Source organism: Engystomops pustulosus, chromosome 3, assembly GCF_040894005.1.
Source record: "Engystomops pustulosus chromosome 3, aEngPut4.maternal, whole genome shotgun sequence".
Classification (NCBI taxonomy): Eukaryota; Metazoa; Chordata; class Amphibia; order Anura; family Leptodactylidae; genus Engystomops; species Engystomops pustulosus.
Window position 1 is genome coordinate 219,633,834 of NC_092413.1, and position 144,179 is coordinate 219,778,012.

General features: G+C 47.3%; 1 protein-coding gene across 4 annotated transcripts; it reads right to left on the reverse strand.

The window, feature by feature from the left end:
- Window positions 1-33,983: 33,983 nt before the first annotated feature.
- EFR3B (EFR3 homolog B) lies at window positions 33,984-118,933 on the reverse strand. Of its 4 annotated transcripts, none has more exons than XM_072143867.1 (24): window positions 118,724-118,933; window positions 68,311-68,387; window positions 67,823-67,950; window positions 60,198-60,348; window positions 59,235-59,356; window positions 58,139-58,288; window positions 56,540-56,692; window positions 53,393-53,527; window positions 51,817-51,895; window positions 48,928-49,063; window positions 48,686-48,847; window positions 47,331-47,442; window positions 46,419-46,470; window positions 45,956-46,128; window positions 45,588-45,663; window positions 44,033-44,194; window positions 43,722-43,853; window positions 43,497-43,564; window positions 42,006-42,133; window positions 41,366-41,457; window positions 40,827-40,875; window positions 40,633-40,739; window positions 40,309-40,358; window positions 33,984-37,476 (listed from the first exon to the last, which is right to left on the reverse strand). In XM_072143867.1, the coding sequence occupies exons 1-24, from the start codon at window positions 118,761-118,763 to the stop codon at window positions 37,371-37,373; spliced, it is 2,640 nt and encodes an 879-aa protein (XP_071999968.1). In that variant the 5' UTR covers window positions 118,764-118,933; the 3' UTR covers window positions 33,984-37,370. The 4 variants fall into 4 exon arrangements, with proteins under 4 accessions (XP_071999968.1, XP_071999969.1, XP_071999970.1 ...); XM_072143868.1 differs by lacking the exon at window positions 118,724-118,933 and adding an exon at window positions 107,323-107,369; XM_072143869.1 differs by lacking the exon at window positions 118,724-118,933 and adding an exon at window positions 100,462-100,543.
- Window positions 118,934-144,179: the final 25,246 nt, after the last annotated feature.

Consider the following 144,179-nt stretch of genomic DNA (forward strand, 5'->3'; position numbering starts at 1 on the left):
CTAGTATTAATGATAAGAATCTCCATTTCTGTAGCCCACAGAACCCCAATCCTGGTGCACTCTGAAAGGTGACATTCTTATCATTAATACTAGGTGCTATAGAACTGAAGTGACCCTCCTGCTGCAGCCTCTAAAGTTGACTCATCTCAGGTAAAATATGACTCTTCTCTGTTCATAGTCACATAACTCTCAGGGAGATTTCACATAAAAGAGGGATTTCTAGAAAACACATTTCATCTCCTACCTAAAGGGGGCTACCAATTTAATGCAGTAAAATCTGGTGACACGTCTCCTTAAGGCTCTACACCTGGACCTGCGCCAACAGCTTCTGGGAGAAGAGGACATGTGGCTAGAGGGATTCACTTGCAGGGAAGAGGCAGCAGCACATCTGAAAGGAGATAGAGCGGCTGGCACAGCAGCGGGCACAGAGGTGGGCATGGACCGCCGCCCTTACACCGTCATTGTCCGTACCACACTCTCCCGCTATGTCCCGGTCTACGGTTACACTAAAAGACAGAAGGAATTGATGACCGATGGCTACAACAGAAGAGACCACTGGGAAGATGGAAGACGTTCTCCCTCGTCCTGAATAATCCCCTCCCGTCCTGGCGCGGCACCGGCGGAGATTATACGCAGGCGATTTACATAGAAGATGTATCACACGGCATGTGACACCGCTAACATTTATGGTGAAAAGGACAAAATCATTAATAAGGAAGCAGAACAGCGAATCCTTCCAGATAACCAGCGGCCGCGTCTCCAGGATGTAATGGGAATCACAGGAACACGTCCGGAAATGGAAATAGTAGGAACAAAAATACATCAGAGACGACGAAGAACTTCTCTACTTTATAATAGTCACATCCCGGAGGAGAAGATTCTATATCTACACATTCATCAGGCCAATGTTCAGAGATGGATATCTATCTCTCTATCTATCTATCTATCTTATATCTCCTATCTCTCTATCTATCTATCTATCTTATATCTCCTATCTATCTATCTATCTATCTATCTATCTAATATCTATCTATCTAACGAAATGAAAACAGGCAGCACTCCAAAAATAGTGAAAAAACAAGGGTGTTTATTCCACCTCCCGCAACGTTTCGGCTGTAGTCTCAGCCTTTGTCAAGCAGTGAGTGTCAGGAAGTTCACAGATATATATAGTCACCGTGTGATGACATCATACAAGAAGGTAAACAGTGCATATACACAGAATATATACATTGTGTGCATCAACAGTCAGATATACAATATACAATAGTGTGTAGATGATACATGGATACAGCATCAAGTAAAGCATTTACAACTTAGTGTAAAGAAGTGCCATAGTGTACAGATAAGCATATGAGTAAGATTCACCTGTGAAGGATCCACCTCCTGGCTCAGAACAAAACGGCGTCTCCCGGACGCTACTGCGCATGTCTGTAGGTTGTAATGGTAAGCAGATCCACATGTGTGCATATCGCGAGCGCCTAAATAATCGGCGCTTGATCATGCGCCAATTGAAAGAGGGGGGTTACCTGGAAAGTAGTATAGTGCGCGTCTAGCGCCTGCGTGTAGAGAACGGCTGCTCTGCTAATGTAATCAGCTATCGTATATTCATTAGGATAGATCCTATGGCAGTGTAAGCTGGTGTGGACAGAGGTCTATAGAGACATAGTGCAGACCACAACTTTAGTCTCCATTTCTAACCCCCTGGAGAGGCAATGCTAAACGTGACTGGTACAACAGTGCAGGTACCAAGCTTACTATAATATCACCACACATCATGGGCTACCTACATCAAAGAGTCCAGTGTCACACAATATGTGGGTAACGTCACATGATATGCTCCTTACGGTGCAATTCATGTACGTAAGGAAAGTCCCCAAAACCCCGCGGTGGAAATGTAAACATCTCCCCCACCAGGTCGGGTGTATCCCCCCCACTGGTAGACAACTATCAAACACTGCCCTAGTGGTAAGTATGTAGCCAAAAACAGCCAATGGCGGCCAGGGAGAGACTATGAATTGCGTAAAGCAACTTAAGGACCCATACACCACACCAGTCTAGAATGCAGAGTGAAGTATCGCAGCTAGATGAAAGAGTAGATACAATGTGTCCAGGGACAGCCGAAGATCTGCTACACCAATACAGGACATACCAGAGAATGAATAAAGTTGCAGTTTTTATTTAATGTGTCAAGACATCCAAATCAAAAAGAAAACACAATTCCTAGAGCCAAAGAAGGGGTCCACAGGTGATGTCCACTAGAGTGTAGTGTAGTGCAACTTTATTCATTCTCTGGTATGTCATGTATTGGTGTAGCAGATCTTAGACTGTCCCTTGACACATTGGGGCAGATTTACTTACCCGGTCCGTTCGCGATCCAGCGGCGCGTTCTCTGCACTGGATTCGGGTCCGGCCGGGATTCATCAAAGCAGTTCCTCCGCCGTCCACCAGGTGGCGCTGCTGCGCTGAAGTCCGCTGGAATGCCTCGAAATACACCGGCCTATCCAGGATGAAGGTGAGTGAAATTTTCGCGACACAATTTTTTTTTTAAATGCGGCGGTTTTTCCGAATACGTCGGGTTTTCGTTCGGCCACGCCCCCCGATTTCCATCGCGTGCATACCAGCGCCGATGCGCCAAATTCCGATCGCGTGCGCCAAAAACCCGGGGCAATTCAGGTACAATCGGCGCAAATCGGAAATATTCAGGTAACACGTCGGGAAAACGCGAATCGGGCCCTTAGTAAATGACCCCCATTGTATCTACTCTTTCATCTAGCTGCGATACTTCACTCTGCATTCTAGACTGGTGTGGTGTATGGGTCCTTAAGTTGCTTTACGCAATTCATAGTCTCTCCCTGGCCGCCATTGGCTGTTCTTGGCTACATACTTACCACTAGGGCTGTGTTTGATATTTGTCTACCAGTGGGGGGATACACCCGACCTGGTGGGGGAGATGTTTACATTTCCACCACGGGGTCTTGGGGACTTTCCTTACGTACATGAATTGCACCGTAAGAAGCATATCATGTGACGTTACCCACATATTGTGTGACACTGGACTCTTTGATGTAGTTAGCCCATGATGTGTGGTGATGTTATAGTAAGCTTGGTACCTACACTGTTGTACCAGTCACGTTTAGCATTGCCTCTCCAGGGGGTTAGAAATGGAGACTAAAGTTGTGGTCTGCACTATGTCTCTATAGACCTCTGTCCACACCAGCTTACACTGCCATAGGATCTATCCTAATGAATATACGATAGCTGATTACATTAGCAGAGCAGCCGTTCTCTACACGCAGGCGCTAGACGCGCACTATACTACTTTCCAGGTAACCCCCCTCTTTCAATTGGCGCATGATCAAGCGCCGATTATTTAGGCGCACGCGATATGCACACATGTGGATCTGCTTACCATTACAACCTACAGACATGCGCAGTAGCGTCCGGGAGACGCCGTTTTGTTCTGAGCCAGGAGGTGGATCCTTCACAGGTGAATCTTACTCATATGCTTATCTGTACACTATGGCACTTTCTTACACTAAGTTGTAAATGTTTTACTTGATGCTGTATCCATGTATCATCTACACACTATTGTATATTGTATATCTGACTGTTGATGCACACAATGTATATATTCTATGTATATGCACTGTTTACCTTTTTGTATGATGTCATCACACGGTGACTATATATATCTGTGAACTTCCTGACACTCACTGCTTGACAAAGGCTGAGACTACAGCCGAAACGTTGCGGGAGGTGGAATAAACACCCTTGTTTTTTCACTATTTTTGGAGTGCTGCCTGTCTTCATTTCGCTGGATATCTACAACACTCTGACTGATGAGAGCGAGGATAGCACCCAGCAACTCTATTTCTCATAAGGACTGTGCTGCTTTTTTTTCTTCTTTTTGTAGATAGATAGAACCACTGTATACAGCCCCCCCAGCAATCACTGTATACAGCTCCCCCAGCAATCACTGTATACAGCCCCCCCAGCAATCACTGTATACAGCTCCCCCAGCAATCACTATATACAGCTCCCCCAGCAATCACTATATACAGCTCCCGCAGCAATCACTATATACAGCTCCCCCAGCAATCACTATATATAGCTCCCCCAGCAACCACTGTATACAGCTCCCCCAGCAACGGACAGTACAAGGATCTCTCCAAAGATGTTTTTATACCTCGGCCTGTGACCAGGACAAGGGGGCATCCTCTACGCCTAGAGGAGAGGAGGTTCTACCATCACCATAGACAGGGAGCATCCTCTACACCTAGAGGAGAGGAGGTTCTACCATCACCATAGACAGGGGGCATCCTCTACGCCTAGAGGAGAGGAGGTTCTACCATCACCATAGACAGGGAGCATCCTCTACACCTAGAGGAGAGGAGGTTCTACCATCACCATAGACAGGGAGCATCCTCTACACCTAGAGGAGAGGAGGTTCTATCATCACCATAGACAGGGGGCATCCTCTACACCTAGAGAAGAGGAGGTTCTATCATCACCATAGACAGGGAGCATCCTCTACACCTAGAGGAGAGGAGGTTCTATCATCACCATAGACAGGAGGCATCCTCTACACCTAGAGGAGAGGAGGTTCTACCATCACCATAGACAGGAGGCATCCTCTACACCTAGAGGAGAGGAGGTTCTACCATCACCATAGACAGGGGGCATCCACTACAGCTAGAGGAGAGGAGGTTCTACCATCACCATAGACAGGGGACATCCTCTACACCTAGAGGAGAGGAGGTTCTACCATCACCATAGACAGGGGGCATCCTCTACACCTAGAGGAGAGGAGGTTCTACCATTACCATAGACAGAGGGCATCCTCTACACCTAGAGGAGAGGAGGTTCTACCATCACCATAGACAGGGGGCATCCTCTACACCTAGAGGAGAGGAGGTTCTACCATCACTATAGACAGGGGGCATCCTCTACACCTAGAGGAGAGGAGGTTCTACCATCACCATAGACGGGGATATCCTCTACACCTAGAGGAGAGGTGGTTCTACCATCACCATAGACAGGGGCATCCTCTACACCTGGAGGAGAGGAGGTTCTACCATCACCATAGACAGGGGGCATCCTCTACACCTAGAGGAGAGGAGGTTCTACCATTACCATAGACAGAGGGCATCCTCTACACCTAGAGGAGAGGAGGTTCTACCATCACCATAGACAGGGGCATCCTCTACACCTAGAGGAGAGGAGGTTCTACCATCACCATAGACAGGGGGCATCCTCTACACCTAGAGGAGAGGAGGTTCTACCATCACCATAGACAGAGGGCATCCTCTACACCTAGAGGAGAGGAGGTTCTACCATCACCATAGACAGAGGGCATCCTCTACACCTAGAGGAGAGGAGGTTCTACCATCACCATAGACAGGGGGCATCCTCTACACCTAGAGGAGAGGAGGTTCTACCATCACCATAGACAGGAGGCATCCTCTACACCTAGAGGAGAGGAGGTTCTACCATTACCATAGACAGAGGGCATCCTCTACACCTAGAGGAGAGGAGGTTCTACCATCACCATAGACAGAGGACATCCTCTACACCTAGAGGAGAGGAGGTTCTACCATCACCATAGACAGAGGACATCCTCTACACCTAGAGGAGAGGAGGTTCTACCATCACCATAGACAGAGGACATCCTCTACACCTAGAGGAGAGGGGGTTCTACCATCACCATAGACAGAGGACATCCTCTACACCTAGAGGAGAGGAGGTTCTACCATCACCATAGACAGGGGACATCCTCTACACCTAGAGGAGAGGAGGTTCTACCATCACCATAGACAGGGGGCATCCTCTACACCTAGAGGAGAGGAGGTTCTACCATCACCATAGACAGGGGCATCCTCTACACCTAGAGGAGAGGAGGTTCTACCATCACCATAGACAGGGGGCATCCTCTACACCTAGAGGAGAGGAGGTTCTACCATCACCATAGACAGAGGGCATCCTCTACACCTAGAGGAGAGGAGGTTCTACCATCACCATAGACAGGAGGCATCCTCTACACCTAGAGGAGAGGAGGTTCTACCATTACCATAGACAGAGGGCATCCTCTACACCTAGAGGAGAGGAGGTTCTACCATCACCATAGACAGAGGACATCCTCTACACCTAGAGGAGAGGAGGTTCTACCATCACCATAGACAGGGGGCATCCTCTACAGCTAGAGGAGAGGAGGTTCTACCATCACCATAGACAGGGGGCATCCTCTACACCTAGAGGAGAGGAGGTTCTATCATCACCATAGACAGAGGACATCCTCTACACCTAGAGGAGAGGAGGTTCTACCATCACCATAGACAGGGGGCATCCTCTACACCTAGAGGAGAGGAGGTTCTACCATCACCATAGACAGGGGGATTCCTCTACGCCTAGAGGAGAGGAGGTTCTACCATCACCATAGACAAAGGTTCTTTACTGTAAGAGCAGTGAGACTGTGGAACTCTCTGCCGCAGGAGGTTGTTATGGCGGACTCTATGTACATGTTCAGGAGAGGCCTGGATGACTTTCTGGAGAGAAAAAATATCACGGGTTATGGGGATAAAACATTTATTTAATTCTTGAAGGTTGGACTTGATGGACTTAAGTCTCCTTCCAGCCTTATATACTATGATACTATGAATCACTGTATACAGCCCCCCCAGCAATCACTGTATACAGCTCCCCCAGCAATCACTATATACAGTTCCCCTAGTAATCACTATATACAGCTCCCCAGCAATCACTATATACAGCTCCCCCAGCAATCACTATATACAGCTCCCCCAGCAATCACTATATACAGCTCCCCCAGCAATCACTATATACAGCCCCCCCAGCAATCACTATATACAGCTCCCCGAGCAATCACTGTATACAGCTCCCCCAGCAATCACTATATACAGCTCCCCCAGCAATCACTATATACAGCTCCCCCAGCAATCACTATATACAGCTCCCCCAGCAATCACTATATACAGCTCCCCCAGCAATCACTATATACAGCTCCCCCAGCAATCACTGTATACAGTCCCCCAGCAATCACTATATACAGCTCCCCCAGCAATCACTATATACAGCTCCCCCAGTAATCACTATATACAGCTCCCCAGCAATCACTATATACAGCTCCCCCAGCAATCACTGTATACAGCTCCCCCAGTAATCACTATATACAGCTCCCCCAGCAATCACTATATACAGCTCCCCCAGCAATCACTATATACAGCTCCCCCAGCAATCACTATATACAGCTCCCCCAGCAATCACTATATACAGCCCCCCCAGCAATCACTATATACAGCTCCCCCAGCAATCACTGTATACAGCTCCCCCAGCAATCACTATATACAGCTCCCCCAGCAATCACTATATACAGCTCCCCCAGCAATCACTATATACAGCTCCCCCAGCAATCACTATATACAGCTCCCCCAGCAATCACTGTATACAGCCCCCCAGCAATCACTATATACAGCTCCCCCAGCAATCACTATATACAGCTCCCCCAGCAATCACTATATACAGCTCCCCCAGCAATCACTGTATACAGCTCCTCCAGTAATTACTATATACAGCTCCCCCAGCAATCACTATATACAGCTCCTCCAGCAACCACTATATACAGCCCGCAGGCATCACTATATACAGCTTCCTCAGCAATCACTATATACTGATCCCCCAGCAATCACCGTATACAGCTCCCCCAGTAATCACTGTATACAGCCCCCCCAGCAATCACTATATACAGCTCCCCCAGCAATCACTATATACAGCTCCCCCAGCAATCACTATATACAGCTCCCCCAGCAATCACTGTATACAGCTCCCCCAGCAATCACTATATACAGCTTCCCCAGCAATCACTATATACAGCTCCCCCAGCAATCACTATATACAGCTCCCCCAGCAATCACTATATACAGCTCCTCCAGCAACCACTATATACAGCCCACAGGCATCACTATATACAGCTTCCTCAGCAATCACTGTATACAGCTCCCCCAGCAATCACTATATACAGCTCCCCCAGCAATCACTGTATACAGCTCCCCCAGCAATCACTATATACAGCCCCCCAGCAATCACTATATACAGCTCCCCCAGCAATCACTATATACTGATCCCCCAGTAACCACTATATACAGCCCCCTCAGCAATCACTATATACAGCTCCCCCAGCAATCACTATATACAGCCCCCCAGCAATCACTATATACTGATCCCCCAGTAACCACTATATACAGCCCCCTCAGCAATCACTATATACAGCTCCCCCAGCAATCACTATATACAGCTCCCCCAGCAATCACTATATACAGCTCCCCCAGCAATCACTATATACAGCTCCCCCAACAATCACTATATACAGCTCCCCAGCAATCATTATATACAGCCCCCCAGCAATCACTGTATACAGCTCCCCCAGCAATCACTGTATACAGCCCGCAGGCATCACTATATACAGCCCCCTCAGCAATCACTATATACAGCTCCCCCAGCAATCACTGTATACAGCTTCCCCAGCAATCACTGTATACAGCTTCCCCAGCAATCACTGTATACAGCTTCCCCAGCAATCACTGTATACAGCTTCCCCAGCAATCCCTGTATACAGCTTCCCCAGCAATCCCTGTATACAGCTCCCCCAGCAATCACTATATACAGCTCCCCCAGCAATCACTATATACAGCTGCCCAGTAATCACTATATACAGCTCCCGCAGCAATCACTATATACAGCTCCCCAGTAATCACTATATACAGCTCCCGCAGCAATCACTATATACAGATCCCCCAGCAATCACTATATACAGCTCCTCAGCAACCACTACATACAGCTCCCCCAGCAATCACTATATACAGCTCCCAGTAATCACTATATACAGCTCCCCCAGCAATCACTGTATACAGCTCCCCAGTAATCACTATATACAGCTCCCCAGTAATCACTATATACAGCTCCCGCAGCAATCACTATATACAGCTCCCCCAGCAATCACTATATACAGCTCCTCAGCAACCACTACATACAGCTCCCCCAGCAATCACTATATACAGCTCCCAGTAATCACTATATACAGCTCCCCCAGCAATCACTGTATACAGCTCCCCAGTAATCACTATATACAGATCCCCAGCAATCACTATATACAGCTCCCCAGTAATCACTATATACAGCTCCCCCAGTAATCACTATATACAGGTCCCCCAGCAATCACTATATACAGCTCACCCAGCAATCACTGTATACAGCTCCCCAGCAATCACTATATACAGCTCTCGCAGCAATCACTATATACAGCTCCCCCAGCAATCACTATATACAGCTCCCCCAGCAATCACTGTATACAGCCCCCCCAGCAATCACTATATACAGCTCCCCCAGTAATCACTGTATACAGCTCCCCCAGTAATCACTATATACAGCTCCCCCAGCAATCACTGTATACAGCTCCCCCAGCAATCACTGTATACAGCTCCCCCAGCAATCACTATATACAGCTCCCCCAGTAATCACTGTATACAGCTCCCCCAGTAATCACTATATACAGCTCCCCCAGCAATCACTATATACAGCTCCCCCAGCAAGCACTGTATACAGCTCCCCAGCAATCACTGTATACAGCTCCCCCAGCAATCACTATATACAGCTCCCCCAGCAATCACTATATACAGCTCCCACAGCAATCCCTGTATACAGCTCCCTCAGCAATCACTATATACAGCTCCCCCAGCAATCACTGTATACAGCCTCCCCAGCAATCACTATATACAGCTCCCACAGCAATCACTGTATACAGCTCCCCCAGTAATCACTATATACAGCTCCCCCAGCAATCACTATATACAGCTCCCCCAGCAATCACTATATACAGCTCCCCCAGCAATCACTGTATACAGCCTCCCCAGCAATCACTATATACAGCTCCCACAGCAATCACTGTATACAGCTCCCCCAGCAATCACTGTATACAGCTCCCCCAGCAATCACTATATACAGCTCCCTCAGCAATCACTGTATACAGCTCCCCCAGCAATCACTATATACAGCCCCCAGGAATCACTGTATACAGCTTCCCCAGCATTCACTGTATACAGCTCCCCCAGCAATCACTATATACAGCTCCCCCAGCAATCACTGTATACAGCTCCCCCAGCAATCACTATATACAGCTCCCCCAGCAATCACTATATACAGCTCCCCCAGCAATCACTATATAAAGCCACCAGGAATCACTATATACAGATCCCACGGTAATCACCGTATACAGCTCCCCCAGCAATCACTATATACAGCTCCCCCAGCAATCACCGTATACAGCTCCCCCAGTAATCACTGTATTCAGCCCCCCCAGCAATCACTATACACAGCTCCCCCAGCAATCACTGTATACAGCTCCTCCAGTAATTACTATATACAGCTCCCCCAGCAATCACTATATACAGCCCCCCAGCAATCACTGTATACAGCCCCCCCAGCAATCACTATATACAGCTCCCCCAGTAATCACTGTATACAGCTCCCCCAGTAATCACTATATACAGCTCCCCCAGCAATCACTGTATACAGCTCCCCCAGCAATCACTGTATACAGCTCCCCCAGCAATCACTATATACAGCTCCCCCAGTAATCACTGTATACAGCTCCCCCAGTAATCACTATATACAGCTCCCCCAGCAATCACTATATACAGCTCCCCCAGCAAGCACTGTATACAGCTCCCCAGCAATCACTGTATACAGCTCCCCCAGCAATCACTATATACAGCTCCCCCAGCAATCACTATATACAGCTCCCCCAGCAATCCCTGTATACAGCTCCCCCAGTAATCACTATATACAGCTCCCCCAGCAATCACTATATACAGCTCCCCCAGCAATCACTATATACAGCTCCCACAGCAATCACTGTATACAGCTCCCCCAGCAATCACTGTATACAGCTCCCCCAGCAATCCCTGTATACAGCTCCCCCAGTAATCACTATATACAGCTCCCTCAGCAATCACTATATACAGCTCCCCCAGCAATCACTGTATACAGCCTCCCCAGCAATCACTATATACAGCTCCCACAGCAATCACTGTATACAGCTCCCCCAGTAATCACTATATACAGCTCCCCCAGCAATCACTATATACAGCTCCCCCAGCAATCACTATATACAGCTCCCCCAGCAATCACTGTATACAGCCTCCCCAGCAATCACTATATACAGCTCCCACAGCAATCACTGTATACAGCTCCCCCAGCAATCACTGTATACAGCTCCCCCAGCAATCACTATATACAGCTCCCTCAGCAATCACTGTATACAGCTCCCCCAGCAATCACTATATACAGCCCCCAGGAATCACTGTATACAGCTACCCCAGCATTCACTGTATACAGCTCCCCCAGCAATCACTATATACAGCTCCCCCAGCAATCACTGTATACAGCTCCCCCAGCAATCACTATATACAGCTCCCCCAGCAATCACTATATACAGCTCCCCCAGCAATCACTATATAAAGCCACCAGGAATCACTATATACAGATCCCACGGTAATCACCGTATACAGCTCCCCCAGCAATCACTATATACAGCTCCCCCAGCAATCACCGTATACAGCTCCCCCAGTAATCATTATACACAGCTCCCCCAGCAATCACTGTATACAGCTCCTCCAGTAATTACTATATACAGCTCCCCCAGCAATCACTATATACAGCCCCCCAGCAATCACTGTATACAGCCCCCCAGCAATCACTATATACAGCCCGCAGGCATCACTATATACAGCTCCCCCAGCAATCACTGTATACAGCTCCCCCAGCAATCACTATATACAGCTCCCCCAGCAATCACTATATACAGCTCCCCCAGCAATCACTATATACAGCTCCCCCAGCAATCACTATATACAGCTCCCCCAGCAATCACTATATACAGCTCCCCCAGCAATCACTATATACAGCTCCCCCAGCAATCACTATATACAGCTCCCCCAGCAATCACTATATACAGCTCCCCCAGCAATTACTGTATACAGCCTACCCAGCAATCACTATATACAGCTCCCCCAGCAATCACTATATACAGCTCCTCCAGCAACCACTATATACAGCCCGCAGGCATCACTATATACAGCTTCCTCAGCAATCACTATATACTGATCCCCCAGCAATCACCGTATACAGCTCCCCCAGTAATCACTGTATACAGCCCCCCCAGCAATCACTATATGCAGCTTCCCCAGCAATCACTATATACAGCTCCTCCAGTAATCACTATATACAGCTCCCCAGCAATCACTATATACAGCTCCCCCAGTAATCACTATATACAGCTCCCCAGCAATCACTATATACAGCTCCCCCAGCAATCACTATATGCACCTCCCCCAGCAATCACTATATACAGCTCCCCCAGCAATCACTGTATGCAGCTCCCCCAGCAATCACTATATACAGCTCCCCCAGCAATCACTGTATACAGCTCCCTCAGCAATCACTATATACAGCTCCCCCAGCAATCACTGTATACAGCTCCCTCAGCAATCACTATATACAGCTCCCCCAGCAATCACTGTATACAGCTCCCCCAGCAATCACTATATACAGCTCCCCCAGCAATCACTGTATACAGCTCCCCCAGCAATCACTATATACAGCCACCTCAGCAATCACTATATACAGCTCCCTCAGCAATCACTACATACAGCTCCCCCAGCAATCACTGTATACAGCTCCCCCAGCAATCACTATATACAGCTCCCCCAGCAATCACTATATACAGCTCCCCCAGTAATCACTATATACAGCTCCCCAGCAATCACTATATACAGCTCCCCCAGCAATCACTATATACAGCTCCCCCAGCAATCACTATATACAGCTCCCCCAGCAATCACTATATACAGCCCCCCCAGCAATCACTATATACAGCTCCCCGAGCAATCACTGTATACAGCTCCCCCAGCAATCACTATATACAGCTCCCCCAGCAATCACTATATACAGCTCCCCCAGCAATCACTATATACAGCTCCCCCAGCAATCACTATATACAGCTCCCCCAGCAATCACTATATACAGCTCCCCCAGCAATCACTATATACAGCTCCCCCAGCAATCACTATATACAGCCCCCCCAGCAATCACTATATACAGCTCCCCCAGCAATCACTGTATACAGCTCCCCCAGCAATCACTATATACAGCTCCCCCAGCAATCACTATATACAGCTCCCCCAGCAATCACTATATACAGCTCCCCCAGCAATCACTATATACAGCTCCCCCAGCAATCACTGTATACAGCCCCCCAGCAATCACTATATACAGCTCCCCCAGCAATCACTATATACAGCTCCCCCAGCAATCACTATATACAGCTCCCCCAGCAATCACTGTATACAGCTCCTCCAGTAATTACTATATACAGCTCCCCCAGCAATCACTATATACAGCTCCTCCAGCAATCACTATATACAGCCCGCAGGCATCACTATATACAGCTTCCTCAGCAATCACTATATACTGATCCCCCAGCAATCACCGTATACAGCTCCCCCAGTAATCACTGTATACAGCCCCCCCAGCAATCACTATATACAGCTCCCCCAGCAATCACTATATACAGCTCCCCCAGCAATCACTATATACAGCTCCCCCAGCAATCACTGTATACAGCTCCCCCAGCAATCACTATATACAGCTTCCCCAGCAATCACTATATACAGCTCCCCCAGCAATCACTATATACAGCTCCCCCAGCAATCACTATATACAGCTCCTCCAGCAACCACTATATACAGCCCACAGGCATCACTATATACAGCTTCCTCAGCAATCACTGTATACAGCTCCCCCAGCAATCACTATATACAGCTCCCCCAGCAATCACTGTATACAGCTCCCCCAGCAATCACTATATACAGCCCCCCAGCAATCACTATATACAGCTCCCCCAGCAATCACTATATACTGATCCCCCAGTAACCACTATATACAGCCCCCTCAGCAATCACTATATACAGCTCCCCCAGCAATCACTATATACAGCCCCCCAGCAATCACTATATACTGATCCCCCAGTAACCACTATATACAGCCCCCTCAGCAATCACTATATACAGCTCCCCCAGCAATCACTATATACAGCTCCCCCAGCAATCACTATATACAGCTCCCCCAGCAATCACTATATACAGCTCCCCCAACAATCACTATATACAGCTCCCCAGCAATCATTATATACAGCCCCCCAGCAATCACTGTATACAGCTCCCCCAGCAATCACTGTATACAGCCCGCAGGCATCACTATATACAGCCCCCTCAGCAATCACTATATACAGCTCCCCCAGCAATCACTGTATACAGCTTCCCCAGCAATCACTGTATACAGCTTCCCCAGCAATCACTGTATACAGCTTCCCCAGCAATCACTGTATACAGCTTCCCCAGCAATCCCTGTATACAGCTTCCCCAGCAATCCCTGTATACAGCTCCCCCAGCAATCACTATATACAGCTCCCCCAGCAATCACTATATACAGCTGCCCAGTAATCACTATATACAGCTCCCGCAGCAATCACTATATACAGCTCCCCAGTAATCACTATATACAGCTCCCGCAGCAATCACTATATACAGATCCCCCAGCAATCACTATATACAGCTCCTCAGCAACCACTACATACAGCTCCCCCAGCAATCACTATATACAGCTCCCAGTAATCACTATATACAGCTCCCCCAGCAATCACTGTATACAGCTCCCCAGTAATCACTATATACAGCTCCCCAGTAATCACTATATACAGCTCCCGCAGCAATCACTATATACAGCTCCCCCAGCAATCACTATATACAGCTCCTCAGCAACCACTACATACAGCTCCCCCAGCAATCACTATATACAGCTCCCAGTAATCACTATATACAGCTCCCCCAGCAATCACTGTATACAGCTCCCCAGTAATCACTATATACAGATCCCCAGCAATCACTATATACAGCTCCCCAGTAATCACTATATACAGCTCCCCCAGTAATCACTATATACAGGTCCCCCAGCAATCACTATATACAGCTCACCCAGCAATCACTGTATACAGCTCCCCCAGCAATCACTGTATACAGCCCCCCAGCAATCACTATATACAGCTCCCCCAGCAATCACTATATACAGCTCCTCCAGTAATCACTATATACAGCTCCCCAGCAATCACTATATACAGCTCTCGCAGCAATCACTATATACAGCTCCCCCAGCAATCACTATATACAGCTCCCCCAGCAATCACTGTATACAGCCCCCCCAGCAATCACTATATACAGCTCCCCCAGTAATCACTGTATACAGCTCCCCCAGTAATCACTATATACAGCTCCCCCAGCAATCACTGTATACAGCTCCCCCAGCAATCACTGTATACAGCTCCCCCAGCAATCACTATATACAGCTCCCCCAGTAATCACTGTATACAGCTCCCCCAGTAATCACTATATACAGCTCCCCCAGCAATCACTATATACAGCTCCCCCAGCAAGCACTGTATACAGCTCCCCAGCAATCACTGTATACAGCTCCCCCAGCAATCACTATATACAGCTCCCCCAGCAATCACTATATACAGCTCCCCCAGCAATCCCTGTATACAGCTCCCTCAGCAATCACTATATACAGCTCCCCCAGCAATCACTGTATACAGCCTCCCCAGCAATCACTATATACAGCTCCCACAGCAATCACTGTATACAGCTCCCCCAGTAATCACTATATACAGCTCCCCCAGCAATCACTATATACAGCTCCCCCAGCAATCACTATATACAGCTCCCCCAGCAATCACTGTATACAGCCTCCCCAGCAATCACTATATACAGCTCCCACAGCAATCACTGTATACAGCTCCCCCAGCAATCACTGTATACAGCTCCCCCAGCAATCACTATATACAGCTCCCTCAGCAATCACTGTATACAGCTCCCCCAGCAATCACTATATACAGCCCCCAGGAATCACTGTATACAGCTTCCCCAGCATTCACTGTATACAGCTCCCCCAGCAATCACTATATACAGCTCCCCCAGCAATCACTGTATACAGCTCCCCCAGCAATCACTATATACAGCTCCCCCAGCAATCACTATATACAGCTCCCCCAGCAATCACTATATAAAGCCACCAGGAATCACTATATACAGATCCCACGGTAATCACCGTATACAGCTCCCCCAGCAATCACTATATACAGCTCCCCCAGCAATCACCGTATACAGCTCCCCCAGTAATCACTGTATTCAGCCCCCCCAGCAATCACTATACACAGCTCCCCCAGCAATCACTGTATACAGCTCCTCCAGTAATTACTATATACAGCTCCCCCAGCAATCACTATATACAGCCCCCCAGCAATCACTGTATACAGCCCCCCCAGCAATCACTATATACAGCTCCCCCAGTAATCACTGTATACAGCTCCCCCAGTAATCACTATATACAGCTCCCCCAGCAATCACTGTATACAGCTCCCCCAGCAATCACTGTATACAGCTCCCCCAGCAATCACTATATACAGCTCCCCCAGTAATCACTGTATACAGCTCCCCCAGTAATCACTATATACAGCTCCCCCAGCAATCACTATATACAGCTCCCCCAGCAAGCACTGTATACAGCTCCCCAGCAATCACTGTATACAGCTCCCCCAGCAATCACTATATACAGCTCCCCCAGCAATCACTATATACAGCTCCCCCAGCAATCCCTGTATACAGCTCCCTCAGCAATCACTATATACAGCTCCCCCAGCAATCACTGTATACAGCCTCCCCAGCAATCACTATATACAGCTCCCACAGCAATCACTGTATACAGCTCCCCCAGTAATCACTATATACAGCTCCCCCAGCAATCACTATATACAGCTCCCCCAGCAATCACTATATACAGCTCCCCCAGCAATCACTGTATACAGCCTCCCCAGCAATCACTATATACAGCTCCCACAGCAATCACTGTATACAGCTCCCCCAGCAATCACTGTATACAGCTCCCCCAGCAATCACTATATACAGCTCCCTCAGCAATCACTGTATACAGCTCCCCCAGCAATCACTATATACAGCCCCCAGGAATCACTGTATACAGCTACCCCAGCATTCACTGTATACAGCTCCCCCAGCAATCACTATATACAGCTCCCCCAGCAATCACTGTATACAGCTCCCCCAGCAATCACTATATACAGCTCCCCCAGCAATCACTATATACAGCTCCCCCAGCAATCACTATATAAAGCCACCAGGAATCACTATATACAGATCCCACGGTAATCACCGTATACAGCTCCCCCAGCAATCACTATATACAGCTCCCCCAGCAATCACCGTATACAGCTCCCCCAGTAATCACTGTATTCAGCCCCCCCAGCAATCACTATACACAGCTCCCCCAGCAATCACTGTATACAGCTCCTCCAGTAATTACTATATACAGCTCCCCCAGCAATCACTATATACAGCCCCCCAGCAATCACTGTATACAGCCCCCCAGCAATCACTATATACAGCCCGCAGGCATCACTATATACAGCTCCCCCAGCAATCACTGTATACAGCTCCCCCAGCAATCACTATATACAGCTCCCCCAGCAATCACTATATACAGCTCCTCCAGCAACCACTATATACAGCCCGCAGGCATCACTATATACAGCTTCCTCAGCAATCACTATATACTGATCCCCCAGCAATCACCGTATACAGCTCCCCCAGTAATCACTGTATACAGCCCCCCCAGCAATCACTATATGCAGCTTCCCCAGCAATCACTGTATACAGCTCCTCCAGTAATCACTATATACAGCTCCCCCCAGCAATCACTGTATACAGCTCCCCCAGCAATCACTATATACAGCTTCCCCAGCAATCACTATATACAGCTCCCCCAGTAATCACTATATACAGCTCCCCAGCAATCACTATATACAGCTCCCCCAGCAATCACTATATGCACCTCCCCCAGCAATCACTATATACAGCTCCCCCAGCAATCACTGTATACAGCTCCCCCAGCAATCACTATATACAGCTCCCCCAGCAATCACTGTATACAGCTCCCTCAGCAATCACTATATACAGCTCCCCCAGCAATCACTGTATACAGCTCCCTCAGCAATCACTATATACAGCTCCCCCAGCAATCACTGTATACAGCTCCCCCAGCAATCACTATATACAGCTCCCCCAGCAATCACTGTATACAGCTCCCCCAGCAATCACTATATACAGCCACCTCAGCAATCACTATATACAGCTCCCCCAGCAATCACTGTATACAGCTCCCCCAGCAATCACTATATACAGCTCCCCCAGCAATCACTATATACAGCTCCCCCAGCAATCACTATATACAGCTCCCCCAGCAATCACTATATACAGCTCCCCCAGCAATCACTATATACAGCTCCCCCAGCAATCACTATATACAGCTCCCCCAGCAATCACTATATACAGCTCCCTCAGCAATCACTATATACAGCTCCCCCAGCAATCACTGTATACAGCTCCCTCAGCAATCACTATATACAGCTCCCCCAGCAATCACTGTATACAGCTCCCCCAGCAATCACTATATACAGCTCCCCCAGCAATCACTATATACAGCTCCCCCAGCAATCACTGTATACAGCTCCCCCAGCAATCACTATATACAGCTCCCTCAGCAATCACTATATACAGCTCCCCCAGCAATCACTACATACAGCTCCTCCAGCAATCACTATATACAACTCCCCCAGCAACCACTGTATACAGCTCCCCCAGCAACCACTGTATACAGCTCCCCCAGCAACCACTGTATACAGCTCCCCCAGCAATCACTATATACAGCTCCCCCAGTAATCACTATATACAGCTCCCCCAGCAATCACTATATACAGCTCCCCAGCAATCACTGTATACAGCTCCCCCAGAAATCACTGTATACAGCTCCCCCAGCAATCACTATATACAGCTCCCCCAGTAATCACTATATACAGCTCCCCCAGCAATCACTGTATACAGCTCCCCCAGCAATCACTGTATACAGCTCCCCCAGCAATCACTATATACAGCTCCCCCAGCAATCACTATATACAGCTCCCCCAGCAATCACTATATACAGCTGCCCAGTAATCACTATATACAGCTCCCCCAGCAATCACTATATACAGCTCCCCAGCAATCACTGTATACAGCTCCCCCAGAAATCACTGTATACAGCTCCCCCAGCAATCACTATATACAGCTCCCCCAGCAATCACTATATACAGCTCCCCCAGTAATCACTATATACAGCTCCCCTAGCAATCACTATATACAGCTTCCCTAGCAATCACTATATACAGCTCCCCCAGCAATCACTATATACAGCTCCCCCAGCAATCACTGTATACAGCTCCCCCAGCAATCAATATATACAGCTCCCCCAGCAATCACTGTATACAGCTCCTCCAGCAATCACTATATACAGCTCCCCCAGCAATCACTATATACAGCTCCCCCAGCAATCACTATATACAGCTCCCCCAGCAATCACTATATACTGCTCCCCCAGCAATCACTGTATACAGCTCCCCCAGCAATCACTATATACAGCTCCCCCAGCAATCACTTTATACAGCCCCCCAGCAATCACTATATACAGCTCCCCCAGCAGTCACTATATACAGCCCCCCAGCAATCACTATATACAGCTCCCCCAACAACCACTGTATACAGCTCCCCCAGCAATCACTATATACAGCCCCCCAGCAATCACTGTATACAGCTCCCCCAGGAATCACTATATACAGCTCCAGCAATCACTATATACAGCCCCCCAGCAATCACTATATACAGCTCCCCCAACAACCACTGTATACAGCTCCCCCTGAAATCACTGTATACAGCCCCCCCAGCAATCACTGTATACAGCTCCCCCAGGAATCACTATATACAGCTCCAGCAATCACTATATACAGCTCCCCCAGCAATCACTAAATACAGCTCCCCCAGCAATCACTATATACAGCTCCCCCAGCAATCACTATATACAGCTCCCCAGCAATCACTATATACAGCTCCCCCAGCAATCACTGTATACAGCTCCCCCAGAAATCACTGTATACAGCTCCCCCAGCAATCACTATATACAGCTCCCCCAGCAATTACTATATACAGCTCCCCCAGTAATCACTATATACAGCTCCCCTAGCAATCACTATATACAGCTTCCCTAGCAATCACTATATACAGCTCCCCCAGCAATCACTATATACAGCTCCCCCAGCAATCACTATATACAGCTCCCCCAGCAATCATTATATACAGCTCCCCCAGCAATCACTATATACAGCTCCCCCAGCATTCACTATATACAGCTCCCCCAGCAATCACTGTATACAGCTCCTCCAGCAATCACTATATACAGCTCCCCCAGCAATCACTATATACAGCTCCCCCAGCAATCACTATATGCAGCTCCCCCAGCAATCACTGTATACAGCTCCTCCAGCAATCACTATATACAGCTCCCAAAGCAATCACTATATACAGCTCCCCCAGCAACCACTATATACAGCTCCCCCAGCAATTACTATATACAGCTCCCCCAGCAATCACTATATACAGCTCCCCCAGCAATCACTATATACAGCTCCCCCAGCAATCACTTTATACTGCTCCCCCAGCAATCACTGTATACAGCTCCCCCAGCAATCACTATATACAGCTCCCCCAGCAATCACTTTATACAGCCCCCCAGCAATCACTATATACAGCTCCCCCAACAACCACTGTATACAGCTCCCCCAGAAATCACTGTATACAGCCCCCCCAGCAATCACTGTATACAGCTCCCCCAGGAATCACTGTATACAGCTCCCCCAGCAATCACTATATACAGCTCCAGCAATCACTATATACAGCGCCCCCAGCAATCACTATATACAGCCCCCCACCAATCACTATATACAGCTCCCCCAGCAATCACTAAATACAGCTCCCCCACCAATCACTATATAAAGCTCCCTCAACAGTCACTATATACAGCTCCCCCAGCAATCACTGTATACAGCTCCCGCAGCAATCACTATATACAGCTCCCCCAGCAATCACTGTATACAGCTCCCCCAGCAATAATTATATACAGCCCCCCACCAATCACTATATACAGTCCACAGTAATCACTTTATAAAGCTCCTCCAGTAATAAATATATACAACCCCCCAACATTTCCTATATAATACAGCTCCCCCAGCAATCACTATATACAGCTCCCCCAGTAATCACTGTATACAGCTCCCCCAGCAATCACTATATACAGCTACCCCAGCAATCACTATATACAGCTACCCCAGCAATCACTATATACAGCTCCCCAGTAATCACTATATACAGCTCCCCAGCAATCACTATATCCAGCTCCCCCAGCAATCACTATATACAGCTCCCCCAGCAATCACTATATACAGCTCCCCAGTAATCACTATATACAGCTCCCCAGCAATCACTATATACAGCTCCCCAGCAATCACTATATACAGCTTCTCAGGAATCACTATATACAGTTCCCCTGGCAATCACTGTATACAGCCCCCAGTAATAAATACATACAGCCAGGGCCGGATTAAGGTTGGTGGGGGCCCCTGGGTGCAAAATATGGTGGGGGCCCCCATTAAATGTAGTCCAGACAGGGAACAGCAATCACTATATACAGCCTCCCCTGTAATCACTGAATACAGCTCCCCCGCAATCACTGTATACTGCTCCCCTAGCAACCATTGTATACAGCTCCCCCCGCAATCACTGTATACTGCTCCCCTAGCAACCACTGTATACAGCTCCCCCAGCAATCACTATATACAGCTCCCCCAGCAATCACTATATACAGTTCTCCCAGCAATCACTATATACTGCTCCCCCAGCAATCACTGTATACAGTTCCCCCAGCAATCACTGTATACAGCCTCCCCAGCAATCACTATATACAGCTCCCACAGCAATCACTGTATACAGCTCCCCCAGCAATCACTGTATACAGCTCCCCCAGCAATCACTATATACAGCTCCCCCAGCAATCACTGTATACAGCTCCCCCAGCAATCACTATATACAGCCCCCAGGAATCACTGTATACAGCTACCCCAGCAATCACTGTATACAGCTCCCCCAGCAATCACTATATACAGCTCCCCCAGTAATCACTATATACTGCTCCCCCAGCAATCACTATATACTGCTCCCCCAGCAATCACTGTATACAGCTCCCCCAGCAATCACTATATACAGCTCCCCCAGCAATCACTATATACAGCTCCCCCACCAATCACTATATACAGCTCCCCCAGCAATCACTGTATACAGCTCCCCCAGCAATCACTATATACAGCTCCCCAGCAATCACTATATACAGCTCCCCCAGCAATCACTATATACAGCTCCCCAGCAATCACTATATACAGCTCCCCCAGCAATCACTATATACAGCTCCCCCAGCAATCACTATATACAGCTCCCCCAGCAATCACTATATACAGCTCCCCCAGCAATCACTATATACTGCTCCCCCAGCAATCACTATATACTGCTCCCCCAGCAATCACTGTATACAGCTCCCCCAGCAATCACTATATACAGCTCCCCCAGCAATCACTATATACAGCTCCCCCAGCAATCACTATATACAGCTCCCCCAGCAATCACTGTATACAGCTCCCCCAGCAATCACTATATACAGCTCCCCCAGTAATCACTGTATACAGCTCCCCCAGTAATCACTATATACAGCTCCCCCGACAATCACTATATAAAGCCACCAGGAATCACTATATACAGATCCCCCAGTAATCACCGTATACAGCTCCCCCAGCAATCACTATATACAGCTCCCCCAGCAATCACCGTATACAGCTCCCCCAGTAATCACTGTATACAGCCCCCCCAGCAATCACTATATACAGCTCCCCCAGCAATCACTGTACACAGCTCCCCCAGCAATCACTGTATACAGCTCCCCCAGCAATCACTATATACAGCTCCCCCAGCAATCACTATATACAGCTCCTCCAGCAACCACTATATACAGCCCGCAGGCATCACTATATACAGCTTCCTCAGCAATCACTATATACTGATCCCCCAGCAATCACCGTATACAGCTCCCCCAGTAATCACTGTATACAGCCCCCCCAGCAATCACTATATACAGCTTCCCCAGCAATCACTACATACAGCTCCCCCAGCAATCACTGTATACAGCTCCCTCAGCAATCACTATATACAGCTCCCCCAGCAATCACTGTATACAGCTCCCCCAGCAATCACTACATACAGCTCCCCCAGCAATCACTATATACAGCTCCACCAGCAATCACTGTATACAGCTCCCCCAGCAATCACTATATACAGCTCCCCCAGCAATCACTATATACAGCTCCCCCAGCAATCACTTTATACAGCTCCCCCAGCAATCACTATATACAGCTCCCCCGGCAATCACTATATACAGCTCCACCAGCAATCACTGTATACAGCTCCCCCAGCAATCACTATATACAGCTCCCCCAGCAATCACTACATACAGCTCCCCCAGCAATCACTATATACAGCTCCACCAGCAATCACTGTATACAGCTCCCCCAGCAATCACTATATACAGCTCCCTCAGCAATCACTATATACAGCTCCCCCAGCAATCACTTTATACAGCTCCTCCAGCAATCACTATATACAACTCCCCCAGCAACCACTGTATACAGCTCCCCCAGCAACCACTGTATACAGCTCCCCCAGCAATCACTATATACAGCTCCCCCAGCAATCACTATATACAGCTCCCCCAGCAATCACTATATACAGCTGCCCAGTAATCACTATATACAGCTCCCCCAGCAATCACTATATACAGCTCCCCAGCAATCACTGTATACAGCTCCCCCAGAAATCACTGTATACAGCTCCCCCAGCAATCACTATATACAGCTTCCCCAGCAATCACTATACACAGCTCCCCCAGCAATCACTATATACAGCTCCCCCAGTAATCACTATATACAGCTCCCCCAGCAATCACTGTATACAGCTCCCCCAGCAATCACTGTATACAGCTCCCCCAGCAATCACTATATACAGCTCCCCCAGCAATCACTATATACAGCTCCCCCAGCAATCACTATATACAGCTGCCCAGTAATCACTATATACAGCTCCCCCTGCAATCACTATATACAGCTCCCCAGCAATCACTGTATACAGCTCCCCCAGAAATCACTGTATACAGCTCCCCCAGCAATCACTATATACAGCTCCCCCAGCAATCACTATATACAGCTCCCCCAGTAATCACTATATACAGCTCCCCTAGCAATCACTATATACAGCTTCCTTAGCAATCACTATATACAGCTTCCTCAGCAATCACTGTATACAGCTCCCCCAGCAATCAATATATACAGCTCCCCCAGCAATCACTGTATACAGCTCCTCCAGCAATCACTGTATACAGCTCCTCCAGCAATCACTATATACAGCTCCCCCAGCAATCACTATATACAGCTCCCCCAGCAATCACTATATACAGCTCCCCCAGCAATCACTATATACTGCTCCCCCAGCAATCACTGTATACAGCTCCCCCAGCAATCACTATATACAGCTCCCCCAGCAATCACTTTATACAGCCCCCCAGCAATCACTATATACAGCTCCCCCAGCAATCACTATATACAGCCCCCCAGCAATCACTATATACAGCTCCCCCAACAACCACTGTATACAGCTCCCCCAGAAATCACTGTATACAGCCCCCCCAGCAATCACTGTATACAGCTCCCCCAGGAATCACTATATACAGCTCCAGCAATCACTATATACAGCGCCCCCAGCAATCACTATATACAGCCCCCCACCAATCACTATATACAGCTCCCCCAGCAATCACTAAATACAGCTCCCCCACCAATCACTATATACAGCTCCCCCACCAATCACTATATACAGCTCCCCCAGCAATCACTACATACAGCTCCCCCAGCAATCACTGTATACAGCTCCCCCAGAAATCACTGTATACAGCTCCCCCAGCAATCACTATATACAGCTCCCCCAGCAATCACTATATACAGCTCCCCCAGTAATCACTATATACAGCTCCCCCAGCAATCACTGTATACAGCTCCTCCAGCAATCACTATATACAGCTCCCCCAGCAATCACTGTATACAGCTCCCCCAGCAATCACTATATACAGCTCCCCCAGCAATTACTATATACAGCTCCCCCAGTAATCACTATATACAGCCCCCCCAGCAATCACTATATACAGCTCCCCCAGTAATCACTATATACAGTTCTCCCAGCAATCACTATATACAGCTCCCCAGCAATCACTATATACAGCTCCCCCAGCAATCACTATATACAGCTCCCCCAGCAATCACTATATACAGCTCCCCCAGCAATCACTGTATACAGCTCCTCCAGCAATCACTATATACAGCTCCCCCAGCAATCACTATATACAGCTCCCCCAGCAATCACTATATACTGCTCCCCCAGCAATCACTGTATACAGCTCCCCCAGCAATCACTATATACAGCTCCCCCAGCAACCACTATATACAGCTCCCCAGCAATCACTGTATCCAGCTCCCCCAGCAATCACTATATACAGCTCCCCCAGCAATCACTATATACAGCTCCCCCAGCAATCACTATATACAGCTCCCCCAGCAATCACTATATACAGCTCCCCCAGCAATCACTATATACAGCCCCCCAGCAATCACTATATACAGCTCCCCCAGCAATCACTATATACAGCCCCCCACCAATCACTATATACAGCTCCCCCAGCAATCACTAAATACAGCTCCCCCACCAATCACTGTATACAGCTCCCCCAGCAATCACTATATACAGCTCCCCTAGCAATCACTATATACAGCTCCCCCAGCAATCACTATATACAGCTCCCCCACCAATCACTATATAAAGATCCCTCAACAGTCACTATATACAGTCCCCAGTAATCACTTTATAAAGCTCCTCCAGTAATAAATATATACAACCCCCCAACATTTCCTATATAATACAGCTCCCCCAGCAATCACTATATACAGCTCCCCCAGTAATCACTGTATACAGCTCCCCCAGCAATCACTATATACAGCTACCCCAGCAATCACTATATACAGCTCCCCCAGTAATCACTGTATACAGCTCCCCCAGCAATCACTGTATACAGCTCCCCCAGCAATCACTATATACAGCTCCCCCAGCAATCACTATATACAGCTCCCCCAGCAATCACTATATACAGCTCCCCCAGCAATCACTATATACAGCTCCCCCAGCAATCACTATATACAGCTCCCCCAGCAATCACTATATACAGCCCCCAGCAATCACTATATACAGCTCCCCCAGCAATCACTATATACAGCTCCTTCAGTAATCACTATATACAGCTCCCCCAGTAATCACTATATACAGCTCCCCCAGTAATCACTATATACAGCTCCCCCAGCAATCACTATATACAGCTCCCCAGCAATCACTATATACAGCTCCCCAGCAATCACTGTATACAGCTCCCCAGCAATCACTATATCCAGCTCCCCCAGCAATCACTATATACAGCTCCCCAGCAATCACTATATACAGCTCCCCCAGCAATCACTATATACAGCTCCCCCAGCAATCACTATATACAGCTCCCCCAGCAATCACTGTTTACAGCTCCCCCAGAAATCACTGTATACAGCTCCCCCAGCAATCACTATATACAGCTCCCCCAGCAATCACTATATACAGCTCCCCCAGTAATCACTATATACAGCTCCCTAGCAATCACTATATACAGCTTCCTCAGCAATCACTGTATACAGCTCCCCCAGCAATCACTGTATACAGCTCCTCCAGCAATCACTATATACAGCTCCCCCAGCAATCACTATATACAGCTCCCCCAGCAATCACTATATACAGCTCCCCCAGCAATCACTGTATACAGCTCCTCCAGCAATCACTATATACAGCTCCCCCAGCAATCACTATATACAGCTCCCCCAGCAATCACTATATACAGCTCCCCCAGCAATCACTATATACAGCTCCCCCAGCAATCACTATATACTGCTCCCCCAGCAATCACTGTATACAGCTCCCCCAGCAATCACTATATACAGCTCCCCCAGCAACCACTATATACAGCTCCCCAGCAATCACTGTATCCAGCTCCCCCAGCAATCACTATATACAGCTCCCCCAGCAATCACTTTATACAGCCCCCCAGCAATCACTATATACAGCTCCCCCAGCAATCACTATATACAGCTCCCCGAACAACCACTGTATACAGCTCCCCCAGAAATCACTGTATACAGCCCCCCCAGCAATCACTGTATACAGCTCCCCCAGGAATCACTGTATACAGCTCCCCCAGCAATCACTATATACAGCTCCAGCAATCACTATATACAGCGCCCCCAGCAATCACTATATACAGCCCCCCACCAATCACTATATACAGCTCCCCCAGCAATCACTAAATACAGCTCCCCCACCAATCACTATATAAAGATCCCTCATCAGTCACTATATACAGCTTCCCCAGTAATCACTGTATACAGCTCCCCCAACATTTCCTATATAATACAGCTCCCCCAGCAATCACTATATACAGCTCCCCCAGTAATCACTGTATACAGCTCCCCCAGCAATCACTATATACAGCTACCCCAGCAATCACTATATACAGCTCCCCCAGTAATCACTGTATACAGCTCCCCCAGCAATCACTGTATACAGCTCCCCCAGCAATCACTATATACAGCTCCCCAGTAATCACTATATACAGCTCCCCAGCAATCACTATATCCAGCTCCCCCAGCAATCACTATATACAGCTCCCCAGCAATCACTATATACAGCCCCCAGCAATCACTATATACAGCTTCTCAGGAATCACTATATACAGCTCCCCTGGCAATCACTGTATACAGCCCCCAGTAATAAATACATACAGCCAGGGCCGGATTAAGAGTGGTGGGGGCCCCTGGGTGCAAAATATGGTGGGGGCCCCCATTAAATGTAGTCCAGACAGGGAACAGCAATCACTATATACAGCCTCCCCTGTAATCACTATATACAGCTCCCCTAGCAACCATTGTATACAGCTCCCCCCGCAATCACTGTAAACTGCTCCCCTAGCAACCACTGTATACAGCTCCCCCAGCAATCACTATATACAGCTCCCCCAGCAATCACTATATACAGTTCTCCCAGCAATCACTATATACTGCTCCCCCAGCAATCACTGTATACAGTTCCCCCAGCAATCACTGTATACAGCCCCCCAGCAATCACTATATACAGCTCCCCCAGCAATCACTTTATACAGCTCCCCCAGCTATCACTATATACAGCTCCCCCAGCAATCACTATATACAGCTCCCCCAGCAATCACTATATACAGCTCCCCCAGCAATCACTGTATACAGCTCCCCCAGCAATAATTATATACAGCCCCCCACCAATCACTATATAAAGCTCCAGCAATCACTATATACAGCTCCCCCACCAATCACTATATACAGCTCCCCCAGCAATCACTATATACAGCTCCCCCACCAATCACTATATAAAGCTCCCCCAGCAATCACTATATACAGCTCCCCCACCAATCACTATATACAGCTCCCCCAGCAATCACTATATACAGCTCCCCCACCAATCACTATATAAAGCTCCCTCAACAGTCACTATATACAGCTCCCCCAGCAATCACTATATACAGCTCCCCCACCAATCACTATATACAGCTCCCCCACCAATCACTATATAAAGCTCCCTCAACAGTCACTATATACAGTCCCCAGTAATCACTTTATAAAGCTCCTCCAGTAATAAATATATACAACCCCCCAACATTTCCTATATACAGCCCCCCAGTAATCACTGTATACAGTCCTCCAGCAATAACTATATACAACCCCCCAACATTTCCTATATACAGCCCGCCAGTAATAACTACATACAGCTCCCACAGCAATCACTGTATACAGCTCCCCCAGCAATCACTATATACAGCTCCCCCAGCAATCACTATATACAGCTCCCCCAGCAATCACTATATACAGCCCCCAGCAATCACTATATACAGCTTCCCAGGAATCACTATATACAGCTCCCCTGGCAATCACTGTATACAGCCCCCAGTAATAAATACATACAGCCAGGGCCGGATTAAGGTTGGTGGGGGCCCCTGGGTGCAAAATATGGTGGGGGCCCCCATTAAATATAGTCCAGACAGGGAACAGCAATCACTATATACAGCTCCCCCAGCAATCACTGTATACAGCTCCCCCGCAATCACTGTATACAGCTTCCCCCGCAATCACTGTATACTGCTCCCCTAGCAACCATTGTATACAGCTCCCCCAGCAATCACTATATACAGCTCCCCCAGCAATCACTGTATACTGCTCCCCTAGCAACCACTGTATACAGCTCCCCCAGCAATCACTATATACTGCTCCCCCAGCAATCACTGTATACAGCTCCCCCAGCAATCACTATATACAGTTCCCCCAGCAATCACTATATACTGCTCCCCCAGCAATCACTGTATACAGTTCCCCCAGCAATCACTATATACTGCTCCCCCAGCAATCACTATATACTGCTCCCCCAGCCATCACTATATACTGCTCCCCCGATAACTATATACAGTCCATCTATAACTACAAACAGCCCCCTATAACTACATAAAGCCCCTATAACTACATATGTCCCCTTTTAATAACTATATACAGCCCCCCTATAATAACTATATACCCCCCCCTATAACTACATACCAACCCCTATAACTACATACCAACCCCTATAACTATACACACACCCCCTATAACTATATACAGTACCCCTATAACAGTGATGGTGAACCTTTTAGCGACCGAGTGCCCAAACTGCAAACCCAAATCCCCTTCATTTATCGCGAGGTGCCAACCAAAATTAGAGCAGTATCTTATTGCTCCCTGTTCTTCAACAACTTTCAATCTTCCTGGCCTCCTGAGAACACCCACACAGTAGAAAGAAGGAGGGAAAATTTGCATCATTGTAGCTTCGTTCTAGTGTCCCTCTGTACACAAAGAATCATGGGGCCTGCAGGAAGTCCTTCAGAGATAATCAGGCCCTGTCTACACATTCTCCTTCCTACAGTCCCAAGTAGCCAAGCAAGTCACTTTAATATATCACTGAAAACAGCATCTTTGCTTGGAACTACAGGAAAATTCTTTGAGTCCGGTCTGGTGTGCTAGGGCGATGGCCCAGGTGCCCACAGAAAGAGCTCGGAGTGCCGCCTCTGGCACCCGTGCCATAGGTTCGCCACCACTGCCCTATAACTATACACACACCCCCTATAACAATTATATACAGTCCCCCTATAACTATACACACAGCCTATAACTATATACACACCCCTATGACTGCATACAGCCTGCCATAACTGCATACAGCCCCCCATGACTCTATACAGCCCCCCCATGACTGCATACAGCCCCCCCCATGACTGCATACAGCCCCCCTATGACTGCATACAGCCCTCTATAATAAATAACTATACATATAGTCCTAGGTATAAATAATAAAATTGTTCTCACCTTCTATCGTTCCCCCGATGCGCAACGTCCTCATCCTCCCTCGCGGTAACAGGGTGGATGTAAACAAAGATGGCGGCGCCCTGCTACAGGCGTGATGTCGCGGCGCCGTGACGTCAAACACTGCCACGTCACACTATGCGCCACAGCGGTAGGACGCCGCCATCTTTCCTCAAGTCCAATCGTCTATGGCAGAGCAGGGAACTTATTGTTCCCTCGCTCTGCCATAGACTAAAGTAAAGACAGCCGCGGGCATTCGGGCTGCCGCCCGGGGCCAAATAGACTGTTGGCGATTCGGACAGTCATGCGACCGCCCAAATCGCCTGTATTTGGTGGGGGCCCCTTGGGGGGGGGGCAAAGTGGTGGGGGCCCCGGGGCTCGCACCCCAGGAGCCCCCCTTATGATCCGGCTCTGCATACAGCCTTTCAGTAATCACTGTATACCATCCTGCAGAACTAGCTATATATAGCCCCCCAAAAATTCCTTATTTTTTCAGCCAGTGTTTACACTACGTGCAGCCTCTGTTTACAGTTTATGACCGTCTATTTACAAATACTCTGCAAAAGCAGCAGCTCAGAGCAAGACAGGAGAGAAGTGAGAAGTGTTCTGTATAGCAATGTCTGAGGGGGATACTGGGCAGAATTACAGGGGGGCAGCAGGAGACCAGCACTGGGGGATCCCCTCCAGGAGTAGCCACTGCTGAGGAGGTCACTGGGTGCTGGGTGTCACACACCTGGGTGCTGCTGTGAGGGTCATTGCTGGGGTGCTATCTAAAAAGAGGTTGTATAGAGAAAAACAGGGGGCGCTTTTATGGTGTAACACCTTTGGTTAGTTGTTGAGACAGATGTTAGTAGTATAGAAACCACTCACCTGATAGGGTTGTGCTGGCAGGCACACGTGGATCTGAACCCCGGTGTCCTCCTGCAGCCACGCTCCCAGGTAGGCTCCTCCCTCCATGTCCGGCGAATGATTCCTGGTATAGAATACTTTTAATTCTTGGTTTCTGTCGAATGTTCAACAGAGGCGCTGGAGGACTTTTTTTTAGAATTTTAGAATTAGAATTTTTTAGAATTTTAATTTGTAGTAAAATAACAAATGTAATATAAAACAATTCAAATCTTGATAGTGGTGAGTGGTGAACAACGCTTTTTGCGCTTGGGCCGAGCGCTTCTTCTGGTTCTTGAATGCTCACCACCAATATTATCGGGTTAAAGGGGGCGCGGTGAGCCGTTCAGGGGCGGGGTTTAGTGAACCATCGGCTGACTGAGGTGAGCCGGCTCGGGTCGTTCACAAACAAGAGCCGGCGCTTCGTGCCGGCTCGTACGCGAACGACCCATCACTATACAGCTAAGTCGTGTTTGTAGCCTCTTGCTGGATGGTCTTCTCAGGCTTCTCCATTTTCCCTGAATGTAACGATGGTCCTTAAGGCCAACTAGTTCAATTTTAGTTTCATCAGACCACATCACCTATCTCGGGTCGTTGTTCATGCAAAGATTTGCAGATATTAATGTGGCTTTTTATGCTTTTTCTGGAGTAATAGCTTCTTCCTGCCAAAGTCTTTCAGCCTAAGTAAATACAGGACTATGTATACAGAAAAAGTCTCAGTCTCATAGTTTCTCCAGTCCCTTGATGGTGGATGTGCTGGGACTTTTTATGCATTTTGAGACTTATTTGGGACTTTTTTTTTTTTAAAAAGCCACTTTTATGGATCTGATGGGCAGCGGAGCTCCAAAAATAGACATAGAACTGTCGCAAGGAGCCACCTAATGATAAATAACCCCCAAGGTTTTTATCTTTTGTTCTTGGGTTGATGTGCACATTAAGGACCAAGGAATGTTCATCTCTGAGACACAGAACCTCAGTCCTTCCTAAGCAGTAATAGCAGGACTTTCCCATCTTGTCTATACGTGTGTATAATTGATTGTATAGATGAATAAGAAACCTAAAAGGTTTCTGGAAGTAGCACCCAAGGATGAACCAGGCTTGTGCAGGACCTCAATTTCAATTCTCTTCCTAAAATATTCACTGATTTCTTTAGACTTTCCCATAAGGTTACAAAAAAATTCTGGTGCACCTTTAGATACATCTATGGGTGTATCTCTAATTAAGGGTACATTCACGCGACATTGTGCTCAACGTAGCATGGTGGGCACACGTCGGTGCCGGGAGAGGAGGAGGGGGCGAGCGACGCTCACTCCCGCCCCTCTCCATAGCGATTTATGGCATACGTCTCTGTATTCCGGGGAAAGATAGGACATGTCCTATCTTTCTCGCGGCTACGGGACGGTACGGTGCCGCACGTGTCATCATATTACATCATCATATGGTTTGTCCGAAATTGTTTAAAAGTATAGCAAGTGATAAAAATACCTTAAAATTCTCTCCATCATTATTCTGGCATTTGGTTTTACCTAAAAACGGGAAAGGTTTATTCTGATTTGGAGTAAACATCCATATGTGTCTTTTGATGGAAACTTCCGGTTTGAACTGTAGATAGATATGGGATAGACATCTCCTCCAGGACGCTCTCACATACGAGATGTGTGTAATGACCATGATACTGGCTCCTCGCCATTAGGGCCCCTGTACTCCCCTCCGGCAGGACGCTCTCTTATATACGAGATGTGTGTAATGACCATGATATTGGCTCCTCGCCATTAGGGCCCCTGTACTCCCCTCCTCCAGGACGCTCTCACATACGAGATGTGTGTAATGACCATGATACTGGCTCCTCGCCATTAGGGCCCCTGTACTCCCCTCCGGCAGGACGCTCTCTTATATACGAGATGTGTGTAATGACCATGATACTGGCTCCTCGCCATTAGGGCCCCTGTACTCCCCTCCGGCAGGACGCTCTCTTATATACGAGATGTGTGTAATGACCATGATACTGGCTCCTCGCCATTAGGGCCCCTGTACTCCCCTCCGGCAGGACGCTCTCTTATATACGAGATGTGTGTAATGACCATGATATTGGCTCCTCGCCATTAGGGCCCCTGTACTCCCCTCCGGCAGGACGCTCTCTTATATACGAGATGTGTGTAATGACCATGATATTGGCTCCTCGCCATTAGGGCCCCTGTACTCCCCTCCGGCAGGACGCTCTCTTATATACGAGATGTGTGTAATGACCATGATATTGGCTCCTCGCCATTAGGGCCCCTGTACTCCCCTCCGGCAGGACGCGCGGCTCCTCTGGTCCGTGGCTCTGTGATACATGTCGGTGTATGAATCTGAGGCAATGACCTCCATCACCCTCAGGATGTAGAGAGGAATCAGCACTGGGGCCTAGTTTTCCTTAGAAGCCCAACACAAAACTTTATTGATCACAAAATACAAACAATGTACAGAGGTGATCGGTGATCAGTCATCCACAGACAGAGCAGCATTTATTACCAGTGACGTGTATCTACAAAGGTACGACACGTGGGCAACAACGTATGACACGGGACACGTATCACGTATGTGGCAGCACATTCCAGCCCCAGCGGCAGGCACAGGTCCTCCTATGTATTGTGGTTCTCCACATCCATCTAGATTTCTATTTATATATCTTACCCTACGAGGGTCTTTCCCCTTGGAACTACTAGATTTCCCCTTAAAGTTACCCACAGACTTTCTAAGAGTCATTAGACTAAAGTCTAGAAGGCGGGGCCATGTCCTGGCACCTCCCACCACGCTCTTCTACACATGTGGGCGGGAAGAAGCGTAATGTCCACATATACTGTACGGTATAAATGGGGGGGTAATGGCAGCGCCAGTCGGATACACATACAAAAACTTGGAAATCCACCATATTTTTCCTACTTCCTGTCACAGTAGTCCACATCGGGACTGGTAAAAGTGACTTTAAGGCGGCCTCCAGTCCTGAAGACTAACACACATAGCTGTACCCTGTGTCTCCATACATCAGCAGCGGCCTCATTTTCATACACCATGGCCACCACATTTTTAGAAGGGGTGGAGTGTGAAAATCAAAGACACGCCCCCTTGGTGGCGCTGGAGGATCATTTAAAGGGGATATCCACACAATGTTAAGGAGACCCGAAGGAAATGTCCACTGCTTATACATCTTGAGGAGGGCGAGGTTATTGACCAGCAATCCTCTATATTATCGTACGGCCCCCCCATGGCACGTGTCGGGGGTCTACATGTAACAACACAGAGACAAACATCTACACTTATACAACTTCACTCCATGGATACCGAGACCTTTTCATCACACAACTGAAAAACATTTTTCATGATTTTTTTTTACTGCAGGGAGATTTCTCTATCGCTGTGTTATTTTCCTCCTGTGTCAGCCACTTCCAGAGGATGGAGGACATTTTTAGCAGCTTATAATTTTAGAAATTTATAGTCACAGGGTCTCCCAGGAGCCATATTAATGCTTGGCCTGTGCTGACTCCACCCCTGCCAATGACTCCTCCTTAAAAACCAAAAGGCCCACCCCCTTCCTGTGGCTCTTCCTAACTATACAGTAGTTCCACTTCTGATGGTTATTCATTATAGCATAACAGCCACACCCCTTCCAGTGGCTCCTCCTTACAGAGCAGTAGCTCCACCCTTTCCTGAGGTTCCACCTTAGAATGCAGTAGCCCCACCCCTTCTTGTGATTGCTCCATAAAGAACAGTAGCCCCACCGCTTCTTGGGGTTACTACTAACAGAGCATTAGCTCCTCCTCTTCCTGTCATTACTCCTCACAGAACAGTAGCTCCTCTTCTTCCTGTGATTACTTCTTACAGAGCAGGAGCCCTGCCCTTTCCTGTCATTTCTCAGTACAGCGCAGTAGCTCCTCTCCTTCCTGTAATTACTCCTTATAGAGCAGTAGCTCCTCCCCTTCCTGTGATTACTCCTTACAGAGCAGTAGCTTCTCCCCTTCCTGTGATTACTCCTTACAGAGCAGTAGCTCCTCCCCTTCCTGTGATTACTCCTTACAGAGCAGTAGCCCCTCCCCTTCCTGTGTCTCTATTCAATATCCGTTTGAGATTAAAACGCTACATAATTTACGTAACATGAAATTTTACATCACAACAAGAGAGTGAGAGATGCCTCTACCCCGTGCATATAATCAGCAGAGCCGCCCCGCCCCCCCATCTATAATATTCATCTATAATATTGAGGGGAGGGGGTGGCTCCATTTCACAAAATTTACTTTTTTTTTTTTTTTTTTTACATAAAATTTGATTCTTTTGAATTATACTTCTTTTCAATGAGCATAATATCTATGACTGCACATTGAGTTTAGGGGGGCGCTATATCCTATACTACTTATTTTTCGGATTTCTTCGGGGGCCGCAGGTAATAGAGATGTACCCCGGTATTGGATTAGAGATTCCAGATCCCGTCCTTGGAGTTTATATACATATAATCTATGTAAAAAGTGGAGTCGCTTTAAAAATATATCACTTTCCTTACTACTCCTGAGTTACATCCTGTACTATACTGCAGAGCTGCACTCACTATTCTGCTGACTGTTCATGGAAACAGCCAGGAAGCCTGCGGACCTCCCTTACAGCTAACACGAGATTCTATAATGTTATTGTAGATGAGATGACTGAGGGGCCTAGAACACTTCACCTTTAAGATGTGACTTTGTAGCCAGTTGTGTGCACTAGCATCTATTTCAAGGTTGGTTGATTAAAGGGGAACCTGTCAGCAGGTGTGACCCCCCACAGACTCATAATTCACAGTCCTGTTGCTACTAACAACATACACAAAGTTATGATTACACATCTCTCCAAGGACCATACCTGACATTACCTTCAGAGAGCACAGAGCACAGCAGTGTGAGGAAAAAGCCCTTAGAAGCTACAATCCTGGAATATCAATGCATATTTCACTGTCCCGCTGCTACTAACAACACACACAGCGGTATGATTACACATCTCTGCAGGGACAATACCTAACACTGGCTGCACTCTGTATGGTCACAACTGCTGACAGGTTCCCTTTAAGGACAACTAACCAACTTGTGTCTCACAGAACCCCCCATGTGAGGGGGTGTAATAATTCCCGATCTCATTGGCTGTTGATATTAGTCAAGGAGGAGGCGGCCCCAGTCCAGGTTCTCTGTGTCTCTGGGTTCCCATCATCTCCCCTATAAATCTCCTGTGTGATCACGTCGCTGGTGAGGACTGTGCGTTACAATGTGTCAGGAGACGGATATGACAAGGACTTTGCGACCTTCTGACTCTGGAGGTCTCCATTCATCGGCAGCAGAGCATGAGCCGCCTACACTTCCTGACAAGTCCTTCCCATTCATCCGCAGGACCCTGGAGGATAATGGATCGGGGGGCTATGCTAATGAGGGCGCAGTGTGGAAGAACTCCGAGAAAGTTACACGTCTCAGATTCACGAGGAAGGCTTCCGATTCCACCATCCACGTCCTTGGCCTACGGTGTTACACGCTGCTACATCCCGGCCTGGACCACAGTGGGGGCGCTGGTGAGATGCATGGGGCAGCAGCAGGGGCACTTAAAGGGGTTCTCCAAATTATAAAGGTAAATCTCTCAGGCTGTACATGAACCCATACAAGGAGGATGCAGCATAAAGCACGGAGAGGACGGCCATTGGCTTTAGTGCAAACAGAAGGGGATATCCGGACATAACCTGGAAGAAGAGGGAGACCCCTGCTGGAGAGCGTCAGTACTGCAGGTCTCTAGGAAGTCGTGGGGGTCAGTACACGCACAGATCAGGAAATTTCATCTCGTACACAGGGATGGAGTGGTTCTGGGTCTGGCCGTACGCAGCGGTGATGGTCCCGGAGGGGCTCGGAGGAGGACTGGAAGATAGAAAGAGATGAGGATGGTCATGTAGTCACTGCAGAAAGTTCTCTATATTGTGTGGGAGGGACAAGAGGGGAGGGAGCAGAGGTTACTGCTTATACATGGGGTCAACAAACACCTCGACAAACATGGCATCAGGTCTTTCAGCCAGCGTGCTGACTCCATGGCCGGGAGCCCACGCAACGCCACCGCCTGGAGCCCACGCAACGCCACCGCCTGGAGCCCACGCAACGCCACCGCCTGGAGCCCACGCAACGCCACCGCCTGGAGCCCACGCAACGCCACCGCCTGGAGCCCACGCAACGCCACACCACATATGGGGAGGTCACCAACAAAGCCCCCTACCCAAAACCAGACCAACAGAGGTATAAACCATGGAGAAATCCACAGAGGAGATAAAGACCCTGCTCATCACCTTGTGCACAAGCTTCATGTCACTGGACAGAACCAGCCAATCCAAACCCAGATTGTTCTAAACAGTACTGCTCATTACAAGGTATACGGACACCACAACTCAGGAGAAATAGTAATATGGTACAAAGAAGAGCTCCATGGGAAGAGAGGAGACATCACATCTGGAGAAGATCAGGCCTCTCCATCCTCACCTCTGTGCCGCCTCCATTGCACCCCCAGAGTCCCCCGACTTCATCCCAGACTTCTTCGATAGTCTAGAGAGGGAAGCCGCTCACGTCCAGGCTCTGGGCAAAGTTCTCATCTATGGAGACCTTGATGCCAGAACTGGGAGGGAGAAGGACTTCCTGACCATGGATGGAAACATCTACATCGTTGGAGCTGGAGTTGGAGACTGGTTGTAGTAGCCCCACACATACAGACAGATACAGCTACGACAGCACAGTCCACAAGAGCGGCAGAAAACTGCTTGACATAAGCCTCGGCCTCCATATATGAAATGGGCGCACAAAGGGAGACTCTTCAGGAAGGTGCACAATGAGCTCTCACGTAGGCAGCGGTGTGGTGGACTACGCCATCACTGACATGGACTCTCAGATCACAACCATCTGCTTCTATACATCAGGTCTACCAACAAACCATCCGAACAAAACCTCAGCAGACCGGCCTCCTCTGCCTCCCACCGGCCTCCACATGGTCCAGAACATCTAAAGTATGAGGACAACTCAAAGTGCCGAGAAAATGAGGAAAAGCTCCAGGTCCTCTATACAACCGGGAATGAGATAAACCCACAGGGGGGTAACCTGGGGTGTAACAGACCTCAACCATAGATTATATATAATGGCAGAAAGGTAAGGAAACCACAAGAGGCCAAAAAGCAGACAAGCCCAACGGGAGATCCTCAGAATGGCCTCCAACAAGAAACACACAGTTTTAGATAGATAGATAGGAGATAGATAGGAGGAGATAGATAGATCTGAGATAGGAGATAGATAGAGAGATAGATAGAGAGATAGATAGAGAGATAGATAGAGAGATAGATAGAGAGATAGATAGAGAGATAGATAGAGAGATAGATAGATAGATAGACAGATAGGAGATAGATAGATAGGAGATAGATAGATAGATAGATAGATAGATAGATAGATAGATAGATAGGAGATAGATAGGAGATAGATAGATAGGAGATAGATAGGAGATAGATAGATAGGAGAGAGATAGGAGATAGATAGATAGGAGATAGATAGATAGGAGATAGATAGATAGAAGATAGATAGATAGGAGATAGATAGGAGATAGATAGAGAGATAGGAGATAGATAGATAGGAGAGAGATAGGAGATAGATAGATAGGAGAGAGATAGGAGATAGATAGATAGGAGAGAGATAGGAGATAGATAGAGAGATAGGAGATAGATAGAGAGATAGGAGATAGATAGAGAGATAGGAGATAGAGAGATAGATAGATAGATAGATAGATAGGAGATAGATATGAGATAGATAGATAGATAGATAGATAGGAGATAGATATGAGATAGATAGATAGATAGATAGATAGATAGGAGATAGATAGATAGATAGGAGATAGATAGATAGATAGGAGATAGATAGATAGATAGGAGATAGATAGATAGGAGATAGATATGAGATAGATAGGATAGATAGATAGATAGGAGATAGATAGATAGATAGATAGATAGGAGATAGATAGATAGGAGATAGATAGGAGATAGATAGATAGATAGGAGATAGATAGATATGAGATAGATAGATAGATAGGAGATAGATAGATAGATAGATAGATAGGAGATAGATAGATAGATAGATAGATAGATAGGAGATAGATAGATAGATAGGAGATACATAGGAGATAGATAGATAGATAGATAGATAGGAGATACATAGGAGATAGATAGATAGGAGATAGATAGGAGATAGATAGGAGATAGATAGGAGATAGATAGATAGGAGATAGATAGGAGATAGATAGATAGGAGAGAGATAGGAGATAGATAGATAGGAGAGAGATAGGAGATAGATAGATAGGAGAGAGATAGGAGATAGATAGATAGATAGATAGATAGATAGATAGATAGATAGGAGATAGATAGGAGATAGATAGATAGGAGATAGATAGATAGGAGATAGATAGATAGGAGATAGATAGATAGGAGATAGATAGATAGGAGATAGATAGATAGGAGATAGATAGGAGATAGATAGAGAGATAGGAGAGAGATAGGAGATAGATAGATAGATAGGAGAGAGATAGGAGATAGATAGATAGATAGGAGATAGATAGAGAGATAGGAGATAGAGAGATAGGAGAGAGATAGATAGATATGAGATAGATAGATACTATAGTTAGTTATAGTATAACAATAACTTCTATATTAGGGAGAATGTTCTATCACCCACCGTATTGTCAGCTCGAAGATTTGGTTCAGTTTGCTCTGTAACAGCGATGCCTAGAACATAGAAGAACACATGGCAGTGGTGAGTGGACAGTAGTGGGCGCTATTCAGTGAAATGTAGCATGTCTGGGGATGTATGGAGCATAGGATGGGGCAGTAGTGGTTTGGGGTGGCCTTTTGGGGGCTGTTGGAGTACGACAGGGCCCTGTAGAGAAGGAGGCGCTCCTCCGGCCCTGTGGAGGCAGTGTAATCACTACAGGTCATCTCTGTATCAGACCCAAAATGAACATTGTTGGAGTTCCCCTTTAAGGCATGTATGACTCCTCACCCTGGCCCCGCAGTGTGCAGCGATCTCCTCGAATGGAGCCTTCTGGAACTTCTCCACCACCTGGCGCCGGCGCTCCCGCTCCTGCTCCTCCACCGCTACGCTGTCCACTGTATGGAGGAAACATGGGGTGACATCCCCTGCAGCGCCCCCAAAGGCGGCCTATGGCATTACATACTATGCACAGCGACTCTTACCTATTGCTTTTTTCAGAGTTTCAAATGTTATCTCCTCGGCCGGAGCTTTCTAAAGAGAAGAGAATCACAAAGTGTTACAGAGTATTTCAGGAAAATCCTGCGCTGATGTAACGGGGGAGGTAGTGACCGGTCCTTTCATGTGTGACCTTGTTCTGGGGTGACAAGTGGGAGGTCAGATACAGGATATACACATACTATTTTTTTTTTTACAAACTAAGCTCCTTTTAAAAGAAAGAAAAGTAGGTCCCAAAAAATGTGAAATTTGTGGCTGTGTGGAGTCTCCTCCAGGGGGAGCTGCTGAGCTTACTGTGCAGAATAAATGTGCAGGGAGCTCCCTCTAGAGGAGGAATTTTATCATCTACCTCTGTGCATTGTAAAGCAGAGGATTTGGAGCTCTGTATCGGGAACCTCTGCCCCGGGCATTGGTTGCTCATGGAGGGTGCAGGGCACAGACGCCGGGTGGTTACTACAGCTCTCTGCACTTATGTCACTGGCAGCTCAGTCATCATGTGGACAATGGGCGACGTCCATGGCCTCACCTCCTCCTTCTCCGGGCTGTTGCGGGACTCTACCTCCACCTGCAGAGATATTGTCTCCCCGATGCTCTTCCTCTTAGACAGACGGTCTTCATCTGTAAGACAACGACAGACACAGAGGAGCGTGACCTTGGCGTGTGCAGGACGATTAACATGTATGTAACGTGATGTAAAGAGGATTGGATACTATATCAGAGATGGGCTAATGGAGCCAACTGGCACTATGCCTACTACAGGGGGGCGCCATGCCTACTACAGGGGGGCGCCTTACCTACGACAGGGGGGCGCCTTACCTACGACAGGGGGGCGCCTTACCTACGACAGGGGGGCGCCTTACCTACGACAGGGGGGCGCCTTACCTACGACAGGGGGGCGCCTTACCTACGACAGGGGGGCGCCTTACCTACGACAGGGGGGCGCCTTACCTACGACAGGGGGGCGTCTTACCTACGACAGGGGGGCGTCTTACCTACGACAGGGGGGCGTCTTACCTACGACAGGGGGGCGTCTTACCTACGACAGGGGGGCGTCTTACCTACGACAGGGGGGCGTCTTACCTACGACAGGGGGCCGCCTTACCTACGACAGGGGGCACTTTACGGAACATTACAGGACATTAGGAGGCTGGAGAGGTGGCACTTACCTGTCAGCTGGGGCACATAGGGGGTGCTCAGCCGGTCTGAGTTGTACCCGCTGCCCCCCAGCACCTCGCTGACCTTGCTCTGCAGGAAGAGGAGGTCTGCGCTGAGGTGCTCCACGCTCTTCGACCACCTGCAGGATCATTTGTAGAGATTAGATTCTTCAATCAGATGCAAAACTGATACAAATTAGCGTCTTAGCTCCGCCCTGTGTAACGGTCACTTGAGCTCCCACAATGCACTGCTCTGTGAATCCTTGGATCGGGGAGGGTTGGTGTTTGTCGGTTGTGCGGCCTGGGTCATGGATACTGCACTTAGTACTGTGGGATTGTGGGTAATAGGTGCACGGATTGACCCATTAGAGGGGGAGAGGGGTCAGAGCTGCTCTTAAGAGCTAAGTATCTAAGTGCTGTGATAAAGTGGTTGAGTGGCCATTACCAGTCATTAGGGTAAGTGGCCGCAGGATGCGCCAGTGCCTGTGAGTGGCGCGGACAATCGGTGGCGGTCGTACACGCTCCCTCCACCAGAAGGGGCCATTGTGGTGACCTCATGTATAACAATGGCCGCCAATACACAACGGACAGATGGGGCCAGTGTCCGGGAGGGGAAATAATATTCCTCCAACTCACAGGCGCTATTGAACCTCTCCTTTAAAAAGCAGCATTAAAGGGGTTTCCCAGTCTCAGGTATGGGTGGGACCCCCACAATCAGATTATTCATCTCCACTCTCTGACCCGATATCGATGACCTCACGTAACAATAGGTCTTCAGTTTCTTAAACCCGGACAACCCCTTTAAGATAAATCACTAGTAATACAGTTCTGTAAACATCCTTTAAGATGACCTTTCCCCACCTCCATCCACGTAACTATCCCTTTAATAGGCACCGGTGATCCCAATGTGGTTGGAATTTTCTCTCTAACCTCCCCCCACCCCATTATTGAAAGTTCTGTACTGTCAGGTGGGTGGAGTCAGACTGTCAGTTTTAGCTCAGGACCACCCATCTGTCAGTAAATAGACAACAAGCATATTGGGCATTGAAACTTGTGCTCATTAGCCTTTACTTTGTCAAAGGGGAGGTCTTGGCCTGGAGCAGACAATCTGGCTCCACCCATCTGACAGCAGAGATCTTAAAATAATGTAGGGGGGGGATCTAACTTTGCCAGTGGAACTAATGCCTATTAAAGGATACAGAGTGTTGCAGTTTTAAAAGATTGTGAAAGGTCCCCTTTAAAAAAAAAGTGACCCCCCCAGAAACAGCGCCACCCATATTCATAGGCCATGTGTGGTATTACAACTCAGCTTCATTTAGATGAGTGGTGCCGAGATGCAGTACTACTCACAGTCCATGGGACAAAGGGGGCGCTGTTTCTAGAACAAGCAGATATGTTCTGTCTAATCTTATTAGGTGACAACCCCCTTGTGGTGCGGTCATACTAGTCGCCACCCTGAAGAGGTTATATGCCGGGATATTCCAGCTTTGGTTTTATAGTCACCTGGGTTTCTCCACAAAGATGTCCTCCGGTAGCAGATAGGGCCCTTCCTTCTTCCTCATCTCGATCACCTAAGAGAAGAGACACAAGATCAATAATATCGGGATTACTGGGTAAGTATTCCAGGAAAATTCCTTTAATCCGGCATCAATGGGATTATGAGATGTCCTGGATTATAACTGGACTGGGATTGCTACAATCTATCATATACGAGTAATGGCGTCCCACCTCGTGGATGTGCTGGCAGAAGGCGGGCACGGTGGTGAGCTGGCAGATCAGGTTCAGGTAGGCGGCACACAGGGCGTGCAGGGCGCAGCGGTTGTACGCCGGGAGATTGTCCTCGTTATTCAGAGCCAGATCCTGCAAAAAAAAGAAAAAAAAAAATTTTGAAAACTTTTAGAAACTTTTTGAAAGTTTTATGAATCCAGTTTTGTTACTGGACTTTAGTGCAAAAAAAACAAAGACGTAGGAACCATCCCCAGAGAGTAATCGCAATGTCTACCCTTCTACTCTATTAATTGGTCACATGACCTCCTTACCTGCACGGCGAGCACCAGGCGGATGAGGTCCACCACCACCTCCTCGTTGGCCAGCTCGATGCTGATCATCACCAGCAGAGCGTACAGCGCCTCGTAGTGGGCCTGGACATTGCAGGGGTCGTTGCAGCTCAGGTAGATGTGACGGTACAGCTGCTGCGCGTGCTGGGGAGCGGGAGGAAGGCGTTATCAGGAGGATTGTGAATGCAGCTTTTACTGTGACTGGAGTAGAACAAATAATGGACCTTGCAGCGCCCCTATGTGTGAGATAGATTGCATAGAGCCCAGGAATGGGACCCCATAGATTCCATAGAGCCCAGGAATGGGACCCCATAGATTACATAGAGCCCAGGAATGGGACCCCATAGATTACATAGAGCCCAGGAATTGGGACCCCATAGATTCCATAGAGCCCAGGAATGGGACCCCATAGATTACATAGAGCCCAGGAATGGGACCCCATAGATTACATAGAGCCCAGGAATGGAACCCCATAGATTCCATAGAGCCCAGGAATGGAACCCCATAGATTCCATAGAGCCCAGGAATGGGACCCCATAGGTTGCATAGAACCCAGGAATGGGACCCCATAGATTCCATAGAGCCCAGGAATGGGACCCCATAGATTCCATAGAGCCCAGGAATGGGACCCCATAGATTACATAGAGCCCAGGAATGGGACCCCATAGGTTGCATAGAACCCAGGAATGGGACCCCATAGATTGCATAGAGCCCAGGAATGAGATCCCATAGATTGCATAGAGCCCAGGAATGGGACCCCATAGATTCCATAGAGCCCAGGAATGGGACCCCATAGATTACATAGAGCCCAGGAATGGGACCCCATAGGTTGCATAGAACCCAGGAATGGGACCCCATAGATTCCATAGAGCCCAGGAATGGGACCCCATAGATTACATAGAGCCCAGGAATGGAACCCCATAGATTCCATAGAGCCCAGGAATGGGACCCCATAGATTACATAGAGCCCAGGAATGGGACCCCATAGGTTGCATAGAACCCAGGAATGGGACCCCATAGATTGCATAGAGCCCAGGAATGAGATCCCATAGATTGCATAGAGCCCAGGAATGGGACCCCATAGATTCCATAGAGCCCAGGAATGGGACCCCATAGATTACATAGAGGCCAGGAATGGGACCCCATAGATTACATAGAGCCCAGGAATGGGACCCCATAGATTCCATAGAGCCCAGGAATGGGACCCCATAGATTACATAGAGCCCAGGAATGAGATCCCATATATTGTAGGGGGCCCTGGAGTGGCACCCCATAGATTACATGGAGCTCTGGACTGGAAGCCTATAGATTATGTGGAGCCCTGGAGGAGGAACCCATAGATTCCAAGGTGTTCCAGAGTGGGACCCCATAGATTTCCCATAGTACCACGCCGGGCCACTTTTCTTATAATGAACCTTTGCTGCACTGAATAGAGCTGAGCTGCAATACCAGACACGACCTGTGCACATGGGTGGCGCTGTTTTGGACTAAGGCAGCCATGTTCTCCTAATCATTCCCACAGTGATGCTCTGCGTACCTTCTTCATGAAGAGCGTGTCTTGTCGGGAGCACTTGTCCACTTTAAGCTTCAGTACAGCGATGTCCGGCACAGTACTAGACCAAAGCCATAGAAAACATCAGAATTTTAGACATTTTTTTAATGTTTTCTTTTTTTTTACAATTTTTTTGAATTACACATTTCAGCCCTATAATTCTCTGACGGTTGAAATAAATTACTGCAATCAACCTGCGGGGGGCGCTGTTCATATTACCCAGTGAAGCCCCTCCCACTTCTATAACACTAAATTGAGGCATCTGTGGGGTCAAACAATTACATTTGTAAATTGTATCAAGATATGCAATGATGATCATGATCCAATCATAAATAGCTCCGCCCCTGAGGTACCTGATGGTGGAAACTTTGGGTCGGTTGTCATGTCGATCGATCAACGAGACGAGAATCTCCAGGACGAATAATCTGAGCTCTGCGTCTTCCATCAGGGCGGAGGAAAGCAGCGGGTCCAGGAAGGAGCTGGGTAAGGCGGTCAGCATGTTACTGCACTGGAAACCCAGCGACACCTTGTAAGGAGTGACAGAGAGGTTGTCACAGCTCCGCCCCCTTGTATAAATCAGCAAACACAGCTCTGCTACATCTATGGCCATATATACTGAACTTATACCGCCATGTAGTGCCCGTACCGCCACCATACTGTTATTAAGTAGCCAGTCCAAAATACTAATCCCATCACTGCTCAGCCCTGGAGGACCCAGACATCAGACTGTAGGGGGCAGTGCAGCATATTGTCCACCTCCTGGACAGCTCTACGGTTAGTCAGTCACGGATGCGGTAGATATGTTGAGGTAAGTACCTGCAGCAGAGATTTCAGCAGCATGATCTGGATCAGACGGTTCCGGTTCTCCCTGAGTGATGAATGTGGTGGAGAATGGGGTTAGTATACTGCAAGGTTCTGTAAGAAGTCCATTCACGATACAAACTTTTCACCCAATCACAGTGAGGATTTGGGGTAAGGATTATCATGTGGTACTATATGGCGCTATTATATGTACATGGGTATGGCAGGTGTGACCTATGACACTATTATACAGTCAGTTTATTACACAGTACTGTATTTCACTAGTACACGGCTCCTGGTGTGAATGGTTTATCACATTGTACTATACGGGCAATGCTATGGCGGGTTTATTACATGATACTATATGGCACTATTATACGAGTAATGTTATGGCTGTTTATTACATGGCACTATATGGCACTATTATATAAGTGATGTTATGGCAGGTTTATTACATGGCACTATATGGCACTATTATATGTGTAATGCTATGGTGGGTTTATTACATGGCACTATATGGCACTATTATATAAGTGATGTTATGGCGGGTTTATTACATGGCACTATTATATGCATATTTTTATGGCGGGTTTATTACATGGCACTATATGGCACTATTATACGAGTAATGTTATGGCGGATTTATTACATAGTACTATATGGCACTATTATATGAGTATTGTTATGGCGGGTTTATTACATGTCTCTATATGGCACTATTATATGAGTAATGTTATGGCGGATTTATTACATGGCACTATATGGCACTATTATATGACTACTATAAAGTTAAACATCTAAACATATAATAGGACATGGGAAACTCTGACATGGTGCACTATAGGGCAGTATCATATAGTCACAGAATGGAAAATTCAGAAAGTACATTAAAACATTGGCGGCATCCAATGGAAGGACAACCCTTACCCAGCTTTTCCAGGATCTATCGGATGATGCACTGAAGGTAGCGGCACTTTTCCCATTATAAACAGCATGACCTCTGACCTCTGGTATGTAGGCAACGTGCTGGCAAATGACCCTATGGAAAATGACATAATCTGAGACGTCCCATAATCCTGGATAATGATGTGACATGGTGCTGTCAGTACAGACAGGTGTATGGGGTGCGGCACTATAACCCCACAGCCCCAAATGTCCATACAGAACCGTCACACAGCGCTTACTACCTGGAGAGCTCATACATGTAAGGGCTGCCCCCTGCTGGAAACTAATGCTAAATACACAGGTACAGGAATGTAGATCACAGGTCAGTCACACGATGTACAGGGAGGTCACAGGTCAGTCACACGATGCACACAGGTAGATCACAGGTCACTCACACGATGCACACAGGTAGATCACAGGTCACTCACACGATGCACACAGGTAGATCACAGGTCAGTCACAGGATGTACAGGGAGGTCACAGGTCAGTCACAGGATGCACACAGGTAGATCACAGGTCACTCACACGATGCACACAGGTAGATCACAGGTCAGTCACAGGATGTACAGGGAGGTCACAGGTCAGTCACATGATGTACAGGGAGGTCACAGGTCAGTCACAGGATGCACACAGGTAGATCACAGGTCACTCACACGATGTACAGGGAGGTCACAGGTCAGTCACAAGTAGATCACAGGTCAGTCACACGATGTACAGGGAGGTCACAGGTCAGTCACAGGATGCACTCAGGTAGATCACAGGTCACTCACACGATGCACACAGGTAGATCACAGGTCAGTCACATGATGTACAGGGAGGTCACAGGTCAGTCACATGATGTACAGGGAGGTCACAGGTCAGTCACATGATGTACAGGGAGGTCACAGATCAGTCACAGGATGCACACAGGGAGGTCACAGGTCAGTCACATGACGATACAGGTCAGTCACAGGATGCACACAGGGAGGTCACAGGTCAGTCACATGACGATACAGGTCAGTCACATGATGTACAGGGAGGTCACAGGTCAGTCACAGGATGCACACAGGTAGATCACAGGTCAGTCACATGATGTACAGGGAGGTCACAGGTCAGTCACAGGATGCACACAGGTAGATCACAGGTCACTCACATGATGTACAGGGAGGTCAGAGGTCAGTCACAGGATGGACACAGCGAGGTCACAGGTCAGTCACATGACGATACAGGTCAGTCACATGATGTACAGGGAGGTCACAGGTCAGTCATATGATGTACACAGGTCAGTCATAGGTCAGTCACATGATGCACGGGTAGGTCACAGGTAAGTTGCGTGATATTACCGCACTATACGCTACCTATAGTCTTGATGACGGCCTCCTGGAACATCCGCTCCTCGTGCTCCTTGATGATCTTGGTTCCGATGTTGATGGCGGAGTCGTAGCTGCCGGTCAGCTCGTAGTCTATGCTCAGCCGCAGCTGCCGCAGTAACGTATTGAACACCTCCAGCACCGTGGGGCCTGCACATAACATGGACACCTACCTGTCACCGACATACTGTTACCTCATACACATACCACCAACATACAGGTGTACTTACCCACTGATCCAGTGGCTGCAATCACAGCAGATTCAGACAAAACCTCCACTATCCCAGCACGGACCGTGGCCGCACTCTTACTATTGGCATCGAGATGACTCAATAACTGCTGGATCACCAGGTGAGAGTGCTGAGGCTGTACAACCAGAGAGCGGGGTTATATACCGCCATACTGTACACAGGAGCAGCATTGTAGTTATACGCTTCTACATGCAGTATTATAGTAGTTATATTCCTGTACATGGGGGGCAGTATTATAGTAGCTATATTCCTGTACATGGGGGGCAGTATTATAGTAGTTATATTCCTGTACATGGGGGGCAGTATTATAGTAGTTATATTCCTGTACATAGGGGGCAGTATTATAGTAGTTATATTCTTGTACATAGGGGCAGTATTATAGTAGTTATATTCCTGTACATAGGGGGCAGTATTATAGTAGTTATATTCTTGTACATAGGGGGCAGTATTATAGTAGTTATATTCTTGTACATAGAGGGCAGTATTATAGTAGATATATTCCTGTACATAGGGGGCAGTATTATAGTAGTTATATTCCTGTACATAGGGGGCAGTATTATAGTAGTTATATTCCTGTACATAGGGGGCAGTATTATAGTAGTTATATTCCTGTACATAGGGGGCAGTATTATAGTAGTTATATTCCTGTACATAGGGGGCAGTATTATAGTAGTTATATTCTTGTACATAGGGGCAGTATTATAGTAGTTATATTCTTGTACATAGGGGGCAGTATTATAGTAGTTATATTCTTGTACATAGGGGGCAGTATTATAGTAGTTATATTCTTGTACATAGAGGGCAGTATTATAGTAGATATATTCCTGTACATAGGGGGCAGTATTATAGTAGTTATATTCCTGTACATAGGGGGCAGTATTATAGTAGTTATATTCCTGTACATAGGGGGCAGTATTATAGTAGTTATATTCTTGTACATAGGGGGCAGTATTATAGTAGTTATATTCTTGTACATAGGGGGCAGTATTATAGTAGTTATATTCCTGTACATAGGGGGCAGTATTATAGTAGTTATATTCTTGTACATAGAGGGCAGTATTATATTAGTTATATTCCTGTACATAGGGGCAGTATTATAGTAGTTATATTCTTGTACATAGGGGGCAGTATTATAGTAGTTATATTCTTGTACATAGGGGGCAGTATTATAGTAGTTATATTCTTGTACATAGGGGGCAGTATTATAGTAGTTATATTCCTGTACATAGGGGGCAGTATTATAGTAGTTATATTCTGGTACATAGGAGGCAGTATTATAGTAGTTATATTCCTGTACATAGGGGGCAGTATTATAGTAGTTATATCCTGTACATAGGGGGCAGTATTATAGTAGTTATATTCCTGTACATAGGGGGCAGTATTATAGTAGTTATATTCTGGTACATAGGAGGCAGTATTATAGTAGTTATATTCCTGTACGTAGGGGGCAGTATTATAGTAGTTATATTCTGGTACATAGGAGGCAGTATTATAGTAGTTATATTCCTGTACGTAGGGGGCAGTATTATAGTAGTTATATTCTGGTACATAGGAGGCAGTATTATAGTAGTTATATTCCTGTACGTAGGGGGCAGTATTATAGTAGTTATATTCCTGTACATAGGGGGCAGTATTATAGTAGTTATATTCCTGTACATAGGGGGCAGTATTATAGTAGTTATATTCCTGTACATAGGGGGCAGTATTATAATAGTTATATTCTTGTACATAGGGGGCAGTATTATAGCAGTTATATTCTTGTACATAGGGGGCAGTATTATAGCAGTTATATTCCTGTACATAGGGGGAAGTATTATAGTAGTTATGTTCTTGTACATAGGGGGCAGTATTATAGTAGTTATATTCTTGTACATAGGGGGCAGTATTATAGTAGTTATATTCTTGTACATAGGGGGCAGTATTATAGTAGTTATATTCTTGTACATAGGGGGCAGTATTATAGCAGTTTTATTCTTGTACATAGGGTGCAGTATTATAGTAGTTATATTCCTGTACATAGGGGGCAGTATTATAGTAGTTATATTCCTGTACATAGGGGGCAGTATTATAGTAGTTATATTCCGGTACATAGGAGGCAGTATTATAGTAGTTATATTCCTGTACATAGGGGGCAGTATTATAGTAGTTATATTCTTGTACATAGAGGGCAGTATTATAGTAGATATATTCTTGTACATATGGGGCAGTATTATAGTAGTTATATTCCTGTACATAGGGGCAGTATTATAGTAGTTATATTCTTGTACATAGGGGCAGTATTATAGTAGTTATATTCCTGTACATAGGGGGCAGTATTATAGTAGTTATATTCCTGTACATAGGGGGCAGTATTATAGTAGTTATATTCCTGTACATAGGGGGCAGTATTATAGTAGTTATATTCTTGTACATAGGGGGCAGTATTATAGTAGTTATATTCCTGTACATAGGGGGCAGTATTATAGTAGTTATATTCCTGTACATAGGGGGCAGTATTATAGTAGTTATATTCCTGTACATAGGGGGCAGTATTATAGTAGTTATATTCCTGTACATAGGGGGCAGTATTATAGTAGTTATATTCTTGTACATAGGGGCAGTATTATAGTAGTTATATTCTTGTACATAGGGGCAGTATTATAGTAGTTATATTCCTGTACATAGGGGGCAGTATTATAGCAGTTATATTCTTGTACATAGGGGGCAGTATTATAGTAGTAATATTCTTGTACATAGGAGCAGTATTATAGTAGTTATATTCTTGTACATAGGGGGCAGTATTATAGTAGTTATATTCTTGTACATAGGGGGCAGTATTATAGCAGTTATATTCTTGTACATATATAAAGTATTATGCCGTATTCTCACCTGTATTGAATACATGATGATCTTAAAGCATCGTATCGCGAAGACCTTGGGCTCCCACAGGGAATGGTTGTCAAGGTGCCTAAATTAATGTAAATCCAAAGTCAAAAACTAGATGTTTAGGCTGACTGCACAAATCTCAGTTTGTTCTGAGAAACCTGCTGTGTGTCTCTGTGGTATTTGCTGCCCAAATGTAGAGCTGCAGGACGGTGACCATGTTGGTTCTGCTGAGCAATGCTATGTTAAGTTCAGTAAATCTTGCAGACAAACTGTACTGTGACATCACTGCGTGTATTATCTCTGTACTGTGACATCACTGCGTGTATTATCTCTGTACTGTGACATCACTGCGTGTATTATCTCTGTACTGTGACATCACTGTGTGTATTATCCCTGTACTGTGACATCACTGTGTGTATTACCCCTGTACTGTGACATCGCTGTGTGTATTATCCCTGTACTGTGACATCGCTGTGTGTATTATCCCTGTACTGTGACATCGCTGTGTGTATTACCTCTGTACTGTGACATCGCTGCGTGTATTACCTCTGTACTGTGACATCGCTGCGTGTATTATCTCTGTACTGTGACATCACTGCGTGTATTATCCCTGTACTGTGACATCACTGCGTGTATTATCTCTGTACTGTGACATCACTGCGTGTATTATCTCTGTACTGTGACATCACTGCGTGTATTATCTCTGTACTGTGACATCACTGCGTGTATTATCTCTGTACTGTGACATCACTGCGTGTATTATCTCTGTACTGTGACATCACTGTGTGTATTATCCCTGTACTGTGACATCACTGTGTGTATTATCCCTGTACTGTGACATCACTGTGTGTATTATCCCTGTACTGTGACATCACTGTGTGTATTATCCCTGTACTGTGACATCACTGTGTGTATTATCTCTGTACTGTGACATCACTGTGTGTATTATCTCTGTACTGTGACATCACTGTGTGTAGTATCTCTGTACTGTGACATCACTGTGTGTGTTATCCCTGTACTGTGACATCACTGTGTGTGTTATCCCTGTACTGTGACATCACTGTGTGTGTTATCCCTGTACTGTGACATCACTGTGTGTGTTATCCCTGTACTGTGACATCACTGTGTGTGTTATCCCTGTACTGTGACATCACTGTGTGTATTATCCTGTACTGTGACATCACTGTGTGTATTATCCTGTACTGTGACATTACTGTGTGTATTATCCTGTACTGTGACATCACTGTGTGTATTATCCCTGTACTGTGACATAACTGTGTGTATTATCCCTGTACTGTGACATCGCTGTGTGTATTATCTCTGTACTGTGACATCACTGTGTGTATTATCCCTGTACTGTGACATCACTGTGTGTATTATACTGTACTGTGACATCACTGTGTGTGTTATCCCTGTACTGTGACATCACTGTGTGCATTACCTGTGTACTGTGACATCACTGTGTGCATTATCCCTGTACTGTGACATCACTGTGTGCAGTACCTCTGTACTGTGACATCACTGTGTGCATTACCTCTGTACTGTGACATCACTGTGTGCAGTACCTCTGTATACTCACATGAGTACAGGTTTGATGGCGTTCTTGATATTCCCGTAGGCCGCCCTCCCCAGTAGTTCCCTCAGGCAGCGCTCGGCCAGTTCTGCGGGGATCTCCTTCTCTTTCTCGCTGTTCTGTAGGGGCGATGGCGACCGACTGTAACCATGAAAGACACGTAATGACCACCAGGTGTCAGCGCAGACTCACAACATCCTCCGGACTTACATTATGACTATTTCAGAGAATATTCTGTAGATGCCGGCACCATGCAGCGCGTTATTATAGATGCACAAATGGATTTAAAGGGCAATTCCATGTGTATGACTGCAGCATGAAGCAGGGGCGCTGGCATCAGGACCCCAAACTAGAACTGGTCATTTAAAGGGGAAGTCCATGGGGCTCTTAGAGTATCTATTAATAACATAAGAGGAAGCCTGTTCTCGCTAATGGTGTATTATACGTTTCATATCAAAGGAAGATAGAAGACCCCCCATTGATAAGAGCTGATTCTAGGGGGTCCTAATAGCTGTGGGATCTACAATCAGATAGTAGGGTCTGGCCTTTATAGATAATCCAGGAATTCGGAGACCCAATTCTATAGAACTTTAACCATTATGTGGACCTGACAACCCCCTGACTACTCCGCTGTCATCCAATGGGTATCCACACATCCGGCTTATGCTGCAGATCATACACTTTGGATCTCACCAGAAGGTTAGGAATTGCTCTTTAATTTTTCATGCAGCCAATTACAGGCTCTGCGGGGCTTCAGGAGACATCACTGCGACCTACAGAGACCATAATTAGCTTAAGACACAGAGCAAAATGATGGCTGACAACCTTGTCTCCCATGCAGGAAAGGAGGACAGCCGCAATAGGGTCACCACCTCCCGGGGTGCGGAGGAGCTTCACACCCCAGGTGAGCAGAATCCATCTGAAAAACCTCGAAAGTCTAACACCGCATCAGTCAAGCTGACAAGATTCCGACAACCGACATGGCTGCCAATTTCACCCAAAGAGGTGGCCTCCTTGAAATTTTGAAACCTTGACTGATGAGGACAACTGAAGGACAGGAGAATGGAATGGACAAGAAAAATGGAACTTTTTTTTTTTTCAAAATTTTGTGAGATTTAGTCAAGAAGGTGGCAAGAGGAAGGGAAAGCAGAAAGGAACACCAAACAGTCATCCAGGGCGGGGGGTGAACATTCGTAAGCTGGCCATACACATGGGTAGAAGGTGGACACTGTATAAACAGATGGTCTCGGTGGAGAGCAACGTCAAAAGTTTTCCCAACGTGATGGTTTGTTATGGTCCTAGACTTAGTAGAGCTCCTTGTCCCCTCAAAAAAAGTCAATGGGGGTCATTTACTAAGGGCCGATTCGCGTTTCCCCGACGTGTTACCCGAATATTTCCGATTTGCGCCGATTTTCCCTGTATTACCCTGGGATTTTGCCGCACACGATCGGATTGTGGCGCATCGGCGCCGGCATGCACACAACGGAAATCGGTGGCGTGGCCGAACGAAAACCCGACGGATTCGGAGAAACCGCCACGTTTAAAAAATAAAAAGTGTCGCGGGACTTGCACTTACCCCCACCAGTTAAAGGATGGTGCATTTCTGAGGGCCTCGCTGGGTCTCGCCAGACTTCAGCGAAGCAGGGACACCTGGTGGACGTCGGAGGAACTGCCCTAGTGAATCGCCGGAAGACCCGAATCCACCGCACAGAACGCGCCGCTGGATCGCGTATGGGCCGGGTAAGTAAATCTGCCACACCCCCGATTTCCGTCGCATGCATGCCGGCGCCGATGCGCCAAAAACCCGGGGCAATACAGGGAAAATTGGCGCAAATCAGAAATATTCGGGTAACACGTCGGGAAAATGACCCACAATATGTTCTTCAGGTGCCTTCATGTTGTAGACCATGGGTTATCCCACTAAGTACCACCATTTTTCCCACAGCTCTCTGGGAAAAGGCATTGGATGAAAGAAGACCTCTCTAAATCTTCTTGAGTGGAGCATCACTACATAAGACAAGACTGAGGAACCCAAGAACGTTTAGCGGAGGGTTGAAAACATGGCGAGAAACATTCAGGTTTCATTGGTTACGTTTCCTTAACAAAGTCCATCATGCTTGACTTCTTTATTAGGAGTAAAGGCTGCGGTGTTCTTTATGTGTCCTCTTTGGGTAGACCAAGGGGTTCTGTGCTATTTACTACCATGGAGAGATACACTAGAATGAACCCTATGACCAATAAGACAACTCCAAATTCTCTCATGAGGCCGCTGCTAGTGAAGGGGTTTAGTGGAGCAGCGCTAGACTAGACAAGAACCTTCATGGACAGAAGTTCTCATAGTTTATTAAGGGTCACTTAGTATGTCTTACAGGTCTTCTACTAGTAGCTGGCCAAAAAGGTCATAACAAGCATCATGGTTGACTTCTATCTCAAGTTTATGGACTTCCATATTCTTCACGTGTCCTCTAAATGTTGCATGGAGAAGACCGAGGATTATTATGCCATGTATTACCCTTCCTCCTGCTCAAACTGGACTCAATCATTTTGACCGTTCTTAACCACCTCTTGAGGCAATGCATCGAACCCTGTGAGAAAGAAGACACGTCTAAATCTACTCACTAAGGTTATTAAGAGGATCAGTAAGGCACCACTACTCTACACAAGAACTCCAGAACCTTCCATGGAGAGCTAAATGGAAAGGATCATCATAGTTTACTTTTACCTCAAGAGTATAGACTGCCATATTCTTCCTGTGCCCTCTACATGGAGAAGACCGAGGATCATGATGTCATGTTTTACCCTGTCCCCTGTAACCAGCCTCAAAAAGTTCAGTTTTGATAGTCCTGATCTACCTGGGAAGAGGCAAAAGATGAAACCCTATGGCCAAGAAGACATCTCTACATCTTCTCGATGACGTTGCTGAGGGCTTCAGTGGAGGACCACTATGCTACTGCAGAACCTTCCATGGAGAGGCAAATGGAATGGGTCAAAAATATCCCACCGACCATCAAGGCTAACTTCTGACCAAACAGTATGGACAGCTTAAGAAATACAAGAACAAGGATGGGTCCAAGTCAGATGAAGGAGCCAATGACTCATTAGAAAGTACAACCAATGTAGACACAAGACCGTCCTGAGGACCTGAGGACATACCTCAAGGTTCTTCCACCTTGGACAGCCCCTTTTCCCTTCAGGATAATCCCTCCAGTACTCTGTGGCTGCCAGGTCTTAGCTTCACCCAGGACAATGGTGAAGGATGAGACGGGTAAGGCACACAGGTTCATGTACATAGAAGAACCGAGAGGGCTACGGATGCAAGAAATAAACAAAGTACAGAAGAAGAACGGCCAAAGCCGAACGAGCACAAGCGAGAAGACTAGAAGAAGGAGGGCGAGAGGGCGCAGAGGAGAAGCTGGAGGCAGAACATAAGGATTAGTTAGTACCTGAGCAGCTGAGACCAGGGTCAGGTCAAAACAAAACGGCAAAGAGTATTAGTAACTGTTGGCCTCTGGGGGGCGCTCTACATACCTGCAAATACTCTACTATAATTATCATGTGCGGTCTTATACTCCAGTCACATCCAGAAAGGCAGAACTGTACTCGTTCCATTGTATACTGCTGGTTCAGTGTCTGCACAAGCTGAATACTCTAGGTAGGATTTTACTGTCCATAGGCCCTGCTTTTTCAGTGTCTGCACAAAGTATATCTCTATGGGTGAAGTCATATGAAGTGAACTGACACCTAATCATCCATAAATGGACAAATCTGTGCTGATGGAAGGTGGAAGCTGCAGGACTTCTCTGCTGCTTCAGTTTCTGCAAGACATATGCTAATGTGTGGCCCTCTGTATAATAAGGGATTCCACCTCGATTTCATCCCCCTGCTGCTTCAGTGTCTGCACACTGCATATTCTAGTGTGGAATAGGCCAGTTTTCACATGTTTTGCCTCTGTCTGCTGCAGTATATTCCTTTTTTAATCCCCTGCTGCTTCAGTGTCTCTGTACTTCACATATTCATTGTACTTACATTTTGAAGGAAAAATTACAGTGTTTCACTCAGGACACTGCAGGATTTCACTTCTATTTTTTAGACTCCTGCTGCTTCAGTGTCTGCAATTTTCATACTCTCTTGAAATATGGTTAAATTTGGGGAATGAAGGATTTCAAATGCTCTTCTTCCCTCTGCTGCTATAGCTGTGGATACTGTGTATGTCACTTATGTCCCTGCTGCTTCGGTGTCTCCATGAATCATGATATGTACTGCTGTATTGCTGCTTCTTCAGTGTCTGCTTAAGGTAAATTTTATTGTTTTATCCCCCTGCTGTTTCAGTGTCTGCGCGTTACATACTGTAATGTGTGTGATCGTGAATTGGTGGTGGGTTTCCTTTTGGAGACTTGAGAATCCTAAGATCTCAAAGCGTGACTGTAAGAAATTCTGAAGACTGAATGTTGGAAAGACGGGGTGTAACCCGATCATTACGACAGAAGCACAGTCAAAACGGGGAAATTTATGAAGGTTATAAAACCATTATAGATGGTGGGGGATGTAACCTGATGGACCCTAGAGGTAAGTACCAGGTGGGAGCTCCATAAAGCTAAGGGGGAATTAATGGATTCCTGGACTGTAACCTTGAATCACATCCTTCACTGTATCCCTAAAACGTAGCCCTGACCTATACCAAGGGCAAAAGTGTCAGGTAGTGGGGCAGAATCGCGTCAGCTACTCTACTTCCCAGCCGGGGTAATATTTCACCTTTCCGTCTCTTCCACATGCTGGAGGTTATAGAGTAATGATGGAACAATCTTATCCATGTGCTGAGGATCCCAGATGTTGGCCTGAAGCTCATCGTTCACCGTCTTCCTGACAACTCCCTGAAGACCTTTGATTCCGGCCATTCGGATCCTTGAAGATACAGAAGAAGATAAGAGAAACATTAAATCTTTTATACAAAACTGTCTGGAGACCTGGCAAACCTGGGGATACAAAGACGTGAAGACGGGATAGACAGAACAAATCAAACCACTGGATGTTAGGGATCGTAGAAGCCTACAATGAGATTTACTACTAAGCACCAACTTCTGGGAAATGGAGTACTGGGGCACCAAAACAGTGGTAAGGTCCAGTACCTCCAAGTGCTAAAAGAGCCTAACCTAAACTGGTCATGGTCCTACCAGGATTGTAGGAGATCACTAGAAACCACCAGGATCTAGAGACCCAGTCCACCACAGTCTAGAAGTTCACGAAACTGAAAGACATCAAGGGATTGGGGCAGAACACCAGTGGACACTGGTCCCTTAGCCACCAAACAACTCCAGAGACTGTCAAGTCAAAACTGGAACTATGAAGCGGTTAACATCCGGGACGGAGGCAAAAATCACCAAAAGATTCACCAAAACACTGAAAACACCATGCCAGATGGACACGTAACTACTGGAGTAGAACGCAAAAGTGGACAACGGGGTCAAGGATAGTAAATATATTTAATATAAGGTATAAAATTATACTGCCGGGTACTAAACTCTAAAGTCTGGAAAAAAGTGGATATCAGAGACTGGGAGTCAAAAATAATGGACACCGGGGATCGAGACTCCACCAACAGGGATTAAATTACCAAATAAGAGAAACACTAAGACACCAAACACCTGGGCCACCAGCACACTAGGAGACTGGATATATGACTCCTAAAATTTATAGGTGAAACCATTGTGACCGGTCCACCAAAGCAGTGTGACTGGACTACCAAACCAGTGTGACTGGACCACCAAACCAGTGTGACTGGACCACCAAACCAGTGTGACTGTTCCACCAGGGGCAGTAAATCCTAGGGTAGGGTAGGGTAGGTTCTTACTTTGTCCTTATCTCCATATCTTCATAGCTGGAGTGGCACATCTCACTGAACCTGGATACAAAGAAGTCATAGCTGCGGTGGTAGGACGGAGTGTCCTCCTCAATGTTGGCAAATTTCACAAACTGAAAAAAAGGAACATAGATGAGAAGTGTCATGTTACATAATATATCCTCATATACACAGTGCACTGCACCCTCCTATGCCTGGCTGCAGTCACATGTACAGTGCTGCCCCCTGCTGGCATGGTAATACAGACCAGATTGTGAAGAAATCCACCTTAGACAGCTACTCTCCTGTGTACACATTGGGGGTCATTTACTAAGGACCCCGATTCGCGTTTTCCTGACGTGTTACCCCAATATTTCCGATTTGCATCGATTTCCCCTGAATTGCCCCGGGATTTTGGCGCACGTGATCGGATTGTGGCGGATCGGCGTTGGCATGCATGCGATGGAAATCGGGGGGCGTGGCTGAACGAAAACACGACGGATTCGGAAAAAACGCCGCATTTAAAAAAAAAATCGCGGAGCTTGCACTTACCTTTACTCAGCCCGGCTCGGTGAACTTCAGTGCATTCCGATGCTTTTCAGCGTAGCAGCGACACCTGGTGGACGTCGGAGGAACTACCTTAACAAATCACGGCCGGACCCGAATCCACCGCAGAGAACGCGCCACTGGATCGCGAATGGACCGGGTAAGTAAATCTGCCCCATTATGTGTGATACTGAGCTGTGTATCTAATCCCATCCTGTGTGATACTGACTGCTGAGCTGTGTATCTAATCCTCTCCTGTGTGATACTGACTGCTGAGCTGTGTATCTAATCCCATCCTGTGTGATACTGACTGCTGAGCTGTGTATCTAATCCCATCCTGTGTGATACTGCCTGCTGAGCTGTGTATCTAATCCCATCCTGTGTGATACTGACTGCTGAGCTGTGTATCTAATCCTATCAGGTACTCACGGAGTTGGTCCCCAGGATCTGTAGGTTGGGTTTCTCGGACTCCAGCAGTTTTGCCACCATCTTCAGGAAACTCTCCACAAACAGGTTGATGCTTTGGCAGTGACAGGCCATGAGGAGCTGGTCCAGGGCCTCCATAGCGATGCAGACATAACTGCGGGGACAGGACGAGGAGAGGGTCACACACACTGCATTCTGTTACAATGTATCAGTGCAGTGTTACTATGTGTCACAGATAACTGAATAGACTGGATACATTGTAACAAACCATCATGACAGAACAGGTCCAGAGCCGAGTGATAAACGGACCACCCCCTACTGCCCCCAATCTCTATCACAGCCGAACTAAGGGTCAGAGAGACATCACCCCCCATCAATCCCCAGGGTGGAGCCTGACCTCATACAGAGACCCAACACTACACCACCCCAGCTCCATACACAGGGGGCGCTATCATAGGAGCGTTACATAGGACTGCAGGACACATCTAATACATGATCTGTACTCAGAGAGATATCACTGTGTTATCTGTGGTGTTACATAGGACTGCAGGACACATCTACTACATGATCTGTACCCAGAGATATCACTGTGTTATCTGTGGTGTTACATGGGACTGCAGGACACATCTACTACATGATCCGTACTCAGAGATATCACTGTGTTATCTGTGGTGTTACATGGGACTGCAGGACACATCTACTACATGATCTGTACTCAGAGATATCACTGTGTTATCTGTGGTGTTACATAGGACTGCAGGACACATCTACTACATGATCTGTACTCAGAGGTATCACTGTGTTATCTGTGGTGTTACATAGGACTGCAGGACATATCTACTACATGATCTGTACTCAGAGATATCACTGTGTTATCTGTGCTGTTACATAGGACTGCAGGACACATCTACTACATGATCTATACTCAGAGATATCACTGTGTTATCTGTGGTGTTACATAGGACTGCAGGACACATCTACTACATGATCTATACTCAGAGATATCACTGTGTTATCTGTGGTGTTACATAGGACTGCAGGACACATCTACTACATGATCTGTACTCAGAGATATCACTGTGTTATCTGTGGTGTTACATAGGACTGCAGGACACATCTACTACATGATCTGTAGTCAGAGATATCACTGTGTTATCTGTGGTGTTACATAGGACTGCAGGACACATCTACTACATGATCTGTACTCAGAGATATCACTGTGTTATCTGTGGTGTTACATAGGACTGCAGGACACATCTACTACATGATCTGTAGTCAGAGATATCACTGTGTTATCTGTGGTGTTACATAGGACTGCAGGACACATCTACTACATGATCTGTACTCAGAGATATCACTGTGTTATCTTTGCTGTTACATGGGACTGCAGGACACATCTACTACATGATCTGTACTCAGAGATATCACTGTGTTATCTGTGGTGTTACATAGGACTGCAGGACACATCTACTACATGATCTGTACTCAGAGATATCACTGTGTTATCTGTGGTGTTACATAGGACTGCAGGACACATCTACTACATGATCTGTACTCAGAGATATCACTGTGTTATCTGTGCTGTTACATAGGACTGCAGGACACATCTACTACATGATCTGTACTCAGAGATATCACTCTCTCTGCTCTATAGCATCTGCTACATCCTTCTCAAGACACCCAGTCATTTCCGTCTATTCCCCAGAACCCTCTATCCTGACCTCCATCTTTACATCTCCACCCTAAAGTGTGATGAATTCTGCTCCTCAACCGCCCCCCTGGCACAGTCTGGGCATTATTGGTGCCATCCAGCTGTGCCAGGCTGTGCAGATACCTACAGGGAAGAGGTTACAGGGTGTAGTGTGTGTGCGGTACCTGCACCAGCAGCTCATCTTGGAGGAGTCCGGTGACGGGTGATGAGAGAGCAGCTCGGATGCCCCCTGGTCCTCTCCGCAGACGGGCAGAAAGCATCTGTAGGGAGCGGAGGGCGGCGGTGACAGATGCGTCCTGGAGCCGAGGATTCTGCACTAATCCACAATCTCCGGGCATTAGGACGGCCCGGCTGATGTGTGCCCATTTACTAATCCTGGGCATGACACAGGGTCAGCGGGGAGGGGGCACAAACACTGGAGCAAAACCCAAAACCTGGGCAATATCAACACCGTGTACACAGTGATGGGATAAGAGGGAGGGCATAAACTGGGCGAGAGGCACAATGGGTAACAAAGCCATCACAGCATAGCTCCTAACCGTCCTGGATTCAGCGGGACAGTGTGGGATTATAGGATCACAGAATGTCCCAAACTCAGGTCTATCTGCATCCCAGGAAGCACATTTTGGGCGGCAAAAAGGTCCCACAACCAATTTCATCACTCAAAGGATAGAAACTGAAAGCTGAGCTTTGATTTCTGCAACAAATACAGATTACATGTGCTCTAGTATTGCTATATATTACATACAGTGGTCCACCATAGACACCAGTGCAGCCTGTGCTCTAGTATTGCTATTTATTACATACAGTGGTCCACCATAGACACCAGTGCAGCCTGTGCTCTAGTATTGCTATATATTACATACAGTAGTCCACCATAGACACCGGTGCAGCCTGTGCTCTAGTATTGCTATATATTACATACAGTGGTCCACCATAGACACCAGTGCAGCCTGTGCTCTAGTATTGCTATATATTACATACAGTAGTCCACCATAGACACCGGTGCAGCCTGTGCTCTAGTATTGCTATATATTACATACAGTGGTCCACCATAGACACCAGTGCAGCCTGTGCTCTAGTATTGCTATATATTACATACAGTGGTCCACCATAGACACCAGTGCAGTCTGTGCTCTAGTATTGCTATATATTACACACAGTGGTCCACCATAGACACCAGTGCAGTCTGTGCTCTAGTATTGCTATATATTACATACAGTGGTCCACCATAGACACCAGTGCAGCCTGTGCTCTAGTATTGCTATATATTACATACAGTGGTCCACCATAGATACTAGTGCAGCCTGTGCTCTAGTATTGCTATATATTACATACAGTGGTCCACCATAGACACCAGTGCAGCCTGTGCTCTAGTATTGCTATATATTACATACAGTGGTCCACCATAGACACCAGTGCAGCCTGTGCTCTAGTATTGCTATATATTACATACAGTGGTCCACCATAGACACCAGTGCAGCCTGTGCTCTAGTATTGCTATATATTACATACAGTGGTCCACCATAGACACCAGTGCAGCCTGTGCTCTAGTATTGCTATATATTACATACAGTGGTCCACCATAGACACCAGTGCAGTCTGTGCTCTAGTATTGCTATATATTACACACAGTGGTCCACCATAGACACCAGTGCAGTCTGTGCTCTAGTATTGCTATATATTACACACAGTGGTCCACCATAGACACCAGTGCAGCCTGTGCTCTAGTATTGCTATATATTACATACAGTGGTCCACCATAGATACTAGTGCAGCCTGTGCTCTAGTATTGCTATATATTACATACAGTGGTCCACCATAGACACCAGTGCAGCCTGTGCTCTAGTATTGCTATATATTACACACAGTGGTCCACCATAGACACCAGTGCAGCCTGTGCTCTAGTATTGCTATATATTACATACAGTGGTCCACCATAGACACCAGTGCAGCCTGTGCTCTAGTATTGCTATATATTACACACAGTGGTCCACCATAGACACCAGTGCAGCCTGTGCTCTAGTATTGCTATATATATTACATACAGTGGTCCCCCGTAGACACCAGTGCAGCCTGTGCTCTAGTATTGCTATATATTACATACAGTGGTCCACCATAGACACCAGTGCAGCCTGTGCTCTAGTATTGCTATATATTACATACAGTGGTCCACCATAGACACCAGTGCAGCCTGTGCTCTAGTATTGCTATATATTACATACAGTGGTCCACCATAGACACCAGTGCAGCCTGGGCTATAGTATTGCTATATATTACATACAGTGGTCCACCATAGACACCAGTGCAGCCTGTGCTCTAGTATTGCTATATATTACATACAGTGGTCCACCATAGACACCAGTGCAGCCTGTGCTCTAGTATTGCTATATATTACATACAGTGGTCCACCATAGACACCAGTGCAGCCTGTGCTCTAGTATTGCTATATATTACATACAGTGGTCCACCATAGACACCGGTGCAGCCTGTGCTCTAGTATTGCTATATATTACATACAGTGGTCCACCATAGACACCAGTGCAGCCTGTGCTCTAGTATTGCTATATATTACATACAATGGTCCCCCATAGACACCAGTGCAGCCTGGGCTCTAGTATTGCTATATATTACATACAGTGGTCCCCCATAGACAGCGGTGCAGCCTGTGACCATGGATCCAGTCACATCCAGAGCTGCAGTGTAAATTCTGTTAGTTTCCTCTACCCCCTCCAGGCTGTAGCTTCTCATCAGCAGAACGTTAGCACTAGGAATTCATAGCTAATCTGCCACTGTATGAGACCAGTGTGATGTGGGGTCTCAGACAAGGGGCTGGGGGTTTAGGAATCTGACATGTAAAATTTTAGGATCAGCTTTTGTTTGGATCAGAGAACAAAATCTTCTCTGGAGAGGAGTATAAGGTGTGAATACTACATGGCCCCCATCCTCATCCTGTCACATGTGCTATGTCTATGATGGGTGACAGCTCTCATGGGGGGTGTAGTGGTAGTTCAACCAAAATCTTGGGTGTGTGTGAACATGAGCTTATATGAGCATCGCATGGATTCGGAGTTCCCCACCTCCGCATATGTTCGTACACAACCAAAAAAACGCCATGTAAGCAGATCCAATTCTTCTATCTTTTAGTGAAAATTGTCATAGAATACAAATATTTTATTTTACTTGTTTCAATGTTTCAATTATTTACTAAATAATCCACAATCCTTTTGAGATATAAGAAATGGATCTGCTTGTAGGGCGCTATGTCTAATGGGGGTGTAGTGCTAGTCACATGCACTGGCAGTCACCCAGCTTTTCCAGAAACGGATGAAACCAGGAGATAAGGGGGAAGCAACTGTACAAAACTGTAGATACGGGGACCAGTGTGTTCTCCACACACACCACAAGCTCCGCAGACTCCTGGCTCCCAGCAACCTACTGAGGAGATGAAATATTAAATATTCACACCCACTTATCATGTCCCCCGCTTCTTCACACCAACCAACTACTAGCGTCACACGTCTTCTCATGTACAATATATACCGCAATGTCTCCTGCAGTCCTATGTAACACCACCACAGATCATGTAGTAGATGTGTCCTGCAGTCCTATGTAACACCACAGATAACACAGTGATATCTCTCTGAGTACAGATCATGTAGTAGATGTGTCCTGCAGTCCCATGTAACACCACAGATAACACAGTGATATCTCTGAGTACAGATCATGTATTAGATGTGTCCTGCAGTCCTATGTAACACCACAGATAACACAGTGATATCTCTCTGTGTACAGATCCTGTAGTAGATGTGTCCTGCAGTCCTATGTAACACCACAGATAACACAGTGATATCTCTGGGTACAGATCATGTAGTAGATGTGACCTGCAGTCCCATGTATTACCACAGATAACACAGTGATATCTCTGAGTACAGATCATGTAGTAGATGTGACCTGCAGTCCCATGTAACACCACAGATAACACAGTGATATCTCTGAGTACAGATCATGTAGTAGATGTGTCCTGCAGTCCTATGTAACACCACAGATAACACAGTGATATCTCTCTGAGTACAGATCATGTAGTAGATGTGTCCTGCAGTCCTATGTAACACCACAGATAACACAGTGATATCTCTGAGTACAGATCATGTAGTAGATGTGTCCTGCAGTCCTATGTAACACCACAGATAACACAGTGATATCTCTGAGTACAGATCATGTAGTAGATGTGACCTGCAGTCCTATGTAACACCACAGATAACACAGTGATATCTCTGAGTACAGATCATGTAGTAGATGTGTCCTGCAGTCCTATGTAACACCACAGATAACACAGTGATATCTCTGAGTACAGATCATGTAGTAGATGTGTCCTGCAGTCCTATGTAACACCACAGACAACACAGTGATATCTCTGAGTACAGATCATGTAGTAGATGTGTCCTGCAGTCCTATGTAACACCACAGATAACACAGTGATATCTCTGAGTACAGATCATGTAGTAGATGTGACCTGCAGTCCTATGTAACACTACAGATAACACAGTGATATCTCTGAGTACAGATCATGTAGTAGATGTGTCCTGCAGTCCTATGTAACACCACAGATAACACAGTGATATCTCTGAGTACAGATCATGTAGTAGATGTGTCCTGCAGTCCCATGTAACACCACAGATAACACAGTGATATCTCTGAGTACAGATCATGTAGTAAATGTGTCCTGCAGTCCTATGTAACACCACAGATAACACAGTGATATCTCTCTGAGTACAGATCATGTAGTAGATGTGTCCTGCAGTCCTATGTAACACCACAGATAACACACTGATATCTCTGAGTACACATCATGTAGTAGATGTGTCCTGCAGTCCTATGTAACACCACAGATAACACAGTGATATCTCTGAGTACAGATCATGTAGTAGATGTGTCCTGCAGTCCTATGTAACACCACAGATAACACAGTGATATCTATGAGTACAGATCATGTAGTAGATGTGTCCTGCAGTCCTATGTAACACCACAGATAACACAGTGATATCTCTGAGTACAGATCATGTAGTAGATGTGTCCTGCAGTCCCATGTAACACTACAGATAACACAGTGATATCTCTGAGTACAGATCATGTAGTAAATGTGTCCTGCAGTCCTATGTAACACCACAGATAACACTGTGATATCTCTGAGTACAGATCATGTAGTAAATGTGTCCTGCAGTCCTATGTAACACCACAGATAACACATTGATATCTCTCTGAGTACAGATCATGTAGTAGATGTATCATGCAGTCCTATGTAACACCACAGATAACACAGTGATATCTCTCTGAGTACAGATCATGTAGTAGATGTGTCCTGCAGTCCTATGTAACACTACAGATAACACAGTGATATCTCTGAGTACAGATCATGTAGTAGATGTATCATGCAGTCCTATGTAACACCACAGATAACACAGTGATATCTCTGACTACAGATCATGTAGTAGATGTATCATGCAGTCCTATGTAACACCACAGATAACACGGTGATATCTCTCTGAGTACAGTGCCTATAGAGATAATAACAGGCCTCCTCCGGTCTTATAATGGAGGGGGAGCAGGCAGCTATTATCTGCTATTACGCACCATTAATGCTCAGTTCCCTCTGTGCTGACATTCTGCAGAATAATCCCAGGAGAAAGAAGAAACAAAGTATCCAGAGAAGATTCTGCCTCCACCCAATCATTAACTTTCACTGATTGGGCTGGGACCCATAACATCCATATGAGCCTCCTCTATGGTACTTGTGGCATGTTCACCCTTGAGCCTCCTATATGGTACATGCACCCTTGGGTAATGTGGTCCCCGTGCAGCTTCCATCCCCATGTGCCTGCATGTTCCTGAGTGGTGCCAGGGGTGGTGGTCGTACCCATAGCGGTGCCTGGACACATCTCTGCTGAGCCGCTCCGAGAGGTAGGCGCCGATGCGATCCAGTTTCTCTGGGGCTGACAGCGCGTAGAAAGTCAACTTCTCCATGTTGGCTTTGACGAGACCATCCTGCGGAGTGACAAGAGTCATAACGTAAGATTATAGACTGTAATGTATATGTGCGCAAATGGTGACAAGATCCTGATGACAAGACAGGTTTAGATTCCCGGGATCTCCCAGGTTTTGCAGATCCCTCTGATAGTGATTATTCCCACTGGTTTCACTGCTCAGCTGCTCTCTATGGATGGGACTACAAAGTGATTGATAGCTCTATATACCATGTCCGTGACCGGTATTGCAGTTCAGTGCCAATTAAGCTGCAGTACCAGACACGTTACTGTTTGTAGGGTATTGCTGTTGCTAAAAAGACACATAATCATCAGTAGATGGAAATCCCCTCAAACTTTACATATAACCCTGAGCACTAACCTCCGAATCCTCGGGGAAGATGTTGTCCACCAGTCTTTTGTAGCGAGGACGCAGCGCTCCACAGCAGCCACACACCCCTGCAGGAGAGAGGAAGAGAAAGGAAACATGTTAGAAACTGTGATGGAAGCTCATCTATGATGTATATATTATTATGGGGGCTCCTACGATGTTTATATTATTATGGGGGGCTCCTATGATGTATATATTATTATGGGGGCTCCTACGATGTATATATTATTATGGGGGCTCCTACGATGTATATATTATTATGGGGGCTCCTACGATGTTTATATTATTATGGGGGGCTCCTATGATGTATATATTATTATGGGGGCTCCTACGATGTTTATATTATTATGGGGGGCTCCTATGATGTATATATTATTATGGGGGCTCCTACGATGTATATATTATTATGGGGGCTCCTACGATGTATATATTATTATGGGGGCTCCTACGATGTTTATATTATTATGGGGGGCTCCTATGATGTATATATTATTATGGGGGCTCCTACGATGTATATATTATTATGGGGGAGTCTATGATGTTTATATTATTATGGGGGGCTCCTATGATGTTTATATTATTATGGGGGGCTCCTATGATGTATATATTATTATGGGGGCTCCTACGATGTATATATTATTATGGGGGGTTTCTATGATGTGTATATTATGGGGGGCTCCTATGATGTATATATTATTATGGGGGGTTTCTATGATGTGTATATTATGGGGGGCTCCTATGATGTATATATTATTATGGGGGCTCCTATGATGTATATGTTATTATGGGGGCTCCTATGATGTATATGTTATTATGGGGGCTCCTACGATGTATATATTATTATGGGGGGTTTCTATGATGTGTATATTATGGGGGGCTCCTATGATGTATATATTATTATGGGGGGTTTCTATGATGTGTATATTATGGGGGGCTCCTATGATGTATATATTATTATGGGGGCTCCTACGATGTATATATTATTATGGGGGGTTTCTATGATGTGTATATTATGGGGGGCTCCTATGATGTGTATATTATGGGGGGCTCCTATGATGTATATATTATTATGGGGGGCTCCTATGATGTATATATTATTATGGGGGGTTTCTATGATGTGTATATTATGGGGGGCTCCTATGATGTGTATATTATGGGGGGCTCCTATGATGTATATATTATTATGGGGGCTCCTGTGATGTATATATTATTATGGGGGAATCTACGATTGATAGGTTTCAATATGAAACAAAACCCAGCTCCCCCGCTCCTTGCGGCTGTGTGGATGGACAGTGCGGGGACTGTCGAGCACATACAGAAAATGTAAGAAGAATTCCAGCACATGGTCCTTCAGATTAGTGACGCGTTTGCTCGTTAGCGTTAATCTTGGTCACGGCCAACACCAAAATGTGGCAATTGTTTTTTATATGTTTGGTGTCCGATGTGTGAGGAGCTGAAGTTCACTGCATGTGATGGAGGACGATGTGCGGGATTTCTTCTTATATTTTCTGTATTATTGATACATTCAGATCACAGAATATGTGATATTATAATATTATTACTGATACTTTGACTGATACATTGTTTTGGGAGTATCTATGAAGCGGCTGGAGGGTAGTGAAGCAGGAGGCTCAGGATGAAAGGCACTAATAGCCCCATGAAGAGGCTGCGGATCATTGTGGGTATAGCAGATATTATTATATATAATTAACCCTCTGTTGGCCTGTAATCATGTGTTTGGTGGGTATAATGTGGGTGATACATTCGCCCCTGTAATATTTCCAGTGCCACATGATGCCCGGGCTCCAGCTATGAGTCACAGCCAGACGCTGAGAGCCACTAACAAGACAAATACCCCACAGCCTGGCACGATGCCACCCTCACCACTCAGACATGAGGTACAGCAGATTTAACCCATCCCTTTCCTAGGTTCTATCCAGCACATTATGACCTGTGACCTGATGGTGATAGTGCTCTGTGCTGCTGGAGGACCCAGCACACCCCTCCTCTGACATTCTCTGTGCTGCTGTGGACCCTGCTCTGCCACTATGTAACTCTCAGTCTATGGTCTCCCATAAGATCAGTACACTCCTCCTCTGACATCCTCTGTGCTGCTGTGGACCCTGCTCCTCCACTATGTAACTCTCAGTCTATGGTCTCCCAGAGTTCAGCACACTCCTTCTCTGACATCCTCTGTGCTGATGTGGACCCTGCTCCTCCATTATGTAACTCTCAGTCTATGGTCTCCCATAAGATCTGTACACTCCTCCTCTGACATCCTCTGTGCTGCTGTGGACCCTGCTCCTCCACTATGTAACTCTCAATCTATGGTCTCCTATAAGGTCAGCACACTCCTCCACTGACATCCTCTGTGCTGCTGTGGACCCTGCTCCTCCACTATGTAACTCTCAGTCTATGGTCTCCCAGAGTTCAGCACACTCCTCCTCTAACATCCTCTGTGCTGCTGTGGACCCTGCTCCTCCACTACGTTACTCTCAGTCTATGGTCTCCCATAAGATCAGCACACTCCTCTGACATCCTCTGTGCTGCTGTGAACCTTCACTATTATTATAGAAGTCTCAGTATAGAAAATCCAATTTATCTCTTCATATTAACATAAGCCGCTGTCGGTGAATTCTCAGAAGATATACACAGTCCTGAAATACTCTGTGCTGCGGGGGCCCTGTCTCTGTCTAGAACCTATTACTTCTTAGGGTGATGGCACACGTGGCGTTTTGAACGCGTTTTTGGCCCGTTTTTTAAGCAGTCCGATGAAAAACACATGCGTTTTTGACCAGTTTCAATTAAGATAATTGGTAAAATCTGTCAAAAACTGAGGCATTTTTTAAGGCATGCATTTTTTGACGGAGTTCAAAATGCCACGTGTGGCATCACCCTTAGCATTTGGTCCTGTCCTCACATTGTTTGGCTGTACAGATCCGCAGCCGTGACACGGCTCTGCTTAAATACTCTGTGCTGCACCTCACTTGAGCAGCGCAGTATGACCTCCTGTAGTACATGGTAAAGGAGGGGGTGGGCATCTCTGGGGCAGGGGGGTATGTGCCCGGGCTACACATTATTTCGATGCTTTCAAACCGTTTACTCAGCAGATCTCATAGATTTAGGTCACTGTCAGGGATGATGGAAAGCTCCGCAGTCCGGGGGGAAGAGCTACCAGGGATGCGATAAAGCCTTGTAACTTATCTCATTGTCAGGACGCAGAGAACCTGTCAGCAGGTATCTGTAAAATGGGGCTGGACCTGCAGGTGGGTCACTGTAAACATGGTAGGCCTCATTTATTTGTGTGAGACCAGAACTGTTGCTCATGGCAACCAATCAGTGTTCAGCTTCCATTTTATAAACAGCTGTGGGAAAATGAAAGCTGAGCTCTGATTGGTTGCCATGGGCAACTAGAACAGTTCTGCTCTAAGAGGCCTATGATAAATCTCCCCCATTGTTTATAGGGTTTCGGTTTACGTAATAACATTGTTATGTTTTATACTTTATATTTTAATAAAAAGATCTACAGGATGTAACTCAGGATCAGTACAGAATTATTGTAGGGAACATTCTTATTATTTCAGGGATTTGTCACATGACACAGATTTGCCTAATTATTTTGCGGACATGTTGGCTTTCTCCTGAGAATGAGGGGCTTTGCTTCTCGCTGTGATTTATATGACAAACAATGCGCCATCTGTTTCGCAGCTTTCCCACAGTAATGGTGATAATTGCAGATTCAGCAGAGGAATTTGATGGATTTGTGGAAAAAATACACGGCGGCACGTGCAGAGCATCCAGCAGTAAAACAGTTAACGTCAGCAGATCCGCAGCAGAACCAGAGCCGGCACCTTCCTCCGATTATACCATACAGCACCCACAATGACTGGCATCACAGAAGGTGGCACCCGCAGTGCAGCACCGCACATAGTCACCCACCTCACCTGTAATTACATCTCCAGAGAACGTAATCTGCAGCTTAATTACAGGAAGATCTGATGAGATGAGTCACAATGAGACCGACATTATATACACATCCGGACAGAAGAGGAGGGTAATATACTGTATATACCCAGTACAGGACCTGTACACACCGGGCAGTAGTTATATCCTAGTACAGTGATGGCGAACCTTTTAGCGACCGAGTGCCCAAACTGCAACCCCAAACCTCCCTCATTTATCGTGAGGTGCCAACCAAAAATTAAAGCAGTAATTTATTGCTCCCTGAACAACTTTCACTCATACTGGGCTCCTGAGGACACCAACACAGTAGAAAGAAGGAGGGAAAATTTGCATCATTGCTATCCAGTATCCCTCTCTACACAGAGAACCAATGGGGCCAGCAGTAGCTTCTCCAAAGATAATTCGTCTCTGTCTACACATTCTCCCTCTTCCTACAGCCCCAAGCAGCATCTTTTAAGTTGCTTGGAACTGCAGTAAAATTCTTTGAGTCCTGTCTGGTGTCCTGGGGCAATGGCCCGGGTGCCCACAGAAAGAGATCGGAGTGCCGCCTCTGGCACCCGTGCCATAGGTTCGCCACCACTGTCCTAGTACATAGGGGGCAGTATTATATTAGTTATATTCTTGTACATAGGGGGTAGTATTATAGTAGTTATATTCTTGTACATAGGGGGCAGTATTATAGTAGTTATATTCCTGTACATAGGGGGCAGTATTATAGTAGTTATATTCTTGTACATAGGAGGCAGTATTATAGTAGTTATATTCTTGTACATAGGGGGCAGTATTATAGTAGTTATATTCTTGTACATAGGAGGCAGTATTATAGTAGTTATATTCTTGTACATAGGAGGCAGTATTATAGTAGTTATATTCTTGTACATAGGGGGCAGTATTATAGTAGTTATATTCTTGTACATAGGAGGCAGTATTATAGTAGTTATATTCTTGTACATAGGAGGCAGTATTATAGTAGTTATATTCTTGTACATAGGAGGCAGTATTATAGTAGTTATATTCTTGTACATAGGAGGCAGTATTATAGTAGTTATATTCTTGTACATAGGGGGCAGTATTATAGTAGTTATATTCTTGTACATAGGAGGCAGTATTATAGTAGTTATATTCTTGTACATAGGAGGCAGTATTATAGTAGTTATATTCCTGTACATAGAGGGCAGTATTATAGTAATTATATTCTTGTACATAGGGGGCAGTATTATAGTAGTTATATTCTTGTACATAGGGAGCAGTATTATAGTAGTTATATTCCTGTACATAGGGGGCAATATTATAGTAGTTATATTCCTGTACATAGGGGCAGTATTATAGTAGTTATATTCCTGTACATAGGGGGTAGTATTATAGTAGTTATATTCTTGTACATAGGGGGCAGTATTATAGTAGTTATATTCCTGTACATAGGGGGCAGTATTATAGTAGTTATATTCTTGCACATAGGGGGCAGTATTATAGTAGTTATATTCTTGTACATAGGAGGCAGTATTATAGTAGTTATATTCCTGTACATAGAGGGCAGTATTATAGTAGTTATATTCTTGTACATAGGGGGCAGTATTATAGTAGTTATATTCTTGTACATAGGGAGCAGTATTATAGTAGTTATATTCTTGTACATAGGGGGCAGTATTATAGTAGTTATATTCTTGTACATAGGAGGCAGTATTATAGTAGTTATATTCTTGTACATAGGAGGCAGTATTATAGTAGTTATATTCTTGTACATAGGAGGCAGTATTATAGTAGTTATATTCTTGTACATAGGAGGCAGTATTATAGTAGTTATATTCTTGTACATAGGGGGCAGTATTATAGTAGTTATATTCTTGTACATAGGAGGCAGTATTATAGTAGTTATATTCTTGTACATAGGAGGCAGTATTATAGTAGTTATATTCCTGTACATAGAGGGCAGTATTATAGTAATTATATTCTTGTACATAGGGGGCAGTATTATAGTAGTTATATTCTTGTACATAGGGAGCAGTATTATAGTAGTTATATTCCTGTACATAGGGGGCAATATTATAGTAGTTATATTCCTGTACATAGGGGCAGTATTATAGTAGTTATATTCCTGTACATAGGGGGTAGTATTATAGTAGTTATATTCTTGTACATAGGGGGCAGTATTATAGTAGTTATATTCCTGTACATAGGGGGCAGTATTATAGTAGTTATATTCTTGCACATAGGGGGCAGTATTATAGTAGTTATATTCTTGTACATAGGAGGCAGTATTATAGTAGTTATATTCCTGTACATAGAGGGCAGTATTATAGTAGTTATATTCTTGTACATAGGGGGCAGTATTATAGTAGTTATATTCTTGTACATAGGGAGCAGTATTATAGTAGTTATATTCCTGTACATAGGGGGCAATATTATAGTAGTTATATTCCTGTACATAGGGGCAGTATTATAGTAGTTATATTCCTGTACATAGGGGGTAGTATTATAGTAGTTATATTCTTGTACATAGGGGGCAGTATTATAGTAGTTATATTCCTGTACATAGGGGGCAGTATTATAGTAGTTATATTCTTGCACATAGGGGGCAGTATTATAGTAGTTATATTCTTGTACATATGGGGCAGTATTATAGTAGTTATATTCTTGTACATAGGGGGCAGTATTATAGTAGTTATATACCAATTATAAAGTAGCTGATACATCCAGTATGTGGTGTATCTAAGCTCATGTGTGATACTGGCTGCTGAGCTGTGTATCTAATCCTATCCTGTGTGTATCTACTGTCTGGCAGTAGGCATGAGCCCCGTTACCAGTGTTATAGTAGTTATATTCTTGTACATAGGGGCAGTATTATAGTAGTTATATTCTTGTACATAGGGGGCAGTATTATAGTAGTTATATTCTTGTACATAGGGAGCAGTATTATAGTAGTTATATTCTTGTACATAGGGGCAGTATTATAGTAGTTATATTCTTGTACATAGGGGGCAGTATTATAATCTCCTTTATAACATTGTACCTCTCCTCCTCTCTGTATGTATCACGCATGTAGTAGGTTTTATACTGATGATAGTGAAAGATTAAATAAACAAACAATTTCCTTCTTATCAGGATCCAGGTCTTAATACTTGAGAGGAAACTGAGCTGTAAATAGAACTGATGACACGTCCGGTCGTGTCGCTCCTCGTGTGTCAGGTGACTGTGGATGGACATGACAACACAGGGAAATGTTGGATCAGTCTGGGATTGATCACATGCTGGTAGTCATGGCAATCGGCATTGCTGCGATTTTATAGACTTCTGCTTCTGGGCCAATTATAAAGTAGCTGATACATCCAGTATGTGGTGTATCTAAGCTCATGTGTGATACTGGCTGCTGAGCTGTGTATCTAATCCTATCCTGTGTGTATCTACTGTCTGGCAGTAGGCATGAGCCCCGTTACCAGTGATGGGGGACGACCTCTGCCTGATCCGAGTTATTTTTATCCATGGACCAGGAACATCAGGGAGAAGATAATTCTCTGCTGGAGTTATTGTGCCAAAAATACAAAGCACCCGGCAGCAGCACATGTGTGACATGATGGATTGCTACTTCATGTGGCAATGATATCCCATGATGCACCGCAGCAGAGTGCTGACCGACTACAACAGGCATCCATAAGAAGCATGATTGCAGCTCTGGATGTGACTAGAGCACAAGTGTCGGGGGATATATTGTATCCGATGCCTTTTTATTTATAAAGCTAAGTCCTGATGGACAGGTCCATATGTTGCCATAGGGACAGAGGTGACGCCCCCTATTGGTGCCCCTGCATTACACTTTATAAAGCGTTAAAAACCCCTCCTACCTCTCCTACATACATGCATGCATTTCTAGTAGTGCACTGACATAGGCCTCAGTTATACTCTGGCAATGGCTTATATACTGCGGGAACAAGGAATATTTTGCGTGTACAATACCTGAAGCAACTAAGATCAACTATGATCAAGCTTACTGTATAGATATGGTAACAGAACCAAGATAACTGTATAGATATAAAAACAGACAGATACATACACACTCACTCACATACAGGGGGAGATTTATCATATGCCGGCACCCCAGGGGCAATCGCTTCTACTACTGCTACACCAGAAAACTGGCATAGCAGCAGTGATAAATCTCCCCCACAGAATACATACATACTCATGCAGTATACACACACACACACTCACGCACATTCAGTATACACACACACACTCACGCACATGCAGTATACACACACGCACATGCAGTATACACACACACACTCACGCACATGCAGTATACACACACACTCACGCACATGCAGTATACACACACACACTCACGCACATGCAGTATACACACACACACTCACGCACATGCAGTATACACACACACACTCACGCACATGCAGTATACATATACACTCATGCAGTATACACATACTCTCATGCACATGCAGTATACATATACACTCATGCAGTATACACACACACTCATGCACATGCAGTATACACACACACTCACGCACATGCAGTATACATATACACTCATGCAGTATACACACACACTCACGCACATGCAGTATACACACACACTCACGCACATGCAGTATACACACACACTCACGCACATGCAGTATACACACACACTCACGCACATGCAGTATACACACACACTCACGCACATGCAGTATACACACACACTCACGCACATGCAGTATACACACACACTCACGCACATGCAGTATACACACACACACTCACGCACATGCAGTATACACACACACACTCACGCACATGCAGTATACACACACACACACTCACGCACATGCAGTATACACACACACACTCACGCACATGCAGTATACACACACACACACATGCAGTATACACACACACACTCACGCACATGCAGTATACACACACACACTCACGCACATGCAGTATACACACACACACTCACGCACATGCAGTATACATATACACTCATGCAGTATACACACACACTCATGCACATGCAGTATACATATACACTCATGCAGTATACACACACACTCACGAACATGCAGTATACACACACACTCACGCACATGCAGTATACACACACACACTCACGCACATGCAGTATACACACACACACTCACGCACATGCAGTATACACACACACACTCACGCACATGCAGTATACACACACACACATGCAGTATACACACACACACTCACGCACATGCAGTATACACAAACACACTCACGCACATGCAGTATACACACACACACTCACGCACATGCAGTATACATATACACTCATGCAGTATACACACACACTCATGCACATGCAGTATACATATACACTCATGCAGTATACACACACACTCACGAACATGCAGTATACACACACACTCACGCACATGCAGTATACACACACACACTCACGCACATGCAGTATACACACACACACTCACGCACATGCAGTATACACACACACTCACGCACATGCAGTATACACACACACACTCACGCACATGCAGTATACACACACACACTCACGCACATGCAGTATACACACACACACTCACGCACATGCAGTATACACACACACACTCACGCACATGCAGTATACACACACACACATGCAGTATACACACACACACTCACGCACATGCAGTATACACACACACACTCACGCACATGCAGTATACACACACACACTCACGCACATGCAGTATACATATACACTCATGCAGTATACACACACACTCATGCACATGCAGTATACATATACACTCATGCAGTATACACACACACTCACGAACATGCAGTATACACACACACTCACGCACATGCAGTATACACACACACACTCACGCACATGCAGTATACACACACACACTCACGCACATGCAGTATACACACACACACTCACGCACATGCAGTATACACACACACACTCACGCACATGCAGTATACACACACACACATGCAGTATACACACACACACTCACGCACATGCAGTATACACACACACACTCACGCACATGCAGTATACACACACACACTCACGCACATGCAGTATACATATACACTCATGCAGTATACACACACACTCATGCACATGCAGTATACATATACACTCATGCAGTATACACACACACTCACGAACATGCAGTATACACACACACTCACGCACATGCAGTATACACACACACACTCACGCACATGCAGTATACACACACACACTCACGCACATGCAGTATACACACACACTCACGCACATGCAGTATACACACACACACTCACGCACATGCAGTATACACACACACACTCACGCACATGCAGTATACACACACACACTCACGCACATGCAGTATACACACACACACTCACGCACATGCAGTATACACACACACACATGCAGTATACACACACACACTCACGCACATGCAGTATACACACACACACTCACGCACATGCAGTATACACACACACACTCACGCACATGCAGTATACATATACACTCATGCAGTATACACACACACTCATGCACATGCAGTATACATATACACTCATGCAGTATACACACACACTCACGAACATGCAGTATACACACACACTCACGCACATGCAGTATACACACACACACTCACGCACATGCAGTATACACACACACACTCACGCACATGCAGTATACACACACACACTCACGCACATGCAGTATACACACACACACATGCAGTATACACACACACACTCACGCACATGCAGTATACACACACACACTCACGCACATGCAGTATACACACACACACTCACGCACATGCAGTATACATATACACTCATGCAGTATACACACACACTCATGCACATGCAGTATACATATACACTCATGCAGTATACACACACACTCACGAACATGCAGTATACACACACACTCACGCACATGCAGTATACACACACACACTCACGCACATGCAGTATACACACACACACTCACGCACATGCAGTATACACACACACACTCACGCACATGCAGTATACACACACACACATGCAGTATACACACACACACTCACGCACATGCAGTATACACACACACACTCACGCACATGCAGTATACACACACACACTCACGCACATGCAGTATACATATACACTCATGCAGTATACACACACACTCATGCACATGCAGTATACACATACTCTCATGCACATGCAGTATACATATACACTCATGCAGTATACACACACACTCATGCACATGCAGTATACATATACACTCATGCAGTATACACACACACTCATGCACATGCAGTATACACATACTCTCATGCACATGCAGTATACACATACTCATCCAAAAACAGTATACACAAACACCCCCCCCCCCCCCAACTGGCTGCCTTAGGTATTGCACCCTCAGTCACTTGTGGAAAATACTTCCCTGCTAATGGACAATGTAAAGCACAGAATGAGCCTCGGATGAAGTGTGAATATACAAGTAGGAGCCCCTCCTGACCCAGATCCCCTTCCCTGTCCCCGGATACTGAGGGGCGGATGATAACTAATACCCGACATTCTGAGTCACGGAGGAGCACAACTATCCACAGCGCAGAGTCTGTAATCTGCACGTCTCTGCTCTATCACGACTGCGGGAGGTAATCGAGGCTGAGCCCCCACCACTTTATCTGCCACATGGGGGGGCATTAACCCACTCACTGCTGGACAAATCAGCAGTGATCCGGACCGATCCCCTGCATGTAATTGTAAAGGGTCACTGAACCTTCAGGATAGGTGGGAATTCACATGGGGCAGAAATATTGTCACCAAAACTGCAAACTGAGGTCCTACCGCTAAAGGGAACTGGACCACCAGGGATAATATTAAGCCACTGACCACCAGGAATGGTTACTAGACCACAAAAAATATTATTGTACACCAAGACCACCAGGGCTATCACCAAATACGTGGAGTTCAAGAAATGCCAGCTGGAGTGTTAACAAAACCTGGTAGATGTTATTTAATTCCTGAAACATCAAGGAACGGCTAACTAGACCCCCATTGACTTTTCACTAGACCACCAGGACTGGTTACCAGGAATATCATTCAGCCACGGTAGGAGCAGGAATGGTTACAGGACCACAATGGATATTAGCAAATCCCTGGGATACATGGATGATGACTGGACCACCAGGAATATTATTCATCCAGTAGATTATCAGGAATGACCACCAGGAAATGATACTTAACAATAGGGGACATTATGTATGGTTACTGGACCACCAGGAATAGTCACTAGACCACCAGGGGTATTATTAAGCCAATGGAACCTTTAAATTACTAGACCACCAGGAACGATCATTGGAGCATTTGGACACCACCACTGGACCACCAGGACCGGTTACTTGACAATCGGGGAAATTATTAAAGGGGTATTCTGGTCAAAGTAAGGTGTCCCCTTACTGAATGGTGGGGATCACAATGGTGGGACACACACAATGATAGGAATGGAGTCCGTTGTACCCCGAAATAATAGAACAGATGGTCCCGCATGCTCCCAGCTTCTCCATTCTCTTGTGGATACAATGTACTCCTGTTTTCATGAGCAGTGAAGCTCCCTGCTGGTTAGCAGGTTATTCCATATCCTGCTGTGAGTGTAATTCCCCTCTAAATACAGAGACAACCTGGAGACCATTGGACCACCAGGGATAATATCACATCCACTTGAACACATGGGAAAAATATAAAACCACTGGACCATCAGGGATAATATCACATCCACTTGAACACATGGGATAATATAAAACCACTTAACCACCAGGGATAATATCACTTCCAATTGCACACCTTCTATCTCAGAATATTGTACATCACAGAAAACTGCAGTGACACCTCCTCTTGTGAACACGGCTTTATACGGGTGAGTGGCAGAACCCCAGGTATGAACTACAACCCCCAGCGGCGGGAGGTCACCCGTATCACATCCACGTGTCCTGTTATGACTAATGTGTCTGGATCTATAGGGGATCGCTGTGACTCGCTCATTATAGCGCAGCAGCAGCCGCAGCTCCATAGCAGCACTTTAACCCCTTGCTGGCAGCTCATACGTCTAGAAAACGGAATTATTCCGCTACAATCAGGGGAAGGAATCCTGATGTTACACGGAGCGGGAATCCTGATGTTACACGGAGCGGGGATCCTGATGTTACACGGAGCGGGGATCCTGATGTTACACGGAGCGGGGATCCTGATGTTACACGGAGCGGGGATCCTGATGTTACACGGAGCGGGAATCCTGATGTTACACGGAGCGGGAATCCTGATGTTACACGGAGCGGGGATCCTGATGTTACACGGAGCGGGGATCCTGATGTTACACGGAGCGGGGATCCTGATGTTACACGGAGCGGGGATCCTGATGTTACACGGAGCGGGGATCCTGATGTTACACGGAGCGGGGATCCTGATGTTACACGGAGCGGGAATCCTGATGTTAAACGGAGCGGGAATCCTGATGTTACACGGAGCGGGGATCCTGATGTTACACGGAGCGGCTGTGCAGTGTACTAGGCCTCCTTTCCCTGGACCGGCGCCAGGACATGAGAGGCCACTCACACTCCACCTGTCACCCATGAAAGGAATCGCCCCAAGTCTTATAAACACAGACTGTATATAACATTCTAGACCAAGCTTAGGAGACGCTCCAGCATACTCCGCACATTCACCACTTATCATATATTCGCTTTGACTACTTCACAGCTGAGGGTTTGCTACTCTCGCACTGACTCCTCCCTGTGCATATTTCTCCACTCCTCTTGCTATTTAATATTCGTCGGATATCATCCTGGATTTTTCCAAGGTTATCCAATGACTATTCCTGTTGGTCCCAAGATTTTTCAATATCTCTTATGGTCCAGTAACCGTCCCTGGTGGTCTAGTGGTTCGGCCACTGGTCTCATATTTTACCTCCCAGCCCAGTAAGCTTCCTCTGTAGTCCAATAAGTTATTTATATCTCGTTCTGATGGTCTAGTGGTATAACAACATGCCTAGAGGGCTAGTATATCTAATACTCCAGTACTTATCCCTGGTGGTCCGGTAAACATTCCTGGTGGTTAAATGGATAAATAATATCCCTGGTGGGCTAGTAATCCTTTCTGGTGGTCTAGTAATTCAATACTTTCTCTAGTAGTTGAGCAGACATTCCTAGTGATCCAGTGGTTTGATAATGTACCTAATCACTGGTAGTCGAGTTGTATATGCATATCCCTGGTGGGCTAGTGGCTCTATGAAGTTTTTTGATAATATATCTAATAGTCCAATACACATCTTCAGTGCTTCCGGTGCTCAACAGGTTATTATTTTCTGGTGGTCAATGAGTTTATTAATATGTCTTGTGGTCGTGTAACCATTCCTGGTGGGCCAGAGGTATAATAATAACTCTTGTTGTCCAAAAAACAACCCTATTGATCCAGAGGTGTAATATTTTCTCTGGTGGTCCGGTAGCCAGATGGTCCAGTGGTCTAATGTTAAAATAATATCCCTGATGGTCCAGTGGTTCAATACTACCTCTAGTACTCCAATATACATTCCTAGTGGTCCAGTGACTTGATAATTTAGCTAATGTTCTGGTAAACATCCCTGGTGGTCCAATTATTATTCCTGGTGGTCTAGTGGTATATTATGGTCTCAGGGTTCGATAAGGTTTCCTGGTGATACACTGATAAGAACGGCTTCTCATTATATCATGTAACATGTCGGTGATATGAGGTTGTCTGTTCCGGATATGTTTTGTGGGATCATTGGAATTTCTCAAATGAACTATTTAAATAACTGGAGCGTTTTGGTGCCGGATCAATCTGATATTTTGTTGGTCCAATTATCGCTCCTGGTGCTCCAGTGGTTGAAAACTATCTCTAGTAGTCGAGTATTTATCCCTGGTGGTCCAGTGCTCTGATAGTCTGAGGCTCTGGTGAATATCATTGTTGGTCCAGGGGTTCCTGGTGGTCTAGTGGTTGATAATATTATCTTTTGGTCAAGTAACCATTATTGGTGCTTTAGAATAATTATATCCCTGATGGTCTAGTAGCCTTTTAGGGGTTCAGTACTATCTTTGGGACATGCTGGTCCACTATGTAAATAACATCCCTGGTGGTCCTGTAGCTTCTCCTGGTGCTCCAGTGGTACGATACTCTAGTCTCTAGTAGTGAAGCATTGATTCATGTTGGTCCAATGATTTTATAATATGCCTAATGCTCCAGTAAACATTCCTGGTGGTCCAGTGGCTCAATACTATCTCTTATAGTGAAGCATAACTTCCTGGTGGTCCAACGGTATCATAATATCCCTTGTTGTTCCTGGTGTTCCCGCAGAATAATATTTTCCCTGATGGTCCGATAGCTAGTATTTGTGGTCTGCAGATATGATAATATCCCTGGTGGTCCAGTAACCTCTCCTGGTCTGCTGATAAGTGAATGGTCCAGTAGTTTACTAATATATGTAGTAGTCCAGTAACCCATGGGTTTACTTATAATCATGGTGGTCCACTAGCTAGTACTGGTGGTCTGGAGGTTCTAATGAATCCACTGATATTGTCTATTGATTTCCTTGGTGAATAATAAAACCATTAATAATAATGTCCCTGGTGTCTAGTAGGTTAGTGATTCTTCAGGTCCCTTTCCATGGGGATTAGTGGGTTAATAAAAGCCGGTGGTAAATGTTATCCCTGGTGTCTAGGGGGTTTAGTAATTAATAATCCAGTCGATGCATTTGAAGTAAATCATCTCGCTATATATGCAGTGCACACTATTGTTCTCTGTTATCAGCCGCTTCAGCCTTGGCGCTCACCACTTCCTACCTCTCAAGATGAAGGAGGCAGCGGCAAAATGCCCCCGAGAATCAAAGGCGGAGGGATGTTTTAACAGAGCGCGCGGATTAAAACCCTGGTGTTGGTCGATAATCTCACAAATCAAAGCAAATCGCTCCAAATTAAGCTTCTTACTGTCTAATCCGGCACAAGCCGCTATCTGGTAATGACGGCTGTAATCTCCCAGCGCTGCACAATCTACATATGTCCGAAAGGGAAAGGATCGCACATGACCTCATACAGCCAATGACGCGCCTGATCCCTACACCCCAAATCAGAGGGATCATAGGGATAAGGAGCCGGTGACAGGAATGAGACCCCCTATCCCCGCTCCACGCCATCCGGGGGGAACCATACGCCTTGTTTTACGAAATGATCGTCACGATTTATAGAAAGCGACGTCACAGGACGGATCATCCATAACAGAGATAACAAGCGACAGTAACGTCACCTCCTCGACTCCAAGCGTCAGAGATCACAACCTGCGGGTGCCATTGACTCCACACCTTATACAATAACAATAAATGTATATAGCGAACGGATAGTAAGTGACAGTGATGTCCCCTCCTAGATATCAGTTATATCACAGATAGTAGAAAGAATTCTATCTCCACAAAGAAATCGCCGTATATAACCGTCGAAACGCAGAGATAACCGGCAAAAGGCAGAGATAACCGGCAAAAGGCAGAGATAACCGGCGAAGGGCAGAGATAAGCGGCGAAACGCAGAGATAACCGGCGAAACGCAGAGATAACCGGCAAAAGGCAGAGATAAGCGGCAAAAGGCAGAGATAACCGGCAAAAGGCAGAGATAACCGGCGAAGGGCAGAGATAACCGGCGAAGGGCAGAGATAACCGGCGAAGGGCAGAGATAACCGGCGAAGGGCAGAGATAACCGGCGAAGGGCAGAGATAACCGGCGAAGGGCAGAGATAACCGGCGAAGGGCAGAGATAACCGGCGAAGGGCAGAGATAACCGGCGAAGGGCAGAGATAACCGGCGAAGGGCAGAGATAACCGGCGAAGCGCAGAGATAACCGGCGAAGCGCAGAGATAACCGGCGAAGCGCAGAGATAACCGGCGAAGCGCAGAGATAACCGGCGAAGCGCAGAGATAACCGGCGAAGCGCAGAGATAACCGGCGAAGGGCAGAGATAACCGGCGAAGGGCAGAGATAACCGGCGAAGGGCAGAGATAACCGGCGAAGGGCAGAGATAACCGGCGAAGGGCAGAGATAACCGGCGAAGGGCAGAGATAACCGGCGAAGGGCAGAGATAACCGGCGAAGCGCAGAGATAACCGGCGAAGCGCAGAGATAACCGGCGAAGCGCAGAGATAACCGGCGAAGCGCAGAGATAACCAGCAAAGCGCAGAGATAACCAGCTAAGCGCAGAGATAACCAGCTAAGCGCAGAGATAACCAGCTAAGCGCAGAGATAACCAGCTAAGCGCAGAGATAACCAGCTAAGCGCAGAGATAACCAGCAAAACGTAGAGATAACCGGCGAAGGGCAGAGATAACCGGCGAAGCGCAGAGATAACCGGCGAAGCGCAGAGATAACCGGCGAAGCGCAGAGATAACCGGCGAAGCGCAGAGATAACCAGCAAAACGCAGAGATAACCAGCAAAGCGCAGAGATAACCAGCTAAGCGCAGAGATAACCAGCTAAGCGCAGAGATAACCAGCTAAGCGCAGAGATAACCAGCTAAGCGCAGAGATAACCAGCAAAACGTAGAGATAACCGGCGAAGGGCAGAGATAACCGGCGAAGCGCAGAGATAACCGGCGAAGCGCAGAGATAACCGGCGAAGCGCAGAGATAACCAGCAAAACGCAGAGATAACCAGCAAAGCGCAGAGATAACCAGCAAAGCGCAGAGATAACCAGCTAAGCGCAGAGATAACCAGCTAAGCGCAGAGATAACCAGCTAAGCGCAGAGATAACCAGCTAAGCGCAGAGATAACCAGCAAAACGTAGAGATAACCGGCGAAGGGCAGAGATAACCGGCTAGTGACTGCAAGGGATTTTAGTAGCAGAGTTTTTGCTCGTCAGTAGAGATGAGCGAGTATACTGCTCGGCTGAGTATTAGCATACTTGGGCCGGCTTGTTACTCTGATGAGTATCTGGCCGGCTCGAGATCGAGCATTAAATTAATAAAATAAATTGAATAAAAGTATTTTAATTGTAAAAAAAATATTCCAGATGTTTGCAGATGTTTTACTTGTAAGAACACATTGAAATAACACTATTCTTCACATTGCTGCTGTGCGGGCGTATCTCCGAACCTATCAGAAGACACTCGCGCACAGCTGCAAAGTGAAGAATAGAATTAAAACATTAAAAACAGTGAACACAGGAGCATTTAAGTGCAGAACACATTGAAAGAACAATATTCTTCACATTCCAGATGTCCCGAACATCTCCGAACTTAGCGGGAGACACGCGCGCACACCTGGAAAGTGAAGAATAGTGTTATTTCCATGTGTTCTTACAAGCAAAACATCAGGAAACATCTGGAATATTTTATTTTGCACTGTTCTTTTAATGTTCTGTTTTATTAAAAAAATGTTCGAGTCTCCCATTGACTTCAATGGGGCTCGTTATTCGAGACGAGCACTCGAGCATCGGGAAAAGTTTGTCTCGAATAACGAGTACCCGAGCATTTTAGTGCTCGCTCATCTCTACTCGTCAGTAGACATAAGAAGCAGAAATGTTATAAGCTAAATACCTGATAACGGAGGAAACGACCTTATTCTAGAATACATGAAGAAACTACCGGTATGTGACCAGTAGAGATAACCAGTGACACTTCTGTAACTTATGTAGTGAAGTCTCTGTTACCGTCACACTTTGATTATCTTGGGAATAGAGACTATAGAGATTTATAGTAATAATAAGCAAGGGACAGTTATGTCACTAATATGTGATACTATCCTAACGCAGAAACTAGATGTATAACCAGCAACATCAACCGAGACACTGAACAAGCAACACGAATGTGTAACCTCTTGGATACCTTCTCAAAACTATTGCTATTCTAGGATTCTGTTATCAGTAATAAGCAAGTGACAGTCATGTAACCTCTTAGATACCTTCTCAGTATTATGTGTCTTTATTTTACAATTCCACTACTGGTAATAAGCAAGTCATGTCACCTCTTAGATACCCTCCTAGTACCCTAATTCCATGTTCCAAAAACTGTGTCCTATGTTATTTATCGTACATTAAGATTTAATTGACCAAAGTACGGGGTCGGCATCAGAGGGGTTATGTTTGACATCAGCATAAGTGATACTCGTGAAATCTCTTGCACACCTTTCCAATATCTATAGAATACAAACAATAAGCTTTGTCTTATATTACCCCAAACACTGAATTAAGCATGTAATCTATTATTGTCACCAGAGGGTTGTGAAAATGAGCATGTGACTGTAATGTAACCTCTGAGATACCCTCCCGGTACCAAATATATACATTGTAGAACCTCTATCCTATGCTATAAATAACGGGTTTCCCACAAAAGTTAATTTCTTAACACAATAATGATCATTTTAACCCCTTTCTTTGCAAATTTACAGGTTTTTTTTTTTTTGCTGTATTAGCTCCGATCACTCCTTAGTCTGCTCAGTGTAAAATCCAAGGGTGTGGGCGGAGCCTCTCTAAACAGACACATTATAATCCATCTATTTCTGTGGGTGAAAATGTAGTTACATTATCAGGGTACAGGTGTATATGCACTTTCATCAGGCTTCTGACATTGTACTAACACACTGACATGTAGAAGGAGAGATGAGACAGATCAGAGATGATGAGATTACACCGAGGCTGTCAGGCTTTTACACTGTTACACTGTGAGCTCTGCTACATCTCACAGACATGTTCCTGCCTCCCTCTTCCCCCGGATCACTTATCTCCTTGTAGTTTTTAGTTTGCAGCCTCTCTCTTTGCTCACCATGTGCTGACAGGAAGTGATCAGTGAGTATCTCTGAGCTCCATGCAGGGGGCGGGGCTACAGCCACACAGCAGAGAGACAGCAACTCAGCAAGCAGGGCCTCACACAGAAATCCAAGATGGCCACCACCCGACTCCAAGTCAGAAGACAGAGGGTCAACTGAGATAGGAAAGGATAGAGACGGGTTGGAACTATATCTGTGAAATGCTGTATTTTTGTTAATAACAGTGAATTAGAGAATGTGATATTTTGTTATCCTGAGTCCATATAAGAAACTTGTCTTTGTGGGAGGAATACCCCTTTAAAGTTTTAATTGACATAAGGATGGGGTAGGCATGCTTTATATCAAGGGGGGTTATGTCTGACATCAACATTAGAGATGAGTAAGTGCCAGTGACAGTACTCTAACCTCTTAGATACCTCCCATTCAATAATCTAGCTTGGCACATAACACTTTGAGCTTTGATTGACACAAGGATGTAAATGATCGCTACACCAAGATGGGCCAGTGACATTGATATCATCGATAACAAGCCACTGCAATGTCACCACCGAGATGCCGACTCAGTTCCTCAGTTCCAAGATGCCGACTCAGTTCCACATGAGAGATCAGCAAACCAAGTCCTATGTTATCTTACACAATGACTGACTAAAGGGTATACATTATCTTTACAACAGGAGGGATCAAGATTGACACCAGTGTTAGTGATAATAAGTAAGTAACCTCTTAGATACCATTGCAATATCCGACTTCTATCATCTAGAAACTATGGGTTGCTTTGCACAGAACACTTTGAGCTTTGATTGACAAAACAATGTACACTATGAATATAACGAGAGGTAACAACTGACATGTTAGTGATAATAAACAAGTGATGATAATGTAACCTCTTAGATACCAACCCAATACCCAAATTCTACAACATAGATATATGACTTAACTTTGACCGATAAAAGGATATAAACTATGAAATTAAGAAGAGAGGTCACAGCTGACATCAATAAGCAAGTGACACTAATGCAACCTCTTAGATACCATCCCAATACCCAACTGCTGCAACATATAAAATCATCTTCTCCATATCACTTTTAACTTTGACTGATAAAAGGATATGAAATTAAGAAGAGAGGTGACAGCTGACATCAATGTTAGGGATAATAACCAAGTGACACTAATATAACCTCTTAGATACCATCCCAATGCCCAAAATCTACAACATATGAAAGGATCTTCTCCATATGTCTTTTAACTTTGACAGATAAAAGGACAGAGCTATGAAATTAAGAAGAGAGGTCACAGTGACACTAATAAGCAAGTGACACTAATGTAACCTCTTAGATACCATCCCAATAACCTACTGCTATAATTTAGAAACTATGGGCGACTTTGCACATTACACTTTGAACTTTGATTTATAATCATAATGTACAGCATTTTGTCAATGAAAGCTCAAAGTGTTAGGTGCAAAGTAACCCATAGTTTCTAAATTATAGCAGTTGGGTATTGGGATGGTATCTAAGAGGTTACATGAGTGTCACTTGCTTATTGATGTCAGCTGTGACCTCTCTTCTTAATTGTAATACCTTCTATCCTTTTATCCGTCAAAGTTGAGAGTCATATGGAGAAGATACTTTTATATGTTGGAGATTTTGGGTATTGGGATGGTATCTTAGAGGTTACATCAGTGTCACTTGTTTATTAGTCCCAACATTGATGTCAGCTGTCACCTCTTCTTAATTTCATATCCTTTTATCAGTCAGAGTTCAAAGTGACTTGGAGAAGATCCTTTTATCTGTTGTAGATTTTGGGTATTGGGATGGTATCTAAGAGGTTACATCAGTGTCACTTGTTTGTTATCAATTAGCATTGATGTCAGCTGTTACCTCTCTGACAAAAGGAAGTACACTATGACTATAAGAGAGGTAACAGCTGACATCGCTAATGTTACAATGCTAATTGATAACAAACAAGTGACACTGATGTAACCTCTTAGATACCATCCCAATACCCTAAATCTACAACACATAAAAGGATCTTCTCCAAGTCACTTTTAACTGTGACTGATAAAAGGATATGAACTTAAGAAGAGGTCACAGCTGACTTCAATGTTAGGGATAATAAGAACGTGACACTATTGTAACCTCTTAGATACCACCCCATCTCCGAGATGGAGTGACACATCCTCTTTTGGGATGAATAAGCCCCCCTCCCCTCCCTTTAGTAGCATTCCCTGTATAATCCTCCTCCTGGGGTAATGGATTTTGTGGGTCAGTACATTCTCTCAGTCTGGAATGTAATTCACTCTCAAATCTTAAGACCCTGCACAAATCTCTAAAGACGTGGCTTAAATCGGGTCGGGCCACGCGGAGGAAACGCACCAGCGGCGCCGGTGTCTCTGCTGTTACAATGTATCAGAACGGGTCAAATGTATCAAGATCCAATGTACTGGATGCAACTGTAACAAACCCTCAGCTGTGCGCTGCTGTACGGTACATGGGCAGGTGGATGTCACCCTGCAGGTTTGATTGGTCACGTGGAGGCACGCGGCGCCATTAACCCCTTTGTGCCCAGCCTGCAACATCACCATAAATCCAGGGCAGGGGACAATTAGAGCGATTCTGTCCACATAAGCTGATGAGGGATAATCAGAGAAGTAGGTGCCGGGACCACGGCCAAGATACCCTGGCAGGTCAAAGGTCACTCATCTAATGGGAACCCACACTGTAGGGCTTAGATACATCATATATAGCATCAAACTAAATTAAATAGAATAATATTAGATACACAGCTCAGCAGTCAGTATCACACAGGATAGGATTAGATACACAGCTCAGCAGTCAGTATCACACAGGAGAGGATTAGATACACAGCTCAGCAGTCAGTATCACACAGGAGAGGATTAGATACACAGCTCAGCAGTCAGTATCACACAGGAGAGGATTAGATACACAGCTCAGCAGTCAGTATCACACAGGATGGGATTAGATACACAGCTCAGCAGTCAGCATCACACAGGATGGGATTAGATACACAGCTTAGCAGTATCACACATGCTGGGATTAGATACACAGCTCAGCAGTATCACACATGCTGGGATTAGATACACAGCGCTGCAGACAGTATCAGATGGGATAGGATTAGATACACAGCTCAGCAGTCAGTATCACACATGATGGGATTAGATACACAGCTCAGCAGTCAGTATCACACAGGATGGGATTAGATACACAGCTCAGCAGTCAGTATCACACATGCTGGGATTAGATACGGCTGAGCAGCACTGTGTCCCTGGCAGCTATACCCCAGTAACAGGGCGGCCGCCCCCACACATGTCTAACCTGCCAGATACAATGAGCTGAAATCCTAGGATGTCTTCTGGTGGCTAGCAGGACATGCTGGGACTTATAGTTCTACAGCCTGAGTCACTGCATCATCCGATCAGACCTCACAACAGCGGCTCCTAATAAGGAGGATGTGGGGGTAACTCATTATCACCTGCAGCCGTCATAAATAGACTGACTGAGACCTGTGTATATGGGGGCTGACCACTATGGATATCTTGGATGACCCCTGTGAAATTAGATATGCTGAGTGACCCCTATGGATATGCTGGATGTGGATATGGTGGATGTGGATATGCTGGAGGTGGATATGCTAGGTGACCCCTGTGGATATGCTGGGTGACCCCCGAGGATATACTGGGTGACCCCTGGAATATGCTGAGTGACCCCTAGGGATATGCAGGATGTGGATATGCTGCGTAACCCCTGTGGATATGCTGGGTAACCCCCGTGGATATGCTGAGTGACACCTATGGATATGCAGGATGTGGACATGCTGGGTGACCCCTGTGGATATGCTGGATGTCCCCTGTGGACATGCTGGGTGACCCCTGTGGACATGCTGGGTGACCCCTGTGTGCAGTGCTGGTCAGCGCTGGGTCAGGCTCCACATTCCATACTAGAGGAGTCATTATGGCCATTAATGTGTAACTCCACTAATGGCGGCTGGTGAATAATTACTAGAGGAGTCCTTCTCCTTCCATGTCAGGCTCATCCTTACCACCAGCTGAAGTCCCTACTATTAACCCTTTTATCAAAGACCACAAGCTCCATACATACACTCACAGCACGACATGCACATACATCCTAGAGAACCCACATACATTGCAACAATAGAGATGCTCACAGAGCATTGTCCCAACTAGATACAATTGTATCCAATGTCAGTCTTCACTGCTGTCCAAAAGTTTTATTCATGAACCAGAAAGCTCAGGATGAACCAAACAGCAAGTCCTATTCTAAAGAAAAATGTCGGATCGCTCACCCAATCACCTAGTGAACCTCCTGCATCTTCATCCTGTGGTGGTGCACGCCGTCAGATCCTTGACAATGGAACTCCTCAAGCTTGGCAAAAAAATGGTTGCAGGCGGCACTCAGGAGAACCACACCGGGATAAGTGCAAACGTGTTCTTTTATTGGGGTACGTGCAATATTACATGGATAAAAAAGAACGCGTGAGATCGACGCGTTTCGACGTTTAGAACGCCTTAGTCATGATCTGCAATCATGCAGATCATGACTAAGGCGTTCTAAACGTCGAAACGCGTCGATCTCACGCGTTCTTTTTTATCCATGTAATATTGCACGTACCCCAATAAAAGAACACGTTTGCACTTATCCCGGTGTGGTTCTCCTGAGTGCCGCCTGCAACCATTTTTTTGGCAAGTCCTATTCTGGTCCAATGATGCTGTATATGCAATAACCCGGCTGCATTTATGGCTGAGATCCACAGAACCTGCTGGAATTTCCCTGGCAGCTAATTCAGAATTACTTCCCTATAATCCCCAATTACAAAACATGACAATTCCTGTTTATCTGCAGCGGCACAGCCGGCCATTGTGCTGTGGATTTCACACGACCTCCCCCCCTGCTGCGTCCCCCGCACAGCTCAGGACACACTGTCATCATCCAAAGGTCTGTGTCACCGGTGCAGTCAGCACAATGCGGTGCCCTGATGGCAGCAGACAGGCGACACGACTGCGACTCATCATATATTCCAGAAACCGTCCATAGACTGTGAATATTTAAAGGGGATCTCCTCCTAAAGTTAAAAAACATCAACACTACAACGGTGTAATAGAGTCATGCTCCTTTAAAGAATTATGTGATGTTACAAAGAATGTGAATGGCCAATGCCTTTGTACCTCTGGTGTCAGATTGTAAACTCCTTGGGGGTGGGGCAAGCAATGACCAATCTCATCTTGATAAGAGATAGTGGTGTGGACAGTAAACGACAGGGGGAGATGGACTTTGTTTTTTGGATATTGCTCTGTTCCCCCCTCTCTGGTCATGTAGTTTACTTAACAGTCAATTCAAATAAGATAGTACACTCCTCGGGGGTGGGGCGAGTAATGACCAATATCATCTGGCAGGATACGGTAATAGACTGAGAAACAGCAGTGTGAGGAGGACCTTGTTTTTGGATTTTTCTCTATTTCCTCTTCTGGGGTCATGTAGTTTATGTAGTTAAAATTAAATTACAATAAGATTGTAAGATTTCATGGAGATTTGTTCTTTGGGGGTGGAACTAACAAGCACTCAGTTCAGTAGTTATGTTATAAGTTGTGTTCTGTGTGTAACTGGAAGGATCTTCATTTTAAACTTTGCCATGGGTTCCCCTGATTACTAATCCAACCCCTGTACACCCCGAGTCTTGCGGTCCGCATATAACTAATTACAAATCAAATTTTAAGCTCTGAGGTCAAGAAAGGGTGGTCCTTAGAGGAGGGATAAAAATGAGAAAGGGAACTTTGTGAAGTGGGGACTTGAAAGGGTCCAATTTTAAAATCATGTTCTTTGTGCTTGGTATATAACTAACTATATTAGGTAGAGAGCTCCTCAGGGGCGGAGCTAACAACACTGGTTCCCCAGTAAAGGGACAATATTGATGGAATCTAATGATGTCAGATTTTACCCAATGCTGTGCCATCCCCATGAATGTATTTAGTAATGTCTGCATATTAGTAACTAGAAATTACATTACAGTGAGCTCCTCAGGGGTAGGGCAATTGACCTGTAAGTAAAGACCATAATAATGCTCATTTATTCTAGATATGTCCCTGGTCGTGTAATTGGGCTAAAGTTTAGATAAAATTTAGTGAGCTCCTTGGGGGCGTAACAGATAATTATTAGATCATCAGAAAAAAAGACCTGATTGTTAGAACCTGAAAGGGGAAACATTTCAAATTGCAACATAACATCCCATGGGGTGGTACTAGCTTGACAGTAAAGAATGAGCTCCTCGGGGGCGGGGCACATCGTTGTAGGATGCTTTAAGATAATACCTCTTGGTTTAAACCTGAACAGGATCAGATTTTGAGTTAGACCATTGGGTCCCTTTACTCTACATCTGCCTCTGGTCATGTGGTTGGGGTATTTCTACCATGAAGCACCTCAGGGGCGGGGGAAACAAGAAGTACTATAGGAATGTGTATTTTGGATATATCATATCAAATCATGAACGTTGCCATAGATCAAATTAGAAAAGAACAAGGAGATGATACATTGTATCCGAGGAAAGTGACACAGAACACTAATAAATCGTTTTCTTCATAGGAAAACCCCTAGAACTCGGCTCTGCTACATCTACATATCTGCTGAATGTAGCCGCCACGTCAATCACTGTCACAATAATTAGGCATCTCAATCCCAATCCCTGCACCGGATAACGGGATCCACGCTGACACTACATCAAAACCCAACACTGCGCAGATATTAGATGTAACATACAAGGACACAACGGGAGACTCCAGGCCCCAGGGCAGAGTGGGAGTGATGCGAGGATGATGGAGGTGATAATACAAGGAGGATTCCCAGTCACCACAGGAGAATGCCAGGGTAGTGGGGTCCGCACTTCAGAGTCACTGCGTAATGTAGGGGTGTAGTCTGGAATTTCTGGGGTGTCTTGCAGTGTAGGGGTGACATGCTTATGGGGACTACCATTAGTATGTGCTAAGTTGTGTGCACTACAGGGGGTGTAGGTCATGGGGTTAGTATGTATATAAAGGTGACGTTGTGTAGTGGGGTTACAGTGTCGGTACAGGCGGTCCCCTACTTAAGAACACCCGACTTACATACGACCCCTCGTTACAAACGTACCTCTGGATGTTGGTAATTACTGTACTTTATCCTTAGGCTACAATAATCAGCTGTAACAGTTATCACAGGTGTCTGTAATGAAGCTTTAGTGTTACTCCCGGTTCTTGTGACAACCCAATATTTTTAAAATCCAATTATCACAGAGACCAAAAAAAATCTGTCTGGAGCTACAATTCTAAAGTATACAGGTCCGACTTACATACAAATTCAACTTAAGAACAAACCCAAAGACCCGATTTTGTACGTAACCCGGGGACTGCCTGTATGTCAATATCCTTGGAGTTTTGTAGGATGTCCTGCAGTGTAGGTGTATGGGGTGTCCTGCAGTGTAGGTGTATGGGGTGTCCTGCAGTGTAGGTGTATGATGTGTCCTGCAGTGTAGGTGTATGGGGTGTCCTGCAGTGTAGGTGTATGGGGTGTCCTGCAGTGTAGGTGTATGATGTGTCCTGCAGTGTAGGTGTATGGGGTGTCCTGCAGTGTAGGTGTATGAGGTGTCCTGCAGTGTAGGTGTATGATTTGTCCTGCAGTGTAGGTGTATGGGGTGTCCTGCAGTGTAGGTGTATGGGGTGTCCTGCAGTGTAGGTGTATGATGTGTCCTGCAGTGTAGGTGTATGGGGTGTCCTGCAGTGTAGGTGTATGATGTGTCCTGCAGTGTAGGTGTATGATGTGTCCTGCAGTGTAGGTGTATGATGTGTCCTGCAGTGTAGGTGTATGATGTGTCCTGCAGTGTAGGTGTATGATGTGTCCTGCAGTGTAGGTGTATGATGTGTCCTGCAGTGTAGGTGTATGATGTGTCCTGCAGTGTAGGTGTATGATGTGTCCTGCAGTGTAGGTGTATGATGTGTCCTGCAGTGTAGGTGTATGATGTGTCCTGCAGTGTAGGTGTATGATGTGTCCTGCAGTGTAGGTGTATGGGGTGTCCTGCAGTGTAGGTGTATGATTTGTCCTGCAGTGTAGGTGTATGATGTGTCCTGCAGTGTAGGTGTATGATGTGTCCTGCAGTGTAGGTGTATGGGGTGTCCTGCAGTGTAGGTGTATGGGGTGTCCTGCAGTGTAGGTGTATGGGGTGTCCTGCAGTGTAGGTGTATGAGGTGTCCTGCAGTGTAGGTGTATGAGGTGTCCTGCAGTGTAGGTGTATGATGTGTCCTGCAGTGTAGGTGTATGATGTGTCCTGCAGTGTAGGTGTATGGGGTGTCCTGCAGTGTAGGTGTATGATGTGTCCTGCAGTGTAGGTGTATGATGTGTCCTGCAGTGTAGGTGTATGATGTGTCCTGCAGTGTAGGTGTATGATGTGTCCTGCAGTGTAGGTGTATGATGTGTCCTGCAGTGTAGGTGTATGATGTGTCCTGCAGTGTAGGTGTATGATGTGTCCTGCAGTGTAGGTGTATGATGTGTCCTGCAGTGTAGGTGTATGATGTGTCCTGCAGTGTAGGTGTATGGGGTGTCCTGCAGTGTAGGTGTATGATTTGTCCTGCAGTGTAGGTGTATGATGTGTCCTGCAGTGTAGGTGTATGATGTGTCCTGCAGTGTAGGTGTATGGGGTGTCCTGCAGTGTAGGTGTATGGGGTGTCCTGCAGTGTAGGTGTATGAGGTGTCCTGCAGTGTAGGTGTATGAGGTGTCCTGCAGTGTAGGTGTATGATGTGTCCTGCAGTGTAGGTGTATGATGTGTCCTGCAGTGTAGGTGTATGATGTGTCCTGCAGTGTAGGTGTATGGGGTGTCCTGCAGTGTAGGTGTATGGGGTGTCCTGCAGTGTAGGTGTATGGGGTGTCCTGCAGTGTAGGTGTATGGGGTGTCCTGCAGTGTAGGTGTATGATGTGTCCTGCAGTGTAGGTGTATGATGTGTCCTGCAGTGTAGGTGTATGATGTGTCCTGCAGTGTAGGTGTATGGGGTGTCCTGCAGTGTAGGTCTATGGGGTGTCCTGCAGTGTAGGTGTATGGGGTGTCCTGCAGTGTAGGTCTATGGGGTGTCCTGCAGTGTAGGTCTATGGGGTGTCCTGCAGTGTAGGTCTATGGGGTGTCCTGCAGTGTAGGTCTATGGGGTGTCCTGCAGTGTAGGTGTATGGGGTGTCCTGCAGTGTAGGTGTATGGGGTGTCCTGCAGTGTAGGTGTATGGGGTGTCCTGCAGTGTAGGTGTATGAGGTGTCCTGCAGTGTAGGTGTATGATGTGTCCTGCAGTGTAGGTGTATGGGGTGTCCTGCAGTGTAGGTGTATGATGTGTCCTGCAGTGTAGGTGTATGGGGTGTCCTGCAGTGTAGGTGTATGATGTGTCCTGCAGTGTAGGTGTATGATGTGTCCTGCAGTGTAGGTGTATGATGTGTCCTGCAGTGTAGGTGTATGATGTGTCCTGCAGTGTAGGTGTATGATGTGTCCTGCAGTGTAGGTGTATGATGTGTCCTGCAGTGTAGGTGTATGATGTGTCCTGCAGTGTAGGTGTATGATGTGTCCTGCAGTGTAGGTGTATGATGTGTCCTGCAGTGTAGGTGTATGATGTGTCCTGCAGTGTAGGTGTATGATGTGTCCTGCAGTGTAGGTGTATGATGTGTCCTGCAGTGTAGGTGTATGGGGTGTCCTGCAGTGTAGGTGTATGATTTGTCCTGCAGTGTAGGTGTATGATGTGTCCTGCAGTGTAGGTGTATGATGTGTCCTGCAGTGTAGGTGTATGGGGTGTCCTGCAGTGTAGGTGTATGGGGTGTCCTGCAGTGTAGGTGTATGGGGTGTCCTGCAGTGTAGGTGTATGGGGTGTCCTGCAGTGTAGGTGTATGAGGTGTCCTGCAGTGTAGGTGTATGAGGTGTCCTGCAGTGTAGGTGTATGATGTGTCCTGCAGTGTAGGTGTATGATGTGTCCTGCAGTGTAGGTGTATGGGGTGTCCTGCAGTGTAGGTGTATGGGGTGTCCTGCAGTGTAGGTGTATGGGGTGTCCTGCAGTGTAGGTGTATGGGGTGTCCTGCAGTGTAGGTGTATGGGGTGTCCTGCAGTGTAGGTGTATGGGGTGTCCTGCAGTGTAGGTGTATGGGGTGTCCTGCAGTGTAGGTGTATGGGGTGTCCTGCAGTGTAGGTGTATGGGGTGTCCTGCAGTGTAGGTGTATGGGGTGTCCTGCAGTGTAGGTGTATGGGGTGTCCTGCAGTGTAGGTGTATGATGTGTCCTGCAGTGTAGGTGTATGATGTGTCCTGCAGTGTAGGTGTATGATGTGTCCTGCAGTGTAGGTGTATGGGGTGTCCTGCAGTGTAGGTCTATGGGGTGTCCTGCAGTGTAGGTGTATGGGGTGTCCTGCAGTGTAGGTCTATGGGGTGTCCTGCAGTGTAGGTCTATGGGGTGTCCTGCAGTGTAGGTCTATGGGGTGTCCTGCAGTGTAGGTCTATGGGGTGTCCTGCAGTGTAGGTCTATGGGGTGTCCTGCAGTGTAGGTCTATGGGGTGTCCTGCAGTGTAGGTCTATGGGGTGTCCTGCAGTGTAGGTCTATGGGGTGTCCTGCAGTGTAGGTCTATGGGGTGTCCTGCAGTGTAGGTCTATGGGGTGTCCTGCAGTGTAGGTCTATGGGGTGTCCTGCAGTGTAGGTGTATGATGTGTCCTGCAGTGTAGGTCTATGGGGTGTCCTGCAGTGTAGGTGTATGGGGTGTCCTGCAGTGTAGGTGTATGGGGTGTCCTGCAGTGTAGGTCTATGGGGTGTCCTGCAGTGTAGGTCTATGGGGTGTCCTGCAGTGTAGGTCTATGGGGTGTCCTGCAGTGTAGGTCTATGGGGTGTCCTGCAGTGTAGGTCTATGGGGTGTCCTGCAGTGTAGGTCTATGGGGTGTCCTGCAGTGTAGGTCTATGGGGTGTCCTGCAGTGTAGGTCTATGGGGTGTCCTGCAGTGTAGGTCTATGGGGTGTCCTGCAGTGTAGGTCTATGGGGTGTCCTGCAGTGTAGGTCTATGGGGTGTCCTGCAGTGTAGGTCTATGGGGTGTCCTGCAGTGTAGGTCTATGGGGTGTCCTGCAGTGTAGGTCTATGGGGTGTCCTGCAGTGTAGGTCTATGGGGTGTCCTGCAGTGTAGGTCTATGGGGTGTCCTGCAGTGTAGGTCTATGGGGTGTCCTGCAGTGTAGGTCTATGGGGTGTCCTGCAGTGTAGGTCTATGGGGTGTCCTGCAGTGTAGGTCTATGGGGTGTCCTGCAGTGTAGGTCTATGGGGTGTCCTGCAGTGTAGGTCTATGGGGTGTCCTGCAGTGTAGGTCTATGGGGTGTCCTGCAGTGTAGGTCTATGGGGTGTCCTGCAGTGTAGGTCTATGGGGTGTCCTGCAGTGTAGGTCTATGGGGTGTCCTGCAGTGTAGGTCTATGGGGTGTCCTGCAGTGTAGGTCTATGGGGTGTCCTGCAGTGTAGGTCTATGGGGTGTCCTGCAGTGTAGGTCTATGGGGTGTCCTGCAGTGTAGGTCTATGGGGTGTCCTGCAGTGTAGGTCTATGGGGTGTCCTGCAGTGTAGGTCTATGGGGTGTCCTGCAGTGTAGGTCTATGGGGTGTCCTGCAGTGTAGGTCTATGGGGTGTCCTGCAGTGTAGGTCTATGGGGTGTCCTGCAGTGTAGGTCTATGGGGTGTCCTGCAGTGTAGGTCTATGGGGTGTCCTGCAGTGTAGGTCTATGGGGTGTCCTGCAGTGTAGGTCTATGGGGTGTCCTGCAGTGTAGGTCTATGGGGTGTCCTGCAGTGTAGGTCTATGGGGTGTCCTGCAGTGTAGGTCTATGGGGTGTCCTGCAGTGTAGGTCTATGGGGTGTCCTGCAGTGTAGGTCTATGGGGTGTCCTGCAGTGTAGGTCTATGGGGTGTCCTGCAGTGTAGGTCTATGGGGTGTCCTGCAGTGTAGGTCTATGGGGTGTCCTGCAGTGTAGGTCTATGGGGTGTCCTGCAGTGTAGGTCTATGGGGTGTCCTGCAGTGTAGGTCTATGGGGTGTCCTGCAGTGTAGGTCTATGGGGTGTCCTGCAGTGTAGGTCTATGGGGTGTCCTGCAGTGTAGGTGTATGATGTGCCCTGCAGTGTAGGTGTATGGGGTGTCCTGCAGTGTGGGTGTATGGGGTGTCCTGCAGTGTGGGTGTATGGGGTGTCCTGCAGTGTAGGTGTATGGGGTGTCCTGCAGTGCAGGGGGTTGCAGTGTACAGTACAGGTGACATGCAGCGCAGGGGGCTGCAGTATTGGGGGTGTCGCACAGTATTGGAGGGTGCCCTGTTCCTGTGTCCCCGGGCTGGGGCTCTTACCGTACATCGCTGCTTTGTGCCCGGCCGCTGCCGCTGCTCTGTGTCTCCTCCTCAGCTCCAGCACTAGGGAGGGAGGGGCCGGGGATGGAGGGAGGGAGGGGCCGGGGATGGAGGGAGGGAGGAGGGGGCCGGGGATGAATGGAGAGGGGGGGGCCCATTCAGCTCCAGGCCCCGGGGCGGCCGCTATGTAAATACGTCCCCTCCCATCATACACCAGGCTGAGCCTCGTCCTGTCACTACAATCCCCTCCTCCAGACCTCACATCCTCATACACAGGGTAATAACACCAGCGTGCTGGTAAATAATACCGCCATACAGTACATAGATGTCACTCCCATACCCTGCACAGTACTGACATCTCACTATGGATGTGCACTGCAGGAGGTAGGTAGCAGGAAGCAGCTGTAACTACTCTCCTGTCTACAGCCCCAATGTATTTACCCCCCCTGGTGCCTGCAGGAAACCACAGAGGGTTAACATCAGGGTGTCAGATAAGCAGAGTAGATGCTGGGTGGGGGTGGTGGGTGCAGGGGTCACTGTCCAGGCTGTGATCTTGATGACTCCTCACACATAGCTACTGTCAAGGAAATACTATTCTTGAATGTGTAAGATTTGTTGATCTATTGGGCAATTACAAACTTGGTTGAAATATGTGGCATCCATTGAAGCATCCAGGCCTCATTTACAACATCCTGGACATCCTTACAACCTGATAAACTCTGACCTGCAGAATGTTCTCTGGTGACCTCAAAAGCCATATGGTCACCTCTCCTCTGCACCTACCCCCATCCCTGCATCTAGCAATTTGAAAACAAAGAACTGTTTAATTATTCCTGGACTCTCCCCCCTCATTAACACTTTGCCCAATCCTGAATGACCCTCTGGACTAATTAATGAATGGGAGGTTCTGAAATCTGAACCAAACTGAGAAGTTATAAAACAATATGAAATCCAAGAATTGGTGTTCACATTTTGGGGGCTGCTTGACAAGCTGAGTGTGTTCCTCATTTCTCCCACCTCCAGGGAATCAGGATTTACTTGAAGTTTGTAAGTTTCTGTTATTTTTCTCCCTTTTTATTTTAGAACTGTTTTGCCGTGTTGTTTGTCATTTTATTTTGTAATTCTTTTGTTTTTAATATCTTTTTATGCACTGATCAACTTTTTGTAATTAAAGCTTTTCACTTTAATTTTGGTCCCTGTATGCTCTGCGAACTCATAGCCTTGTGAAGTGTGACTAACTGTGTTACTGCTAAAGTGCTGAGTGTGACGAGGTGACTGTTTGAGAGCAAGAGTTGTTGTAGAGTGGGATACTTATTGGTCCCGGTATAAATGCAATAAGTGGTGGCAGCGGGTCTGATTCTGGTGCTGGAGCTGTATGAGGTGTGATTTAGGCTCAATTTGTGCCCTGAGTGAAAGGTGAGCGCAAGTTTGAGTAGGCTAAATTAACCCGTACAGTTGCACCCCACGTCACGTGACGAGGCGGCGGGGTTCCTCGCCGTGACAAATTGGTGGCAGCGGTGGGATAAATTCATTTTTGTCAGAGCATTAAGTGTTGGGATTAAGTAACTGACCCCTGCACTTAAGGACTAGTGGAATCCTTGCGAGGAGTACCCTAGTTTTACACGGACCAAATCAGTGCTGTTCTAAGACACACGTGCAAACAGTTCCCCTTCCCGGTTTTTCTTTTCTATCTTTTATTTGGCAAAGGTTGCACTCAGTGATGGCAACCATCTACAAGAGACAGAGCAAGGAGGCTCTAGTCCACCTCTGTGAGCAGAGAGGTATCGACCCGGCTGACAAGTCCAAAGAGCTGCTGGTTTGTGCTTTGATGGAGCAAGATGCAGAACAAGGATCTGGCACGGCTCAAGGGAGCCAAGATATGGACATTAATCCTGGAAGAGTTTCCCCTGAGGCTACCCACAGCAGGAGCCCTCAGGAAGGCATGGATTTATCCTTACAAATGGCCCTACAGCAGCTGGGTGACTGTGATCCTAGCCTGCGCCTGCAGCTTATCCTTCAGTTCAATCAGGCGGCCGCAGAGCGAGAGAAGGAGAGAGCAGCTGCAGCACGAGAGGAGAGAGCAGCTGCAGCACGAGAGGAGAGAGCGGCCGCAGAGCAAGAGAAGGAGAGAGCGGCTGCAGAGCGAGAGAAAGAGAGAGGGGCTGCAGAGCGTGAGCGCCAGGCTGATAGAGAATTCAGGCTGGAAATGGCGCGTATTGAAAGGGGTATCAATTCTGTGCAACCCCAATCCCAAGATGTAGACCCCAAGAGACCTCGTCAAGAACGTTTTCCAGTACTGGACAAGGATGGGGACTTGGACATCTTTCTGCGGTCTTTTGAGAAGACCTGCAGACAATACCATCTGCCCCGTGAGCAGTGGGCACAGTATTTAAGCCCAGGGTTAAGAGGCAAAGCCCTGGAAGTATTTGCTGACCTTCCTCTTGAGCTTGATGAGGACTATGATGCTATAAAAGCTGCTTTGATTAAAAAGTACAACTTAACTCCAGAGGTGTACCGCAAGAAATTCCGGAGCGTAAAGCGGGGACCAACTGACAGCTACGCTGATGCAGTAGGCAACTTACGGACTACCTTTCTACAGTGGACCCGAGGACTTTCTGTCAACAGTCGTGAGGATCTGGAGGATCTCATGATAAAAGATCAGTTTCTGCACATTTGTCCTGTGGATGTACGACAGTTTGTTTGTGACAGGGAGCCTAAAACTGCGGATGAAGCTGCGCAGATTGCAGACTCCTACACCGCCAACCGGATGCCTGAAGCAAAGAGGGAAACATCCCCCCAAAGGTCCACCAGCTGGAAGGAGAAACAAGCCAGGACAACATCACAACCTTCTGTCTCCAAAGTGGGTGAGAACCTTACACTGAGGGAGTCTATAAATCAGGGGGATATGCGCAAATGTTTTAATTGTAACAAAGTGGGTCATCTGAGGTCTGCGTGCCCAGAGAGAGGGGCAACTGTCTACTCTACAGTACCAGTAGTCATGCTGCTTTCTGGTGATATGGACAAGTTACAGCACCATATGCAGACTGTGATGGTGGGTGATAGAGTCACCCAGGGATTAAGAGACTCAGGGGCAAGTTATTCATTGGTTCGCCCTGAGGTTATAAACCCTGAGGACATCATTCCAGAAAAGACTTTGCCTGTGAAGGGGATAACTGGGTGCCATCCAGGAGTGCCCGTTGCCAAGGTTTTTATGGACTGGGGTTCTGGTAGAGGTATCAGACAAGTGGGAGTGTCACAAGAATTGCCTGTGGATGTATTGTTGGGAAATGATTTGGGAAAAATGACAACTGTGTATGTGCCTGATGTACAACAATCATATGAGAAAATGGGCAGAAGCCCAAGGGGACTGGTCTGGGAGGGAGGACAGGATAGCAAGAGCAAGGCTATGCCTGCTCCAGAACCAGAGGTGTCCCAGTATGAGGAAGCTACGGGGGAGGGGGTGGTGAATGGGCCCCCAGAGATAACCCTGCAGTCAGCAGATATGATGCAGGGTGTGAGAGGCTGCCAAGATGGAGTCTCTGAATCTGCACCTCAAAGCTCTAAGGTCCTGAGTGTGGATCTGGTGGAGGCCATTACTCAAGGAGAGGTCCTAGAGCAGACCAGAGGTGTCAAGATGAGTAAGGCTCAGAGCATGAGCCACAAAGATGCCTCTACTCAGACTGGGGAGATGCAGTGTGTCTATGAGCCAAAGACAGCGTGTACACTAGAACCAGTGCTGAGAGAGGAGACTGGGGAGATGCAGTGTGTCTATGAGCCAAAGACAGCGTGTACACTAGAGCCAGTGCTGAGAGAGGAGACTGGGGAGATGCAGTGTGTCTATGAGCCACAGACAGCGTGTACACTAGAGCCAGTGCTGAGAGAGGAGACTGGGGAGATGCAGTGTGTCTATGAGCCACAGACAGCGTGTACACTAGAACCAGTGCTGAGAGAGGAGATTGGGGTCCACATTGAGGTCGGGTTCCCAGTGATGAGTGTTGCCAGTGCAGTTTTGGGGAACGATCAGAAAGGGGAGCAGGGGCATAGGGACTCTGAGGAGAGCGTTCAGTCAGTGGTCCAACCTAATCCCTGTAGTATAAATGGTAAAGAGAGGGACCCTAATAGCTGTACAGCTGGAAAACCAAAGCATAATGTAATTGGGTACAGTAGTCCTACACTTAACTCCATTGGTATTTCATCCAGCAGGGAGAGGGTTAAACGTTTCACACTTGGGAGAGGGGACACAGAACTTAGTGTTTCTGCAGCACAAAGCCATAAAGTCAGCAGGGGGTCCCAGCACAGCAGTGTACAAGTGACCAGGGGAGATATTACTTGGCCTTATACACAGGACAAAGGACCAGATGGTTGATGTGCCCAGGTAATCACATCTTATGGTAATGATTTTTATGGTACTGAACTTCTGCTATGTATTATTGGTAATTGGCTTGGGAAAATTTAAAATGGCGTGGGTCATTTCAAATTTGCCCAATCTTGAAAGGGGGAGGTGTCAAGGAAATACTATTCTTGAATGTGTAAGATTTGTTGATCTATTGGGCAATTACAAACTTGGTTGAAATATGTGGCATCCATTGAAGCATCCAGGCCTCATTTACAACATCCTGGACATCCTTACAACCTGATAAACTCTGACCTGCAGAATGTTCTCTGGTGACCTCAAAAGCCATATGGTCACCTCTCCTCTGCACCTACCCCCATCCCTGCATCTAGCAATTTGAAAACAAAGAACTGTTTAATTATTCCTGGACTCTCCCCCCTCATTAACACTTTGCCCAATCCTGAATGACCCTCTGGACTAATTAATGAATGGGAGGTTCTGAAATCTGAACCAAACTGAGAAGTTATAAAACAATATGAAATCCAAGAATTGGTGTTCACATTTTGGGGGCTGCTTGACAAGCTGAGTGTGTTCCTCATTTCTCCCACCTCCAGGGAATCAGGATTTACTTGAAGTTTGTAAGTTTCTGTTATTTTTCTCCCTTTTTATTTTAGAACTGTTTTGCCGTGTTGTTTGTCATTTTATTTTGTAATTCTTTTGTTTTTAATATCTTTTTATGCACTGATCAACTTTTTGTAATTAAAGCTTTTCACTTTAATTTTGGTCCCTGTATGCTCTGCGAACTCATAGCCTTGTGAAGTGTGACTAACTGTGTTACTGCTAAAGTGCTGAGTGTGACGAGGTGACTGTTTGAGAGCAAGAGTTGTTGTAGAGTGGGATACTTATTGGTCCCGGTATAAATGCAATAAGTGGTGGCAGCGGGTCTGATTCTGGTGCTGGAGCTGTATGAGGTGTGATTTAGGCTCAATTTGTGCCCTGAGTGAAAGGTGAGCGCAAGTTTGAGTAGGCTAAATTAACCCGTACAGTTGCACCCCACGTCACGTGACGAGGCGGCGGGGTTCCTCGCCGTGACAGCTACAATATAGCGGTATTATGTGTATGTACTATATGGCACAGCTACCCACCTACACAGCATGTAGGGAGTACTTACTGCTTCTGTATGGGGCTTTTTTTTATTAAAAGACTAGCGGTATTATGTATATCTACTGGGTAGCGCTATTATTTATTGTACTTGTCATTTATTTGGACACTAGAGTACTGTCATTTATGTGTGTGCTAGATGGTACTACAGGTGTTATGTATGTGTACAGTATAGCAGCATTATTTATATGTACCTGTATATCAGTGTTATTTATGTTTACCTTTATAGCAGAATTATTTATAAGTACAGTATAGCAGAATTATTTATATGTACCTGTATATCAATATTATTTATATGTACAGTATAGCAGCTTTATTTATGTGTACAGTACAGCAGCATTATCATGTGTACAGTATAGCAGCATTACCTATGTGTACAGTATAGCAGCATTATTTATATGTACAGTATAGCAGCATTATTTATATGTACAGTATAGCAGCATTATCATGTGTACAGTATAGCAGTATTATTCATATGTACAGTACAGCAGCATTATCATGTGTACAGTATAGCAGCATTATCATGTGTACAGTATAGCAGCATTACCTATGTGTACAGTATAGCAGCATTATTTATATGTACAGTACAGCATCATGTGTACAGTATAGCAGCATTATCATGTGTACAGTATAGCAGCATTACCTATGTGTACAGTATAGCAGCATTATTTATAAGTACATGTATATGCGTATTATTTATGTCTACAGTATAGCAGTATTATTTATATGTACTGTATAGCAGAATTATTTTGGATATGTACAGTATAGCAGCATTATTTATGTGTACAGTACAGCAGCATTATCATGTGTACAGTATAGCAGCATTACCTATGTGTACAGTATAGCAGCATTATCATATGTACAGTACAGCAGCATTATCATGTGTACAGTATAGCAGCATTATTTATCTCTACAGTATAGCAGCATTATTTATAAGTACATGTATATGAGTATTATTTATGTCTACAGTATAGCAGCATTATTTATAAGTACATGTATATGAGTATTATTTATGTCTACAGTATAGCAGCATTATTTATAAGTACATGTATATGAGTATTATTTATGTCTACAGTATAGCAGCATTATTTATATGTACTGTATAGCAGAATTATTTTGGATATGTACTGTATAGCAGCATTATTTATGTGTACTGAATAGCAGCCTGCTTAGTAGTAGAGGATAGCAATGCTGTTAATGTGTACTGGTTGGCACTACTATTCCTACTGGTTGGTATTGCTATTTCACAGCGCTATTATTTATGTGCGTTATAGGGTGGAATTATTAACGTGTACATTAAATAGGGTATGGGCACAGGTTGGCGCCACTATTTAGCTTGGTGACTGTGTTTTAGTAGAGATTCCTACCGTCCATGGTGAGAGCGAACGGATCAACCTCCATAACTGTCCATGCTGCAGGTCAGGAAGCGGTTAAACGGCTTTCTGGGATTTATACAGGAGGCAACTTCAAGATCTCTTCTTGCAGTCAGTGAACGCAAACAGGTTGTGATATAAGAAGAGACTGAAAATGCCATCCAGACCCTGAACTTGTCACAGCTGAGGGTTTGTTACATGATTACATACACGTCCACATGGTTGTATCCAGTTTATTCAGCTTATCTCTGATCGGATACATAGTAGTGGGTGATCTGTCCTGGGGTGAGACTGATACTGTATGTAATTGCAACAAAGCCTCAGCTGTGAGTAAGCATAGTTCAGGGCAGGTTTTTTTAATAAGATTGACATCGTATACTGACAACAAGCAGAGATCTATGACACGGTGAGCTGCGTTGCGTCCTCTGTAAATCCAGCAGATGCAATCATTGGCAAATTAGCATGAAAAAAAAAATCGTCAGATCCGCGCTGGTTTCTATGGAAATATCCGGCGGTGGAAACAAACACGAACACAAATATTTGGTTGAATCCAGAAAAATTCACGCAAATAAAACATAAACTGCGCGCAGGGAGGGGGGGGGAGACGTCAGATGTAGCAGTGCTGAGCGGGTCTGTAGTGATACCTCCATATATGAGTCACATGACAAACCCAGCTCTGCTACATGTGCTGCACAGCAGCCGACACAATTAGCTCCACATTATTAGCTCAGTCTCTTCTCCGGGGAGTCACTAATTGTCATCTCCTTGTGAGTGAGATGTCACAGACACAGAGTAGTGACGCAGCTGAGGGCCCCCGAGCCGATGACGTGGCCTCCTCCGGCGCTGTGATGTCATCATTATCACAACCGACCTACTGGTCCTAATGGAAAAGACTCACACTGCTGTGCCCTGAGCTCTCTGCATCTTCTCTCTGAGACTACCCGTACATGAGCACAACTCTTTGTATGCTGTTAGTAGTCCTTGAGGTCCTCTCACACACCAATGACATTAGAATAGAGGCCATTGGGATGTGTCCTCACACTGCTGTGCCTGAGCTCTCTGCATCTTCTCTCTGAGACTCTCCGCACACAAGCACAACCCTTTGTATGTTGTTAGTAGTCTCTGAGGTCCTGTCACACACCAATGACATTAGAATAGAACTGCCATTAGCTCACACAAGCTGCCATAGGGAAGTGTCCTCACACTGCTGTGCTCTTAGCTCTCGACATCTTCTTTCTGAGACTACCCGCACACGAACACAACCCTTTGTATGCTGTTAGTAGTCCTTGAGGTCCTCTCACACACCAATGACATTAGAATAGAGGCCATTGGGATGTGTCCTCACACTGCTGTGCCTGAGCTCTCTGCATCTTCTCTCTGAGACTCTCCGCACACAAGCACAACTCTTTGTATGCTGTTAGTAGTCCTTGAGGTCCTCTCACACACCAATGACATTAGAATAGAACTGCCATTAGCTCACACAAGCTGCCATTGGGATGTGTCCTCACACTGCTGTGCCCTGAGCTCTCTGCATCTTCTCTCTGAGACTCCCCGCACACGAGCACAACCCTTTGTATGTTGTTAGCAGTCCTTGAGGTCCTGTCACACACCAATGACGTTAGAATAGAGGCCATTGGGATGTGTCCTCACACTGCTGTGCCTGAGCTCTCTGCATCTTCTCTCTGAGACTACCCGCACACAAGCACAACCCTTTGTATGTTGTTAGCAGTCCTTGAGGTCCTCTCACACACCAATGACATTAGAATAGAGGCCATTGGGATGTGTCCTCGCACTGCTGTGCCCTGAGCTCTCTGCATCTTCTCTCTGAGACTCCCCGTACACAAGCACAACCCTTTGTATGTTGTTAGTAGTCTCTGAGATCCTCTCACACACCAATGACATTAGAATAGAACTGGCATAAGCTCCCACAAGCTGCCATTGGGATGTGTCCTCACACTGCTGTGCTCTTGGCTATCTGCATTGAGCTGCTCCGCAGCCCCTCCTATGATGCGCTTTTGTTAAGTTTTCGCTGCACATTGGGAAATCCACATGCTTGGACAGGATGCATTTAGGTCACCAGTTTTAGGTAAGTGGGGGCCTGGCACCTGGCAGGGACAGAGCTACATGCAGGTGGTGCCCCCTTACTTTGTAGTGGTTGTGCAGGGTACTGCACATGCACATGGGGCAGCTGATGAGTGCAGGTCCTGGTAATGGGAGAGGGTCACCTGTATGAAATCTGTATAATCCCTATGATTGACCCAGAATAATACTGGCACAGCTCCGTCTGGTGGTAGCAACTGATTTGCAAGATTTTCAGCATCTGGACCCATGGTGAGAACCCCTGCTAAATGATGGCAGCACCAGGGTGTGGATTATATAACGGGTCTGGTCTGGAGAGGGAGAGCCCTTTAAGGAGCCCTGGGAACAGAGCGGACAATGTGCTGGGAATACTGAGATAAAGGAGAGCCGAGGCCATTGTGCAGGGATAAAGCTGTATTGTGCGGGGTGAGAGGCGCAGCATTCCAGGCAGCGCTCAGGATTGTGGGTAATGATGGGACTGGATACATCAGTGTGATACAATGTATCTCATGTGTAACTAAGCAAAATGTAGCAAAACAATGAAGTCCGGACACTATATTACACTGTATATGTGAGCGGTGTGTACAGGATTATCTCAGTATATTTCACTATTATGTATCTGGTGTTCTATGTATATGTGTTAAATATATATGTGTGCAGTGCAGGATATTATCTCAGTATATTTCACTATTATTTACCTGGTGCTCTTTAGCTCTATTTATATGGATACTATATATGTGTGCAGTGCAGGAGCTATATACTGCAGTATTGTGAATCTGGTTCTCTCTGTATCTGGGGACTATATGTACTACTTTTGTACGCAGTGCAGGATATCATCTCTGTAAAGTGCAGTATTATGTATCTGGGCATAATATGTATTATATATGTATGCAGTGCAGGATATCATCTCTGTATAGTGCAGTATTGTGAATCTGGTTCTCTATGTATCTGGGGACTATGGGGCAGATTTATCAAGCAGTCTGAAAGTCAGAATATTTCCAGTTGCCCATGGCAACCAATCACAGCTCAGCTTTCATTTCACCAGTGCTCATGAATATTTCAAAGGGGAGCTGTGATTGGTTGCCAATTGGAAATATTCAGACTTTCAGACACTTGATAAATCTGCCCCTATATGTATTATATATGTATGCAGTGCAGGATATCATCTCTGTAAAGTGCAGTATTGTGTATCTGGTTATCTATGTATCTGCAGACTATATGTATTATATATGTACGCAGTGCAGGATATCATCTCTGTAAAGTGCAGTATTGTGTATCTGGTTCTCTATGTATCTGGGGACTCTATGTATTGTATATGTATGCAGAGCAGAATATCATCTCTGTATAGTGCAGTATTGTGTATCTGGTTCTCTATGTATCTGGAGACTATATGTATTATATATGTATGCAGTGCAGGATATCATCTCTGTAAAGTGCAGTATTGTGTATCTGGGGACTCTATGTATTGTATATGTATGCAGAGCAGGATATCATCTCTGTAAAGTGCAGTATTGTATATCTGGTTCTCTATGTATCTGGGGATTCTATGTATTGTATATGTATGCAGAGCAGGATATCATCTATGTATAGTGCAGTATTGTATATCTGGTTCTCTATGTATCTGGGGATTCTATGTATTATATATGTATGCAGAGCAGGATATTATCTCTGTATAGTGCAGTATTGTGTATCTGGTTCTCTATGTATCTGGGGATTCTATGTATTGTATATGTATGCAGAACAGGATATCATCTCTGTATAGTGCAGTATTGTGTATCTGGTTCTTTATGGGCACTTTATGTATTACATATGTGCAGTATATGGGATTATATCGGAATACTTCAGCGTTACCTTTTCACCTAAATCCTACAACATTTAATGGAGCTGCACAAAGATCTATGGATCCCCGTTCATTCATTTGATGAAGAATACAAGACGAATAGGAGAAACCAACAACAGAGGAAGAATAAGAGGCGCATGATACCTGCCCCCAGAGTTTTCCACTATAATCACTGCCCGGGGCTGGAGACGTCTGGACAATACGGAAAGTTCTATTTGTAGATCTGGAGTTTGTTCCTGTGGCAGATGCTTCCGCTTCTCTGACTAATTACATCAGTGTCTATTAATTAGGAGAGGAAGCCACATGTCATCTCAATGATGTCTGACCACCATGGAAATGACATTATGGTAACACGGCCGGTACGCGTGTGTCTGATTGTGTGTGATTATTCTCATGCTGCTTTATATCTGGAGAGAACTCTGTATTACAAGCAGGTCTTCAAACTGGACTCTGTAGTGGGTCAGTTCTTCCTAACCCTAAAACTGAGGCTCCTTCAGATGCTTCTCCATAAAAGCCGAATATTCTGTATTTTGATGCTTGATCTTGATGCCTTGGTCAGTGTCCACGTAAAATGTGCAATGTTGTCGGCTACAGATGAGTTGGTGGGCTGAAGATTTGAGGAAGCCCTATCTATCAAGTAATAGAGATCTCCAACAACACTATGCAGCCCCTTATGTGTTGGTATGTAGCATTCATGGTGAAGGAAAGGCAGAACTATGACCCAGGCAGATCCTCAGGGGAGGGGCCACCTTTTAAGTTTCCAGCCCATGAGGGAATCCAGAAAGCAGATTTATAGTAAAAGTGGACCAGAAAATTTTACCGTGAATGTCTGTGTGTACAGGAATTGGTACCTGGGAGTGGTCACTTATAGGTGTTCCTATAAGTAACACAACCAATATAATCCTGGGAAGTTAGAGGTGATTTGGCAAGTTATGGCCACAAAGATTCATGGGTGAGGGATCCAATGGCAGGTCACAAGGAGCCAAAAGACGAGTGTGCCGTGAACCCCTTAGCCAAGATAAGTAGCCCGGAGGAAGGTAGGTAGGAGCACAAGAAAAAGCAAGACAGACAGTAAAGAGAGCAGAGAGAGTAGCCGTCCTAGCCCGGCCCTGCCATGTTGTTCCAATAAAGTTAGAGTGCTCCCACATTCAGGTCCCGGTGAGTTTGCGGAATCGATTTTCATGACCCGATGTGAGACATTACATGAGAACATGTGATGGATGATTAGATCTCGACTTGTTTGGGGCAGTAACTTACTCAGTCATCAAGCCCCCCAGGGCCGGAGGCGGTGCTGGAAGGGAGGAACAGATCCACTAGTTCTACAAATATAGGGCATAGCATATCCACAGGGATCCAATGATAAACATTCCAGTATGAATGTTTTCTGTGATTTTCTCTGTAATTAGAAACATTTCTCATCTTCTACCATTTCCATCATTATTCATAGAATATTCATGACTGACAAGACCATGAGGACCTCCAGGCCCCAGAGCAGAGACTTTTACCATGCCAGGTGATCACAGACAGACATCGGTAGTGGCCGACCGCACTGTAACACGGCCAGAGCCATCTCATATCTATCTAATCTCCAATACAATTCAAAGAAGATTTGGTGGCAGTGCCAAAGCATTTAAAGAATATGGGATGGTGGGAGCTGGGGGGAGGGATAGGATGAAGGGGCTCATGGTGTGCATGGGTTTGTAGCAGTCCCTGGTATCACAGTCTATGACAGGCAGTGACATATTGGGGGTCATTTACCCGAATATTTCCGATTTGCGCCGATTGTACCTGAATTGCCCCGGGATTTTGGCGCACGCGATCGGATTGTGGCGCATCGGCACCGGCATGCACGGGGGGGGGGGGGGTGTGGCCGAACGAAAACCCGACGGATTCGGAAAAACCGCCGCATTTAAAAAAGGAAATTGTGTCGCGGAGCTTGCACTCGCCTTCATACAGGATAGGATCGTGAACTTCAGTGCATTTCAGGGAACTTCAGCGCAGCAGCGCCACCTGGTGGACGTCGGAGGAACTGCCTTGATGAATCCCGGCCGGACCCGAATCCACCGCAGAGAACGCGCCGCTGGATCGCGAACGGACCGGGTAAGTAAATCTGCCCCATTGTGCGGCCATTGTGGTCTCTTCTTCCTCCAGCAGGATGGATGTTCTCTCCCTCCTCCACGGAGCAGAAGGAGGAGATCTGAGAGTCTCCTGAGGTGAGTTTCCCTCACTGCTGATTATTTGGAGCAGTGTAGCAGGAAGTGGACCTCATGCCACCTGGCACTGTTGGCACAGTCTGCTCTCCCTGGGCACGTCTGTCTGTCTGTGCCGCCCGGACTCCATGGCAGGTTGTGGGCGCTCAGTCTGTAGCGGCTCAGGATCCGGCGGTCTCTGGGGTCCGGTAGTTTCTCCAGGTACAGGGCTGGTCTGTAGTCTCTCTGTAGACCCTGGTAGATGGTCAGCTTCTGCAATGACTCTATGGTGGTCCTCCAGTCACTGACATGGACCTAGTGGGCCATGATTTTGGCTTTGGTCAGTTGTGGTTGGTCCATGTTTGGGTCTGGCTGGGTTTGGGTTTCCAGGTTGGCAGGGACCCCCTGCTGCTGCCCGGCTTTATGGTGGTAGGAATCTGGACTGCGGTTCTGTAGGTGCCAGGAATGATAGCGCCCTCTTCTGGACTGATATGTAAAGGGAATCTGGCCGGTTCTCCTCTACAGTCACTGAGCTGCTCCGATGGACCTGGAGAAGGTATTTGCAGAATATTTTGGTTGTGCTTGAGTCGCACTTTGACCAGTCTGGATGTGTATAGACCACAGACCTCGCTGCCATACAGAGGGTGGGGGATATGATGCTTTTAAAGTTTTTGTCCAGACCATCGCCGGAGGTTTGAGTTTGTACAATCATCTCCTCATTGCATGGTCGGTTCTGCAGGCCTCGTCTCTGAGCACCTGAATGTCGATTTATCTCATATCTATCCAGAGTATCGTGAACATCCAGAATCAGTAATGAGCTGATGGAAGTGAGTGGCAAGCTGAGGGTTAAACACAATGCGCGGTGGTCATTATGGTGAGATTAAACAGGAAGCCTTGTTCTTTTATTATCTCCTGGTTAGTAGATGCTTTCCTCCTGGAGATCATCTCTTTCCTATCGCGCTTTGGTTTCTCCGGCGGCGGATCCTGCGGTATCATTATATTTCTTTATATTAATAGTTTATGTGACATTTCTTCTCACCCTGGAGAATCCTCCACATCCGTATATAATATACGAGACCGAAACATCTCCTGCCACCTGCTGCTGGTATCTCTCTATCTATCTATCTATCTATCTATCTATCTATCTATCTATCTCCTATCTATCTATCTATCTATCTATCTCCTATCTATCTATCTATCTATCTATCTATCTATCTATCTATCTATCTATCTATCTATCTGTATCTATCTATCTATCTATCTCATATCTATCTATCTATCTATCTATGTATCTATCTCTCTATCTATCTATCTATCTATCTATCTATCTATCTATCTATCTATCTATCTATCTCCTATCTATCTATCTATCTATCTATCTCCTATCTATCTATCTATCTATCTATCTATCTATCTATCTATCTGTATCTATCTATCTATCTATCTCATATCTATCTATCTATCTATCTATCTATGTATCTATCTATCTATCTATCTATCTATCTATCTATCTATCTATCTCATATCTATCTATCTATCTATCTATCTATCTATCTATCTATGTATCTATCTATCTATCTATCTATCTATCTATCTATCTATCTATCTCATATCTATCTATCTATCTATCTATCTATCTATCTATCTATCTCATATCTATCTATCTATCTATCTATCTATCTATCTATCTCCTATCTATCTATCTATCTATCTATCTATCTCATATCTATCTCCTATCTATCTATCTATCTATCTATCTATCTATCTATCTATCTCATATCTATCTATCTATCTATCTATCTATCTCATATCTATCTATCTATCTCATATCTATCTATCTATCTATCTATCTATCTATCTATCTATCTATCTCATATCTATCTATCTATCTCATATCTATCTATCTATCTATCTCATATCTATCTATCCATCCATGGGACTAAAGTGAAGCTTTATACCAGGTGGGAGCCACAAAGGGACTCATAATTTTTACAGAGGTATAAAGTGTGGGGACCCTCGGGGGTGGAGTCAGGGTCAGGGTTACAGGAGCGGGTCTGATAGTTGGGAGGTTTGGACATATACTGAGGGGTCCCGGAGTAATTCGTAGGATTCTGCTACATCCCCTTCCCCCCATGTAATGAGACCTTGGTCTAAAGCAGAGAGGAATAAAGCTATTGCAATTCAATTATGATGTAGCAGAAAGCGCTTGTATCTCATGTGCGCCCCGGAGGAACGGCACAAAATGAGCTGGAAAACACAGAGAAGCCGAGCGGAGGAGCTTCAGCCCTGCCATGTGCAGCCGAGCGTGTAATGGGGCCGGCAACACCCGCAGGGAAGGCTGAGACTTGTAGTACAGAGATGGTGCCGGCTGCAGGACCCCCACCCTCCCTGGTAGTGGCAACAGAGGAGCTAATACGGGCAATGTCACAAGATTGTCTCTTTACTTAAAGGGGCCTGAGGTGGCGGGCGAGCTCTCCATCCCAGTGCTTTGGGGGTTACCAGTCTCTGTAGTCTGCTATTAGATTTAATATTGATATGGGGGTGGTGTGAGCCCTGGGAAAAGCTCTCCGGGCCCTGTCGCCCTTCTCTCTAGGTCTGGGCCCTGTCGTTCTTCTCTCTAGGTCTGGGCCCTGTCGTCCTTCTCTCTAGGTCTGGGTCCTGTCGTCCTTCTCTCTAGGTTTGGGGCCTGCCGTCCTTCTCTCTAGGTCTGGGCCCTGTCATCCTTCTCTCTAGGTCTGGGTCCTGCCGTCCTTCTCTCTAGGTTTGGGCCCTGTCGTCCTTCTCTCTAGGTTTGGGCCCTGTCACCCTTCTCTCTAGGTCTGGGTCCTGTCGTCCTTCTCTCTAGGTCTGGGTCCTGTCGTCCTTCTCTCTAGGTTTGGGCCTGTCGTCCTTCTCTCTAGGTTTGGGCCTGTCGTCCTTCTCTCTAGGTTTGGGCCTGTCGTCCATCTCTCTAGGTTTGGGTCCTGTCGTCCTTCTCTCTAGGTCTGGGTCCTGTCGTCCTTCTCTCTAGGTCTGGGCCCTGTCGTCCTTCTCTCTAGGTCTGGGCCCTGTCGTCCTTCTCTCTAGGTCTGGGCCCTGTCTTCCTTCTCTCTAGGTCTGGGTCCTGCCGTCCTTCTCTCTAGGTCTGGGTCCTGCCGTCCTTCTCTCTAGGTTTGGGCCTGTCGTCCTTCTCTCTAGGTTTGGGCCTGTCGTCCTTCTCTCTAGGTTTGGGCCCTGTCGTCCATCTCTCTAGGTTTGGGTCCTGTCGTCCTTCTCTCTAGGTTTTGGTCCTGTCGTCCTTCTCTCTAGGTCTGGGTCCTGTCGTCCTTCTCTCTAGGTCTGGGCCCTGTCGTCCTTCTCTCTAGGTCTGGGCCCTGTCTTCCTTCTCTCTAGGTCTGGGTCCTGTCGTCCTTCTCTCTAGGTCTGGGTCCTGTCGTCCTTCTCTCTAGGTTTTGGCCCTGTTGTCCTTCTCTCCAGGTCTGGGTCCTGTCGTCCTTCTCTCTAGGTTTTGGCCCTGTTGTCCTTCTCTCTAGGTCTGGGTCCTGTCGTCCTTCTCTCTAGGTCTGGTTCCTGTCGTCCTTCTCTCTAGGTCTGGTTCCTGTCGTCCTTCTCTCTAGGTCTGGGTCCTGTCGTCCTTCTCTCTAGGTCTGGGCCCTGTTGTCCTTCTCTCTAGGTTTTGGCCCTGTTGTCCTCTCTAGGTCTGGGCCCTGTCGTCCTTCTCTCCAGGTCTGGGCCCTGTCGTCCTTCTCTCCAGGTCTGGGTCCCGTCGTCCTTCTCTCTAGGTCTGGGTCCTGTCGTCCTTCTCTCTAGGTCTGAGTCCTGTCGTCCTTCTCTCCAGGTCTGGGTCCTGTCGTCCTTCTCTCTAGGTCTGGGCCCTGTCGTCCTTCTCTCTAGGTCTGGGCCCTGTCGTCCTTCTCTCCAGGTCTGGGTCCCGTCGTCCTTCTCTCTAGGTCTGGGTCCTGTCGTCCTTCTCTCCAGGTCTGGGCCCTGTCGTCCTTCTCTCTAGGTCTGGGCCCTGTCGTCCTTCTCTCTAGGTCTGGGCCCTGTCGTCCTTCTCTCCGGGTCTGGGCCCTGTCGTCCTTCTCTCCGGGTTTGGGTCCCGTCGTCCTTCTCTCTAGGTCTGGTTCCCGTCATCCTTCTCTCTAGGTCTGGGCCCTGTCGTCCTTCTCTCTAGGTCTGGGCCCTGTTGTCCTTCTCTCTAGGTTTTGGCCCTGTTGTCCTCTCTAGGTCTGGGCCCTGTCGTCCTTCTCTCCAGGTCTGGGTCCCGTCGTCCTTCTCTCTAGGTCTGGGTCCTGTCGTCCTTCTCTCCAGGTCTGGGTCCTGTCGTCCTTCTCTCTAGGTCTGGGCCCTGTCGTCCTTCTCTCTAGGTCTGGGCCCTGTCGTCCTTCTCTCCGGGTCTGGGCCCTGTCGTCCTTCTCTCTAGGTTTGGGTCCCGTCATCCTTCTCTCTAGGTCTGGGTCCCGTCATCCTTCTCTCTAGGTCTGGGCCCTGTCCTTCTCTCCGGGTCTGGGTCCCGTCGTCCTTCTCTCTAGGTTTGGGCCATTAACTATTGTGGGCATGCTATGTAACCTGTACAGAGGCCATAGAGGATGGAGGTAGTAGAGGTCAGCTGTGACACCCCTTGTGGGCATGTTACGTGACTTGTGCAGAGGTGATCATTACCTAGTTGTTGTTATAGTAGAGTGTTGTGAAGAGGTAACTGTATAAGGAGGGGGAGGTAAACTGTGAAATCATCTGTTTACATTGATGGGGGGATTGTTGTGGGCATGCTCTGCAAAATCAAGCTACCCCAACACCTATTGTCAGTGGTATGATCCTGTATTATCTGCCTTTAGCTTTGTCATAGAGCTCTTACCTTTCCCTGCTTCCAATTATAATAACACACTAATAAAGCCCAAAATACTCTGCGATCCAAGATGAGGCACCCAACCAGCACCCTGACCCAGATCAGCCGCAACAAGTTATCAGGGAATATGGCAACAAGTGTTTCATTTCCCTGCAGCTCCCCCGGAGGAGAAATGAAGTATTACACAGTTCTAATGAAAACCAAGTGTCTCTGCTTGTGATGCTTAGTCCTCCAAAGTGATAACTAATGGGGAGGACCCTGGATGGGGGGACCACCCTCTATTAATGAAGGAGACCTCTATAAAGAATTGCAACATGTCTCATCCAGCATGCAGCCAATATTGGTGCCCCACACCTGCCCTACTGTATATTTTATTAATGCTGCCCGTATTACCCCAGGCTATATAGATACCCCACAGTCGCCCCCTACAGACCCGTTCCGTCGCCTACGATCATCTCTTACCGTTGCACACGTGGTGATCGAGTATCGCCATACAGTCCATGATAGGACGTGGAGATGCGGCTCGGATTCTGGATCTTCCCCCCGTGTGTCTCTAGTCGAGCATCTCTGCCGCTGACTCAGTCTAATAATTACATCCTCCGTTTAGCTTCTCCTCTTTAGCTGTTTTTGGGTTTTTTTTCCAGATTCAGATGAAGTTGTCCCATTTTTCAGCGCTTGTCCTTGCTCAGCAGGACACAGGACGATTCCTCCGGGATTAAAGCCTATTGTTTGGTTACTAAATACATTAGATGTACGGAATAATGACCCAACCCCCCCACTCCTGCGCGTGAAATCAATCTGACAGCCCCCAACCCTGCTAACCATGAATGAACTCTTCACCTCATTGGCTGTCAATACTTCCTACGGGATGATTGGGGGATAGTACTCATATGGCTGAGTGACGTCCTGGTGAGATACACGGAGTACAGTCCTTCACACGTCCTCCTACCTCAAGGGCCATTTAGGAAACGTCAAGTATATACATAGTGACTGTACCAGCAGCAGAATAGTGAGTGCAGCTCTGGAGTATAATACAGGATGTAACTCAGGACCAGTACAGGATAAGTAATGTCATGTATGTACACAGTGACTGCACCAGCAGCAGAATAGTGAGTGCAGCTCTGGGGTATAATACATTATGTAACTCAGGATCAGTACAGGATAAGTAATGTCATGTATGTACACAGTGACTGCACCAGCAGCAGAATAGTGAGTGCAGCTCTGGGGTATAATACATTATGTAACTCAGGATCAGTACAGGATAAGTAATGTCATGTATGTACACAGTGACTGCACCAGCAGCAGAATAGTGAGTGCAGCTCTGGGGTATAATACAGGATGTAACTCAGGATCAGTACAGGATAAGTAATGTCATGTATGTACACAGTGACTGCACCAGCAGCAGATAGTGAGTGCATCTCTGGAGCTCGTTACATCGTTATCTGTCTGTTGCTGTGAGAGGCTGTGTGCTGCTGCTGCTCTGAGCTCCAGGAATAATCCATCTCCACCTGGGGCCTGCTCTCTCCCTTCCCAGGGAGGGGGTGGGTTTCCAGGCATGAGCCAGAGCGGCAAGCCCCAGGCTCCTGCTTCCCGGTCTAGGCCGGCGGGGGGCAGGGGTAGCCAGGAACCGGCCGGCGCTATGGAGGACTCAGGGGTGAGACGTTCCACCAGGAGTCGTAGTAATACTGCTCCTGCTCCCCCTGGGTCCAGTGTAAAGAGGCAAACCCAGAAGCCGGACGTCCATGATGGTGCGGGTGAGAGCGGTCCTTCCGGGGCTGGAGCCATGAAGCGGAGTGCTCACAGAGGTAAGGCTGACCATGCGGGGGGAGGCTGGGCGGTGCAGGGGCCCCGGGAGTCTTTGTCCACCTATGCCTCCCGGGTCCAGAGCCACCTCTGTGAGTATGAAGAGGCAACTAAGACCATCAGGAGGCTCCGGGAGGAGCTGCGTTGTGCCCGCGCCAGGGCGAACACAGCGCCAAAGAAGCGCAAAATAGAAATTAATGGAGAAATTAACCACCTGAAGGCAGAGATTGCTAAGCTTGATAAAAGAAAAACTTTCATATTAGATAATAGCGGTCCGTTCAAAGAAAAACTTGTTAATGACGATAGATTTGCTCAAATGGCTGATACCAGAGAGCAAAGGCTGAAGGGGTTGCAGCCTGCGAGCCAGGTGGAGGAGGAGGATGATGATGATGATGACGATCAGCAGGACACACCTGGCGGCCTGCAGGAAGATCAGCAGGCCTCGTGCAGTGGGCCCCCTGCAGGACAGCCAGCAGTAACACCTCGCTCGGGGGAGGACAGTGACACCGGCAGCCAGGGAGGGGCGCTCATGGCAGAGATCCGGCTGCTCGAGTCCCCAGTGCGCATGGAGAACTTTTCCTTTGGTGATGAGCTCCCAGAGGAAGCCGCTGGGGGGAGCAGCCGGAGGAAGAGTAAGAAGACCAGGCCAAAGCAGCAAGAAGAGGTACGTTTCATCTTTACCCCCCTCCCTGTACACCCCCCCGGGCAAAGCGCAGGGTCAGCTCACTGTGCAAGCCCTGCTACCCAAACCCCCCCGAGTTCTGCTGTGGACCCGGTGCAAAGGTGCAGGGAGATTACAGGTGTGACATCTGATGTGGCGATGGGCTCCGTCTCTGTTTGTGGTAACAGTGGGGGAGCAGGGGAGGCATCGGCCGCAAGGCCGGACATTCAGGGCGGCTCGGATGTGGCGATAACATCAAAATCCAGTGCTGTGGTGCGTCCCCCAGTGGGAGGGGGGGATAGCCCGGCACTGGTGGCAGCTTCCGGTGCCTCGGCGCCTCTTCATGCTGTCGCTGCTGATCACTCAGTTGAGAGGCGGGGGCAGTGTGGAGGGGTCGCTGAGGCTGAGGGCTCCGAACCTCCCAAACAAAAAGTATTATTTTGTGTCGGTGTTGGGGATAATGCACATTCTGTGGAGACTGGAGATCAGCGGCGCCTCACACCGGCTAAAGAGCAGCGGCGAATGTTACCAAGCAACAGAAAAAGTAAAATAACATCTGCTACCGATGATGCGGAGGGCACAAGTGTGACAAGAGTTGTGGTCCCCTTTGGGCGATGCTCTGCGAGGGGACCCCCGTCCCTTGTGCCCGAAGATGCGGAGGTGGTCATGTCCCCTGATGTTGGTGCTGGTCCAGCCAGTGTGAATGGTGTCAGTAATGTTGTGGTGGATAATGTGAATGGTGTGAGTGGTGCAGAACCGTTACCAGTTATGGGAGTGAGTGATGGAGTGACTGGTGGTGTGGGTGGCGCGGCTGAGGTGGGTAGTGTTAATGAGGTAGGTGCAGGGGTTGGTCCGGTTGCTCCCCCAGTGGCGGCCCCCGTTAAGAGCTATGCCAGTGTCGCTGCTGGGGGAAGTAGGGTTCCATCATCCTCGTCTCTGGGCTCTGGGGACGGCTTTTTGCAACGGCGCCTCCTGCAGGCCTTACAGAAGGGAGAAAGGACGATCAATGTAGCGGGTCAGGAGGTTGATTTGTCATTTTGGATAGAGAGGCACGGCCTGTCTGCCTTCCGAGAGCAAAGAGGCAGGGAGACATCATGGTCGCTCCCGACAACCGGGCCGGGTGCTAACCGTAGGAATGTGGTCCGTCTTCGGTGGCGTGGCAGTGATGTGTGTCCCCCTCGGGCACGGGTAGTTGAGCTGCTGCTGAAGATGGATTTCAAGGCAGCTGACATCTTTGCCTTGATCCATCCCTATGGTACATCTGAGTTTGATATCAGCTTTGTTCGGCCGGAGGGGCTTGAGCTCTTCTGGTCCAACTATGAGCTGAGATACAACGAGCCCGAGTGGCGGGACTTTGCTGTGCAAGCAGTGTCCCGCCAGAGCGAACTCAAGAAAGTGACCGTTCTTACCCGTAACGAATCACTATCTTGCTTTGACATCATGACCTGGATAAATCGTTATGGAGAGGTACTGGGAGTACCTGAGAAAAATCGTGATGAGTATGGTATCTGGTCAGGGGCCTGGACCTTCATGGTGAAGTTGAGACGTTCAGGTAACTCAGTCGCCCACATCCCTTCATCAGCCTTCCTGGGGAGGGATCGGATCCTGATCTTCTACCGGGGGCAGCCTAAGCTGTGTCACAGGTGCGGTGACCCCACACATTTCAGCGCAAACTGCACGGTGCAGAAGTGTGCGTTGTGTGGGGGTGTCGGCCATCTCGCTGCTTCCTGTACAGGGCAGATTAGGTGTAACCTGTGTGGTGATCTCGGTCACCCGTACAGTCGTTGTCCTCTTTCCTTTGCTAATGCAGGCTCAGCCTCAGCGGATGAAAGCCATGAGGCTGAATCTGCTGGGGAGGGGACTAGCAGAGACGGAGGAATGGAGGGGCCAGGGAAGAAAGACAGGAAAAAGACACCTGCCCAGCTAAGGCGTCTAGAGAAGCGTCAACAGGAGAGAGAGCGGGGGGAGTCTCGGGCTGCTGGGACAACCTCTGGCGCTGTCCTGGAGACCACACCTGTCGCTGAGGCCCCAGGGGGTGATGTACTGGATGAGGAGGTCAGGAGGATCGAGAGAGAGGAAGGTGCCACGTCCTCAGACTCCTCCCATTATGAGAGTATGGATGAGGATAATAGGGCGTGGCTAGAGGAAAAGCGTAAGCGTGGCGCCAAAAAGAAGAAAAAGGGTAAAAAGAAGGGAGGTGTAAGATCTTCTCCCTCCCTGACTAAGGTACCCAAGGAAGGTGCAACCAACCCCCCGCTGGTCGAACTTTCAAATCGATTTCTGGCCCTGGATGGAGCCTCTCCTGCCGATGGAGGGGCTGAGGGTGAAGGGCCAGAGGTGGCGGAGCCTGCAGGGGGTGCCAAGTCTCCCCCTGGGGAGTCAGGGTCCTCAGGAGGGGAGACTGGCCCAGAGTCTGGAGACGAGGATGAGGGGGCAGGTCCTGGATCTGCCCCTGAAGCATCAGAGGTGCGGGAGATGGACACCACAATATGTCTAAAAAGGGGGTGTTCATTTCCCGAGGGTGGTGGTAAGATGGGTAAAAAGAAAGCCGTCCAACTCAATCACTCATGATGGCGGCACCCACTCCGTTGACGCTGGCGTCCATTAATGTCGCCAGCATTAAGTCTGATGCGGCTAGATTTGCGGCCTTTGATTTTCTCGGCCGCGTTGAAGCCGACATTTTATTTTTGCAGGAGACCAGGCTGCCAGATTTGGCGGCCGTGTTTAAAGCTAAGAGGGAATGGAGACACGGGCCTTCCTATTGGTCTCTTGCGGCCGAGCCGTATAGCGGAGTGGCGGTCCTTTTTACCGCACCGGTAGAATGCCGACGAGTTATTGAGTTAGAAATGGGGAGGTGCCTGATCCTGGATGTCCTCATGAAGGGACAAGAACTTCGCCTAATTAACATCTATGGTCCCCAGTCCAAGTGGGACAGGAAGTGTCTCTTTATGAGGATCAAGCCCTACCTTTTTACAAGTCGGCAGGTGGTCTTTGGAGGGGACTTCAATGCTGTCACGAGGTCCCAGGATAGGGGAGGTTCCAGAGACAAGCTGACTTATGATAGCGTCGCTCTTAATAGCATAGCCAGTGAGGCTCGCCTGGTGGATGTCCACATCCGGCACACCCCAGGCCACGCGGGGTTCACCTATTATAGGGGTAGCTGCAGGTCTAGAATAGACAGGTTTTATTTAAAGGAGGAAGCCATTTCTTCAGCAGTGTCCGTTGTTGAGGTGGAGTTCTCCGACCACTGTCTAATTTTGTTTTCTCTGAATGTTACAGAGACCCCCCGGATGGGAAGAGGCTACTGGAAGCTCAATTCGTCTCTCCTGGAAGAAGCGGAGATAAGACAATCCTTCGAGGACTTTCTTCAGAGCCAGGTACCATTGCTGGGCCTTTGTAGCAGTAAGTCAGAGTGGTGGGAGATGCTCAAGAAAAGGGTGGCGAGATTCTTCCGCCAGCTCTCGAGCCTCAGGAGCCTGGACAGGTACCGCCTGTATCAGGGCCTGAGGAGGAAACTCGAGCATCTCGTCTCGTCTGGAGGTAGTCGTGAGGACATCTCCAGAGTGAAATCCTTGCTGAAGAGGTGTCAGTACGATAGACACGCATCTTTGGTTTTTGAGAGGGATTACGGGAAATACCGCTCGCCCGACCCTTACAGAAACTGCAAGATGTCAGTGAATGGTAAAGTTGTCACGGGACTGGTTGACAGTACGGGATCCCTGAAAAGGTCCAGATCAGGGATTCTGGAGGTCGTCAGATCCTTCTACTCGCACCTCTTGGGCAGGAAGGATCTAGATCGGGATGTGATGTCGGCTTTCCTGGCTGAAACTGTCCCTGAGCCAGGAGTAGACCCCTCTCTTGATGTTTTGACAGAGATGATCAGGGAAGAGGAAGTCAGCCTGGCGATTGAAGGGCTCGCCCTCAAGAAATCGCCAGGTCCGGATGGCTTAACATCTGAGTTCTATAAGACCTTTAAGGACGCCTTGGTTCCCCTCTTGACTGAGGTATTCAATGAGTGTCTTTCCTCGGGCGCTCTGCCGAAGTCAATGAGGAGGTCAGCCCTGATCATCCTGTCAAAGGGTAAGGACCGATCTCGTGTTGAGAACTGGCGTCCCATAGCGCTTCTCAATGCGGACAGAAAGGTTTTGGCAAAGGTGCTGTTTAATCGTCTGGTGCAGTTTGCGCCCCGGCTCCTTTCGGGGACCCAGCACTGCTCTGTTCCAGGCCGCAGTACATTTAGTGCTGTGCTTTGTGTCCGGGAGGCAGTGGAGCAGGGCAGGGCTGGTAACTGGAAGGGGTACTTGCTGTCCTTGGATCAGGCAAAAGCGTTTGATCGGGTTAACCACGAGTACCTCTGGTCTGTCCTTCTGAGGTATGGCCTGCCGGGGGAGTTTGTCAATTGGCTTAAGGTTTTGTACGCAGGGGCAGAGAGTTTCCCGCTTGTGAACGGTTGGATTGGCCGCTCTTTTGAGGTCGGGTCTGGTGTTCGCCAGGGTTGTCCTCTGAGCCCACTACTGTATGTGTTCGCGATTGACCCATTCCTTAGGAGGGTTGATCGTGGGCCGTTGGTGGGAGTCGGGATGGATCGGGCAGCACCGGAAGCCACTCTGAGGGTGGTAGCGTATGCTGATGATGTCACCGTTTTCGTGTCCTCGGGAGGGGAGGCGCAATGGGTGATGTCAGAGGTTGACCGCTACTCAGAGGCTTCTGGGTCCAAGATCAACCGGGATAAGTGTGAGAGTCTCTGGCTGGGAGAGGGAGGTCCAGGGTTTGATCTCCCGGACACTCTTCCAGGGCCCCAGGACTCTGCCAAAGTTCTCGGCATCGAATTTGGCCAGGGGGATTACCCCATGCAAAACTGGGACGGCAGGCTTAAGATCGCCGCTCAGAAGGTGGACCAGTGGAAGGGTTGGTCTTTGACCCTCAGAGAAAGGGTTAACCTGATTAAAACTTACCTGCTTCCGTTACTGATTTATCTGGGCAGTGTGTGCATGTTGCCAGAACCCCTCTGGACTCGGGTCTACAGTCTGTTCTTCCAGCTGTTATGGGGGAATAGGCTGAACCTTATCAAGAGGGAGGTTACTTACCGCACGAGGAGACAAGGAGGGTTGTGTATGGTCAACCCTGTGGTGTTCCTAGTGAATACCTTTCTTAAGATCAATGTAGCAAACCTCTGGAAAGAGAGGGCTCCTCCGTGGGTAAACTCCTGCAGGGGATGGTTTCGGCCTTTCTTCCAGGAATGGGAGACAGGAGGACAAGTGAAGGATCTCCGTACACCTCATGGGCATCTTCCGGCTTATGCTACCCCGGTTCTGAAGGTGATTCGCCGGTGGGGTCTGGGAATGTGGGAGATCAGGACCATGTCGAGGAAAGTCCTTGACAAGAGGGTTCTGTTGACCCATTTCCAGAAGCCTCTGGCCCTCAGGGATTGCCCAAGTCGGGATCTGGGGGTGGGTTTGAGTTTATTGAATTCCATCAGGATCCCCTTGAAGTTTTGGGACGTGACTTGGTGCTGCTTCCATGGAAAGCTGTGTGTGAGGGACAATCTGAAGTGTAGGAGCTCTGAGGAAAGGGGTTGTCCCCGGGAGGAGTGCGGTGGCCTGCTGGAGAGCATGGACCACTTCCTGCTTCAGTGCCCCTTTAACACAGAGGTGTACAACCGGGTGGGCGCTTCCATCCATTGGCCCGGGTTGGCCGGTCTCTCCTATGCGGAGTGGGCCTATGGAGCATTCAGAGGCCTGGGTGGCCGGGACCGCTGCACGTTATTCTTAGTCAGTCTAGTGGTTAGGTACCACACGTGGAACGCACGGTGTTTAGTATCGACGCAGCGTAAAATCCTCCCGGTGGATGAGGTGGTTAGGAACATTCTGGGTGACCTGGTGAAGGTGCGCTCTCTGGAGTATGAGAGGCTGGGCACGGGGAGGGCCTCTCTCCTTTGGAGGGGGTTCTCCTTTAGTGTCCCTTAGTCTGTCATCTCCTCTCCTGGTGTTGGGCTGAAGCTGACACTGTAGATTTTTGTTTTGTGTTCTGAGGTTATAGTGATGTTGGGCTTGCAGGCGCCGAACCTGGGCTTTATGTGGTTTTGATTGATGTTGTTGAGATTTTATTTGTATTCTGTTTTCTTTATGTTATGTTGTAAATACTGTATATATATTGTATATATTGTATATAGTGGGGTTTGGGACATAGTGTTAGGTTGGGAGGGGGGTGATGGTGGTGGGATTTACGAACTGACCTTGGGCACTGGTCTGGACTACTTAACGCAAACTTTGGACGTTAGACCAGTGTCTGGGGGGAAGGGGAGGGTGCGGGCGAGGGATTTAGTTTAGTGTAGTGTTATGTGTATTATGTATTATGTGTTTGTTATTATATATTTAAAAATAAAAAAAAATGGGTGTGGGATGTGATATGTGTGGGGTGGTTTGTTATTAGAGGGTGTGGGGTGGGTTTATGTATATTTATAGTCATTTATGTTTTATTTGTGGGTGTGGCTTGTCTTATTGTTTATTGGTTTGGTTTAGGTTGTGGTAATCGGTTGGGTGGGGGTTGTGGTATTTGGTGTTCATTCATTTCGGTGTATTTTAAGTTATTGTTTTTACTAGGTGTGAATGTGGCTGGACCAGCAAGTAAGATATTGTATATATTGTATGTTATGTTTTGTTTGTATTGTTATGTTTTTTACTTTTATATAAAATAAAAGATCTACAGGATGTAACTCAGGATCAGTACAGGATAAGTAATGTCATGTATGTACACAGTGACTGCACCAGCAGCAGAATAGTGAGTGCAGCTCTGGGGTATAATACAGGATGTAACTCAGGATCAGTACAGGATAAGTAATGTCATGTATGTACACAGTGACTGCACCAGCAGCAGAATAGTGAGTGCAGCTCTGGGGTATAATACAGGATGTAACTCAGGATCAGTACAGGATAAGCAATGTCATGTATGTACACAGTGACTGCACCAGCAGCAGAATAGTGAGTGCAGCTCTGGGGTATAATACAGGATGTAACTCAGGATCAGTACAGGATAAGTAATGTCATGTATGTACACAGTGACTGCACCAGCAGCAGAATAGTGAGTGCAGCTCTGGAGTATAATACAGGATGTAACTCAGGATCAGTACAGGATAAGTAATGTCATGTATGTACACAGTGACTGCACCAGCAGCAGAATAGTGAGTGCAGCTCTGGGGTATAATACAGGATGTAACTCAGGATCAGTACAGGATAAGTAATGTCATGTATGTACACAGTGACTGCACCAGCAGCAGAATAGTGAGTGCAGCTCGGAATAATAACATAAAAACTAATTAGCAATTATGAATAATAATAAACACTGGACCATCATGGCAGCAGTTGAGGTTTCCTCGCAGTAGTCTCCCCCTCCCTCATCTCCCCCGCGCCTGCGCTTTGGTTGGTTACCTGCATTGTGCGCGTCAGTGGGGCCTCCGGCAGTTTGTAGAAAGTAATTACTGTCCTGGGGCTGACATAATCCAAAAACAATCACAATGTAATTTCCTAGTTAAGATGAAATATAATAGCAGGCGCTCGTCTGGCAATTACAGCTGTGCGAACGCTGCGCAATGTATCCGATTAATGTTCCTCCTACACCTGGATGTATAAATAGCGCCGGCCTGGGGCGGAAAACTGCAAAAATGAGTTCACGAGCTGTAATAATAACAATGATAATAACGTGCAGCGAGGTTACTGAGGAGTGGGGGGGGGGGGCTCATACACAAAGACTGTGATATAGGGGGGATTGTGGTCATTAGGGGCCCGAGTCACATGACCTCACAAGGAAGCCACAGCTTAGCCGTACCCTATAAGATTCCCTGCTGTAGAGGATGGTGGTGCAGTCAGGGATAGAAGAATAGAAGACCCCCATATAGCCGTGTCAGCCATCATCCCCTATAGCTGTAAGACACCAGTGCTGCCCGCTATATACCCCTATGCAGTGCAGGCAGTGTTCCCCTATAAACAGTGGTATCTAGTTTATCCCTATAAATATAGTGACCCAGCGTGGTATCCTCTTTGGTTGCAGGTAGGTAAGTCTGATCTCCTTGTCCTCTCCCTCCTTCTGATTGGATTCTGAGCTCTTCCTAGGAGTCCTCGGGAGGTAAGAGAGGTTGTAGGAGAACATACGGTTTATCCCCAACCTGACCAGCTTTAAGTCCAAGGGACAGATCCAGCCCTACCTCACCCCTGCCTGCTACCAGACAGATCCAGCCCTACCTCACCCCTGCCTGCTACCAGACAGATCCAGCCCTACCTCACCCCTGCCTGCTACCAGACAGATCCAGCCCTACCTCACCCCTGCCTGCTACCAGACAGATCCAGCCCTACCTCAGGCCTGCCTGCTACCATACAAATCCCGTCCTACTTCAGCCCTGCCTGCTACCAGACAGATCCAGCCCTACCTCAGCCCTGCCTGCTATCAGACAGATCCAGCCCTACCTCAGCCATGCCTGCTACCAGACAGATCCAGCCCTACCTCAGCCCTGCCTGCTACCAAACAGATCCAGTCCTACCTCACCCCTGCCTGCTACCAGACAGATCCAGCCCTACCTCAGCCCTGCCTGCTACCAGACAGATCCAGCCCTACCTCAGCCCTGCCTGCTACCAGACAGATCCAGCCCTACCTCAGCCCTGCCTGCTACCAAACAGATCCAGTCCTACCTCACCCCTGCCTGCTACCAGACAGATCCAGCCCTACCTCAGCCCTGCCTGCTACCATACAGATCCAGTCCTACCTCAGCCCTGCCTGCTACCAGACAGATCAAGTCCTACCTCAGCCCAGCCTGCTACCAGACAGATCCAGTCCTACCTCACCCCTGCCTGCTACCAGACAGATCCAGTCCTACCTCAGGCCTGCCTGCTACCATACAGATCCAGCCCTACCTCAGCCCTGCCTGCTACCAGACAGATCCAGCCCTACCTCAGCCCTGCCTGCTACCAAACAGATCCAGTCCTACCTCACCCCTGCCTGCTACCAGACAGATCCAGCCCTACCTCAGCCCTGCCTGCTACCATACAGATCCAGTCCTACCTCAGCCCTGCCTGCTACCAGACAGATCAAGTCCTACCTCAGCCCAGCCTGCTACCAGACAGATCCAGTCCTACCTCAGGCCTGCCTGCTACCAGACAGATCAAGTCCTACCTCAGCCCAGCCTGCTACCATACAGATCCAGCCCTACCTCAGCCCTGCCTGCTACCATACAGATCCAGTCCTACCTCAGCCCTGCCTGCTACCAGACAGATCAAGTCCTACCTCAGCCCAGCCTGCTACCAGACAGATCCAGTCCTACCTCAGGCCTGCCTGCTACCAGACAGATCAAGTCCTACCTCAGCCCAGCCTGCTACCATACAGATCCAGCCCTACCTCAGCCCTGCCTGCTACCATACAGATCCAGTCCTTCCTCAGCCCTGCCTGCTACCAGACAGATCAAGTCCTACCTCAGCCCAGCCTGCTACCAGACAGATCCAGTCCTACCTCAGGCCTGCCTGCTACCAGACAGATCAAGTCCTACCTCAGCCCAGCCTGCTACCATACAGATCCAGCCCTACCTCAGCCCTGCCTGCTACCATACAGATCCAGTCCTACCTCAGCCCTGCCTGCTACCAGACAGATCAAGTCCTACCTCAGCCCAGCCTGCTACCAGACAGATCCAGTCCTACCTCAGGCCTGCCTGCTACCAGACAGATCAAGTCCTACCTCAGCCCAGCCTGCTACCATACAGATCCAGCCCTACCTCAGCCCTGCCTGCTACCATACAGATCCAGTCCTACCTCAGCCCTGCCTGCTACCAGACAGATCCAGCCCTACCTCAGCCCTGCCTGCTACCAGACAGATCCAGCCCTACCTCATCCCTGCCTGCTACCAAACAGATCCAGTCCTACCTCACCCCTGCCTGCTACCAGACAGATCCAGCCCTACCTCAGCCCTGCCTGCTACCATACAGATCCAGTCCTACCTCAGCCCTGCCTGCTACCAGACAGATCAAGTCCTACCTCAGCCCAGCCTGCTACCAGACAGATCCAGTCCTACCTCAGGCCTGCCTGCTACCAGACAGATCAAGTCCTACCTCAGCCCAGCCTGCTACCATACAGATCCAGTCCTACCTCAGGCCTGCCTGCTACCAAACAGATCAAGTCCTACCTCAGCCCAGCCTGCTACCATACAGATCCAGTCCTACCTCAGGCCTGCCTGCTACCAAACAGATCAAGTCCTACCTCAGCCCAGCCTGCTACCATACAGATCCAGTCCTACCTCAGCCCTGCCTGCTACCAGACAGATCAAGTCCTACCTCAGCCCAGCCTGCTACCAGACAGATCCAGTCCTACCTCAGGCCTGCCTGCTACCAGACAGATCAAGTCCTACCTCAGCCCAGCCTGCTACCATACAGATCCAGCCCTACCTCAGCCCAGCCTGCTACCAGACAGATCCAGTCCTACCTCAGCCCAGCCTGCTACCATACAGATCCAGCCCTACCTCAGCCCTGCCTGCTACCATACAGATCCAGTCCTACCTCAGCCCTGCCTGCTACCAGACAGATCAAGTCCTACCTCAGCCCAGCCTGCTACCAGACAGATCCAGTCCTACCTCAGGCCTGCCTGCTATCATACAGATCCAGCCTTACCTCAGCCCTGCCTGCTACCAGACAGATCCAGTCCTACCTCAGGCCTGCCTGCTACCAGACAGATCAAGTCCTACCTCAGCCCAGCCTGCTACCATACAGATCCAGTCCTACCTCAGCCCTGCCTGCTACCATACAGATCCAGTCCTACCTCAGGCCTGCCTGCTACCAGACAGATCCAGTCCTACCTCAGGCCTGCCTGCTACCATACAGATCCAGCCTTACCTCAGCCCTGCCTGCTACCAGACAGATCCAGCCCTACCTCAGTCCTGCCTGCTACCATACAGATCCAGTCCTGCATCAGCCCTGCCTGCTACCATACAGATCCAGCCTTACCTCAGCCCTGCCTGCTACCATACAGATCCAGCCCTTCCTCAGCCCTGCCTGCTACCATACAGATCCAGCCCTACCTCGGCCCTGCCTGCTACCAGGGAGCTCCAGTCCTGCATCAGCCCTGCCCCCTACCATACAGATCCAGTCCTACCTCAGCCCTGCCTGCTACCATACAGATCCAGTCCTACCTCAGTCCTGCCTGCTACCATACAAATCCAGTCCTACCTCAGCCCTGCCTGCTACCAGGGAGCTCCAGTCCTGCATCAGCCCTGCCCCCTACCATACAGATCCAGTCCTACCTCAGCCCTGCCTGCTACCAGACAGATCCAGTCCTACCTCAGTCCTGCCTGCTACCATACAAATCCAGTCCTACCTCAGTCCTGCCTGCTACCATACAAATCCAGGCCTACCTTAGCCCTGCCTGCTACCACACAGATCCAGCCCTACCTCAGCCCTTCCCCCCTACCATACAGATCCAGCCCTACCTCAGCCCTGCCCTCTACCATACAGATCCAGCCCTACCTCAGCCCTGCCCCCTACCATACAGATCCAGTCCTACCTCAGGCCTGCCTGCTACCAGGGATGGTACCAAGCAGGGAGCCCTGTCTGCTGCTAAACAGATGCTGTTCTACCTTAGTTTTGCCTGCTACCAGACAGCCAGCTGTACCTAAGCTCTGTTTGCTACCAGACAGATCCTGCTCTACTATATTTCTGTGTTGGATTGTGGAATCCGAATAAAGAAATGTGATTTGGAATCGACTGCCTCCATGTCTGACATTTACCACTAATAAACCCTTCCTTTACCATCAACTCAGGACCATGCAGCTTACAGCTCTGTGGGCCCCAATGTCACAAGGTCTCTGTCAACCTCAATGGGGGTAATTTACTAAGGGCCCGAATCGCGTTTTACTGGCGGGTTACGTAAATTTTTCCGTTTTGCGCCGATTTTTCCTGTACCTGCGTACCCCTGCTACCTGCGTCCAGTGATCAGCGGTGTGTGTGTCTTAGACACATTTATTTAAGAACTTATTGCTCGCGAGCCAGATGCAGCCATCAGAAGAGCCACATCTGGATCACGGCCCATAGGTTCCCGATCCCTGCCCTATAACCAGTGGCATTCTGCATTTCCTCTTTGTGCAGTGTCACCACCCCTATAATAATCACTAATAGCAGCCTGGAGCAGTGATAGGGTTAATACACTTGTGTCGGCTCCTCTATATCCAGTCTAGACACTATATATAGAGGCCGCCGGTGCTGGAGTGGAATATTCCTGTGTCTGTAGTGAGTGGCTGTGCAGGGAGGTGTAAGGACCTTGCTGCGGGCAGCGCTGTGTGTGCCAGGCACCAGCCTGTGCCATGTGCGCTGGAGACAGCAGCCACTATGTGTCAGGGGAGGTTAGCAGACTGTCACATCACACATAGCTGCCGGGTGCTCCTTAGTGACACGCGCTCTCCAGGAAAGAAAGTTACACATTATTACATCCATGAGTGACCAGGCCGCCGTACCAGGCGGTGCCAGCGATGCCCTGTCCCCTGTATGTATAATGCGGCTGAGACATCTCACAGTGGTTAATAAATCTGGAAGATCTGTACATCTCACACTTCTATCCGGACTCTACTAAGGCAAGAATAAAAATATTTCGGAAAAAAATGTTGGCACCTCCACATGGACCTCGGCAGCCAATCCTGATCCCAGCCGGAAGCCCCCCGTCTCCATCTCTAGGAATCTGAGCCAATGGGTCGGGATGCTACAACAAAACAGCTAAACTTAGTTTTCTTGGATGCCAATATGATCCCTTCGTTGCCCGCCGGTGGCGCTGGACCATCTGTGTTATTAATATGAAGATCTCCCCCGAGGTCCCGCGCCCATCTGGAGAAGCCTTCCACAAGATACGCCGCCATTTGTAGGTTACACAACAATATTGTCTGTAATTACAGAGGGTTAAAGTGTAACACGTATGAGACCGGCTGAGCAATTGTCTGGAAATACTACGGGGAGAGTCCGTCATGGGGGAGTATGGAGGGGGGGGGGGTATGACTGCTTGGATGAAAAGAAGTCTGTATGCGAAATTCAACCCAGAGATGGAGAAGGTACAACCATGTATGGGAACAAGAAGAACTGCTGTAACCAGCTCCACAGATTCACCGCTGTTACAGGAAGACATCTTTACATGACCATTGGTTTTACAGCTAAAAAAATGTAGAATAGTCCCCATATTCCCAGCTGTTACCATGAAGAATCAGTCCCTTTGCTTAGCTATACAACACATCCAATGCTCTCAGTAAAGAACCTGTTCTCCTGATTCCCTGCTTTTAGGGTAAAGAAGCATCTCATGGGTTATACTGCTCCATAGATGAAAAGCTCTTACAGTAAAGAATCATGGAGATGTAATGTCCTGGAGTTGGGCCATTATGAAATAAACTGTTGGGGCTTGTGAAACTGATCACCCCATTAGTCTCCAACTCATGCTATGAGTATCATATAAGTATCATGCTATGTCACTTATTCAGGGCCTCATTCACACTCGGGACCATTTAATTACCCTATGTCAGTGATGGCGAACCTTTTAGAGGCCGAGTGCCCAAACTACAACCAAAACCCACTTATTTAAATGCAAAGTGCCAACATAGCAATTTAAGAAGTAACATTTTTCTACCTGTTTTGTCACGGCTTTTAATTGTATTGGCGTCCTGAGGACACCAATACGGTTGAAAGAAAGAGGAGAAATTCAGATTATCATTGTAGCTTCCCTCCAGGGTCCCCTGAACAGAAAGAACTGTGGGGCCCATAGCAGGAGCTCCAATAATAACACAGCCTTGTCTGCACCTCCTTGCTCCTCCTGCAGACCCAGACAGCTAAGGATGTATAGCTTTAAAATAGTCCTGATCACAGCACATCCTGGGTGGCCAGGGACTGCAGGAGGAGGTTTTAAGTCCTGTATGGAAACTCTGTGCTGGGGTGATGGCCTGGGTGCCCACAGAGAGTGCTCTGAGTGCCACCTCTGGCACCCGTGCCATAGGTTCGCCACCACTGCCCTATGTCATTCCCTTTTGTAAGCTTGTATCATGCTATCACCAAGTGGCTGAAATAGGGAATTACAGTGTATTATGTTTAAATGCATGTCTGTTAACCAAAGGGTTAATGTTTATTTACATTATGTTTGTGTTAAAGGAAACCTACCACCACAAATCTATCTATAAAGGTAGATCGGGTGGTAGGTGAAACAATGGGACGTGAGGATAGCCCTTTTAAGGGCTAATCCTCACGTCCCCGCACTTTTTTGTAAACTTTTATTACCCTAATTAATTGTTAATTTTGTTATGCGGCTACTTGGGCGTGGAGTAGCCGCATCTGAGGTTACACGAGGCGGCTACTCCACGCCCCAGTAGCCACTTTACCCCTCCTACTCACCATGTTCAGCTGCGCGCCCTCGTCCGACGATCCTGCCGTCTGCGCATGCGCAGAACAGCAGGCCCGTGCCTGTGCAGCCCCGGCTTCGGAGCAGTGACCGCGCAGGCGCGGGCCTGCTGTTCTGCGCATGCGCAGACGGCAGGATCGGCGGACGAGGGCGCGCAGCTACGAGCATCTGCGCGCCGAACATGGTGACTGGAGGGGAAAAGAGGCTACCGGGGCGTGGAGTAGCCGCCTCGTGTAATCTCAGAAGCGGCTACTCCACGCCCAAGTAGCCGCGTAACAAAATTAACATATTAGGGTAATAAAAGTTTACAAAAAAGTGCGGGGACGTGAGGATTAGCCCTTAAAAGGGCTATCCTCACGTCCCATTGATTCACCTACCATCCGATCTACCTTTATAGGTAGATTTGTGGTGGTAGGTGCCCTTTAACGTGTCTTTCTGCAAGTTACCAGGCTTGTAATTGGTAGGCAACTCAGAGTATCTGGAGAACAAACCTATAAATATAGGCTCTGCCTATTATTATTATTATTGTTCCTGAGATGTCTTTGTCTTAGACTTCTGATTTCTGCAGTGTTGCTGATGCAGCAGAGCCAACCTGCCTCCATAGGAGATTCTTCCCAACGAGGCTCACCACTGGTCCATGCTGACACTCCCACAAGTCACTGATGCTCAAATGGAAAGAGTTATCGCCAGCCTGCTGTTTTGCTGCTGTTTTGCTGCTGTTTTGCTGCTGTTTTGCTGCTGTTTTGCTGCTGTTTTGCTGCTGTTTTTGAAGCCTAATAATAAAAGGAACCCTGAGTTGTTTAAGAATCTCTGTTCTACTCTGTGTGTCCCTGGCCTGCCGCTACCATCAGAGGCCTCCCACATAATCTGCCGGGGACTAGTTAAATACACTAGAAGTGACCCAGGGGTAAATCTTCTCCCCAAAGTGGCCTCCTACCCTTCTAGCTTCTGACCTAACGACCCAGATGAAACGAAAATTAGGAGGAACTTACGCGTTTCAGACCGTATGTCCTTCAACAACAACATAAAATCAATAAAAATGTAACTAGCTTTTAACCCCTTTACGCTCTGCGCCGTAGCTCTACGGTGCAGAGGTACAGGAAATGTATGAAGAGGGCTCACGGGCTGAGTCCTCTTCATAGAAGGTTGGGGGTTGTTGCATATTGCAGCAAACACCCACCACTAATAACTGCAGTCGGTGCTTGCACCGATTGCGGCTATTAACCCTTTCATTGCTGCCGGCGCCGCCATCTTTATTATGATCGTCGCTCCCCCGAACGTCATCGGGGGGCATAGATTGGTTGCCATGGTAGCCTTGGGTCTTCGTTTGACCCGAGGCTACATGGCAGCTCATTGTAATGAATGTAAAGCTGTAAAGTGTCTGTAATGAAGCTTTATTGATAATCCTTGGTCCCATTACAGCAAAAAATTTTTTACTCCAATTGTCACTGGAGCAAAAAATAAAATGTGTCTGGATCTACAATTATAAAATATACAGTTTCCACTTACATAAAAATTCAACTTAAGAACAAACCAATGGACCCACTTGTATGTATCCCGGGGACTGCCTGTATTCAAATGAAGCTCATGCACTACCCCCGATTCATAGCTTACATCCGGCAGTGCGCGGAATTATAATTATGCGCACCTCCTCTTTCGCTGGCCTCCTCCCCCTGCCTCTGAGAGCCGATGACATCACAAGTGTAGTATATAATGCACATGTGCGAGAAGTGCCAAGAGCCGGGTGCTAAGTGCCTTCTGCTAAAAAACCTTATATACCTGTAGAAGATTTCATTGAAATTGCCATTGGGCACATTGGGGGTCATTTACTAAGGGTCCGATTCGCGTTTTCCCAACGTGTTACCCGAATATTTCCGATTTGTGCCGATTTCCCCTGAATTGCCCCGGGATTTTGGGGTGCGCGATCGGATTGTGGCGCATCGGCGCTGGCATGCACGCGACGGAAATTGGGGGGCGTGGCCGAACGAAAACCCGACAGATTCGGAAAAACCGCCCCATTTAAAACAAAAAATGTGTCGCGGAGCTTGCACTTATCTTCACTCAGCCCGGCTCGGTGTATTCCAGTGCGTTCCGATGCTTTTCAGCACAGCAGCGCCACCTGGTGGACTGACGGAGGAACTGCCTTAATGAATCCCGGCCGGACCCGAATCCACCCCAGAGAACGCGCCGCTGGATCGCGCATGGACCGGGTAAGTAAATCTGCCCCATTGTGACAAATAAGTGGATTTTTGCCTAAGTTTGGACACTGAGGGGAGATGTATCATATCAGCTACAGCGCCGGCATTTGATAGCGGCCACGCCCGTACATGACATGGGCTCTGTCAATAGCGTCACTCATCGCTTCCTCTCCCCCCTGCGATTGCTTGGCTCCTCCCCTTTCCTTTTCCCACAAACCGCCCCTCCTCCCCTCTCCTCTGCTGTTGGCTGCTCGGATCAGATGACACAGGGGCAGATTTATTTACCCGGTCCATTGGCGATCCAGCGGCGCGTTCTCCGACGAGGATCCGGGTCTTCCGGCGATTCACTAAGGTAGTGCGCCCGATGTCCACCAGGTGTCGCTGCTGCGCTGCAGTCCGTCAGAGTTCACTGGAGTTCACCATGCTATTCCTGAGTGCAGGTAAGCGCGTGTCAAGCGACACATTTTTTTAAAAAAATTCTGCGCTTTTTCCGAATCCATCAGGTTTTCCGGAAACCACTCCCCCCCATTTCTGTCGCGTGCATGTTGGCGTCGATGCACCACAATCAGGATCTTGTGCGCCAAAAACCCGGGGCAATTCAGCACAATTCAGTAATTTTCGGGAAACACGACGAAAAAAAGCGATTCAGGCCCTTAGTAAATGACCCCCACAATGTCAGGGGGATAGCCCCCCCCTATACACAGTGTCAGGGAGATAGCCCCCCCTATACATAGTGTCAGGGAGATAGCGCCTCCTATACACAATGTCAGGGAGATAGCGCCTCCTATACACAGTATCATGGAAATAGCGCACCCTATACACAGTGTCAGGGAGATAGCTCCCCCCTATACACAATGTCAGGGAGATAGCGCCCCCTATACACAGTGTCAGGGAGATAGCTCCCCCTATACACAGTGTCAGGGAGATAGCGCCCCCTATACACAGTGTCAGGGAGATAGCGCCCCCCCCCATACACAGTGTCAGGGAGATAGCGCCCCCTATACACAGTGTCAGGGAGATAGCGCCCCCTATACACAATGTCAGGGAGATAGCGCCCCCCCCCCATACACAGTGTCAGGGAGATAGTGCCCCCTATACACAGTGTCAGGGAGATAGCGCCCCCTATACACAGTGTCAGGAGGATAACGCCCCCTATACACAGTGTCAGGGAGATAGCGCCCCCTATACACACTGTCAGGGAGATAGCGCCCCCTATACACAGTGTCAGGGAGATGGCGCCCCCTATATACAGTGTCAGGGGGATAGCGCCCCCCATACACAGTGTCAGGGAGATAGCGCCCCCCATACACAGTGTCAGGGAGAAAGCGCCCCCCATACACAGTGTCAGGGAGATAGCGCCCCCCATACACAGTGTCAGGGAGAAAGCGCCCCCCATACACAGTGTCAGGGAGATAGCGCCCCCCATACACAGTGTCAGGGAGATAGCGCCCCCTATACATAGTGTCAGGGAGATAGCGCCCCCTATACACAGTGTCAGGGAGATAGCGCCCCCTATACACAGTATCATGGAGATAGCGCCCCCTATACACAGTGTCAGGGAGATAGCGCCCCCTATACACAGTATCATGGAGATAGCGCCCCCTATACACAGTGTCAGGGGGATAGCACCCCCCATACACAGTGTCAGGGGGATAGCGCCCCCTAGACACAGTGTTAAGGAGAAAGCGCCCCCTATACACAGTGTCAGGGAGATAGGGCCCCCTATACACAGTGTCAGGGAGATAGCGCCCCCTATACACAGTGTCAGGGAGATAGCGCCCCCTATACACAGTGTCAGGGAGAAAGCGCCCCCTATACACAGTGTCAGGGAGATAGCGCCCCCTATACACAGTGTCAGGGAGATAGCGCCCCCTATACACAGTGTCAGGGAGATAGCGCCCCCTATACACAGTGTCAGGGAGATAGCGCACCCTATACACAGTGTCAGGGAGATAGCGCCCCCTATACACAGTGTCAGGGAGATAGCGCCCCCTATACACAGTGTCAGGGAGATAGCGCCCCCTATACACAGTGTCAGGGAGATAGCGCCCACCATACACAATGTCAGGGAGATAGCGCCCCCTATACACAGTGTCAGGGAGATAGCGCACCCTATACACAGTGTCAGGGAGATAGCGCCCCCTATACACAGTGTCAGGGAGATAGCGCACCCTATACACAGTGTCAGGGAGATAGCGCCCCCTATACACAATGTCAGGGGGATAGCGCCCCCTATACACAGTGTCAGGGAGATAGCGCCCACCATACACAATGTCAGGGAGATAGCGCCCCCTATACACACTGTCAGGGAGATAGCGCCCCCTATACACAGTGTCAGGGAGATAGCGCACCCTATACACAGTGTCAGGGAGATAGCGCCCACCATACACAATGTCAGGGAGATAGCGCCCCCTATACACACTGTCAGGGAGATAGCGCCCCCTATACACAGTGTCAGGGAGATAGCGCACCCTATACACAGTGTCAGGGAGATAGCGCACCCTATACACAGTGTCAGGGAGATAGCGCCCCCTATACACAGTGTCAGGGAGATAGCGCCCCCTATACACAGTGTCAGGGAGATAGCGCCCACCATACACAATGTCAGGGAGATAGCGCACCCTATACACAGTGTCAGGGAGATAGCGCACCCTATACACAGTATCAGGGAGATAGGGCCCCCTATACACAGTGTCAGGGAGATAGCGCCCCCTATACACAGTGTAAGGGAGATAGCGCCCCCTATACACAGTGTCAGGGAGATATCGCCCCCTATACACAGTGTCAGGGAGATAGCGCCCACCATACACAATGTCAGGGAGATAGCGCCCCCCCCCATACACAGTGTCAGGGAGATAGCGCCCCCTATACACAGTGTCAGGGAGATAGCGCCCCATATACACAGTGTCAGGAGGATAGCGCCCCCTATACATAGTGTCAGGGAGATAGCGCCCCATATACACAGTGTCAGGGAGATAGCGCCCCCTATACACAGTGTCAGGGAGATAGCGCCCCCTATACACAGTGTCAGGGAGATAGTGCCCCCTATACACAGTGTCAGGGAGATAGTGCCCCCTATACACAATGTCAGGGAGATAGCGCCCCCTATACACAGTGTTAAGGAGAAAGCGCCCCACTTAGAGGCCCCCACATAGGATAATGTTTTCTTTCTCTCTGTATCCCACCCTTTCATGTGCACCGTCATTTATCAGCGCCCCTTTGTGTCGCCCCTTCTCCTAACTTTCCTTGGTGGCTGTGTGTGACTCCGAAGCTGGGAGATGCTGTCATCACATCTGCATCATACAAAGGGTGCTAACATTATACAGGGGGTCAAATGGCATCACTACTTCTAGGTCATATTTTGGGGGACAGTAGTCATGGATAAGAAATGGACCCCTTCAGGCCGTCTTCTAGCAGATGGAGCAGAATATTGGGATATAAAGTAAATATCTGAAGTCAGAGCTGAACGCCGAGGGAACAGGTGGCAAATACAGCAAAAGAACGTGGGCAAAGCAGAGCGGGCACTGCCATCTGCTCAGTGCAGAGCCAGGCGCATGACACTTCAGATGTAGCAGAGCTGAATGTGACATTGAACTGAACCTAATAGTAAAATCAAGTCTGTACATGAATGTGTTGTGTGTATATCTATGTGTGCTGCGGGACACGCAGATATACACACACACATTCATGTATAAGGTTCAGTTCAAATACACATTCGGCTCTGCTACATCTGAACATGTACATATAAACAATATCTTGTAAACAGCAGTGTAGCTCCATCTGGTGGAAGGAAATGGTGTCACCAAAAACACAAATACTGCTATAATGCCCATAAGAGCTTATACACTGTACTAGAGAGGACCCTGTACATAAGAGCTTAGCCTCTACAGGAGAGAGGATCCTGTCCATAAGAGCTTACGCTCTACAGGAGAGAGGATCCTGCACATAAGAGCTTACACTCTACAGGAGAGAGGACCCTGCCCATAAGAGCTTACACTCTACAGGAGAGAGGACCCTGCCCATAAGAGCTTACACTCTACAGGAGAGAGGACCCTGCCCATAAGAGCTTACACTCTACAGGAGAGAGGATCCTGCACATAAGAGCTTACACTCTACAGGAGAGAGGACCCTGCCTATAAGAGCTTACACTCTACAGGAGAAAGGTCCCTGCCCATAAGAGCTTATACTCTACAGGAGAGAGGACCCTGCCCATAAGAGCTTACACTCTACAGGAGAGAGGACCCTCCCATAAGAGCTTACACTCTACAGGAGAGAGGATCCTGCACATAAGAGCTTACACTCTACAGGAGAGAGGACCCTGCCCATAAGAGCTTACACTCTACAGGAGAGAGGACCCTGCCCATAAGAGCTTACACTCTACAGGAAAGAGGACCCTGCCCATAAGAGCTTACACTCTACAGGAGAGAGGACCCTGCCCATAAGAGCTTACACTCTATAGGAGAGAGGTCCCTGCCCATAAGAGCTTACACTCTATAGGAGAGAGGTCCCTGCCCATAAGAGCTTATACTCTACAGGAGAGAGGTCCCTGCCCATAAGAGCTGACACTCTACAGGAGAGAGGTCCCTGCCTATAAGAGCTTACACTCTACAGGAGAGAGGACCCTGCCCATGAGAGCTTATATTCTACAGGAGAGAGGACCCTGCCCATAAAAGCTTATATTCTACAGGAGAGAGGACCCTGCCAATAAGAGCTTACACTCTACAGGAGAGAGGACCCTGTCCATAAGAGCTTACACTCTACAGGAGAGAGGACCCTGTCCATAAGAGCTTACACTCTACAGGAGAGAGGTCCCTGCCCATAAGAGCTTGCACTCTACAGGAGAGAGGATCCTGCCCATAAGAGCTTACACTCTACAGGAGAGAGGACCCTGCCCATAAGAGCTTACACTCTACAGGAGAGAGGACCCTGCCCATAAGAGCTTATATTCTACAGGAGAGAGGACCCTGCCAATAAGAGCTTACACTCTACAGGAGAGAGGACCCTGTCCATAAGAGCTTACACTCTACAGGAGAGAGGACCCTGTCCATAAGAGCTTACACTCTACAGGAGAGAGGTCCCTGCCCATAAGAGCTTGCACTCTACAGGAGAGAGGATCCTGCCCATAAGAGCTTACACTCTACAGGAGAGAGGACCCTGCCCATAAGAGCTTACACTCTACAGGAGAGAGGACCCTGCCCATAAGAGCTTACACTCTACAGGAGAGAGGACCCTGCCCATAAGAGCTTACACTCTACAGGAGAGAGGATCCTGCCCATAAGAGCTTACACTCTACAGGAGAGAGGATCCTGCCCATAAGAGCTTACACTCTACAGGTGGGGGGACCCTGACCATAAGACCTTACACTCTACAGGAGAGAGGACCCTGCCCATAAGAGCTTACACTCTACAGGAGAGAGGACCCTGCCCATAAGAGCTTACACTCTACACTGGATAATAAATCTTGCTGCACTCTTGGCAGTGATTACAGTGCGGTGGATGGCAGGGTTGGCATCGTGCCCAGTGAGATCGCCCATGAATTATACAATAACCCTGTGCGGAGCGCTGAGCAGTGAATTATTTACAGACCAAGAATCTGAGGACACGAGACGTAACGTCTTCATCTCAGTAAATACTTGATTTAAGCCCCGCACAATATAGATACAGAAGAAGCCTACAGCGCCCCCTACATCTCATCCAGAGCTTTCTGCTTCATGAATAGAAGAACAGGAAGACAATGAAGACTATCGAGAAGTGCAGAAAATAAAGTAGATATCACTAAGACATCCCTGAGCTTCCCGAATAACACAGAGAGGTTAATATATAAAAATATATACATTTAATAGTGAGTGCAGCTCTGGGGTATAATACAGGATTTAGGATGTGGGAGTTGGGATGGACCGAGCGGCACCGGAAGCCACTCTGAGGGTGGTAGCGTATGCCGATGATGTCACCGTTTTTGTGTCCTCGGGAGGGGAGGCGCAATGGGTGATGTCAGAGGTTGACCGCTCCTCGGAGGCTTCTGGGTCTAAGATCAACCGGGATAAGTGTGAGAGTCTCTGGCTGGGAGAGGGAGGTCCAGGCTTTGATCTCCCGGACACTCTGCCAGGGCCCCAAGACTCTGCCAAAGTTCTCGGCATCGAATTTGGCCAGGGGGATTACCCCATGCAAAACTGGGACGGCAGGCTTAAGATCGCCGCTCAGAGGGTGGACCAGTGGAAGGGTTGGTCTTTGACCCTCAGAGAAAGGGTTAATCTGATCAAAACTTACCTGCTCCCATTGCTGATATATCTGGGCAGTGTGTGCATGTTGCCAGAACCCCTCTGGACTCGGGTGTACAGTCTGTTCTTCCAGCTGTTATGGGGGAATAGGCTGAACCTAATCAAGAGGGAGGTTACTTACCGCACGAGGAGACAAGGAGGGTTGTGTATGGTCAACCCTGTGGTGTGAATACCTTTCTTAAAATCAATGTAGCAAACCTCTGGAAAGAGAGGGCTCCTCCGTGGGTATACTCCTGCAGGGGATGGTTTCAGCCTTTCTTCCAGGAATGGGAGACAGGAGGACAAGTGAAGGATCTTCGCACACCGCATGGGCATCTTCCGGCTTACGCTACCCCGGTTCTGAAGGTGATTCGCCGGTGGGGTCTGGGAATGTGGGAGATCAGGACCATGTCGAGGAAAGTCCTTGACAAAAGGGTTCTGTTGACCCATTTCCAGAAGCCTCTGGCCCTCAGGGATTGCCCAAGTCGGGATCTGGGGGTTGGTTTAGGTCTATTGAATTCCATCAGGATCCCCTTGAAGTTTTGGGACGTGACTTGGCGCTGCTTCCATGGAAAACTGTGTGTGAGGGACAATCTGAAGTGTAGGAGCT

Coding starts and splice junctions, on each gene's coding strand:
- EFR3B (XM_072143867.1), bottom strand. CDS start 118,763: ATGGACTGTATGGCGATACTCGATCACCACGTGTGCAACG. Junction 68,388..118,723: donor CGATCACCACGTGTGCAACG/GTAAGAGATGAT, acceptor TCTCTCCTGCAG/GGGTGTGTGGCTGCTGTGGA. Junction 67,951..68,310: donor TCTTCCCCGAGGATTCGGAG/GTTAGTGCTCAG, acceptor GTCACTCCGCAG/GATGGTCTCGTCAAAGCCAA.